Here is a 120,108-nt window from a genome sequence, read left to right on the forward strand (position 1 = left end):
ACGGTATGTCTGAGCGAGTTGGAGTCTCATCTTAAACCTTCCCGGATACCTGCAGTATCTCTGTACCAAATTTGGTGAAGATCAGTCCAGTCGTTTGGTTCGCATTAGAGAACAGACAGACAGACAGACGGACGGACGGACAGACAGAAATTCATTTTTATAATATAGAGAGATAATATTAGTAGGATAGGATAGTAGGATTTTATCTGCATTTTGGTGGCTCTGCCCTTAGCCACACCCCATCACTTAAGCCACACCCTCACATCCACGCCCACTATTTCTGCTCGAGCATCGCCATGTAAAGCGAGGGTCCAGATTGTCATCTCTGAGACAGGGGAAAAAAAGAGCAGAAAGTGGCTGGGTCATTAACCCTTACTTATTCATGTCTGTAGTTTATCGCCTCACCATCATCTTTTTATTTGGAAGAAAGCCTCTTTAATAAATTCAATGTTATTCAATACATATTATGATATACGTAACCGTAATGTAAGACTCTGGAACCAGGGATGGGAATGGTCTGCATAACACTGCAAGCAACGCCAAGCAGTCAGTCTGTATCCTATACAGGAGCGCCCCCTACAGTCCTCTCTGAATCTCTCCTTACATCAGCACAGCAGTCTCTCTCCGTAACGTCAGACAGGGGCAGAGCCACTAGCACTTCCTGTCACGTGATCCATCCCGCAGTCTTCTACCGGTTACTGGCAGTTCGGTGGTTGTATGACAGTTCTTGCAGCTTTATCATGTCTGCAGATCTGCTGAGCTGGTGTGTTGGAGAATTGGAGCGGCGATTTACTTTATCTGTCAGCGAAGACATCGTACAGTGAGTGGCAGAGACCTCGGTCATAATAGCCTGGTACAGCAGGGATCTCAGGAAGTGTTCACGCTGTATAATGTAGTGACTGAGCTCGTCCATATGGAAGTGTTCTTATAATGCACATACCTCTATGGCTCAGCATGTAGACATCCTTCAGCTAAAGTTCCTAAATGCATTGATCAGCCATAGATGACCTAGACTAGCTGTCCGCAGGCATGTAAACCTGTGTGAACACTTCATAGATATAGTTCCAAAACGTTGCATTTTCGTAATGTGATGTCCTGACCTACGTGACAATGATGGCGCAGAAAACACTAAATCTAGCTCCAGATTCATTGTTCTCTGTGCTGTTATTGTCATGTAGGTCAGGACGTCACATTACGAAAATGCAATGTTTTGTTATGCAACGTTTTACAGTACCTGCAAAATGGATAATCCCATTCACACATTGCAGAAAAAAAGCCTGCTACAGAAATAACGTGACTTCAAAATTTGTTGCGTTTTTGTAAATCGCAGCATATCAGTTATACCTACATGAAATGCTGGTGTTTTCCTTATAGGTGTAATAGAGACAGAAAGTCCTCAGAGGAAAACTGGGCTTTCTCTAAAGAAAAGAAAAAAAAAACTATTTAAGGCTAAGGCCCCACGGGCTGTATCCGCAGCACTAAAGCACTGCGGGAAGAACCACTGCGTGAATGCATTGCGGTTCTTTAGCAGCGCTTTTAAGAGAAAATTCACGGAGTTTTCCTCTGCGGGCTTTCTCTTAACATTATATCTACGAGAAAGCAGCCGGCATTTCCGTAGATATAATTGATATGCTACGATTTGCAAAGCCGCAACGGTTTTGTAAATTCGCAAAGTGGGGATGGGATTCGCATGAATCCCATCCACTTTTCCTGCACTGTACAGCGCCACGGTTTTTCCCGCAGCGGCAAATCGTGGTGTTTCTGGTCCATGGGTCCCTGGCCTTATATCTCTTCTATCCTCAACAGCAGTCAGTCCAATTCCAATATAACCCCAGGAATGTGTGGGACTTATCCTTATAAAGTCTCTCCCGTGACTTGGCAGCTGCTGCATCATTGCCAGTTCAGCTCCAGTTTGGACGTTCAGTTTGACACATAGACTGCCAGCTGATGTGGGAAATGTATTATTTATTATTGTTCCTGTTATTAAAGGGGTACTCCAGGAATTGGACCAACTGGTTTGGGTTGGGGGCCAGAGGATATATAAAATTATAAAAAAGCAAACTCACTTGCCCCAGCACTCTGTTGTTAGTTGCCGCTGTCTATTCAGTCTTGCGCCAATTCCTGGATGCTGTGACTCCATGTGACCCTTGAGACCAAATAGTGGTCTGAGCGGTTGCTGGAAAGGAACCAGTGATGTCACTCACAGGACCAGTGATGTCACCAGTTCTTCACCTAAACATTCAGCAGAGAGGTCCTCGGCCTGACAGGTTAATATGCTTTTTTATTCTACCTTTCCTCTGGCCTCCACAATTCCTGGGCAACCCTTTAAGAATTACATATAAATCCAGTCTTTACAATTCTTCATCAATGTTTTGTGTTACAGAGGCCTTGGTGAAAACAGACAAAAAATTGAGAGAGTTTTTAGAGAAAAATTAGGAATACGCAATGAATTGTGATCCCCCCTTTTTTTTATTTATTTTTCAGTACCAATTTCTAGTATACAAGCACTGATTATCCCCCCCCCTCATGTGCTTTATGTTTATAGGCACCAATAGATTCGGAGACAGTACATATTTCCTAGCTTATAGTTGGTGATGTAGGCGGAAAGGCAACTTTTTACTATTTGAGCAGCTGACTGTAAGAACTTGAGGGGGTGGTGTGCTTTGGGAAGATACTTTTACAACAGATGGTAAAAGTCAAAAGGAAAAATCAGATTTTAAGACTTCCAAATATGAATTTTCTTTGTAAGAAATGACTTGTATCTCTCACAGGTATATCCTTTCCATCGACACAGAGGAAGAAATTGAAGAGTACATAAATGACCTTATCCAGGGCTATGATGAGCAGAAACAAATCTTCATCAAAGACCTAAAAATTCGCTGGCAGAGATTAAAGAATCCTCACAGCTCCTCCTCAGCTCCAGTGTATAGGAAAGATGGTTAGTGACTACTGCAGAACTTTATCCGTAGCCTTTTCATATGTAATACTGAATTGTGGCCTTACTTTTATGCTATGATGTAAATATTGCCACTTGAAGGGGTTATCCAGTTTTTAACCCCTTCCCACCGGATACATTTTTTGATTTTTGTTCTTCACTCCCTGCCTACCAAACCCCATAACTTTTTTTATTATTTTGTTCTCAGAGCCATATGAGGGCTTAATGTTTCAGTGACATAATGGTACCAGTAATTATTCTGTACAATGTACTGGGAATCCGGGAAAAAAATTCTGGATGGGGTGCAATTGGAGAAAAAGAGCATTTGTTTAACTTTCTTACAGGCTTCGTTTGTACAGTGTTCACTGTACAGCCAAAGTGACATGATACGTGTATTTTATGTTTCGGGACCATTCCAGTGATACCAAATTTATATAGTTTTATTTTATTACATTTTAACACTTTAACAACAATCCACTTCTTATTCAAATTTTTATCAGGTGAAAAAATGGTGGGAAATGGTCCCAGGGCCATTTTATTTATTTATTTTTTTTAAATTCGGAGAATCATAGTATAGTGCAATGACCGTGATCAGAGTGAATTCTGATCGTGGGCATTAGCTCCGGGTCTCTGCTGTACGGTGTCAGTGACGAAATCTAAGCAGAAACTGCTGCTGGCGGCCACACACTGATGAGCCCCATTGAATGAAGCTAATCAGTAAAACTTCCACAGGAAAAATAGTAATAAATGCCACGGTTTTTGCAGTCGGTTCAAAGTGGATGGCATTTTAGCGAAATCCCATCAACGCATTGCAGAAAAATTCCCACAGCAGAAATGCTGTGATTTTTTTTTTTTTTTTTTAAATAAAACAGTTGCGTTTTTGGAAATTGCAGCATGTCAATTATACCTATGGAAACTCTGGCATTTTCTGTTTAGGTATAATTGAAGGAGAAAGTCTGCAGAAGAAAACTCTATGGACTTTCTGTAAAAAGTGCTGCGGAAAAAAACACAATTAGGCCGGGGCTCCACAGGCCGAAAATGCAGCGGGAAAAATCGTGGCGTTTTACAATTCATGTGAATCCCATGCCTATTTTGCGGTTAAAATGGCAGCATGGACACGCTGCCATTTACAAAACCGTTGCAGTTTTGAAAATCGCAGCATGTCAATTATATCTACGAAAACAGACGGCGGAGGAAAACTCTGTGAACTTTCTGTTCAAAGCGCTGTGGGAAGAACCACGATGCGTTCATGCCGCAGTTGTTCCCACAGCGCTTTGGCGGCATATACGCGCGCTTCCCATTGAAATCAATGGGCTCTGTTATGAAGCACTCGGACACGATTATACGTGTCTAAATGAGTGGCGCGCTTACACAGTGTGAAGGGGCACTTAGGCTGAGGCCCCAAATTGCAGAAATGCAACTTTTTTTGTTGCTGATTTTGCTGCACTTTTTTGAACCAAAGCCAGGAGTGGATTGAGTAGAAGGGAGAAGTATAAGGACTTCCTATATATTTCCCATTCCTTTTGTAGTCATTATTGTCTTTGGCTCAAAAATCTGCAACAATATCTCCAGCAAAAAAAAAATTGCTTTTCTGCATCGTGGGGCCTTAGCCTTAGGAGGGTATATACTGAAGTTGCACTTTTCATAGTTTTGGCAGTTGCAATGAAAATGGTGACTTAAGTGCACTGAATGGATATTCCCTAGCACTCAAAGTTCTTTAAATCCCATTGCTATTCATGCATTGTATAATAATGGTTTCCTATATACAGTGGGGCAAAAAAGTATTTAGTCAGTCACCAATAGTGCAAGTTCCACCACTTAAAAAGATGAGAGGCGTCTGTAATTTACATCATAGGTAGACCTCAACTATGAGAGACAAAATGAGAAAACAAATCCAGAAAATCACATTGTCTGATTTTGTAAGAATTTATTTGCAAATTATGGTGGAAAATAAGTATTTGGTCACCTACAAGCAATCAAGATTTCTGGCTCTCACAGACCTGTAACTTCTTCTTTAAGAGTCTCCTCTTTCCTCCACTCATTACCTGTAGTAATGGCACCTGTTTAAACTTGTTTTCACTATAAAAAGACACCTGTGCACACCCTCAAACAGTCAGACTCCAAACTCCACTATAGTGAAGACCAAAGAGCTGTCAAAGGACACCAGAAACAAAATTGTAGCCCTGCACCAGGCTGGGAAGACTGAATCTGCAATAGGCAACCAGCTTGGATTGAAGAAATCAACTGTGGGAGCAATAATTAGAAAATAGAAGACATACAAGACCACTGATAATCTCCCTCGATCTGGGGCTCCACGCAAAATCTCACCCCGTGGGGTCAAAATTATCACAAGAACGGTGAGCAAAAATCCCAGAACAACGCGGGGGGACCTAGTGAATGAACTGCAGAGAGCTGGGACCAATGTAACAAAGCCTACCATCAGTAACACACTATGCCGCCAGGGACTCAGATCCTGCAGTGCCAGACGTGTCCCACTGCTTAAGCCAGTACATGTCCGGGCTCGTCTGAAGTTTTCTAGAGAGCATTTGGATGGTCCAGAAGAGTATTGGGAGAATGTCCTATGGTCTGATGAAACCAAACTGGAACTGTTTGGTAGAAACACAACTTTTCGTGTTTGGAGGAAAAAGAATACTGAGTTGCATCCATCAAACACCATACCTACTGTAAAGCATGGGGGTGGAAACATCATGCTTTGGGGCTTTCTCTGCAAAGGGGCCAGGACGACTGATCCGGGTACATGAAAGAATGAATGGGGCCATGTATCGTGAGATTTTGAGTACAAACCTTCCATCAGCAAGGGCATTGACGATGAAACGTGGCTGGGTCTTTCAACATGACAATGATCCAAAGCACACCGCCAGGGCAACGAAGGAGTGGCTTTGTAAGAAGCATTTCAAGGTCCTGGAGTGGCCTAGCCAGTCTCCAGATCTCAACCCTATAGAAAACCTTTGGAGGGAGTTGAAAGTCCGTGTTGCCAAGCGACAGCCCCAAAACATCACTGCTCTAGAGGAGATCTGCATGGAGGAATGGGCCAACATACCAACAACAGTGTGTGCCAACCTTGTGAAGACTTACAGAAAACGTTTGACCTCTGTCATTGCCAACAAAGGATATATAACAAAGTATTGAGATGAAATTTAGTTACTGACCAAATACTTATTTTCCATCATAATGTGCAGATAAATTCTTACAAAAGCAGACAATGTGATTTTCTGGATTTGTTTTCTCATTTTGTCTCTCATAGTTGAGGTCTACCTATGATGTAAATTACAGACGCCTCTCATCTTTTTAAGTGGTGGAACTTGCACTATTGGTGACTGACTAAATACTTTTTTGCCCCACTGTAAATAGCATACTCTTGCCTTTTGTATGCCTATGTAGTATTTGCATTATTGCGATATATAGACTCCTACTTGGCTAAAAAATTCTTAAAAAATGTTAAGAGTATTTTTATTCTTGGAAAAAATGTTGTCACTTAACTGACGTTAAGTGACATTTATAAAGCTGTAGGTTTTTAAGGCCACCATTCACATAAAAGTATAATTGGCTGAACCCACCAATTGGCCAGCTAGCTGTATACATGTATATCACTAACTTTCATGTTATGGTTTAAACAAATGTGCTATGAAACTTCTTAACAAAATTATGGAAATTATTATTGTGTTCTGTGTGATATTGATTAAAATATTTTTTTTTATATGGTGTAGTTTATAAACAAAATTGGAATAACGGTATGCTATATTCATGGCCTATTAATCAGTCTGTCTAGCGTAATGAATGGGATCTTATAAAAGTGGTAATTTATATTGCTTTTAACATATCTCAGATACAACAAGCATGCAAGAGTTATCCCTTATAGACCAGACCAGAAAAGGCAGACGTAAAGGAAGGAATAAGCTTGAGCCTCTCCCAACCTCTGCTGTGACCGCTACAGCTGCAGAAGAGGTTAAGACCCCAATGGACTTGGCAAAGGTCAGTGGAAATGGAGAAAATGTACATTGTCAGAAGCACTAACCTCACATTGTGTCTTTTGTGTTTGAAAGAATTAACATTAAGGCGGGGAGCCGCATCACTCTTGGGCCAAAATACGCCTGCCACGACTGTGGCGGCTTCCGACAGTTGCGGCTTCCCCCTCCGGAGTAGGCTCAAATGAATGCGCTGACTTCAAAGGTTGCTACCGCAAGGCGGACGCCGCGGCTCAACGAGCTGCGGAATCTGCCTGAAGAAAGGACAGCTCGCTTCTTTTGTTGCCGCTAGCGGAAAATAGAACGCTAGCTGTCTCCATTAACCACCATTGTGAGGGGGAGGATTATGACGTGGATTCCGCGCCATAATCCGCCCCCTCTGTGCCCGTGTGAACTAGCCCTAATAGAACCTTTAGAAAAAGAAAATAAATAATTGCCAAGACTGTTTTCAATGTATACACTAAAATCACACTCCTTATGCAGCACTGTAGCCATTAAAGGGATTGTCGGCAGGTAAAAATGAAAACAACAATGATGCTATCTTGTTTCTGGTCCACTCTCTACACACAGAGAATGTCCTCTCAGACATGTAACTGGCTTGTTGCCATTTTATCTGTGTCAAGAGGCACCAGGTGGGGGTGGGATTAGTGAGGTGAATAGTGCTTATTTTATATTTATAACCTGTTCTGAGCCTCTGGACAACCCTTTTCATTAAAAAAAAAAAAAAAAGTAAAATATAAAGTATATTTGCTGCATATGTACCCAGTTCAACTATTAGCTTAAGAATGATGTACATTTGAAGGTTGTTTATTCAATTATATACCTATTATATTATATATAGGTATGTTGTGCTGAAATTAGTAAAATCCTTTCTCCTCTAATGTGTCGTATTCCACACCAGCAAGCCCAGGCTCAGGAAATGGCTGCCTTATCTGCAAAAAAAAAGCAGAAGTTTGTCAACCTTTACACTAAAGAAGGACAGGATCGCTTGGCTGTTTTGATCCCCGGCCGTTATCCTTGTGAATGCCTGGCCCAGAAGCATAAGCTCATTAATAACTGCATCGCGTGTGGACGAATTGTGTGTGAACAAGAGGGATCAGGTCCATGCTTGTTTTGCGGAAACTTGGTAAAAATTCTTGCTGTTTCCTAAATATAAAAAAAAGTTTTGTGTTGAGATGTGATTTTATTTTCTAATGCGTTGGGAATTTTCTTTCATGTCCGATTAAAGGGTTGGCTAGGTTTATGAAAAAATGTCAGTTTTGTGTCCATGGGTTGTTTCAACGCATGCAGCTCATCTATATTAATGATAACGAGATTCGGCTGTAATACCAAACATAACCTGTGGACATATGTCCCTTTGGTTTTTAGAAGAGAGCTAAGTTTTTTGGGGGTTTTTTTATAGACTAATTTCATATCTGTGCCATAGGCCCTTTAGGAGCATTTATTGCAGAATCTGTTTATAAATTGCAGATGAAAAAAATCCTGCATGTCTGTCAAAATGATAGACACCGGAAGTGAAGCGCATGGACCCCATTCTAGACAATCGGAGCTTTTGGGCTCAGTTGCTATCTGTAATTTTAAACATCCGGAGCTTCCATTGCTCTGCTTCTACAAAGGACAAGAACAATGGAAGACTTTGCTGATGTGAATGTAGCCTATTCCTGGAAAAACTCTCAAAATACAAAACACTAAATGCCACACATCAATAGCTGCTTTCTGTGACCACTTTGGCTTTTTTATTTAAAATATGTCCACCTGTTAAAAAGATACGGTCCCTGAGAGGTTATGTGTTGTTCGTCAAGTGGGTGGAACCTTTTTATTTCCTCAGAGAAACTTAAAAAAAATGGAGGGGAAAAACAACGAAAAATTGATCAGGGGCACAGTGGAAATCAAATGAAGTTTGTCATTTAGTATTTTGTACTTGGCTACTGAAATTTTCACATTGCATCTAGTAAAGTTTCAAATACTTCATCACTTGATAATTGTAGGAGTTTTAACAGATCAAGAAAACCAACAACAATATGTATACATATGAATGAGATGCTTACCCAGTATCGAAGATCAAAACCATATTACTTTATTAGCACATGATAAAAACACTTAAAGAGGACCTTTCATATCCTCGGGCACCTGCGGTTTTATATATCGCTAGAAAGCCGACAGTGCACTGAATTCATGTGCCCGGGGGAAGAGATATCGGTGCCGTTACCATAGCTCTTCACTGTTAGAAGGGCATTTCTGACAGTCTGTGAGGAATGCCCCTCCTGACAGTAGAGTCCATAGCACGTCAGGAGGAGCCTCCCTCACAGACTGTCAGAAACACCCTTCTGACAGTGAAGAAATACAAAATGGTATCGATAGCTCTTTACCAGGGACACATAACGGGTGTTTTCTGTAATATCTGTAACACTGTCCCTGTTCTAATATGAGATGTGATATGAATGGACCTCTCTGAGCCTGAGAATAGAAGAGAAGAAATATAATACAATCCAAATATCAAACATTCAATACGTCAAAAGTGTAAGATACAGATACCTCACCATTGTGCACATAAAGGCAGAAGCCCTGGAGTATATTCAGTGGACGGTGCCACTCCAGAAAAGTGGCTGTGCGTAGTATTGTAACACAGTTGAGATCAGTGCCTTTGTTACTGAGATGTCGCCATTTTTGGCAATATGCAAATAAGCTCTTTGCAACAATGAGGGTGTTGCCACGTACCTCTTTAAAAGAATGGCAATGCCCTCATTACTCCAATTAATTAGTCACTTTTGTCAATATGCAAATTATCATGTCTATGGATTCACAAGGGGAAACCACTGATTCAGGAGGCCCTAAATTATCTATCTGTGGGATGGGTTGGTGTTCTGGTGCTGGACTCCCTTTACAGTTTCACCTTGTCCTAATGAATAGTGGAGGTCCCCAGTGGTCTGACTCCTACTGCTAAAGTGAACAACCTTAAATTTATTTTAGCTCTCTATTCTTTATGCTAGCCAGGTTAAAAAAGTTTATGTACATATACATATATACTTCTGTATGATATGTGCACCAACAATTACTAGAATCTCAGAAACACTGAATTTCAGGTGGAATCATGGAACAGTACGCCTCCGTTGCCACCAACTTTCTAAGCCTGGCAGCATAAGGGTGTCCCTTTGTGACTTGTAGTAAACTAGCATCAGTTTGAACTCTCATGGTTTCTACCTATAGAATGGTACACATGGTGTTTTTGGTCTGAATTTTATGCCACAGTATCAAAGGAAATGACTACACTGTAGAGTAGATTGTGATAGCTAGTCATTTAGTGAAAGAGTGAAGCACTTGTTGGGCAGATATATGCGCTCATCTTTGCATTGTTGCCTAAGGTGCATGGATCTGTAGTTTTCTTGCTTCAGCAGCTGTAATTAAAGGGGTCAAAAAATATTGTAATCCCCGGAATCCCACCTATTTAAAATTTACATTTTTTTTTCCACCTTTAACTTCTCTTAGGTGTGTACAAAAGAAGAACAAGATATTTTACTAAGAGACTCCAACAAAAGTCAGAAACTACGAAAAAAACTCTTGGGTGGTAAGCTACATATGTGTTTACAGACTGGGCATGTCTGCTGACTTGTGTGGGACATTTTTATTGACATAAAATTTCTTTACATTGTGTGGCATAAGGAGCACACTTTCGAGGCCTCTTTTAACAGACACTTAAAGGGGCAGTCCATCCAAAATTAGTGGTTTCCATGGGCTCCATTACTGTATTCCACGTGACCATCTCTTAGATGTTATCTTTTTTGCTGCTTCTTTCTCTATATATCAGACAGGGGCAGACACTGGGTTCACACTAGCATTGACTGTTTGTTGTTCTGGTCTATTGGAGGACATGCCAAACCCAACAGACTCCATTGACTATAATGGGTGTTCATTGTTTTTAAACTAATGGAAGACAAAAAAGCTGTGTGTGTAGGACATTGCGACATATTCTCTCTGGGGTTAATAGCAAAGCATAGAAGCAGGGGAAAAAAAGTAAAAATCAAGATGTAGTCGTCTATAGAAACAGAGAGGAGACTGCAGTGCAAGAATTAAGTACATTGGTACAGATTTATCATACCTTGTATGCCAGTTTTCTGCACCTCATGTGTGAGTCATTCTTCCCCGGCGACAGAGAAATGAAGAGTGATGTTGAATATGTTGCTCTTTAGGAACCACATCCATTAGGTATAAAAGAAGTGCACAATGTGATAGACCATTATCTGGGGATTCAGGCCGCCAGAGATAGCCAAGTGCAGTCCTGGTTCTGGTAGTTAGTGGGGGCCCCCAATGGTTGGATCAGTATGTTAGACCAGTGATTTGACTGGTATACACCTTTAAGTAGTGGAATATTGTGAGATATTAGATCCAAAGTCTTCAAAATTGTGAATGTTGCTTTGGATGAGAAAAGCATTCTATAACATAAAATAGCAATGAAGCAGTTTGTTTCTAAAGTTTTTTTTGTTTTGTTGTTTCCCCCTCTCCCTGTAGATTTTTTATATATATATATATATATATATATATATATATATATATATATATATATATATTTGTGTAACTGTGCCTTCTATAGCGTCTCCCTCATTACTAAAAGTACCAAGTGCTAGTCCCAGAATACCTGCGGATGTGACCCGGCACCCTTATATTCAGTCTCCATTAAAAAACAACAACTGCACAGAGCAATGGGCATGCACTAGTTCTTGTTGTGTGCAGTATTCAGTAGCATCCACTGATGGACATCACAAGGAGGAAGTACTATACAATTTGTAGGCACTGATTTTCCAGTTCCATTACATTAATAATTGATATTGTGCTGCTTACAGCTAATTTCATGTGATTAGATGTTACATGCTAAATCAATCCAGCAAGGTAATTTCAAAGGCCCACTAGACTCCTGAGGAAATGTAACATTTGGAAGGACGATTTTCAGCTAAATCTCAGATTTCTGATGCCCTGTATGTAGAGCAGGATATTATGGAGGGAGAAAAGGTGAGCTATATGATATATTGGTATATGATTTTGAAGCAGAGGGAAAATGAAGAGTAAATCCTGAGAGGATACCCAAGATAGACAGTGGGGCAGATTTGTGAAGTTTGTCGTTTTCAATGCCAATTTCGTATCACCTGCACTAGCAAAGGGTGCACCTTGTTTATGAATAGGCTCCCTCTCCAGGGCCATGTACATCTATACACTGAAAACTACGCCAGCTCATACCTGTCATATATTTTGGCTATTGTTTATGCCATTAAACTGCATGTATAATAATAAATCTAGACCTTTTGCCCATGCCTCATCCCCATCTAAAGTTCAGGCAGCACAAAACAAAAAAAGTCACACGTTTTTGCACAACACGCGATATTTGCTTTAAAAATAAAATAAAATTGTGACGATAAATCTTGTACGCCAGATAATACATACACTACATAATGCAATACATTTTAAATCTGCTGCAGTGAGTGAAGCAGTATTTGAGGCTTTATCTGTTTGCAGTATGTGGCCAGTGTTGGCAGATTTTTTTTTTTTTTTTTTGTATTATGCACAGGGAAAAATTTCTGTGACAGGAGACTGGGGGTGGGGTAATGTGTATATAAAATGAAAAAAAAAATCATTGGACCCTTTGCTGTAGACAAGATGTTGTTTCTCCAAAACTGCTGCACAAATACACAACTGTTAGACCACTCAGAGATGGCAGCATAACATTTTATATATATATATATATATATATATATATATATATATATATATATATATATATATATATAAAAAATATTGTAAGCCGATGGCTGGTCAGATAGTGGAGGGGGTGTACATCTAACCCAGACTACTCAGGTGGGTGAGTTGAGAAAACTCCAGAAGGAATGTTTGTTCTCAACAGACAACTTTCGTCTGCTGAGCATTTTGGTAAATTGGTATTGGTATTGGGCTGGATTTTTAGGAATGGCAGGTAGGTTGGCAGTGGGACCTGTCATTCCACCCCCCCTCCAGTCTTCTACACTTTGGGTATGTTCCGGCAGAGAGTCTGCTCATCAAGGGAGCTTAAGAAGCCAGCTCCAGCAGGTAACAGACCTGGCTTTATTAGAACCTGAGATAAGCTGCTGCAAGAGTAGTTTAATATATCATGTGAACATAAATTCATAATAGTTGTGAAGCCATGTCATTTACCGGGATAAAAAGTAGCCTATGTATTAATCAAGGTTACAAACTATCTGTGTGCCAAATTTCATTCAACTCCATTCAGCTTTTTTTGCGTAATTGACTAACAAGCATCCAAACTTAAAGTAATAGTAATGGTAAATAAATATACATATATATACTCGAGTATAAGCCGACCCGAATATAAGCCGAGGCCCCTAATTTTACCACAAAAAAACTGGGAAAACTTATTGACTCGAGTATAAGCCTAGAGGGGAAATTTAGCAGCTACTGGAAAATTTCAAAAATTAAAATGGTTGGAGTTTTTGGGTGCAGTAGTTGCTGGGGAAGGGGAGGGGGTGTTTTGGTTGTCTGTCTGCCCCTTCCCTGAGCTTGAGGACTGAGGGTTTTTTTCCCCCACTCGGAATTCAGCCTGGCTGAATATAGGGTATCTGCAGTGCTCCTATTAACCACTTCCTGACGGAACAGGAGCACTGCAGATACCCTATATTCAGTAGACCGGGCACTTTCAGACACAGGGATACCTAATGTGTATGTGTTTCACAGTCATTTTCTACTTTTATATGTATTCTAGGGAAAGGAGTGATTTAGAACTTTATATATACGCACAGACATACAAACATATCTATATAATAATATCGGTAGATGTTATATTGCTCTCCCCCAGGGCCAGGTCTCTGCACAGAGAAATCCTCATTCACTGCAGAACCAATGATAGAAATGCCCTGTATTGTTTTGTCAGTTTTTTTTACTTATTTGGTCAATTTCTAAGGCAAACTGAAACCCACATTTTGAAAAACCTCAAAATGTGACCTGTTCTGAGTCAGATAAAATAGTTTGTGCTTTCCCTTATAAGTGAAATTCTGATTAATTATGGACCGCTTCTCATTGCGATCAGTAATGAAATATAGCTATAATTAATTAGTCTTTCATTTACTTATAAGGGAAAGCATAGGCGACACCAGGCTAGAGTTTGGCTGTCAGTGTTGTGGTGTTGGGGAGGAAGAATGCTATGGAATCCAGCTTTAAAATAACATGACAAATAATTTTTACTTATTATACAATTATTAATATTGTATGTATAATTAGATGTACAGTTTGTATATTTACTTTCATAGGTATTCAATCACTAAGTTTTTCATAAATTACATTTTTGCAACATTTTGCAGCTATGTCCCACATGGTACTTTTCTGAAAAACATATGGGACTTAATGAAAGGGATGTTGTCTGCACTGTCCAGTGGATTTACTGTAACTCTTATCTGGCATACGTACACTATTATGGTGCACAGAGTGACAGATTTACGGTATCAATAAAACTGCCAAAATGAGTCTTAAGTTTTGCTCAATTGCAGCAAATGTAGGTTCCACTTTTAACTGTATCTGGCAATATTAATTCTATATACTATTGTGTCTAAGTCAGTTGTCATATAACCCTGGTCTTAAAAGAGTCATTCAAACAAACATGTTACGTCTTTGAAACACGGTTGTGTGCTGATGCATTTCCCGAACTGACCAGTACAGAAGCACTCTGTCTGTTTGGCCGCTCATTGCATCATAACTCACTGTAATGCATTGAGTTTTATTCACATGACTGAGGTCAGTCAGGGAATTATGGCTAGCACGTAGGCAATGTTTCATGGATGGAACACAGTCATGTGAATGAATCTTAATGGATTTCTTTCTCTATTTATGAACGTGTATGATTTGATTACAGGTGCTGAAATGGGGTTGAAAATGGATCTTCTACCGCATCAAGAAATGCGCATTAAAGAAGGTCTAGAAAGGGCTGTGCAGCATCGAGACAAGCTCCTGGAATATGATAAGACAAGGTATTACTTAAAGTTAAACTGAAGCATTACTTCCCTTCTAGGAATATAGTGGATTGTGATTTGGCTATTGATAAATATTGAGTAATTCCTAATATATTGGGATTTTATGTTTTTGAGTTTTTGATAAATTTGTAACCTGAATTTTCTAGTTGTTACACTTTTTAATATATATATATTTTTTGGTTTTCATCTGTACCATAAAGTGTACGACGCACCCATGTGATTGATGATGAGTCTGATTACTTCTCCACCGATTCCAACCAGTGGTTGTCCCAGGCAGAGCGTGAGACTCTTCGCAAGAAGGAACAAGAATTGCAAGAGCTGCGTCATGCATCTCGGCTTTCTCGTAAGGTGACTTTAGACTTTGCTGGGCGCAAAGTTATAGAAGAAGGAGGAAACCTGGATGAGTATCACAAGAGGTAAATAAAGTTACATACTTGTCCATTAAGCACTGTATATAACACAGATCCCAAGTCATAGATAACACATTTGATCTTTTAAATGGTTCCGGCATATACCAATAGTGTATCACTTAACGCATATTTATGAGCTGTTTATGTAATTTGCAACATGTCTGCTCTTGAGATTTTTGTTAGATATGTGAAATGTTAATGTTTCATTGTCTTGTCATAGATTATAAACTTTCAAGCTGGGCCATTACTCCTGTTTGATATGTTACACTGTATTGTCTTATATTCTCCATGTATCCTCTGATTCGTAAAGTGCTGCGGAATATGTTGGTGCTGAATAAATAAAATGGGTTTATTATTATTATTATTATCATCATCATCATCATCATCATTATTATTATTATTATTATTATTAACAGGCTTGATGAGGTTGTGCATGCAGTCAACTCTGGCACAATAGCAAAGCCAGTGAGAAGCTCAGGAGAGAAAACCCATGATTCTCTGCTCTTGAATCCTTCTTTGGCGTTTCCCCCTCCAATGGTGAGCTGCTTCAGTATACTACAGCAGGAACTGCTTGTAGAAATAGGGTTACATAAAATGTGTAATGGTTTTCTAGTAATATATGTCACCTGTACATTTAGTACTTGTACCATGAATAGTAGTGTCACTTCAGAATATCTATGATTTGTGCAGCAGCGGAACAAATGGCTGTTCAGCTCCACTTAATGCTCTTGAGACGGATGCATCAGCACAATTTTCCCATCTACACTATTCCTGAAGTGAACAGCAGAGTGAGATCCAGGATTCTTTAAACACATGAAACTCATGCCCAGGAGGAGAGTGCATCTGTTCCTGACAGATGGCTGAGTTTGGGCACATAGGAATAAACATGCTTTTTCAGTCACTTCAGTTTCTGTAGTCATATATTAGTCTATAGAATATTTAATGAAAAACGTCACTGATGTATCATTTATCAAGAAAATTAGGTCTAAAGAGTCCTGTCTTTTAATGTGTAATATATAAATATTGTCTATTCTTGGACAGAAATGTCACCGTTTTAGTCAAAACACCATTAGGCTAAAGCCCCACAGGACATCCTGCAGCAAAAAAGCGCTACGGGAAAACCGTGGCGTCATTGCATCGATTTAATTTTCCTCTGCGGACTTTCTGTTACAATTATACCTATGGGGAAACCACCGGCTTTTCTGTAGGCGTAATTGACATGCTGCGATTTCCAAAACCGTGCCGGTTTTTGGAAATCGCTGTGTGTCCACACTGTGGTTTTTACCACAAAGTGGGCATGGAATTCGCTAGGATCCCATCCGCTTTGCACTTACTGTAAAAGGGCAGGATTTTTCCTGCGGCGTTTCCATACCACGGGGCTCCGGCCTTAAAGTGCTGCACAAAAGTTAAATACAAATGTCCTATCATTGGGATAGGTCAGCAATATTTGTTTGGGTGTTTGACACATGGCAGCTCTACAGCTGCTAAAGGCAGTGCTGCTTGGGTGAGTGCCATTTCCAAGGCTAGTGCTGTTACATTCTTTCACCGGGTAGGCTATTTGCAGCTCAGTCCCAGTCAAGTGAATATTGCTGAGCTGCAATACCAAATCACAACCTCTGTTGTCAAAATGCTATGCAGTGCATCATTAATGTGTAAAAAAAAAAAAAATTGTTAAAGATATCGATTGTACATTTCAGTGTTATATATTTGTACATTTGATCTATGTTTCTCGGCAAAATCTGGAAAAACCAACACTAGGTTTGTACACATTTAGATCAAGGTATATAAGCCCAATAGCTGCTTTATACGTTTGGCAATTTCTTTCTTTTTAATCTTGATATAAAAATAACGTAACTTGTGCAGTATTCCACCTTACACCACCTGACGCTTTTTGCACCTGAAAGGCATGGACACTTTTTTTTTTGTAACATTTGTCACCAGTTTTTCAGCTGTAAAAATATTCAGAGAGAAGTGCCTAAAGAGAGTCTGTATGTAAATCTATTCCTCAATGCATTATTGATGTATTTAGTCTCAGATTTCTGTTTGTTTCCACAGTGGGTCGATCAGGTGAGTGCAACCACGAATAGGAAAAGGACGGGTGTAGAAGAAACAGACGAGCGTAGCAGACTTCGAATACAGGACAGAGAGCTGCAGGAGATCAGTGATCAGGGCATGTGTCTGAGCATGCACCAACCATGGGCTTCACTTCTTGTTGCTGGCATTAAACGGTAATGACATTGTATGAATTCTCGCCTACTTTATTGTAATCCAAAAGTATTGCTACAGACCATAAATGGCGTATTAAAGAAAAAATGTTTTTTGATTGTTTTGTTGTCTCACTAGCCATGATATAAAGAACCTGTTTTCTAGTGATAAGTTATCAGGTGCTAGGGTTGAGCGATCGGGATCGGAAAAGATCGGATTCCGATCGGCGATCGAGTAAATTTCACGATCGAGATCGGAATTCCGACCCGATCTTTTCCAGTGGGATCGAGGTTGGAGGTTATCTCAAGATCGGCTCAACCCTAAAAGTGACTTTTCCCATAGAAAAGCATTGACTAGGGTTGAAGATCGGGATCGGAAAAGATCGGATTCCGATCGGCGATCGAGCAGATTTCACGATCGGGATCGAGATCGGCTGGAAAATGATCGGAAATCGGATTTTAAAATCGATCTTGAAATCTCAAGATCGGCTCAACCCTAGTGTTAACTTGTCAGCAATCATTTCATTGTCAATGAAATGTAAAAGTGGCCATTCTCATAGGCCAGTCATCTAGACAACAGAAGTGCACCAGCCATTTGTTTCCCATTCCTTTAATAGTATTTTAACCCCCTGACAGTCCCATCTAACGCATTGTAGCCTTAAACCAGTAATATTTTATCCCTCTTTGCATTCTCGCTATCATAACATTTTATATTTTATTTCAATGTAGCATGAATTGACCTTGTATTTTGGGAGTATTTTAGACTTTTTGATCAATTTTTAGGTGATATGAACAGAAAACCTCAATTCTGGCATCTGAATTTTAAGGTGTATGGCGTTTATCATGTAGAATAAATAGCATGCTAATTTTATTTTGGAGGTTAAGGATGTGTGTGTTACCAATTAAGCTGGGGCCCCATATGGCATATGGGAAAAACCCTTCTAGCGAATCCCATCCACAATTTGCAGAAAATTACCCACAGCAGAAATGCTGCGATCGCCGACACAGTTATTTTTTTGGGAAAATGCAGCATGTCATTTGTACCTACAGAAACACTGGTTGTTTCTCTATAGGTATAATTGAAGCAGAAAGTCCACAAAGAAAAACTCTGCGGACTTTCTGTGAAAAATGCTGCTGGAAAAACTGTAACTTGTTTCCACCATGGTTTTTCCCACCGTGCTTTTTCACTGCAGGTTTTCTGCTGTTTCTCTGGACGTATACTGCTCTTAGCTCAAAACTCGAGCAGGGTTAGTATCGGGGATTGGAGGGGGGGGGGTTTAAATAGGACCTGTACAAAATCCTAACTGCTATGCATCTTGTGATTGCTGCTGTGCCCCTGAACTATTTGGTGTTTTGTTTTTTTGTGTTTTTGTTTTTAAAAAACTAAATTTGTCTACCTGTTAAAATGATAAAAAAACTATTTGGGTAATTGGACCAGTAAATTACAACAAATATCAAATCTTATGTTGTAGAGGATGGAATTTTATATCTTGTTCCCCCAGCATGTTGGTGAGACCCAAGTACACAGTCCAGTCACATTAATGTGACCACCTGTTAAAATCCAGAATAACCACCTTTCGCATAGCGGACCGCTGCGAGACGGGTGGGAAGAGAGGGGATGTTGTGATGATGTTCACTGGGATGTCGAGCCATGCCAACTCCAGTGCCTTGGCCATCTGCGCTAGGTTACGCGGTTGAGCATCCATGGCGCGAACAACCCAATCGAGGTGGTCCCACAGATTGGGTTCAAGTCTGGGGAATTTGCTGGCCAAGGGAGTACGGTAAACTCATCCTGGTGCTCCTCGAACCACGCACGTGCACTGTGAGCTTTATGACACATCGCATTGTCCTGCTGGTAGATGCCATCAGCCTGAGGAAAAACAATTCGCATGTAGGGCGAACATGGTCTGCAAGGATAGATGCATACTTGTATGATCTATCGTGCCTTCCACAATGATGAGTGCACCCAAATGGCTAATGACACGTGCCCTCTGAGATTGGTTATTTAACATTGACATGAAAAGTAGGCGGTGGTCACATTAATGTGACTGGACTGTGTATATCCCGTTTGACCACAGAATGGAAATAAATGCTTTCTGCTTTAAAGACAACCAACAAAATTGTTAAAGTGGCAATGAATTGCGAAAAAACATTCAATAACTAAAAAATGATAGAAAAGGACCATGCTCACTGTGTAATTTTATATTCACCAAATTTCCTATTGGTTATGACTCTCACCTCTCTTCTTCTGTTTATTTCCTATTTCTTTTCTGCAGAGACCTTCAATAAAAGTTATAGTTTTTATATACACTCATCGGCCACTTTATTAGGTACACCTGTCCAACTGCTCGTTAACACTTAATTTCTAATCAGCCAATCACATGGCGGCAACTCAGTGCATTTAGGCATGTAGACATGGTCAAGAGAATCTCCTGCAGTTCAAACCGAGCATCAGTATGGGGAAGAAAGGTGATTTGAGTGCCTTTGAACGTGGCATGGTTGTTGGTGCCAGAAGGGCTGGTCTGAGTATTTCAGAAACTGCTGATCTACTGGGATTTTCACGCACAACCATCTCTAGGGTTTACAGAGAATGGTCCGAAAAAGAAAAAACATCCAGTGAGCGGCAGTTCTGTGGGCGGAAATGCGTTGTTGATGCCAGAGGTCAGAGGAGAATGGCCAGACTGGTTTGAGCTGATAGAAAGGCAACAGTGACTCAAATAGCCACCCGTTACAACCAAGGTAGCCAGAAGAGCATCTCTGAACGCACAGTACGTCGAACTTTGAGGCAGATGGGCTACAGCAGCAGAAGACCACACCGGGTGCCACTCCTTTCAGCTAAGAACAGGAAACTGAGGCTACAATTTGCACAAGCTCATCGAAATTGGACAATTGAAGATTGGAAAAACGTTGCCTGGTCTGATGAGTCTCGATTTCTGCTGCGACATTCGGATGGTAGGGTCAGAATTTGGCGTCAACAACATGAAAGCATAGATCCATCCTGCCTTGTATCAACGGTTCAGGCTGGTGGTGGTGGTGTCATGATGTGGGGAATATTTTCTTGGCACTCTTTGGGCCCCTTGGTACCAATTGAGCATCGTTGCAACGCCAAAGCCTACCTGAGTATTGTTGCTGACCATGTCCATCCCTTTATGACCACAATGTACCCAACATCTGATGGCTACTTTCAGCAGGATAATGCGCCATGTCATAAAGCTGGAATCATCTCAGACTGGTTTCTTGAACATGACAATGAGTTCACTGTACTCCAATGGCCTCCACAGTCACCAGATCTCAATCCAATAGAGCATCTTTGGGATGTGGTGGAACGGGAGATTCGCATCATGGATGTGCAGCCGACAAATCTGCGGCAACTGTGTGATGCCATCATGTCAATATGGACCAAAATCTCTGAGGAATGCTTCCAGCACCTTGTTGAATCTATGCCACGAAGAATTGAGGCAGTTCTGAAGGCAAAAGGGGGTCCAACCCGTTACTAGCATGGTGTACCTAATAAAGTGGCCGGTGAGTGTATAAAAAAAATAGAGAAGTAGAGAGGCATAGTACTTCTAAAACTGCCGCACTTCTCATATATATCTTGTGTTTTAATCTTTACTCTTTCAGGTTTTGCACTTTGCATTTGATAAGTTTTTATTGTTGGTAGTTTTCATTTTTCAACTCCGAACAATTCTTGCATGTAATATGGCATGTCCCTACTGGATTATCAGGATATAACATTTGAAGTGTTGCTGCATACTGAGCATTGTGCTTGTAACAAATTTGTCAGCATGACTGAGCATTAGCTTTGGCTGGATCTGCGGTGTATTACAACTTCCCCTGCTGACATGAAGTGTAACAATGTGATTTTGTCTCAGTGTGACTCCAGCTATTTGATTTTGATATGTGACTGCAGCTCTGTATTTGCTTGATCAGACATCTCATTATACGTCTCACCACTGTCTTTTTCAGGGTGGAGGGCAGATCATGGTACAGTGCTCATAGAGGCCGTCTATGGATAGCAGCTGCAGCTAAAAGGCCTTCCCCACAGGAGATCTCAGATCTAGAGGCATCATATCGAGTGCTACTTCACAAAGGTTGAGCAGACAAACCTTCTCTAAACTGAAACAAAAGCAGTAGTAATGTTACTTAAGGGGAGCTAAATTCTTAGAGTGAGACTGAAATCTTAATTGCAAAATATACAGTATATATAAGTGGTATAGAGTTTCTGATCTGTCATGGTTCCCTATTAGCTTAAGAAATTATACGCCATCACTTGCTTTATGTACAGCGGCAATCCCTTCTATAATATAACTATTACTTGAAACCTTGGGAATCACAGCACATCTGGAACAGTAAGCTTGTGACTTTATGTACACCCAAAAAAGGCCACCAAGATGTAAATGTTATGGCAATTGTAATATTAATAGGTCATTTGTATGCTGAAGCTGGCAGACCCATGTTTTTCCATGGTTACAAACTACAAACTTTTTGTAGTGTGATTCTGCACTCTCCTCCACCATCCACCTAATGCCGACCATCAATGTATTAAAGCAATAAGAATATAACTTTGATGCAAAGATAAATGTACCCCCTACCAGTAAATCCGACATTACAGCAGTTACAATATCTAGCCTTGGCTTCACCAGGAATAACATACATCCATTGTAAATTACATATAAAAGACACTTATAGATGAACACAACTAACTACAATGCACTAACTGTTAGTAACAATTGCTTATAAATGTATCCAGTACTGTGCTCTTGTATGTACACACAAACCATGTACCCTTCTTATTGTCTAACCATATAGACCAGGGGTCCTCAAACTGCGGCCCGCGGGCCACATGTGGCCCGCAAAAGCACTTCTGTCTGGCCCCACCGACATTGCCGGCAGACGTGCATTTATAATGAAGCTCCTGGGGAGTTCGGGCCAGGCCATGGAGCACACTTCACTTTACCTATTGGAGGGCACCGCTCCCGATGTCTGTGCGACCTGCTCTGCCTCCGGCCCACTGTTTAAAAAGTTTGAGGACCCCTGATATAGACAATAGTACTCAACCCTAGGATGTATGGGGAGTTTTACCCTTTTGTCTAGGCCATTGCAGGAACTACAAAGCCCTAATTTGGGGACCCTTCAGGAAGTGAAACGCCCCAGTGGCAAGATGTGTTTCTACTCTGTCCACACCTACCTCTTCTTGTGTCTATAATGTAAACACAAGCAGGGGGATGATAATTCACAGATATGTGTCTATTTTATGTATCAAAACAGGTGAATGTCAGCCCTGTTCAGTCAGCTGGGGGTGCAGGGAGTTGGATTCCCACCTATTTGATATTTATGATTTATCTTGAGGATAGAGCATCAGTATAAAAGCCTATTCCATGTAATTTTTCCTCTTTATTGTATACATTGAAGATCCTATAATACATTATAGGATGTTGCTCTTATCAGGGTTTGAATATATTTTAATTACATTTGAAGACTTTACTGTAAAATTTGTAATATTGTGATTTTTTTTTTTTTTTTTTTAGAACGTCTAACAACTCTTTGTATTTAGTAGAATTAAATAGACATTTCTTTATTCATAGACATTCATTTTCCCAAGGATTACCCAACTGGCTGTCTGCTGGGTTGTGTGGATATAGTTGACTGCCTGCCACAGGATCAGTTTAAAGAACAGGTGAGCTGCTTCATCTCTTATGCTATGCTGTATTATGGTTTTCCAGAGAGAAACCTGTGATACATGAAGATGAACATGTTACAAATTATATTGTACCACTTATTCATACATATTCTTGTGTATTCATGTGTATTGATGATATTGCCTTACTAAGGTCTACTGGTTACAGTCTAACATGCATCTATACTTGCATTATGATGTATTATATGTATGCTTATGCCTCTGTAATTGGTGCAGGTCATCACATAGTCAGGGACCTAGTACTTTTTGGAAGAGAGTGTGATGATTCCTTGTTGATGGAACTAAATTGAGCCTATGAACTGCAAAAATTTAGTTCATGTGGCATTATCTTTAAGCCTTCAGCATGTCTTTGTTTAGTTTTATATATTGTATATATTTCTCATATATTGTCTATTATGAACAGTGGATTGAATGCAAACATTATGTATTTTAGTATAAACCAGGATTATGCGTTCCAGCCAATCATATCTCCCTATTAATTTATATAACGTTTATCAATTTGTATTCAGCAGTCACCAAATGTAATCTTCTCTGCTTTTGTTCGTGCCTCCTGAATATCTTAAATTATTGTATATACTCGAGTATAAGCCAACCTGAATATAAGACGAGACCCCTAATTTTACCACAAAAAACTGGGAAAACTTATTGACTCGAGTATAAGCCTAGGGGGAGCGGGGGGGAATCCACCATTGCAGATAAAAAGTCTGGTCATGTGCATTGCAGCTTAGTAACTCCATGGGGATCATAGTAATAGCAGTTAACCCCATCATGTCCCTCACATTAACCCCCTGTGTGCCTCACATAAGAGTTACTGATATGTGGGACATAATTAGGTATCTTCATAATTAAGGTCCTTCATTAGTACCCCCATGTGCCTCACATATTAGTAACCCTTATATGGGGCACACAGGGGTTAATATGAGGGACATGATGGGGTTAACTGTTATTAATGTGAGGTACATGGAGTTACTGAAACTAAATTAATAACCCCAAATGCCTGACATTAATAGGCAGAGTAACTAAAGTAAGGTCCCTGTGTGTGTCACTTTATTGTAGCTTCCTCTCCTCCATAGATAGACATCTTCCATAAGACACAATGAATCCTGGCCACTCATCTGCAGGGTAGATGCTAAATCCTAGTGGGCTAAAGGACTTCTGAGGATGTCATGACCATGTGATCGTACTCTGGTGTGGGCGGAGCTACTAGGATTTAGACTCAACCTTATCTGCAGATGTTACATACCAGTGGCTACAGGACCTTTGATTACATCACAGTCACGTGACCTCATGACAAGGCAATCACAGAGCAGTAGCACTAAAGGACCTCCCCCTTCCAGGTCCTTTCAGTTTTCTGTGCTCCGTGGACCCTGACTCGTGTATAAGCCGAGGAGAGCTTTTTCAGCATGAAAAATGTACTGAAAAAGTCGGCTTATACTCGAGTATATACGGTACTTATGTTTTTTACCATTGTGATTTATTTCACTCTTGTTAATAATGCACAGATTTAACATCCAGAAAATTACACTGACACTCAAATCTTAAAAAGTACATTTTATTTGCTGCTATAATAGACGTATTCCAAAGCTTTTAAGCTTGTGAATTTTTTTGTTCTTAATAATGTGTTTTTTTTTCTTTTTTATACAGTATTCAACTCTCAGCCAAGAATCTAATTCTCCGTTTGTTTTTGTCTGTACAAACCCTCAAGAGCTGCTCATAAAATTTCCGATTAAAGGACAACACAAAATCTGTAAGCTCTAAATTGTATAGCATTGAATGATACTTGATATATTTTGAGGGAGCACAATGGAAAATTAACACACTGGTATGCTTAGTGCAAGACTTGATGGGGGCTTTACCTTACTTGCTTATTAAAAGAATGCTAAAGAAGGCAATTTAATGTCATGCACCTGATCTAGGGATAACACGGTGTATAGCTTTTGTGTGTCACGTTGGCAAAGAAGAATAACTCTTCCTGATAGAAATGATGAATTGCTGCAAAACTCTGTATGCATTTATGTCGTAGGCTGATATGTCAATGATTATGCTGTGGTCTCATTAGATAATGAGTCTTTCCATTAAATGGAGTAAAAATTGCTTCCTCCATTGCCATATAAAAAGACACTCAGAGTCTACTTTTGGGTAGTGCACCTCCTGGTAAATGATTGACTGCTAAACATGTCTCCATGACACTCTTGAATACATTTTGCCTAGTTGACTGATATAGAGAGAGGGTATAACATTGGACTAAGAGAAACCGTATCATCTTTTTGACAAATTGTCCGCCCTCTAGGCTATTCTGACCTTGCTGTTGGGTATCAGGAGCAGTGCTCACTTGGCAAAGTGGCTCCAGACTATTCAGAAAGACCACCAATAGAAAGGATCATTTGATTTGCTCACAAGCAGCAACCATGGTTTTCTTGTCCAATACTGTGGCACTTTCATTACATACTCCTGTTTCTGAATTCTCAGATAAAAGACTTCCAGCATCAGCGAGTAAAAAGTCTAAAATTTAACTTTTAATGCATCATTTCTTTAAAATAAAACATTACACAGCTTCAAATAAAAAATAGGGAAAATGTGGATATCGCTTACGTTTGGAGACCACAGTCTCTTATTTGTAGCATGCAACACACTGGCACACATTTTTAGTCACACTCCTGTTTCCGCCCAGACCATTTTTAGGTGCTTAGCAGAAGGCCATTTAGGCCCCATTCAGACGTTGGAAATGAATTTGAGGCAGACATCGGCTTCTGATTTCTCTTCATTTTCCATTCTTGGCTTCCTGTAGTGAAATCTTGATGCAGTGCATCAGAATTCTCTCCATTCATCTGTGTTTAATCAGCAGTGAATCGCGAGCTGCGGACTCTGCAGCAAGATTGAGCAGGATACTTAATTTTTGCAATCCCTGCATCCCATTGAAAACAAGGATATGCAGAATTGGGATGGAATCCCCCACAAAATCTGCAGCACACTCAACTGTTTGAATGGGACCTTAGTGTCATGGTGTCTATTAAGTGTCCTGCCATTAAATACCAGCTACTGTCACCTTCATTTGTATTGTTGTCATAAACTACAAAACCTAGACTACTACGGACTGGAACTGTATCTTATTTTAGTAACAAATCCATTTAGGATGTGATGGCAGTTGAGTTCAAGTATGGAGGTCTCATGGTGAGAGCTTTTAATCCTACCTTTGCTGGGGAGCGACACACTGTCCTAACTGCTGGTGTGATATGAGGAACACTAACAGCTCAGCAATATGTAGAGGACATCCTATGGCCACATGTGCTACTTCTCATGGCATGTCTCATTGGGATAATGTTTGCCCACACAGCAATGTCTCTGCCAGATTGCAACACTTGTTGCAATCTTGTTAGCCTACTGGGTCGCCAGATTTTATATAGCATTTATGGGACCAGTTGGGATGCCAACTTCGCTAACCTACAAGTGTGCAGGATCTAGGGTCTTAGCTATAACATTTATGGACAAATGTGCGGCAGGATACCATATGGGACATGTATGCCGCCATGCCCAACAGTATATCTTAAATGCCTATTAGAGGTGGCCAAACAACTTTTTTTTTTAAATTGTACAGGTTTCCCCAATAAACATATCCTTTAGCTCTAATATGGCAATCTACTACAGATATCACCAGAATGAGAAATGAGTTGCAGCTGCAAAATTTCCAGATAAAAAAAAATACAGTGGATTTATCTATTGCAAATGGCCCACATGTCTTGACCGTACTCTTGGAATGGACTTTATATTGGAGTATTCATTGTTAACACTCTGTTAGTGAAAATTAGAATAGTCATAGATGCATAAAATACTTTGGGACAAACCAACCCAGTCACAATGCAGAGCTAAAAAACAAACTGAGCTGTGGTTGGTCACTATAGGCAACAGACTGTTGCACAAATCTTCTCCATTGTCTGTGTCTTTACAGGGTACTAGAGCTTTCATGAAAAATTGAAATATGTTGTTTGCATTTATTTATTTATTTTTGCTGCTAATGTCCCCATTTTGCATTTTACTTTGATGCTGTGGCCATGTACAATAAGGAGCAGTCTGCCCCTTCTCCATTATATGCACACAAGCAGCTAGAAGTACATACAAGTACGTTAAAATATATATATATTTTTTGTACATTAGTATCACCCCCTCCCATCTACATCTCCGGTAACTAAGCAGTCAACTGTAAACAATCTAGAAGGGTGACACCCAGTGGCAGGAACTTTAGAGAGGGTTTTTTGTTTGTTTTTTTAAGGCAAAAAGTAACAACATTTTTAATCAAAATTACATCCATGTTGGTCCAGAATCACTATTCTATGAATTGACATGAAGTTGTCTGAAAAGTTAGCGACAATTTAAGTAGTCTCTGTGTCTTACATTTGCATTATTCTAAATGTTTGATATTGTGACTTTTTCAATGTTTATTAGATTAAAACATTTTTTTTTAATATTTCCAGGGAAGCTGGATTCTAAAATTCACCAAGGTGCCAAGAAAGGATTAATGTTCAAGAAAGAGAAATGAGGACAAGCTTCAGAGAGTGGCACAGGGTTCTGCAGATGAAGACTACCAAATTCTATGTATTTCCAGAAAATAATTTCTAAATATTGTTTGCTCTAAGCTCATATTTTTGGAATATATGTACAAATCCAAAATCAAATAATAAAGAGCTATTTATTATACACCCCCCCCCCGTTTTACCTATTTACATGTGTAGTCAGAACCTATTTTACTAGTTACATCTGTCTGATGCTGTGTATACTGTAGCTCTGTTCTACTACTATGTGAGCTCAGCTACATCTTTCCATTCATGTTGCTGCATTCAGTAACGTGACACACAGCACTGCAGTAATCTCATTAGAAGACAGATCTCTATTCCTTCTGAAACTCAACTAAAGGCAGAATCATTTCAGTCAAACAGCAGTCATTTATAGAATTATCCATCAACAAGGTGGCCGGTTTTGCTGGCAGCACGTGGCAGAGCATGTTCATGTACTAGTACAATGGAGGCAGGTTTTATAGAGTTGAGGAACAAATAACCAGTGCTAGCAGACTATCTGAAAGCACCCCCACTTCTTGGCAGTCTATGACACCATATGTCAGAGACATCTGCTCACAGACGCAGACACAACTAAATCTCTTAAGAAAGGTTTGCCTGTGGAAACATGTTTAGTGGAGCATGCATCAATGCTCAGTACAGTCATCTACAGCAGTTATCTGCTTTTTATGCTGGTTCTGTATATTTATTGCAAAATACCACATGTTGATATACCTCCCTGCCAGAGCAAAGAAAAAATGAAATACATTTGACAACCGTGTGTTATATACCCTGAATGGCCTCTTTATTCAACATGATGAGCACATCACTGGTCTCATTCACGGGAATAGCAGAACCCCAGGTGTGCCAAAATAAACAACCCACCAAATGCCATTACTTCACCTCCACCAGCCTGGACTGTTGACACCTGACAAGATGGGTTCATTGATTCATACAGCTTCTGCCAAATTCTGACACTCCCAATAGCATTGTATAGCAGAAATCTGAATTCGCCCAAGCAGACAATGACCCAGATTTACTATTTTGGTTATGACTAGACACTGGCAAAAATGTGGTGCACCCCGTTTGGGTTAACAACTTGCTAGAAATATGGGTGTGTATTCTCAAAATAAGGGAGTGTGACGTAAATGTGCCATGATGCGTAAAAATGCGTGTCAAAAAATTCAGTCTCAAAGTAAGCCAACTAAAGGTGGCATTAAACTATACAGTCAAAAGATATATCAGATTTATTATCCAGCAGCAGTCACTGTGATAGATCTGGCGTATTTTCAGATTGTCCATCTAAATTTGCACTATTAGCTATTCTGGGTCTATGGTTTCAACTCTTCAGTACACTGGAGTTTTCCCCTCTCCCTTTAAACAGTGTTGGTACATAAAGGGGTGTTTTTTGTTTATATTATTGGGGGACCCAGCCACTAGGAGGCAGACACAAGGAATTTCAAGAGATGTCTCCTCTACATTAGCCAGCTCATACTGTAGCAGTAGAAGAAAGAAACAAATTAAACAACAAACCAACAACTGCCAACCTGTCTTGAGCCCAGAAAAGAACCTCGAACAGGAAACAATAAGGAAAGGTTGGGATCTCTGTCCCCCTATTAATAAAATAAGAAAGGGATTTTACAGTGAATTCAAAAGTCCAATTTTTACACTGCTACTGAGGGACCTCTAAATATAACAAATCATTACCCCACCCCCAACCGTCGGCTCCATACATCTGTTGATGTTCTGTTTCTACTAGAGGATTGCACCAACCAATCATAGGCATTAGCGGTGACCTCTTCAAAAAGGCATGTGAATGGCTGTACTGGTCACCTGGCACAAGCAGCCAGTGGACCTGTATACAGATAAGAGTGGGTTCACATCTGTGCCCAATCTCCGATTTAGCCAATCCAGCTGCTTTCCGTGTTCTGCCCCGCGAATCTGGACAGCAGATGGAAACCCGGCGGTCAGTTTTCAAACCTATTCACTTGAATGGGTTTGTAAAGGTGACCGACTGTGTGCGTCTTCTTACTGTCCGCTGGGAAACAGTTTTTTTTAACTGGAGGCGGTCCTGCATGTCTGACATTGTGTCTGGCTAAAAAAAAAAAAAACCTGTTTCCCTGTAAAGTGCTGCGGAAGAAACTGCAAAGCGTTGCAGCTGCAGATTTTCTCGCAGCACTTTTTTACTGCGGAATGTCTCATGAGGCAAGGGGTATTGCCATAACTCTTGTTCTGAAGGCTCTGTACTCTCTTCACTTCCTGGATTTCTCGCACATTGGTGGGCGGGGTTTCACTTGCTCTTCAGTCTGCTATGATCCACAGTATGATGCTGATGTGGAAACTGATGTAGCAGAGCGGGCTTTGAGTGCGCTTGCATTACATACAGAGGTAACGGACTCCCTATCTCAGCCCTTATCAGCCAAATTCAATTAAACCGGCTGATAAGTGGAAAAGCTGAAGATAGACAGCACAGTAATCCTGGAGCTCTCACCTCCCCCTCTCCTATATGAGGAGCTCCGCTTGTCAACCCCTCCCTCCCCCCCCTGAGAGCAGGCAGCTACTTCACTTCACAAATGAGTAGATAATCCCAAGGGCCAGTGTCAACAATGAAGTGAATAAATTAAGATAGCGGCCGAACAAAGCAGTTTTGATAGAGCAATGTATTTAGGAAAAGTCTTATACCCACATAAACTAGCAGTATAGATAGGATCCTTGTTATGGGACAACCCCTTTAAGGTCACTTAGATTGCTTCATTGTCTAACATTGTTATAATGTGGTTTCATGCTGAATTGACCTGCCCTGTCTAATTTCCATACAGGGAAGCTCCAATCAGAAGTACAGTGGCCACTTAATGTATATTTATGTTTTTAATGCATGGACTAAATAGAAAAGTTTCATTATGTAAAAAAAAAAAAAACAACCTGGTCTGACCTGCTGTTTTCTGGTAAGGCTATAAAATGAATAGCGTCTTTCATGAAAACATGAAAAATATGTTATCCAAATACTACATAAATGTGCAGCCTTATGATAAATTCACACACAGCAAGTATGATGCAGAGCATTCTGGGACGTTTCCATCCATCTGAATGAAGTTTGCATGGATTTACACAATCCTCATTTGGATGAATGGAAAAGTTGTTGAATTTCTGCAATAAACCTACCCCATAGGAATTTACACCAGGCCTACACAGAAACTTTGTAAAAAAAAAAAAAAAAAAGAAGAAAAGTTGTTTTGCAACCCATGGGCATGTCCTATTTTTTTTACGGTCCATACTCTCCAGACATGTGAATAGCCCCGCTTTTACAAAATCGGTTGCCATACGGCCATGTTTTGTTGTCAATACACATGAGGTTTTATACTTACATTGTACTTCTAGAAATGTGTAGACCTATGCAGTCATATCTGTGGGCTCATCTAATTTTATAGAGATATACAAACGCTCTTTTGTCATGGACTTATAAGGGTATATTCACATGGAGTTTTATACAGGCAGGATCCGCCTCAAAATCCACCTGCAAAAAAAGACTCATTTACTTCAATGGGAGCCACTCGTTTTTTTTCCTCTAGCTAGGATCCATATCTTGGAAAGTATATGGTGGCACATGGTGTGCCTACAGCTTTGTAAAGCCAGAACTCTGGGTGCCCATGTAATTACTCTGTACACCCTAAAATACATGTGCCAGAGGCCTATGTGTGCCCCAAAACTGTCCATTAAAATGCTTGTGTTTTTTGGCTTTTTTTGTCATAAAGCAGAAACAAAACTGCATCTCAAAAATGTGAAAACTAGCACTTTAGTGTTAAGGTCCCACATGGCGTCCGGCAGCAAAACAAAGCGCTGCAGGAAAAAAGTGTGGCAGCACTACATCACAGTTTTTACCGCAGCACTTTGCACAGAAAGTTCGCCAACCTTTCCTCTGCAGACTTTTTGCTTCAATTATACCTATAGAGAAACCGTTTGCGTAGGCATAATTGACATTCTGTGATTTCCAAAACCACAACAGTTTTGGAAATCGCAGCGTGGATTTCATCGTAAAGTGGGAATGGGATTCGCTAGAATCCCATATCCACTTTGCTGTGACTATAAAATGTTGCATTTTTTTCCACAATGTTTACACCACGTGGGGCCCCGGCCTAAAAATGATCTGCAAATACATCCACAGCCGTGCTAAATCCTCACTGTTCCCTTGTGCAGCCTTTTCTTGGCTTTATTATAAACTTCTTGTATCACTGTTAGGGTGCATTCACACTACATATACGGCAGCTTATTCTGAACGTAAAACACGTTGAGAATAAGCGGCGTATAAAGCAGTTCCATTCATTTCTATGGGAGCCAGCATACGAGCGCTCCCCATAGAAATGAATGGGCTGCTTTTTTCACTACGAGCAGTCCCATTGAAGTGAATGGGAAGTGCCCGTGTGTACGGCTAGCTCTGCTCATTCCGAAATGTAAAATGTGCTGCAGTTATAATGGAGCTATTAGTAGCACAAAATCTTATTGCAAACCATTTATCAAGGCTTATACAGCATGAAAAACCATGTCTCAGGACAGGTACTGCAATATTTTTTATTTTTTTGTCAAATTCTAGAACCCCCTTGTGCCAGAGAACTGCTCATTACAGCACACAGGTGTATTCCTGGTTACATCGGCTACTTATGGACATTAAGCATATGTTCTACACAACCGGCATTGTTTCCATTGCCTCCTTTTCCGTCTTAATGTCCCTGGTCTTCTTCCAGTATGTTTTCGTCTATGTTTTGTCTGTATCATGCTCATAAGAAATGTAACACCAGAACTGTTAGAGTCAGGACAGCTGTCAGCCAGGCCTCAGAGGTTGTAGTTAACTTAGAGTTCTTGAAATAATGCCAAGTAGCTTCAGCTTTCTCAATGCTAAGGAGCACACGTTCTTGTTTCTAAGCTGTTACAGTACACAGAAATTGGTCATGCAATCAACAATGTGGACCTTGGTCATTCCAATTATATGAACTTTTTAGACATCCCATTGGGTGTTAAGGGGGTTGTCTTATAGCATTGTATTTTAATAATAAGCAGTGAGATAACCCCAATTACTTTTTTTTGCAAACACCCAGTCATGTGCTTCTACTGTGGCAACTTGCTATCCAATCTTTCCTGGTAAGGGGGCAAGCTGACGTCTGTCTCACATAGTGTAGTATATTGTTGAATGTCTCCTTTACAAATCCCTCTTTCAACTCATGCCAACGTAGTCGCTACAGGACATTAACCAATAGCGCTGCTACAGAAACTCCTCCTTTTGCAGCTATGACAGCCTTCATTCTTCAGGGAAAGTTTTCCATAAGATTTTTGTGGTATGTCTGTGAGGATGTATGCCAAAAAGAGTATATGCATGGTCAGGCTTGTAATTGGCTTTCCAATGCACCCTAAAAGTAAGCAGTGGAGTTGGGGTCAGCGCTCTGTAAAGGTCACTTAAATTTCTTTACACCAAACTTGTCATACCATGCCCTAAGGCTGAGTTCACACTGAGTTTTTTGGTCAGGATTTTGAGGCTGTATTCGCGTCAAAATCCTGACCAAAAAGATGGCTCCCATTGAAATCAATGGGAGTAGGTTAGGTCTTTTTTTTCCCAGGAGCCGTTTGTTCTGGCTCCCAAAAAAAAAGAATGGACATGCTCATTCTTCAGGCAGATCGCGCCTCGCAAATCCACCTGAAGACACTCCCGACTAGGCACATTCATTTGGGCCTAATCCGGATCACAGTGCAGCACTGCATTGGCATCCAGTCGCGGCTACCTCATATTTTGGACAGGAACCTGAGGCGGCCTCCACCTTAGATTCCGGTCCAAAATACTCCATTTGAACTTAACCTAAAGGACATCGCTTTTAAAGGATTGTCCAGGAGATAGATACATACATATATATATATCTATATATCTATCAAATCAAATAGGCTTTATTGGCACGTCCGAATGGATATTTGGCATTGCCAAAGCTAGTAAAGTGGTGGTGGGGGGGGCTGATTTGGGGTATAACAGTCCGTGGAGTCTCATCTTCCTCTTAGTTGGTGACCGCTATATGGGGAGGTGAGGTGGGTGGTTTGGGGTATAACAGTCCGTAGAGTCTCATCTTCCTCTATAAATACATATATATGTATAAATATATACATATATAAAATTAGACCATGGGAGGTAAAAAAAAACAACAGCAAAACCCCCCCAAACATCTTTAGATTTATTGCATGGCACACCAAGTACTTTTTCTTTCTTTTTTAAAAAATAAAATGGGCACACCAATCAAAAAATGATGCCAAACCCTGATTGATATACAAGCTACAAAGCTGTGCACTGTGCAAACCTATCACTGAATAGAGAAGCCATCCAGTGTTCTTCTTGCTTCTGTACTGCTCTCGCCTACCGATTCTGAATATGCAGTAAAGCTGTATTATCAGGCAAGTTATAGTTTTATATACTAAGTGGCACCAGGCACTCTGAGGTTCATGCTTCAGCACACCACCCATCATCTTAATACCAAAAAGCTTCTGATATTGAGCCTGTATCCAATACTTATATCTAGGGTACACAAGAACTTTGTAAATAATCTCTCAAATTTTAGGAATCACAGAGGTTTTCCAATTTATCATCACACTATATGCCAACCGTCTTGCTTTCATTCAAATTTGGGCTAATTTGACATTTAGGCAGCAATCTCAGAGGTTATTGGTATATCATAACCTACTATTTTAATAAGACTTTAATAATACTTTATGCCAAAATTGCTAAAGCATAATTCTATTACTTGGGCTCTGCTCACGTGCAGAACCTCAGTCACAGATTGTGGTAAATTTGACAGGAAGAAAAGTACCACGTACTGCCGGCAATGGATGCCACAATGTATCCAACACTGCTTTGTCATTTCTGCTAGAAATGGAAATCATGATGCAGATGTGATCAAAGGAAAAGCATGATGCTAGCACCATTAAAATGGTTATGTGGGGAATATTTTGGGCACAGTACCAACTGCACCACATGACCAAATGTAGTGACATTCACCCTAGTCACCTGTTTTGCAGAATCTGGCATCTTCACTGCACTGCAGAAAGCAAAGAATCTTGACTGTCTGTTGATGCTTGACTCTGGGTCATGTATTTGACCCTGCTCTACTCCTGCTGTGTAGACAGCATAGACTGGGGTTGTTCAAGTGATCTGGAGTCCCAGCATTTAGCAGTAGGACAAAACTTCTGACCCTCACCAAAGCATGTGAAAATGTAAGAATTGGAGTGATGGGGGACTGGGGTGTAGATGACAAGAGTAAATGGTGGACAAGAGTGTCACTGTTCAGGGAACAACTTCTTTCTGACACTAAGTGGACACAGGACTGTCAGACCCCACACTAATGAAAATGTGATAACATATCACTCTTTAAAGGGGTTCTATCATTGAAAAAAAAAGTCATTTTTAGCTAAGCACATACTTGCATAGCCTTTAGAAAGGCTATTTCACACCTCCCTTTTGTATGTAAATCGCCTCAGGGCTCGTTCACATCTTCGTTCTCCTCTCCGTACTGCAGGTTTCCGTTTCCTGCATAAAACAGAGCAGGAGACGGAAACCTGCAGGAGTCTTTCTCACCCATTCATTTGAACGCAGGTGTGAACCTAGCATCAGTAGGAATCTGTTTTTATTCGTATGCTAATCAGCCTTCTTCATGCATACCGGAATTGTCTGTGAGCACCATCTGCTATTCTCTATGTGTGTGTGTGTGTGTGAGCAGGGAGATGAGTCATCAGCAGCAGCCTCTCTGCTCTCACACACATAGAGAATAGCAGACGGCGCTCACAGACACTTCTGGAATGCACGCAGGAAGCTAATTAGCGTACGAATAAAAATGGGCTCATTCAAAAACTACTGAGGCAATTTACATACAAAAGGTACGTGTGAAATAGCCTTTCTAAAGGGTATGCAAGTATGTGCTTAGCTAAAAATTACTTTTCCCAATGATAGAGCCCCTTTACTATGTAGCATATAGAAATAGGCACCCTTTTCTCCAGAGATGAAGTAGGCACACATTTTGTCCCAAATGGAATATCCACCATAAGGGTGCATGCACACTACGTAACGCCGGGCGTGTATGAGAGCCGTACACGCCGGCGTTACAGCAGGGCTGCCGAACACTTCCCATTCACTTCAATGGGAGCGCTCGTAAACGCCGCTGTTACGAGCGCTCCCATTGAAGTGAATGGGAAGTGTTCGGCAGTCTGCTGTAATGCCGGCGTGTACGGTTCTCATACACGCCCGGCGTTACTCAGTGTGCATGCACCCTAAGGCTGAGGCCCCACATTGCAAAAACGCAGCTTTTTTTTGTTGCAAATTTCATTGCATTTTTTTGATCCAAAGCCAAATATGGACACAAAAGGAATGGGAAATATATAGGAAACTCTTACACTTCTATCTTCTGGTCAATCCACTCCTGGCTTTGGCTCAAAAAACCGCAGAAAAATTTGCAACAAAAAAAAGCTACCAAGGCCTCAACCTAAGGCTGAGGACATACAATACGGAAACACAACCTTTTTTTTTTTTTCTTCGTTTGCTACAGATTGTGTTTTTTTTTTTGAGCCAAAGCCAGGAGCATATTGACCAGAAGATAGAAATATAAGGACTTCCTATATAGTTCCCATGCCTTATAAGACCACTCTTGGCTTTTGCTATATATATATATATATATATATATATATATATATATAGCAAAATCTACAACAAAAAAAGCAGTGATTCCGCAAGGTGGGGTCTTGGCCTAAGGGCTCGTTCACACAAACATTTTTTCTGTCCATGAAAAAGAAACAAACCAGACACCACAGGGACCCAATATGGTCGATAGAGTCGTTCATACTTGCATTTGGTTTCATGGACCTGAGATACCGAAAAAAAAAAAAAATTATATATATACATAGATATAAAAATACGGCACTATTTTTTTTCTCTACTAGTCTTTGCCATGTAAGGCTGGGTTCACATTGAGTTTTTTGGTCCAGATTTTGACGCGGAATCCGCATCAAAAAAACACCTCCCACTGAACTGAATGGGAGCTGGTCATTTGAGCGGGGAAAAATGAAGCGACCTGCCCTATCTTGCCGTGGCGTCCGCATCAAGACAATCCCTCAGGACTAGGCCCATTCATTTTGGCCTAATCCGGAACAGAAAACCGCGACAGTCCCGGCAGGTGATTTTGGTCTGGATTCTGACGCCGCTACCCGCAGCAAAATCTGGACCAAAAAACAACGTGTGAACCCAGCAAAAGTCTACAAACCCCCAAAAAACAAAACAAAAACAGACGCTACACAAACATTATCGATGTGCTGTCCCTTGTCCAGATACATTTCTAGATGATGCTGAAAAATGAACCGATGACAAATGGACACAACGTGGAAATACACTGCGATGTACAACATTCATTTTACTTCTTATAGTCCACAAAACTGATAGTTCATTCAGCCTTGCACTGAGGAAACCCACCCTGACTGATAACAGGGAGCAATCATTCACACCACAGAATCATAGACTTTGCCGTCTTGCACTGAATTTCTAGGCCAGTGTACTGCACACGACTACAGACTACACTAGGCCTACGTGCTCTGCCTCTGGAACTGATTAGTCTTCATATAGGTGACAATGACATCATCTGATCAGTTTGATACATAAGGGTGACACCTCCATGTCCTCTGGTAGTTACCCCTGGTAAGGGCAGGTGCTGTGCCCACAATACAAGCTTACTAACAAGGTACAGCAGAGCGGAGGCTCAGCCCCCTCCCAATAATAACACTACTACACAACTCCTCCGCCCGCCACCACTAAGGAGGTGGTAAGAGGTTGCGGCCTGGCGCTGACATCCTTGGAAATGACGTCGGGTTCTGTTGTCCTCCTCTAGGCGGGTCGGGTGAGGTATCGCGGGAAGGGGCGGGGAGCCCGGTCGGATCAGTGGGCGTGTCTCCGGCCGCGCCGGAAGCGCAGTCCTCCTCTCGGTCCGAATCTGATTGCGGCCTGTGTGGACGGTGAAGCCTGGAGCTGGAGTAGAGGCTGCACGGATACGGTGCGGGGGGAGGGACAAGGGATGGGGGGGATCCTGGGCCCCGTATGACCCGTTCCCCGGGGAAGTGTGCGGGATAGGACAAGATGGAGGACACTTGAGGCCAGAGTGGGGGTGAGTGCGATCACTGGCAATGATATTGGAGCAGAGGTTCTCAGTGCAGGATGTGCCGTGTGTGTGCGCCCTGCGTATTGTACATTGTTGTAACCTGCACACCCCGGCAGGCACATTGTGTGCACTGTTTACTACAATGTCTGCCTGGCTCATACCTCATACACACAGACCCGCAGTTATGGAGTGAACTTTCTTACATCACACATCTGAGGGCGGCTAGTGTGTACACTGTCCAGGCATTGCTGTGTGCCATGGGGCCCACACTTCCCCTAACATGCATGTAACACTGGCAGTGCACCCTCACTGTACTGTTGGTAATGATTGGACTCATCTCTGCCTACAGTACATGTAGATGGTTGGTGATTTCAGATAGATTTTCTATCATAGAAATCAAGATCATCCACAAATGCTTCAAACTGCCATAAAATGTAATATATCATAAGATGTAATGACGTTCTTTCTAGTAGGGATCTGCAGTAACACTGATACCAGGGAGCACCAGGTCCCCCTAGGCCACTTATATAGGGTGCACCTCTAGTAGATGGCACGTCCCCCTATGCCACTTATACAGGGTGCAGCTCTTTTCCTTGTGTGTGTTATCTGCAAGACCTGTCCAGTTAAATTACATTAGTATGACTGGATTACACAGTAGTGACCTTCCCCCTTACCATAATGCCATTGGCTGGAATTTGTTACAGAGCTACAAAAAAATGGCACAGTGTATGGCAAAGTTAGAGGGTTTGTTACTTAGGAAGTTGTATTCCATTGGGCAAAATGAAATGCACAATCAGCATTGTCCAGGATTGCTGCATACTTTACATTTTGCTTGGCATTCTACAGGCAATGAGGTACGGTGAAAACATAAAATCTGACTTTTCGATGAAAGTAACTAGTGCCTCTTATTGTCCAGTCTACCACCGGCATAACCACAAAACAATGAAAAATTCAGTAGTATTAACGCCAACACTAAATATGTACAATTTTGGAAGCACACAATGCCGACAATACTCGACTATTAAGAACCATTGGATATGTAAATGTAAGATTTTTATAATGCTCCAGCCATCTTTATGGATGAAATATTTATTGATGGTCCTTGTACTAGAGATCATTCCCGCTTGCATGTGACAAATCCATATTAATACTGTATTCTCATTGCAGAAATATTGGCAATACATTAAGGTTGTTTTATTTGCATTTTAGCTTTTGGATGATTTTTTTTTTTTTTATCATAATGTTCCTATAGGAATCATCTTTAGCCCATAGAAGTGACACTAGATTCATATTTGAGTCGACCTATCCATTGTTTTGGTTCTTCAGATGACCAGAACAATGGCTAGTTGGGCCGTTACAACAAGAGTCGCATACGGAGCCAGACAGGGTCCATGTGTGACTGGGGTCCGTCAGGTGACCATTCTTTTAAACTGATGGACTTGCGGGACTTTTTTGTCCAGTGATTTTGGAAATGTACTGAGTGCAGACTCCAACACAGATATAAACATAGCCTGAGTGGGTTGAATTTCAGAACATTTATTCCATATTTTTGTAGTTCATACGTGCATTCTGTATTAATCATCCAAATATTTGCAACATTACAAATACAGGAAAATTCTTATAAAAAAAAAAAATTGGAACACACCAGGAAAAAACATTGTGTACAAAATTACGGCTCTAAATATGCAAGTGTGAATAACCCAAGTTCTATAAATCTGATTAGTAATAGACCGTCATCCAGGCTTTACATGGTTAAGTTTATACTGTGTTGTAACAGCCAGACGTGACCTTTCTCCTGCCTTGTGACAGGCACTTGGTGACAATATCTAATGATGGGCCTCTTGTCATTATTGTGTGAACCACAAGGAACATTTTGTGGTTTACTTCATTTCCTCTAAATTACAGTCAAATAATATTACTTCTTATTGACTGTGTTCTTTTTAGCTTTGTTTTATCTATTTTCAGCAGTTAGTCTTGCCACTTACATAATTAGTTGGACACGATCGCATGAGCTTGTCGATATCATCTAATATTGGAAAACTAAGCAAATAAGAAAGATGTAGGTCCAAAAAAAGTGGTTCCTACGTTTGACCCTCATGATGGCATGTGTAGCCTCCTCTAGTGGTCAATATCTCTTTGCAGCAGTAGTGCCCATCTAGATTTTGGTCCCACAATGAAACTTTTCTGCGTACCTACCAAACTGAGAGGTGTTCAGAATTGTGGCTTGTATGTTGTGCCATATCTGTACTATAAACACTAACATGAATTCCACGTTGGGAAAAAAAGAAATCCATATTCTGTTATGTGGTGCTTCACCTACAGAGCATAGAACAGCCATTGTATACAGTGTACTGTCCTGTAAATAGTGCTTGTATTAGCATAAAATCTATATTAGGCCCAATTCATCATTTCCATCCTCCTCTGTCGTAGGAGCAGATAAATGAAATTGACATTTTATGTTGTATTCTTAACATGACAGATACCAATGGCACCCAACGTACCAAATGGCTGCCAACACAGATGTGAACGTAGCCGGTAGTAACCCTGCTCTCTGCCATGATTTGTCATGTAAATGTTTATTATGTGGTTCCTGTTTTTACATGTACATTAAAATAGATCTATTGATTGATTAATTTGTGTTGTAAGCGATTATTCTATTTGTGCCAAGCCTGGCGCTGGTATCCAGCACAGAGAGGAGAATGTGTAACGCTTCTGTTGTGTGTAGGTGTAGGGATTAAGGCTAAAAGGACTAATGTGTTCACTTGTCTGCCTGGCAGTGTTGGGATTTACCAGTGATGGATTTGTTAGTAAATACTAAAATGAAAGTTTTGGTTTGTGTGACTCATTTCCTGCAGTCCTATAGCCTGATGGATGCTTGTATTTCAGTACAGCAGCTGGGCAGAAGACAAGTGTCTTGTAGTTACATTGGATAAGGGCACGTCCCTCACTATCACAGGGATTAAACGTGGGAATCAGGGCTCCCTTCCCCCCCACTCCCGATTGTCCAGGCTCTCCTCTCTTTCATCCTAAGCATCTGCAGTAGTAGATTGAGTTACAACAATAATACTGCTATCAAAGAGGCTGCAGCTGCCTCAGCCCCCTCACTCCACACTGGTTCCCTCCTTGGCTTGTTTCCTTTCTTCGTGTCCCCCTATTCTGTGCTTTTCCTTTCTTCCATTCATGTTCCTCTCCCTGTTTTTCCTTCTACCTCATCCTCCATCATACACCTCCCCCTTCGTCTTTCCCTCCTCGCCTGCTTTCCCTCTGCTCTGCTTCAATACACAGACCTCTCTCTCTGTTTGTCAGCACACTCCATCCTATATTTCTGTACGAATGTTTTATGTGCGGGAGTGGGTGATTCAAGGACATGAGGGAAGTGCAGGCTGGTTAGAGACATGCCAGGCTTCTTTGTGTGCACCAGGCCTGGGTATGAGGGGATAGAATAGCCTTTTGTTCTGTGTCTGGTGTTTTCATTGTGCCCACTGTTGACCCGGCCTTCAGCCTCTCTTGATAAAAATAACATTATGACGTATATACTCTCTCTGTCTAGGGTGTAAATATTATATGTAGGTTCATGACTAATGTATGGTTACATGCTTGATCCATTAGCTAATGCATACAACATGTATAATGTTTCCTGGATGGGGTTCCTTCATGTAGATCTTTGTATGTCAGGGCTGAAATGTTAGGATTACTTACTAGTGTAGTGCTCATTTACACTTAAAGGGGTTGTCAGTTTTTAACTCATGTCTTGATAAAAGCCCCATTTTAGCCATATATATCGATTGTATGCACTACAATAATGTCTGATAATATGATTTTATATCACTTTTCTTGTCCATACAAGTTTAATAGCTATCGGCCTCTCTTTTTCATCTCACATACATACCCTGTGCATCTGAGCATACATTCAACAATGGGGAGAGTGGAAAGATTTGTAGTCTGTATCCAGCTGCATATCACTGTGGGTACATCACCCGTACCTAATGTGATCGCTGAGGCCAGTGATTGGCTGTACAAGTCACCTGACCCTGTGCAATTAAGACTCTGGCAGTCTATGGAGGCAGTCTTTATATGTTTTTTTTTTTTTTTAATTAATTTTATCTTCCAGTCCTCAGGGATTTTTTAAATGTATCCCAGAAACCCCTTTAAGTTTTTTTTTTTGAGAAAATATGAAGGTTATTTACCTACATTCACATCTGCATTCAGGTTTCCATTTGGGGAGTCCGCTTGGGAACCTCCTGAGCAGAAACCTATATGCATAAAAAAGCGGTTACTTAAGGAGACCCGTGGATCCCATAGACTATAATGGGGTCTGTGTGGTTTCTGTTCAGTTTCTGCACAAAACATGTGGAGAGAAAAGTCCTGCAAGCAGATGTGAACCAGGCCTAAGGCTGGTTTCACACTAAGGGAGCATTCACACAATGTTACGCTCCATTCATTCTGAACGTAAAATTCGTTCAGAATGAGCGCGTAACAAGCAGCTCCCATTGATTTGAATGGGAGCCGGCATACACGCTCTACCCATTGAAATCAATGGGAGGCTTTTTCCCCTATTGCTTTCAATGTAATACGCGCGTATTACGTTCAGAATGAGCGGAGTGTAACATCGTGTGAATGCTCCCTTACATTGTATTGTCTGTTATGATCCATCATCAATTAAAAGATATGACCCTACTTAGTGTTGATGCAGGTTAGGGTCTATAAGGAAACACCGTTTTTTTCTGTGTGCTGTATGTAATGCAGCCCTGTTGTTTACACACACACACACACACACACCCCTTCTGTTTTTATGTTAATATTGCTGTCTATGATTACAGATACAAAGTCAGTTTGAAGTGGTCATTCTGGCAGTTTTAGGGCTAGTTCACACGGGGCAAAATGGTCAGGATTTTGACGCGGAATCCACGTTAAAATCTTGCTCAAAAAAACCACCTCCCATTGAAATCAATCGGAGCCTGTCATTTCTTTTTTCCATGAGCGGTTAGTTCCCGCTCGCGGAAAAAAGAAGTGAGCTGCCCTTTCTTCAGGCGGACCAGCCGCGGACGTCCGCCTCATGACGCCACCCTCTGTACTAGACCCATTCATTTGGGCCTAATCCAGAGTGGAAAGACGCGACTGTCGGAAGCTGCAACAGTTGCGGCTAGCTGCGGCAGGCGCCTTTTGGTCCAGATTCTGATGCGGCTTCCCGCGTCAAAATCCAGACCAAAAAACTCACGTGTGAACTTTCCCTTACTGTTCATTGGTCTACTCTTCTGCTGGATCAGAACAACACACATTACAGATTTAGCGTCAAACTAGCCTTAGCCTACATTCAGACTTCAGATGGTGAGAACAGCCATGAAAAAACTCCATTTTGTACAGCTGCTTTGCACTTCAGGGGCAACTATATTCAGACAAAAATAAAACATCACTAATACTTTGTATCTAACAATGCGTCATCAAAATATTGGGTATGTTAATAGTCGCCACTCACAGACAGTGAAATTATTTTACCCTATATTCACATGATGTTTTTCACTGCTATTTTCACCATCAGTCATCTGAATGTAGGCTAAGGCCCCACATTGTGGAACAGCTGTTTTTTTTTTTTTTTACAGATTTTGTTGCTGCTTTTTGAGCCAAAGTCATATGTGGGTTGAACAGAAAGGAGAAGTAAAAGAATGTCCTTTATATTTCCCATTCCTTTTGTAGTTTCTCCTGGTGGGTAGGGCTCAAAAAACTGCAGCAAACCTGAAACAAAAAAAGCACCTTTTCCACAACGTGGGTCCTTAGCCTTGTGTTCATATTATCCATACAATTATAGATGTTGCTGCAACTTTTTAGACCAGTTAGGATGAAGAGCTTGATGTGATTTGTAACATTCATGGAAAGTCCTTTTTTTTTCACATTTCGCAATTTTTATCAACTTTGAAAAACTCTCCTGGTCACGCTTGGGGTCACCATTGCAAAAAATGACTCTCTGGTCTTTATGACAAAACTAAATATGAGTAAAATTAGAGCAGGAAATATAGTTACTTGATCAGTAAAACCCAGCAACCTCAGGATTTGGGCCTATTATGCCAATGGCTGACTAGGCTCAGCTTATGTATTGTTGCTCCATGTCTGGTTTGAGGGTTCGTACAGAAATAGTGTTGTGCTGTTTAGTGACCGTTGTTTTAAGGCAGGAGTGTGTGTATTTTATACTAAGCTACACACCTATGCCTTCTCTAGTATGCTGAGTTTTATAGTGAGCTATGCCAAAATGGCACTCGGGCATGCGCAGTATTGCTCTGAACGGAGCGGTACTGCGCATGCCCGAGAATTCAGCAGCAGTGCGATCTGGCAGGAAGAACATCCGGGAGGAGGAGGCTCATACGGGGCACAAGCAATGGATGGGCATAAATAAAGGTATGATGTGGGGGAGTGCTTGCAGGCCCTGGGGAACGCGCAGGGTGCTCGGAGGGCTTATTTACATAAAGTAATTAACCAGGATTACAACGGAACGGTGCAGAAAAAAAAGAAGGTGGTAGTAGAATAGCCTTTTTAAAAGCTATCCATCCATGTCTGTATCTCAAAACCACTGACACCAATGATAGAATCCCTTTAACCCTACTGTGAAGAGTGGACATCTACTGATGTTTTTTCATCTTTGTTATCTTCTCTAGCAGTAATGCGGTCCAAACACATGTAAGTGTTTTGGCTAGGGCGCGGAATCCTGAGGCATAACCATTAGCATGACATAATCCTTTATAAATAGCATCTTTATTAACTGAACATCTGATCCTATGTTATGAGAAAACTGGTGTATTCCCAAATTGTATTGACTGTAATAGTAACAAAAAACCAAATGTAACTGGCATCTAAGGGCAAACTTGAATATTAACTGGCAATAAAGAAAAAGGACACTTGGTATATGTTTGGCCCTTCTCGAAATACATATTTCTTGCGTAGTTGTTAAATCTAGCTTGGTAGAAAATCTTATCTTGATAGTCAATACAAAACCCCCTTGGCAAGTTTCATCTGAGAAGTTTTCCTGTAGCCGTGAGATTTCCATCGATTCCCATCACATTACCACTGGAGTTTGCTGACACAAATTGCAGCTCTGTAGCCAGGCTAAATAAGTGATATCACACAGAACTTTATAAGGCTGTTTTCATACAATTCTGTTTTATCACTTTTGGAACTCATATGGGTTTTTCAGGAATTGGACAAACTATGGAGTAGCTCGGGGCAAGTGTAACGTAAACAAAAAATATACTCTCCAAATTACAGTATGTTTGGTCATGCACCGTCTCCCCGGTCCCTGGTAGATCTGTGCACCACATGACCCCTCAAACCAATCAGCAGCTCAACAGTCGCTGGAGAGGGACCAGTGAACTATGTGAGTAATGTGACCGGTTCCTCTCCACCTGGGGTGTAGGGTTTCTGGACACCGATGTACGGAACCCAGCCAAATGGACTGTGGCAGTGGACAACAGAGCATTAGGGATGGGTGAGGTTTTTTTTTATAATTATTATGTTAGACCTGCCTTGGGCCCCTCTATAGTTTGTTCAGTTTCTGGACAACCCCTTTAAAGAGTGACAAAATTTTCGAACAAAATGTTTGATTTTGACAGTATTTGTCTCATTTAAAAAAATTTGTAATGTACTCTATTAACATTTTGTCTCCTTTCTGTGAAATTCTGTATCTCTTTATTCTTTTGTGTGTGTGTGTGTATATGGAGGGAAAATGAGGTTGGGTGGGGGTCATTTCAAATCTACATATCTGTCATTGTGAAACAGAAGAACTTCTAGTGTCGTAGGAAAGAGGGTTCTCATCGTTCATGCGATAATGAAATATAAATATGACCGACTAAATTATGTATTGGCATCCAAAACCAATAAGGTACTACTGTAAAAAGTTATATACTGCACAGTATACGTTAAATATGGTGGGTCACAATATATAAAAGTGCAGTTTGCTTCTGTTTCCTGTATGGTTAAACATAGTATACCAATGCATAGCTCCAGAGACCAAAAGGACAACTTTTGGCCCTTGTCTGCTGACTGGGAGCCTATACAAACATATACCCGGGGAGCTTTTTCTGGGGTGTAAGTGTACAGATGCAGTGGGCATTTTACCTTGTGATGGTATTTGTGCATTAGCAAAGCCCCTGGAAGCCTGGACTTGGGCGGCATTTATGGCTCCTTTGTACCTGATAAAGAAACAGAAATATGTTTTTGTTGCTCCAGACACCAAATTGGCCTTTTTCAAAGGTCACAAGGAGCTGCCACAGTAATAAAACTGCTTGCCCTGTATCCACCTTCCAAATGCATGCAGTGTTACCAGAAGAGCCCCCTACTCTTCAGTACACATTTGCACAAGTAGAGCCAAGCGCCCTGTCTGCCTTGTCTTTTCATTGGTGTGACCCCTTTATCACCCTTCCGGAAGTACAATTCAGGCCACTGGGTCAAAGATTCAGTGTCTTCTTTCATAAGCAAGTAACCATCTGGCATGGAGAACCGCTCTGGGATTAACATCTTGAATGCTGGTGCGAAGTGGAACCTCATCATATTTTGTGGGGGGAAAAAAAGCTCATTATTTTATCACATTTATTTCTCATGTATTATGAAATATCAGAGGGAAAAACTCAAGCAAAGATTCCCCTTCAACATATGTCGTGACTCAGTTTAGAGTGTTTATTTATATTGTTTTGTGATGGTAGACATTTTTGCATCTTCCAAGCCACCTAAGTTTTTGCGTCAATTGCTTGTAATTTTGTCTTTGTCACCGCCGGGCCATTGACGCACAACATTTTATTGGTATCTATATTGGTATATACTTGGTGTCTATTTCCTATTCTTTAGTTTCCTCTTTCGGTTGAGTAGTTATGATGCCAAAGTTCACTTATATCAATGTAGAAAGGTGGATAATACTCTATATATAAAGTAAGATGTGGAACCAAAAAAAAATAAAGCACTCCATAATGCATTGACTCCAGACTGATATTCAAATGGTTAATATGTGTAAACTTACTAATATAGTTGTGCTAGCAGTAGATAAACTGTATAGCACACTTATGATGATTGTATTTGCCATCTATATGGACTTGAGCAACTTGACAGTCTTTACAATGATCTTGATGGTTCCTTGTTTACAGATAGAACCAAACTGCTTGTTTTCCGTAGGCAATGCTGGTGGTGGGCAGGAAGAATTTGATATAACTCTTATACATGTGATAAATTGGGTTTTAGATAGGCTTTATATATTCTAGGGACGATTATTCACCCTTTAACAGGGACTTGTCACCAATCTTTAACATGTCTGTTTTTAGGTAAATGGTAACTAAAACAACAATTCTGAGGCATCAACTGGATATGTTCACATTTTGCTCACCAGCGAGACAACACCGACATATAGAGCTATTATGGGTCTGTGTAAAGAAGACAGCTTGTTCTTTGAACTATATACTCTATTTTGCAGTCTTTGCACGGGTGTTAACTTATTACAGATCTAATTTGTGATGTGTTTGATAATCTCATGGACGAGTCTGTAGCCCAATAATTACATTTTGTTGTACAACCTCAATATTTTGCTTGTTAGCAGAGAAACAGACAAAACTTAAAGCATAACTAAACTTTCAGACAACTAGATTTTCTGGCAGTATGTGTGTCGTTAATAAGGTCGGTGAAATTCTGCATCTCTTTATTCTTGCCATTAGTTCTTCTTGAGAATTGTTACTGCCTCTCACTGAATGTTACTGTGTATGGAGTACAGACTGTGTAATGTAGAGAAAATGAGGGAGGGGAGTTATATCAGGGACATACAAACTTGCTTTTGGTGTCCTGTGAGATTCTATATTAATTCCAGAGATATCACCGGTTGAAAACACAGTCCGGATTCTTGTCATATGAAAGTAAGTTTTATAATGTCCCAGATATAACTGTTTGAAGTGACCCTACCCTACCCTTATTTTCTTTACATTTTACACAGCCCGTAATCCATACACAATAACATTCAGTGAGAGGCAGGAACCGCTCTAAATACAGAAGTAAGGGAAAGAGTGGAAAAAATGCAGGACTTAATGACACAAATACTGTTAGAAAATCAAAAGTAGTCTAAAAGGTTTCTTACAATTATACAGGAGTTACTGTGATCTTACCACAACTAACTATTACCAACTTTATTAGACTCTCAGGCTGAATCCCCTAGCAGTAGAGACAAAGTCCATGCTCTGGTTGGGAGCATATAACTTTACAATAAAGCTTGATATAATAATTTTATCTTTTTAAATTATATTATGCCCGCGAGTGGGCACACTAAGTTGTCTCCAAAGTGCAAGTCTAGGTAAGGAAAGACATACTATAATTACATTCAGTTATGCATATTATTCTGTAAAAAACTAAGTTTAGGTGATGCAATGCAGTTTGTGACCAACAGATGGTGATATATTCCCAATTGTAATGTTATAGTTGTTCATATGACCACAATATTTACTCTTAAAGGGCATTATTATTATCATCATCTGATAAAGTGATGGTATATTGCTTTGGACTCCCAGCGTTACTTAGAATGAAGAAACTACAGTGTTGTGCCCTTCAAAGTTTGGCTCTGCATCGTGGCCCCATTCACTTGTAGGTAAAACTATTATCCGCACGCGATGGCAAACTAGTGCTGAGGCCCACCATTCATCCTTCATTGGTGGAGGGACTGATATTGATGATAAGGTATAAACTATGTTCTAGCTAGATATTCATGATAAGATGTGTGTAATATTTCAACAAAAGAAAAACTGATACCAACAATATGTTTCTAGGCTAAAGTTCCATTGTGTGTTTTATTAGAAATGTTCTTTTTCCAAGTAATTTATTATACGTTAATACATTACGTTTTCTGCATAGGGCAAGAGTATGAATGACATTTAGTGACACGCCTTTTCTTTGATTTGCAGTTACAATGCCATCTTCCCAAAGATCCAGTGTAATTTCTTTAACTTCAGGCTCCCATTGTTCTGTCCTTATACTTTGTTAAAGTCTACCGATTCCAGGCTGGAGAGGAGAGAGGCTGGCAAGGCATCCCCGACCTGGAAAAACTTAAGGCCTCAGGTGGGTGCGCACACTTAAGATGTCATTGAGCAGTGGCACACCAGGAGGGAAAGGTCTGGACACAAATCCTGTGGAGACCTACGACAGTGGTGATGAATGGGATATCGGAGTTGGCAATCTGATTATTGACTTGGATGCGGATCTAGAGAAGGATCAACAGAAGCTTGAAATGTCAGGATCTAAAGAGGTGGGCCTGCCAGCCCCCAATGCTGTGGCCACACTCCCTGATAACATTAAGTTCGTGACACCTGTACCCAGTGGTCAAAGTAAAGAGTCAAAATCCAAATCGAAGAGGAGCAAAAGTAGCAAGGATGGAGGTAGGAGTAGTCAGACCTCCTCTGGACTTTTCCCAACTGGAGAAGCAAGTAAAAAGGAAGTATCAGGACGTTCTGCAGACAATGGGGGTAACTCAGGAGTTCCCTCTTCCTCAGCAGCTCCTTCCAAGGGAGGAGAGAAATCGGGTAAAGCAGCCCGCAGCTCATCTAGCTCTAAAAAAGAAAGTGGAAAGGCCAAAAAGGAAAAGAGTGAGGTACCTGGGGCAAGTGGGGACAAAGAGCCCATTGGAGTTCTACAGCCGCCTCCTGGAGTTGGGGGTCGCGGAAACGCTGTTCAAGACACTATGGGAACTGCAGTAGAACAGATGGGTGGGGCAATTCCATCGGACAGTGGAAATGCTTTAAATGTTATAAAATCCGAAAATGAGGATCCTGAGCTGGATAACCGAGGATTAAAAAAGGTCAAGGCTGAAATGGTGAGTATGTAAGAATTCAATATATTACATTGAAATAAAACTACCTAAAAATATATATGCCTACAAAACTCAAACCAGTGATAAGAGTACTGTACTTGCTAAGTGTGTCTTTGTGGACTCTTCTTTCCCTCAGATAACACAAATTACCTGGTTAGACATATAATTTGCATTTACCACTGCATAGCACATGAGAACCACTGTGAGCTACTGATTGTGGTTATGGGGATAAATTGATCTTATTAGGATATGTTCACACGAAGGAAAAGTTTGTGGAAACCTTTTCCGCCTTGTGAACATGCCGCGCAGCTAGCCGCCACAGAATGCCGCAGCATCGGCATTCCATCGTGGCATCCCACTCCTGTTTAGGCCCGAATGAATGGGCCTAAACAGACGCGTGTCTCGATCCGCGGACGCCACAGCTGACACAGCCGCGTTAACCATGGCAAGATAGGTCATCTTGCTTCTTTTTTCCGCTACTAGCTAGCGGGGAAAAAAAATCAAGTGGCTCCCATTGAAGTCAATGGGAACTATTTTTGCGGGCAGATTTTGAGGCGGATTACACGTCAAAATCCGCCTGCAAAAAACTCCACGTGAACATACCATTAGGTTCCCATTTAAAGAGTATTTCCATCTGCAGTGTCCCAATATCCACAGGGAATGGCATACATGTGTGATAGATGCAATCCTACTGATTTGACAGCTGTGACACCCAGAACAAGCGGGGAGTATAGACATATTTATTTTCATTCACTTCATTGAGCACAACTGCTTGTTTTTTTCCCCTTATATCACAAAAACAGATTGGAACAAGCTGAACATATGTACATCCACTTCCTTAGAATAGGTTCACATCTGTCCTCCAGGGCTCGCACCTATCAGATGTTTATGCATATGCCATTAATGTGTGAATTGGGAATACCCCTTTAAGTATCATATCCTGTAATCATAACCTGCAGTATAAGGAATATGACAAGTAATCTAGGTGAGGATTGCTGTAAAGCTTCACCTAGATGAGTTTTTGTAGTCCTAAGGACTAAGTAATATATAATGGATATACTGTTTTAATATGCATTGTTCATTCAGAGTTCCAAATGTTGCAGCGTTCTCCGTATGTTCTTTTTAAAGAGGCTCGATCATTGGGAAAAGTCATTTTTAACTAATCACATAGTTGCATAGGCTTTAGAAAGGCTATTACACACCTACCTTTAGTATGTAAATTGCATCAGTGATTTTTGAATAAGTCCGTTTTTATTGATATGCTAATGAGCTTCCAGCCAGCAAGGCAACACTCGTATCTGCTATTATCTCCTATGTGTGTGTGCAAACAGGAAGCAGGAAGTCATCAGCAGCCTGTGCTGTATACACCCATAGGAAACTATAGCAAAGAGGGTCTAATTAGCATATGAATAAAAACAGACTTATTCAAAAACCACAAAGGCAATTTACATACTAAAGGTAGGTGTGGAATAGCATTTCTAAAGACTATGCAAGGATGTGATTAGTTAAAAATGACTTTTCCCAATGACCGAGCTCCTTTAAGAACACTGTAGTATTAGTGTGGTTCCCATCTTGGAAAATCATGACTTCCAGGGCCGGGCTCATAGAAATAGCTGAGCAGCGATGCTTTGTGCTGTTTCTATAATTCCAGTAGTAGCTCAGCTGTGCTCTGCTGTTTCTTTGGCTCCCAGTCATCTTTAGGCTGTACCCCTTGTTGCCAGCTATTCTCATCATGACCATGTTTTACTGAAATGGGAATAATTCTTTAAGACAAATCATTGTGGAAGTTTTTTTTTTCTTTAGGTTAAGGCCTGATGTGTCGTCCCTCAGTAAAAAAGCACTGCAGGAAAAAACCGCACCAGCAAGGCATCGCGTTTCTTCCCGTAGCGCTTTAGACACAAAGTTCACAGAGGTTTCATCTGGATTTTCTATTTCAATTATACCTATGGGGAAACTGCTGGCGTTTCTGCAGGTATCATTGACATGCTGCAATTTCCAAAACTGCAGTGGTTTTGGAAATTGTCACATGTCCGCAGCATGGTTTTTACTGCAAAGTGGGCATGGAATTCACTAGAATCCCATCCACTTTGCTCTGACTGTAAAACGCTTCAATTTTTCCGCAGCATTTTCGCCACGTGGGGCCCCGGGCCTTAGAAATATCATGTGTATTCAGCCAACAGTGACTTATGGGTTTTATTAGTAAAAGCAGGTTATTACTTACATAGTCAGTTTGTGTCAGATCTCCTGGGACATATGATGACACCATTAGTAGCTTCTATTTTGAGCACACAAGTTATATTAGTTCTGATGATTTCATGTTAAACGCCTCATATTGTGTGACTAGGACATGTGCAGAGTTGGCTTATTTGTTAGATTTTCTGTACAAATTCCATAACAAAGTATAACGTGAATTATTATTTTTTTAAAAAACCTTGTTCACATATATTGCATTTTCTGCTGCAAATTCTAAAGGCATGCTGTAAATTTTCAAAAATACTGCAATACATATTATATTGAGAATTTTACACCACTGAGTTTACTTGTTACATATCTCCATCTAATTCTGCAATTTTTCACTGACAATAATCTATCCTAAATTTTCTCCTGCCCTCTGGAGTTGTACAATTTTTATTTATTTATTTATACAGATGTTCTTCTTTTCTTTTGCATATGCCTATGTTGCCTGTGGTTGATAGTGATCAAATGGGAATCTGGAGTCTTTCATGTCTTTTATCTCTGTAGTATGACCTATATAACGCTAGCTTTTCTGGCAGGAGGAGGGAGATGTGTCTGTCAGTTCATTTACCCGTGGCTCTCCATCCCACCCATCTGTAGTATTAGGATTTAGCGTTTCAGCAGAACTATGTTTTAAAGGAAATATGATGGGCAACAAATCTCCATCGAGAAGTTTAGTTTTTTTCATTAACGCCTATGCTGTCAATATTCATTGAAGTACTTGTGCAATTTCAACACTTGACACCTTTCTAGTTTGAGTGATTGTTTTCTACTACATTTAGTGGAAAATGTTTTTATACCTCTGAGAGTTTGTTCCTCAGGATTGGACAGATGTTGCTATCCTTAAAACACTGCGGCTCGTTGCATCATTGCATTGCACAGTGATAGAAATGACTATTGGGGCTCTGAGCAACATTTACAGATTGTGATGCCCATAGTAATGCTTTTTATAGTAGCAGTCCATAAGGATAAGTGCACATTCCTATAGGCCAGTTAAAGAGGACCTTTCATCAGATTGGGCACAGGCAGTTCCATTTACTGCTGGAAAGCCGACAGTGCGCAGAATTCAGCGCACTGTCGGCTTTCCCGATCTGTGCCCCGGCTGAAGAGCTATCGGTCCCGGTACCGTAGCTCTTTACAGTCAGAAGGGCGTTCCTGACAGTCAGTCAGGAACGTCCTTCTCCACAGCAGTGCCTATCGCACTGTACAGTGTGAGCGGGGAGGAACGCCCCCTCCCTCTGCTCACAGTGCTCATCCATAGACAAGTATTATCAGGAGCGGAAGGGGGAGTTCCTCCCCGCTCTCACAGTACAGCGCGATAGGCGCTGCTGTGGAGAAGGACGTACCAGACAGACTGTCAGGAACGCCCTTCTGACTGTAAAGCGCTACGGTACCGGCACCGATAGCTCTTTACCCGGGGCACAGATCGGGAAAGCCGATAGTGCGCTGAATTCAGCACACTGTCGGCTTTCCAGCAGTATATAGAACTGCCTGTGCCCAATCTGATGAAAGGTCCTCTTTAACATTAGAAATACCTGACATTGTGTTGATAACTAGCCATTGCAAGGGTTCTTTTATAAATATATATTTTTTAATAAATCCATAGTTCAGATGAGAGATCAAAGTTTGTAATATAATTTATCAAAGGAAAGTGCCTGTTTTTTCACTTCCTTCTACAAATGATGAAATTGGTACAGTAGTACTCTGGAAAGGGGAGGGGAAGGAAGAGAAACGTTCCTCAGAGACATCAGCAGTATACAGAGATGGTTCTTTTGGTTTATTGGGAATTTCTTTATAACACATAGAGCCTCATATCTGAAATGATCTTTCTTCTCTTGCCCTCTCCATAGAGCCCATTGTGGACTGATCAGCTCTGTGTATGGAGTATGGGACAAAACCTCTGAGATAAGAAGTAAATAAAGGAGTAATACTTAAAGACACAGACTTTGTGTATTTGATTGTCCCTCGATACACATCCAATTTGGAGGGATTCACTGACAAGTATCTAATGTGTAAGGAGTATAGGGCAGTGAAGGGACACTTAGTGCAGAGTAAATGTATATTTGGCTGACAGCAATTGGTGCGTGGCTAGCATTGCAGTCTACTATGAATAGTAAAGCATATGATTGGTAAAGCGTCACCAAAAAAATAAGCAAACAATACCATATGAAAAAATGTTCATGTATTTGCATTTTGCATCTTTCCAGATCAATAGGGAAAACCTAGAAAATGTATGACTTGGAAACATGTTATAAAGGGAGTATATGAGCACGAGGTGCTCAAAAATGTGGAGTAGACTTGAAGAAGTCTGTGAATGCATTATCCTAATTCCCTATTGTTTACATGTGCAGGACCATTTGACTGTTGCAGTATTTCATGTTTCCGCATCAGTGCCCTATATAATCCTGGTTTTACAGAGATAGTGCCTGCAGTCCTCAGACTATAGAAAGATGCTTTTGTTTTGGATCTGTCATTTCAGGTTGGCTACCTGGCTCATGGGATTTCTCCAGTCTTTCATTACCGGACTCTGGCATGTTGTTTTGTTTAAGTGTATGCTTGATGTTTGACACTGTCCCTCATAGACGTTTAATGGCTGAAATTGGATCCATTGTCTTGGAAAATATAGTTCGTAATTTGATGGACAACAGGTTAAAGGATCATATCCAGAAAGTTGTGGTCAATGACTGCTTCTCAGACTGGTCCTCTGTTATAAGTGGTGTAACCTAGGGTCCAGTGCTGGGTCCGCTGTTATTTAACTTACCGTTTATACTCGAGTATAAGCTGAGTTTTTCAGCACAGTGTTTGTGCTGAAAAAGCCCCCCTCGGCTTATGCTCGAGTCAAGCAAAAAAACAAATCAAAAACACAATAGTAATGTATAAAATCTCCCTTATAATAGTGAAGAAAAAAAAAAAGGTTTAAAAAAAATATATATAATAAAAAAAAAAGTTCTAAATCCCTCCTTTCCCTAAAATACATATAAATGTAGAAAATGACTGTGAAACACATACATATTAGGTATCCCTGTGTCTGAAAGTGCCCGGTCTACTGAGTATAGGGGATCTGCAGTGCTCCTGTTCCGTTGGGAAGGGGTTAATAGGAGCACTGCAGATACCCTATATTCAGCAAGGCTGAATTTCAAGTGGTGGAAAAAAAACCGTTCTCAAGCTCAGGGAAGGGGCAGACAGACAACCAAAACACCCCCTCCCCTTTCCCAGCACCTACTGCACCCAAAAACTCCAACCATTTTAATTTTTAAAATTTTCCAGTAGCTGCTGCATTTCCCCCTCCCTCTTGGCTTATACTCGAGTCAATAAGTTTTCCCACTTTTTTTGTGGTAAATTAGGGGCCTCGGCTTATATTCGGGTCGGTTTAATCTTGAATATATACGGTATTTATTATTGATAAAGAAGATGGCTTAATAGCATTGGCTCTATTTTTGCAGTTGACACGAAGCTATGCAGTACAGTACAGTTGCTATAGTCCATGTATGCGTGTTACAAGCAGACTTGGGCAGACTGAGTGTTTGGGCATCCACATGGCTAATGAGGTTCAGTGTGGGTAAATGTAAAGTTATGTAGGTAAAAACAATCTGCATGTAGCATACCGTATATACTAGAGTATAAGCCGACCTGAATATAAGCCGAGGCCCCTAATTTTACCACAAAAAACTGGGAAAACTTATTGACTCGGGTATCAGCTGAGGGGTGGGGGGAAGGGAATGCAGCGGCTACTGGAAAATTTCAAAAATTAAAATGGTCGGCGTTTTGGGGTGCAGTAGTTGCTGGGAAAGGGGAGGGGGTGGGTTGGTTGTCTGTCTGCCCCTTCCCTGAGCTTGAGGACTTTTTCTCCCCCCCACACACACTTGGAATTCAGCCTGGTTGAATATTGGGTATCTGCAGTGCTCCTATTAACCCCTTCCCGACGGAACAGGAGCACTGCAGATACCCTATATTCAGTAGACAGGGCACTTTCAGACACAGGGATACCTAATGTCTATGTGTATCACAGTAATTTTCTGCTTTTATATGCATTCTAGGGAATGTGGCTAGTCATAGACAAGCCCCCACCCCCCCCCCAAAAAAAAAAAAAAAAAAAAAAAAAGCCGCCGCTTCCATCCATATATAAGGCGCACCGGACTATAAGCCGCACTTACGATTTCTGAGGAAATCGTAGGTTTTTATGTGCGCCTTATAGTCTGGAAAATACGGTATATACGGTATGTCTTAGCGGGAGTAAAGCTGGGAGAATCACTGGTGGAGAAGGACCTGGGTGTACTTGTAGATCATAGATTAAATTACAGCATGTGATGTCCATCAGTTGCTTCTAAGGCCGACATGATATTGTCATGTATTAATGGAACAGGGGTGTAATATTACCACGTTATAAGTCGTTGGTGTGGCCCCATCTGGAATACCCAGTTCAGTTCTAGGCACCAGTACATAGAAAAGAAGTCTTAGAGTTGGAAAAGGTTCAATAGAGGGCCACAAAACTGATAAGGGGCATGGAAGACCTCTGTTATGAAGAGAGACTAAAGGAGTTAAATCAGGACAAAAAGGCATTTTACAAGATATATGGGGAAAAGCTGTTTCATGTTAAATCCTCTCAAAAGACAAGGGGGGGGGCACTCCCTCCACCTGGAGTAAAAAAGGGTTAATCTTAACATCTGACAAGGCTTCTTCACTGTTAATCTGTGGAATAACCTACCCTAGGGGGTGGTCACGGCAGTCACAGCTGACAATTTAACCTTGTCCGCTCAAAATCTGTCACGGACACTAGGAGCGGACACTAGATGTGTCCGTGACACCTGTCATTCACTTGAATGGGCATCGGGTGCGTTCTTTTGCACTCCATGCACGTCCTTTCATGTCCCTTGACAGAAGAACCCTGTATGCAGGGTTTTTCTGTCCGCTTGAGAAGTCGGACATCTTCTCTTGCGGACAGGAAAGGACGGGCACGGAGTGCAAAAGAACGCACCCGATGCCCATTCAAGTGAATGACAGGTGTCACGGACACATCTAGTGTCCGCTCCTAGGGTCTGTGACAGATTTTGTGCGGACACCGACGGTAGTGTGAACGCTCCCTGACGCAAATCCAATTTTCCTTCAGTTGTAGGCCATCCTTATCAGAACTCCCAGCTCAGTACATTATGTGGGCGCTATGCCCGCTACGTCAGGTAGCTGAGTCTTATTTACTTGAATGCATGAAGCTGCAAAATGGATGGCTTTGTGCTTGGAAAATGCTGAGCTGTTCACTGTGGCCCCTTAAATAAACTTACCCATCTGATATTGACGGCCTGTCCTAAGAATATCTCATCATTTGTAAAGTTCCCCCTTATTGTTATCTCTTGGTTACTGATTTCTGATCATTTCTTCTTTTATTCCATAGGTTTACAGCATTGATGTTCAGTTTTGAACATTATTTCTGCACTTTATTAATAACCCTTCTGTTAAGCAGGTTTTTAGGTAGTGCTGTGAGAACACAAATCCCCTGACAAATGGTAAACTGTGCCCGAGGGTGGTGGCATCAAACACCATGACGGAGTGCCTTTCACACTTTGTAGCTGCTGACAGACCCCTGGCTGGATGCCACTGCCTCATGTTTTGCTGCTGCTGCCACTTTCTTGCAGTACATAGAAGGCGGGAGTGTGTTACAAAGGGAATGAGGGTGAAAGGGTCATTTTTTAGTGGACAGACAATATAGAAATTGTCAGCAGTTGCTTGGAAGATGGACAGATGAGAGTTGGCAGCTCCAGTCAGATGTCAGCCGCGGTCATGTAGTTGGACTGATAAAAGTGTGAGACAGTTTCTCTGCTAAAGATCCCTGGGGGATCTTGGAAGTGGAAGATGGTTTTTATGTATTTCGGGTTTTCCCTTTTCTTTCTTCCAGTTAGTTTTGTAATGTATTATGTTGTATGATGTTTAAAGCTTACCTCATCTGAATGTGCTTTAGTTAAGAAAAAAAAAATCTTAGTAGTTTTCTCACATTATCTTTCTGCAAAATCTGTTATAAAGGTGTCCATACAAATTAGATGAACATCAGCCCCCCTAACACTTTCGGCAGGACCAGTCGACTGTCTGTTGTATATGGGGATATCCATCTCTCTCTTGACAGTTCTTACTGTGATATGATTGTCTAGGAGGAAAGATGGATCAGACATTGAGCTTTGAATGCCCGAGGATGCTTTTGATCTTAGAGGAGATAAGACTCCTTCAGAGATATCTAACTTTACTCCCCTTTCCACAGGCACATGAGGCAGAAATGTATATTTTGAGGATTAGCTGTTAGCTGAATTCAGGATGTATGCGGCAAGCATATGAATATGTAACAGACAGTGGTGAAAATGTGCTTACTATTTAGCTGGTATCGCCAATATATGACTAAAATAGTAAAGTTTTTGTGAAATAAAGTGACCAAACCTTGATCTTTGCACTCAGCTAATATTCATATCCTCTCTTTCTTTATGAATATGACATTTTATGTGAGGCGGTCATAGAAAACCCCACAGCAGGCATACAATATGTACTCTTTGATTCTCAGAAGTAAAAAAAAAATAAAAAAAAATTCATCACCGTATATTTGCACTTAGATTTATGGGAGTATTTCATTCCCTACCAGTATTGAGAGAATGTCAAACATTCCCTGCACCTGATCAGACCAGTTGTCAACTTAAAGACGACATTTCACCACCTTTCTTAGTTCCAGTTATTTGCATCCCTTTAATGGATATCCCTCCACTGATTCTGGCACAGTGGGAATGTATTCTCTATCCCCACTATCCCTGAGCAATCAGTGCAGTGAGTTTTGGTTCTTTATATGCTAACTAGGCAATGTATTGTCAAGTAGGTGGTATTGGGTCAAAGCAGGCAAGGGGTGTGATTTTGAGCTTTCTGATACTGTCCACTTATAATTGCCTGCTCCTCCTTGAGACAACTATTGTGGCAGCATAGAGCCTTATTGGCATATCAGACACCAAAAGTAATTGCATCAATTATTTGGGAATGGTGGAGGCTAGAATTTTTTTTCCAATTTTGCTAGAATCAGTGGAGCAGTGACTATTAAAGGATGCAACGAATTGGAGGTAGTAAATGAACCCTGTTTGATCAGCAGCCAGTATACAGAATGGGAAGCAGATGGTTCTGTTCTCTGTGTAGTGGCCATGGTACACAAAACAGCTATATTGTAATAATCAGGACTGTGGGGTCAGTCTGGACCAGATTTGGGTGTATTTGAGTAGGAAACTCTGGCTTCAAAATAAAATGATTATGTTCAATGATATTATAAGAGTATCTAGATTGTATATTTAATTAGATGTATAGCTTGTTGAATGTTCACTTTCTTAGAAATTCAGTCGTTTCTTTTTAGAATGAGAAAGTTTTTAATACTTCTGTCTGACAATTGCTGTCTGCCATTTATAATAAAACTAGCTGGTGCCCGCGACTTCGTCTGCGGTGATTGTAGCAGTGGGTATATACAGGCGCGGGTAAGGTTTTCGTACTGTGTATAAGGTATGGGATATGAAATGTAACTTTGTATCTTGTTTTTGCTGTAATTCAGAGAATACGTGAGACTTTTGTGTTGAAGTTAATTTGTATTTCAGCCGCTATACGGTGTTGTGAGAAACTTTACATAGTGACTTTGGGACAGAAGTATTTGAAGTTAACCCTTTCCCGTCGATGGCATTTTTTGATTTTGGTTTTTCATTTTTGACTCCCCTCCTTCTAAACCCCATAACTTTTTTATTTCTCCACTCCCAGAGTTATATGAGGTCTTAATTTTTCTTGGGACAAATTTTTCTTCATGATGCTACCATTATGTATTCTATATAATGTACTGGGAAGCAGGGAAAAAATTCAGAATGGGGTGGATTTGACAAAAAAATGCATTTCTGCGACTTTCTTAGGGGCTTTGGTTTTACGGCGTTCACTGTGCAACCAAAATGACATGTCCCCTGTATTCTGTGTTTCGTTACGATGCTGGGGATACCAAATTTATATGGTTTTATTTACATTTTGACCCCTTAAAAAAATCCAAAACTGTGTTAAAACGTTTTTTTTTGAAAAGTCGTCATATTCCGACAGCCGTAACTTTTTTATACGTCCGTGTACGGGGATGTATAGGGCGTCTTTTTTTGCAGGGTCGGGTGTACTTTTTAGTTCTACCATTTTCGGGAAATGTTATTGCGTTGATCACTTTTTATTCAAATTTTTATCAGAATCAAAAGAGTGAAAAAACGGCGGTTTGGCACTTTTGACCATTTTTCCTGCTACAGCGTTTACCGAACAGGAAAAATATTTGTATAGCTTTGTAGAGCGGGCGATTTCGGACGCGGGGATACCTAACATGTATGTGTTTCACAGTTTTTAACTACTTTTATATGTGTTCTAGGGAAAGGGGGGTGATTTGAATTTTTAATCCTTTTTATTTGTTTTTATATGTTTTTTACTTTTTTTTAAACTTTTTTTTTTTTTTGCATATATTAGACTTCCTAGGGGTATTGACATGGGTGGGCGGTGTCGCGGATTGTCAGAGCGGTGGGGGTTGGCAAACATGGCTGCTCCGGAGCGTTAAAGAGAGCCTCCTGGAGTATCGTTAAGGGGAGGGGCAAAGTGGTAAAGTATATGTATATGTGATTGTGTGGGGTTAGGGGCGAGGCTGCAGAGGGCAATATGAATTTTGTGGCTTGCTATGGTCCAAAGTGTGTGAGATTGCAGAGATGGTGGTGTGAGTTTGGGTTTTGTGGGGGTCCTGGCACAAACGTATGTGCGCTGTTGTGACGAAAAGTAGCCTATTGCGCAATCGGGTGTATTAACTATGTTTGTGGAAAATTTCAGCCAAATCGGTCGAGCGGGTTTTGCGTGATTGAGGAACAAACATCCAAACGCACAAACCCACAAACATCCAAACTCACAAACTTTCACATTTATAATATTAATAGGATAAAAAAAAGTAGCAGTTCAGCTGTGCAAAAATTGGCCTACCGACTCCACAGCCTTGATGATCGTATTGAACCATATAGCTAGGGTAATGGTATTTATGCCATACTTTGAACAGCTCAAAATTTATCATCTAAAAAAGCTATACCAAAACTGGTCTTTTTCCCATGTCTCCCAGACAGTTTTTTAAAAAATAAATTTATAAGAACCCTTTATTTGCATGTGGCCTCAGTTGGGACCTCATGGGGAAGCAGTTGTCCTGTGCTGTCCCTGTCCAGTGCCTGGGCGCTAATAATACAGCTGAAGGCTGAACTATACAGGGCGCACAGCTAACTGCTTGTGGCCCTGTGCAATATATAGTACAAATGTTGGGACTAGCCCTATATAACCGGTCTGTGTGGATGTTCACTGTTGGGCCCTCCTGATGATCAGATATCGATAGCTTATCCTAAGGATAAGTTAAAGGAAAATGTTCGTTCTTGTACCGGATAAGTTATAAATTAGGAAGTTCCTGGACAACTCCTTTAAGGTCAAAACATGCTGTGCCCTTAAGAGGTCAATGGTCATGACCAGTTCTTGCTTGCTGCTGTAAATGGTATCCTGCACTCTGCTGATAGAGTTGCAGGGTAATGGAGGGAATCCAATTTCTTCATCATTATCAGATTACCAAGAGAGCAATTTAGAATTGCGTATCAGGGAATTGCTGCTTATGCAATTCCCTAATGTACAGATTTTGACTCCGTGCAAGTTTAGTTGTTATGTTGCAGAGCCTTGATGGATATTTTTTTCTTTTGTTAGTGCCCATTTAAGCATGTTATTATGTTTCTAATCCATTATAAAGAATGGTAAGTTGTAGGTATTGATGACATTAGTATCAAGCAAGCTTCTGCAAAATTATTTTCTATACTTGAAGGTGCAAATAATGAAGGAGAAGGTTTGCTTACAGACGGTGTGCTGTAGGCAGAAACGTGGAAACGTGCCAGGGAAATATTTGAGGTAGTAACAGTTTAAGAAAACCGGATGAAGCTACTTTGAGAAGCTGTTGTGTGGTGTAGAGAATCCTATAATGGGATCGCAAACAGATGTTACTGCATGTGCGTAACTCGGGAGAACTACAGGTAAAGCTTGTATCCTCAGCTTCTATAGACATCATTTATAGCACTGATGTAATGCTTTATAATATATGTGTGTTCTCTGCTGTTGGTTTTAGTACAGGGGCAGAAGTGCTCATTTCTGCTAAGTGTCACCCAGTGTCAAATTTTATAAGAGTTATTACTGTACCCGCACCTCATATGTACGTCATATATGTAGAATCTAATTACCATTTCAGCTTTTAGCTGAAGGGCTTTTTCCACCTTTAAAGGTTTTTGATATTGACCTATCCTCTGAATTGGTCATCGATATCATATTGGTGGGATTCCACCTGGCATCCCCACCCACCAGCTGTCCTCTGCTACCTCCAGAGCTGTTTCATGGAAGCAGAATTAGCGTGTAAATAAATAGATTGCAATTTCACCATTTTCATTTTTGTGTTTCATTTTAACTGCTTTCATCGAGTAGTAAAAATGACACCTTTATATATGTTATAGGCTAGAAAATGGTAAAGTGTACTGGATTGGCCCCCCCAAAATTTCTGATAGCAGCCCTATCCTGTAGTTAGGATGCCCATTGAGATGGAGGGGGGGGGGGGGAGAGGGATGCGAACACTGTCTTGGATCACATGACCTAAGGGTTGTGATATTGCCGGGATCCCCAGATCCTGCATCAGTATCCCTGGGACCAGGTAATTAAATAAATTGGAGCATAAGCTAAAGGATTTTTTTCCACTGATGTAAGGCCTTTCAGTTTGGGGACAATTAAAGGGGTATTCCCACAGAAAGTTTATATTTCATAGGAAAGTACTTTGTAAAATATCACTGTTATTTATTAGCAAAATTGTATACGTTACTGGAAAAGCCAAATGAAATCCCCCCCCTCCCATCTTTACCGCTTTCTGAGTATTATTGCCAATGGATACAAGCATTCAGGACAAGCATGCTCAGTTTGTTTTCTCTATAGCTACTCATTCGATCAGGACTACATATGCTGCATGTGCTGCTCTAACAGATGGAACATGTGCAGGGCATGAATGATTTCTTTTAGGAGGAATAGCCAGTTAGGAAGTGCACAGAGCAATATAGTTTTCACTAATAAGCAGACAGTCACATTCCACAATGGTCATTGCAGACTGAAATTGTAATGGTGCTATTGGGGTGCAGATCTTGAAAGAGAGTGCTCATAGAAGGCAAGTGAAGGCATCAGCCTCAAGTGTGTGATGGAACTTGTATTGTGGTCATATATGGGTACATTTCTAATTTTTCTAATTTCTATCACATTGCTTGACAAGATCACCCATGGTTTGTTGCACTTTTTGTATGCACGGGTTTGGTGCTTGCTCGTCATGAGGACAGCAACAACCCTGGTCAATAATGTTGTACAATAGAACTGTATCATAAAGTAAGCATATCTAGCAATACTAGTTATAACCTACTCACATCAAAATAAATATAAGATGATACAAAATATATATAATGACAACCATATGTGATAGACTGAAAAAATACCAAACCCTTTACATATATGAAAGTGAAAATTCATACACAAATAATTAAATCACAACTAAATAAATATAACATAAGATACACAAATATGGAAGAATGAAAATACAAATCATAGGTTCTTGTAGGGTAAATTCTTGGGTTGTCCTGATGGGAATTATTATTATTATTATTATTATTATTATTAATAGTAAATGTATTTTGTGATCCCACAATGTCCACTGGACCCACCAATAATCTATGCTTGGTGATTTGAATTCAGACATAAACCAGTCAAATGCACACCAGAAGGAGAAGGGGTTTTTTTTTGTTTTTTTTTTGCATATTACAGACCCTTAGAAATCTCTAAAAAAGTAACACTGTACATTTTGCCTAATATATAAAATTATTTCTAATTACTGTTTGTGTGGTCTTCTCCTGTACACTTGAGCAATATGTGGCCTTGCGCTGTTGTCCTTTAGGTGATGCCTAACTTCCAGGCGTCCTTTGGCCTTCACAGTCCCAGTTCTGCACTAGGCTGTGGGAGCACATCCAGGTTCTGAGCTGATCCTCCCTGGAATGCAGCCCTAATGCCTTTTTAATCTGTCGATTTATTGTTGTTGGCTGGGCAAGCCTTGAGCTGGCAGAATGTCATACTAACCCTGCTCTGCGACCCAGTATGAAGAAGGAGACGTTTTAAGCACAGGCAGAGATGCAAGGAATTAAAAACACACTTCTAAAAAGGGCTCTGCCAATTTGCTAAATAAAACCCTTAAAGGATGCAAGCATCTGGCTGGTTTTCCAAACTTTTTCTACACATTTACCTTTTATGTTTGGCCTCCATAAGCATGTAAAATATTTTAGTTTTACATGACATATTACATGCATTACTTGCATTTATTTTACTGCAGGTCTGCACCATATTGTAATGCTTTTCACTACAGGAGGTTAAAGGTCAATCCACACAGGGCGTGCTGCTGGCAGATTTAAACAAACCTCATTTATGAACTGTGCAAAATTGTGTAAATTGACTTATTCATAACAGAACAGGTTATCACCACAGCATTTACCCTTAAGGCCAGGACCCCACGGGACATAAACGCCACGATTTGCCCACATCGGTTACAATCATGTCGTTTTACAGTCAGGTCAAAGTGGATGTGAGTGGAGCAAATCCCATGCACAGTTTACGGAAAAAAACACGGTGCAGACATGCCGGTTTTTGAAATTGCAGCATGTCAATTATACCTATGGAAACGTAGTATAGTGGAGTCCTGGGTTCAAATCCTGCCAAGGATATCTGCAAGGAGTTTGTATATTCTCCCCATGTTTGCGTGGATTTCCTCCCATACTCCAAAGACATACTGATAGGGAAAAATGTACTTTGTGAGCCCTATATGGGGCTTACAATCTACAAAAAAACCAAACAACCATTCCATACGTCTGCATAGCAGCTGTAAAGTTATGTGAAGAACATATGTTATTGATAACCTAACTTTCTATTTATTGATCTTTCACCGGGCGAGAATTATTTAAAGGATACCTGAATTTTAATGAAAATTTTAAATATCTGAAGGGTTTTGTTTAGCACTGTGTTTTATGACCGTACACAGCTTCATACATGATGTCCTAACGGTTTGTCTGCTGCTAATAATCACATTATGGCTGCAGCACATTTTCTATTTGTCTCTTAGGGTGTGGGCGTGTGCAATAAGGAGCAGTTTTCCCCCCTTCCCTATACTTTGATAGATGGATCAGGTAGAGGGGCCGTATGAGGTGGGGTGAAGATGATGAACTCTGTTTTCTCCAGGTTGACTTTGAGATAGGAGGAGAGAAAGGAGGCTATGGCTGCTAGACATTTTGGAACTCTGGACAACAGAGAGGTAATGTCTGGTCCAGAGAGATATACACAGTCCAGTCAAATTAATGTGACCATCTGTCAAAATCCAGAATAACCACCATTCACAGAGCAGACCGCTGCAAGACGTGCAGGAAGAGAAGGGGGTGTTGTGACGATGTTCACTGGGATGTTGAGCCATGCTGACTCCAGTACCGTGTCCAGCTGCGCTAGTTACGCGGTTGAGCATCCATGGCGCGAACAGCCCAATCGAGGTAGTCCCACATATTCTCGATTGGGATCAAGTCCGGGGAATTTGCTGGCCAAGGGAGAACAGTAAACTCTTCCTGATGCTCCTCGAACCAGGCATGTACACTGTGAGCTTTATGGCACGTCGCGTTGTCCTACTGGTAGATGCCATCATCCTGAGGAGAAACAATTCCCATGTAGGGGTGAACATGGTTCGCAAGGATAAATGCATACTTGTGCTGATCCATCGTGCCTTCCACAATGATGAGTGCACCCAGATGGCTGATGACACGTGTCTTCTGAGATTGGTTATTTAACGTTGACGTCAAAAGTAGGCGGTGGTCACATACATTTTTTTTAAACTCGTTTTAATAAATTTTATGTAACAAGGTGAACAATGCAATCAGGAAAGTACATGTACAGAAGAGCATAAAATAAAATACAGAAAAAAAAAAATCTCAAACAAATAAAGACCTGCCACATCGCCATCCCATTTCAGTCCAAACCCAGTCCATACACGGAAAAGTGCAATAATGAGCAAAGGGGCTACGGATCCATCCGACAGACGTCCCTTCTCAAGACGTAAAGGCGCCCAGTGCTGAACACATTGAGGGGGCAGAGTATTGGGTAACGGGAATCATACCACGCTCCCCAACCTTAGTAAATTTCGGGAGTGTAGCCCCTGCCTCTATATATAATTTGGTTAAATGGGAGAATCGAATTGACCAGTTTCCGCCATTGAGATACCGACTGAGATTGTGGGGCCATCCACCGTAGGGCAATGGCCTTCCTGGCGTAAAATAGACACTCCCGAAGAAAAATCCGGATGTGATGCTGCCACATCTCTTCCTCCAGTACGCCGAATAAACAGAGTTTGGGAGAGAACGGTACAGGGCGATCCAGGACATCTGCCAGGAGGTCCACCACCCCTCTCCAGAAGGCTTGTACAGTCGGACAACTCCACACCATGTACCAGAAATCTGCACGGGGATACGGACACCTGAGGCAATTCGGGCCAGGCAAATGACCCATCTTATGCAGACGGGCTGGGGTCAGGTAGCATTGATGTAAAATAAATATTTGAATCAGCTTATTGTTAGCCGTGGGTGAAACGTATAAAGGAGACTGCAAAATATCCGTCAGCTCCGGAATATTGGTTCTCCAGCGTGCCGGGGCCTCCGTCAAGGACACTTTCACATTAATTAGATGTTCATAAAGAGTAGAAATCGGGCCCCCTGGACCCTGAGAGCACAGAACACCATTTAGCGGGTATTCAGAGAGAGCATTTGGCTGGGTGGGGAATAAAGAGGAGAGGCCTGGAAAGTGTCTTCCTACTCTGACACCCCTGTGGGACCATCTTGGTTTACCTGACCTTTACGAGTTGCCCGGTCCTGGTCACGTTATGGTGTGTCCTCCCTGTCAGATTTGTACGTGCAAGGAATATTTAGTTCACCTTTGCAGCAGATGAAGCTCCTCCCACTCCAGTCACATGACTCATTCTTAAACTATTCCTTGATGGAATACGTGTTATAACTGCCATTTTAGGCCGTTGTGATAAACGCCTCATTGAAGCCACATCTTCAGCCAAGGCTAAGGCTCGTGTTTATCGCACAGATGACGCTAGATCGTCTTTCTAGGGTATTTAGCACTTAGATGTTTGTGGCGCGGAAAGTTTGCGAATGGGGAGCGATAAACAGCTGTTGGCATGGCGACTGCTTTTACCATGGAGTGATTCAGATAAGGAAATGTGTTAGGGCACTGTTCATACAGCACTAACTTAATGTGTTTGTCTCAGGAGGTGTCTGGGCCAAAATAATGGCCCATTTTCAGTTACTGAAACCCTTGAGGAACTGTTGCTGGTGACAACACATTTCATTGTTGACAAACAAACACATCATCCATCTTCTTGTCCCCCTAAAGACATCCATATTGGCAACCTGCACTACCAATTGTATTCTCCATGTGTAAAGTGGCAAAATGCACTTCTGTCATCAACTGATGCCCCCGTAAACATGTACTCTGCCGTCTGCCATGTTTGGAGGGTTATTTTCCTGAGACTGGGGGGGTTAATGTGTTACCTGGCACCACTGCTAGCGCTTATCTCCAGGGGGAGCATAGTGACATGGCAGCACTACATGATCACTGATGTGAATGGACATGGCGAGGACTGCACAGGGAACAACATTATTATAACCCGCGGAGATGCAGTACTAAGGCTACATTCACATCTGTATTGGAGTCTCTGTTTGGAGACCCTGTCGCAGCTTTTATCCAAAATTGTCAGATGAAAAACGGGCTGCACATCCGACTTTTTTGTCTTCCAGTTTCAGCTCAAAAGAATGGACACCTGACATATTCTGTTGTAGTTAATGGTGGCTGTTTCAGGCTCTGTATGTGTCCACTATTGTAGCAGCCCTCCTATTAGCTGTATGGTCCTCTGCATCTACTATCACTTGTATAAATTGCTCAATGTTTTGTACACAAGACATAATACAACCCAAGACCTGTTACTGCTGAGGTGTGTCTGACCTCTGATTGTCTTGTAACATATCCTACAAGCACATCCAAGTGTTCCTGTGGGTATGGTGACTAGAGTGCATGTCCCACAGGTACAGGCAGTGTTTATTTGCTTTGTTGCTACCGTTAAAACCTGCTAAACCAGGTCTCATACATGTATTCAGCAGTCTGAAGCCGTGAGCACTTGAGTGCCAATTCTGTAGTGACCCACTGCTGGCAGCTGGCATAGGTTTGTCTCTATTCTAACTGCAGTGCTGGGAAGCATTATGTATGTGTGTCGTAACTAACCAACATTCTTGCATAAAAATGGCGTTTTGAACAAGGATCATGAATATAACGTTTATTAAAACAGTGCAGCATGCAAAGAATGTAAGTGCCCATAGTAACCAATACAATTTCTACTTTTATTTTTTAATCATTTTTTGCTAGTGGCCACACCCCTCATGGAAAGATACACTTAATTATTCTAAATATAGAAAAATGCATGCTATACTATTGGCGTGTTTCTATTTTTCCTATAGAAGCCAATCTGAGAATGTATTCATACCCCTTGAACTTTTTCACATTTTGTCACCTTACAACCACGAAATTACTATAAGACGCACTGGACTATAAGACGCACCTAGGTTTTAGAGGAGGAAAATAGGGAAAAAAAATTTTGAAGCAAAAAATGGTAAAATATTTAGGTGTAAACTGGATTTTATTGAAATTTTTCAAAATAGAGAAACAGAGTCACAGAGCATTACAAAATGGCAAAAACAAAACAGAGCCCAAGACGGGCTAAACAGGAGGCACACGTGCCAGCAGTATGTAAATCAAAACAAGTCAAAAGGAGCATAAGCAGACATAGCACGGCCCCAAGAATAATGCCAGAACAACACAGAACTAGGGGAGGACAAAACACCACGAAGACAGGAGACAAGAAGGGGGGAGAGGAAAACGACAACCAACATAGAAGTGAGGAGCAGGGTAATAAAGGAAAGAGAAGAAGGGCGAAAAGACGCCCACGAACTCCAAGAAGGAAAACACCAGAAGAAAGATTAAGGAAAAAGTGAAGAGAACTCAGTCGAATCCTGAAACGCGATCCATGGCCTAAAATATTTAATATATGGGAGTTGTAGTTTTGCAACAGCTGCAAGGCCACATTGACAGGTGACCCTGCAGCTGTACGGGGACGAATAGAGTGGGTTTTTTTTGCGGGGCCAGAAGTACTTTTTAGTTATACCATTTTGGGGAATATCTATTGCTTAGATCACCTTATATTGAAAAAAAAACCCGGTGGTTTATGACATATGATTTTCTACTTTTATAGATATATTCTAGGGACAGGAGGTGATTTAGAACTTTTATTTATTTCATATTTTTATTATATATTTTTAAAGCTTTTTTTTTTTTTTTTCTTTACTATTTTATTCCCCCCCGGGGGCTTGAACCTGCGGTCACTTGATTGCAAGTCCCATAGACGGCAATACAACTGTATTGCCGTCTATGGGACATTCTGTCTATTAGTATTACGGCTGGTCATAGACCCAGCCGCAATACTAATATAGCAGTGACAGGCCTGGGAGCCTCATTAGGCTCCCGGCTGTCACCAGAACAGGTCGGCTCCTGCGATATCGCCGCGCAGGAGCCGGCCTGCAACTTTACAGGTACGGGGCCGGTGGGGACCGGCCCCGGGGGAGAAGGGGTCACCGATACTGACCCGGCATCTGCTGTACTAGAGAGGCGGATGCCGGGGAGGGATAGACTCCATCACAGATGCCGGGGCCTGAGACATCGCTGCGCTCCTCTGCCCTGCATGAAGCCAGCGGCGGGGGGACGGAGGAGCGGAATAGCATCGCCCCTGCCGCTGCTGGCTTCATGCAGGGCAGAGGAGCGCAGCGATGTCTCAGGCCCCGGCGTCTATCCCGTGCCGGCATCCGCCTCTCTATTACGGCGGGTGCCAGGCGCCACATTCAGACTATAAGACGCACCCTTCTTTTCCCCCAAAATTTTTGGGAAAATTATAGTCCGAAAAATACGGTAAATGTATTTTATTGAAATTTTTAGTGATAGACCAACACATAGTAGCAAATAATTGTGAAGTGGAATGTAAATGATACATGATTTCCAATATTTTAATCAAATACAAATCTGAAAAGTGTGATGTGCAAAAGTATTCAGCCCCCCTATATTAATACTTTGTAGAGCCACCTTTCCCTGCAATTACAGCTGCAAGTCTTGTGGGGTATGTCTCTACCAGCTTTACACATTTAGAGACTGAGGTTTTTGCCCATTCTTCTTTTCAAAATAGCCAAGTTCAGCCATATTGGATGGAGAGCGTCTATGAAAAACAATTTTCATGTCTTGCCAGAGGCCTGGATTTGACTGGGCTATTCTAACACATTGATATTATTTGATCTAAACCATTCCACTGTAGCTCTGACTGTAGGTTTAGGGTCATTGTCTTGCTGGAAGATGAATCTCCTTCTCAAGTCTTTTGCAGCCTACAACAGGTTTTCTTCCAGGATTGCCCTGTATTTGGCTCCATCCATCTTCTCATCCACTCTGACCAGCTTCCCTGTCCGTGCTAAAGAAAAGCATCCCCACAGCATGATGCTACTACCATGTTTCACAGTGGGGATGGTGTGTTCAGGGTGATGAGCAGTGTTACTTTTCCGGTACACACAGCTCTTTGCATTTAGCCCAAAATGTTCAAGTTTGGTCTCATCTGACCAGAGACCTTTTTGCTGTGTCCCCTATATGGCTTGTGGCAAACAGCAAATGGCACTTCTTATGTCTTTCTTTAAACAAAATTTTGTTTTGTTTTTGCCACTATTCCATGAAGGCCAGATTTGTGCAGTGCAAAACTTGTAGTTGTATTGTGGACAGATTCTCCCACCTGAGCTGTGGATTTCTGCAGCTCCTCCAGAGCGTCCATGGGCTTCTTGGCTGCTTCTCTGACCAGTGCTGTCCTTGCTTAATCTGTCAGTTTAGTTGGACAGCCATGTCTTGGTAGGTTCACAGTTGTAGAATGCTTTTTCCATTTTTGGATGATGGATTGAACCTGGAAAGCTTAGGATATGTTTTTATAACCTAACCCTGCCTTAAACTTCAACGCACCTTTATCTCTGACCCTGTTTTGCTGATGGAAAGGGTAAAGATACATTCTGGTTTTTTGGATGCAGTTTTTACACCAAACCAGATGTGGAATGCGTAAAGCACTTGTGGTACTTTCTTTATTTTATAATCCTTCCCTGGTTTTGCCGTCAGTAACTGCATCAAATAAACCTGAACTGTGTCTTAACCCTCATAGTGGCAATATAATTGGAGTCAATCTTGTGTCATTTCCATATTGCTGGATGATCGGATGTAGGAATTGTAAATGACGCATTCCTACAAGGAGAATGATTGAGAGAGAAAAAAAATCTTCCCCGCAGGGACCTTCAAGGCCAATTTTCTAATTTCTAATGTGACAGCAGGCACATGGTTGCCATGCAGATCACAATTGTATAAGACAAGTATATTGTCTGCAGAAGGTTTTGTTCTTGTGTGTATCAACAAGAGCAATTTCACTCCGGCGCTCATTTCCCTTCCTCCTTTGTGTAGCAGGAGAGTCCCTCATTCCTTGCTCTCATCTCAGTGGTATTGCTCCCAAGCCCTCTGTAATTGTAGGTGTTGATAAGGGGCTACTAGCCACCCCTTCCCCAGTCTCTCGGCGCACACCACCTCCTCCCAACCTACAGGTAATGGTGAAATAAAGAGTTGGCAGATCTCTCTCCATCATGTCCTTGTGCCTGAGCGCTCCTGCTACTGTGTGAGGTTGGAGGTACTGGGGTGTGATTATGAGCAGTGGGGAGGAGGGGGTGAGTAGTCAGGTGAGTCTGTGTGTGTGCGTCTGAGGCTGCCTCTCCTGTACACGTGTACTATGCAAATTATTTTCTATATGTCATTCTACATGATTGATTGTATGCAGATCGTGTGCGTGTATGGAAATCATTTCAGGGATGTGGTGCTCATATGCTGTAAGCTGCTTTTTTTTTCTGCCATAGAGATCCTGATTATAAGAGGCATTCTAATTGTGCCATCGTCTCCTTCACACTCCCACCTCCCACTATTCACTCTTTCTATCACCGCCTCCATTACCACCTCTCTTGGTTCATTAAACGCCTTGCTGCTTGAGACTACTGACTTATAGCAGGTTAACCTCTTCCCAGCCACAGGACAGGCAAAGCTTCTGAGTAGCATAATACACATCATGTGTATGCCACTTGACATTCACATGAAAATAAGCATTCACAGAAAAACTATCAAGACGCTAGCAGGCTTAAGAGCTGACACTGAGGTGAGTGCTGTGCATCCCCTTCTGAAGAGGGCTCTTATCTGCACCCTTGTATGTCCGTGGGAAAACCTAGAGGAAACGTTCACAATGTAATGCAGTACATGAACTACTAGCTATTTGTCCCCACTAACCAGTGCAAGGGTCTAAGGATAAGTATCGCCGTATAGTGGTCTGGGTGGTTTGAAAATCTTAAAGGAATCTACCATGAAGTTACAATTACCTTCTGTTTCATGCAGCACAAATCCTTCCTACCTGTTCTCAAATGTAATCTCGCATGTAAAGTGTTAAATTATATTAGCAAAATCCAGTATATACGTCTGTCCAAAATAATGAGATGCTGGTTCATCTGGGGAAACTTCTCACACAGGTTACATTTCAATCCATTTTATGTACCTCTCCCCCCACTCCAAGTTCTGACTGTGAATTTGTGTGCAGTCTGAATGCACCCTTAAAGTGGATGTTTTTATCAAGCCTATCAGTTTTCTCAGGTCTATGATCAGCTTAAAGGGAGTCTATAATTTGAAAAATACATTAAAGGGGTTGGCCACTATCAGACCAATATTGGCAAACAAATGTACAATATAAAGATATACAATTTTCCAATATACTTTCTGTATCCATTCCTCACGGTTTTCTGCTTGCTGTCATTCATTCTGTTACTTCTAGTCTAGAGGATAAAACTCTGACCATGGTCATGTGATTTACAGTCCATGGTCATGTGAAGAGCACAGAATGAATGACAGCAAGCCGAAATCTAGAAAACCGTGAGGAATTGATGCAGAAAGTATATTGGGAAATTGTATATCTTGTTATTGTACATTTGTCAATATTGGTCTGAAAGTGGCCAACCCCTTTAACTAATGACATGTTGGAATAGCCTTTAAAAAGGCTAGTCTACATCTACTGTTCATTCTTTGCTCCTATGTACAATATGCTCGTGTAGCAGAACATCAGAAAATGGCTGCCCGGACATGCGCAGTCGGCTCTGTCCTAACGCATGCACCAGGTTTGATACATGTACAGCTCTGTGTCCAATGCCTGTGAAAGGCAGAAGTTCCAGCGAAGGGGAGGAGGGGAGTAATCAGAAGCATAAAATGGGCAGTGGAGAGTTGTGACGTGGGGGGTGCTTGGAGCACTGGGGGAACGCCCCTAGTGCTCCGTGATGGTAATTTGCATAAGAGAAGAAACAGAATTTTGCAGAAGTAGCTGGGAGAAGCAAAGAATGAAAGGCAGGAGTAGAATAGCCTTTTTAAAGTCTATTCCAATGTGCCATTACTTAAATTGTGTTTTTCGAAGGATAGACTCCCTTTAAGGGCCATTCATATCACGTTTTACCAGCAATTCAGTAGTAATAATATGTTGTGGCAGTGTTCAAGAAAGCATTCAGCACAGTGTCAGTCCCTTGTGGCCCCACCCAAATAGTCTGAGGTAGCTGTTGGTTGTGCAGCTCCCCAGCTGTGGTCCTATTGATTTATCTGAGACACTTATGACATAAAATCCCCTTTGAGGGCTTATACACATGGAGCAGATTTATTAAGACTGGCATATTCACACAATGAGGCAAGCAGTTGAAATTCAGATTGCAAGGAGTGTCTGGATACCCCCATGACATTAATCGTCTGGTTCTACCGAAGTCTTAGGCTTGGGCCTCTACACATCTAATGTGCGTGGCCAGCCTTAGGCCTTATTCATTTCGTGCCAAATGCCCATAAAAAAATATGTATTTGTGTTTTTGCTCTAATTTACATAACTGAAATATTGCAATATGACATCCTTTTTTTTAATTTTTTTTTTTTTTTTTTTGAAAGACCGTGAGTTGTCTGTTTATCAAATCCACGTCGGTCCTCATATGATTGTTTAAAAAAAAAAAAAAAAAAAAGCAAATGTTAAAAATGAACGCAGCAGTATTTTTCATCAGTGTGTAACATATTTTTCATTCCTTTTCTGGTCTGTCATAATTTTTAACTGCCCATTAAGGTACATGGATGAACTTTTTTTTTTTTTTTTTTTATACTAAAGAATGACTATAATAGCAGAACAATAAACGAAGGTTACATGGTCTTATTACTATGTTGTAAATGTTGCCTCTGTGGGTCTTTTCACGTTCAGACTTTTGCTTGCAGTATTTTAGATCATACCCTCGTGTGGATCATGGTGGGATAGAAAGTATAAATGACAGACACCGCTGAGAGTAAATGCAGCATCAGAGAATAATTCTTGTAAAACTTTGTTGTCTCATGAAAACTTTTCATTCCTATTAGTGGTGAGAGCATTGCTGGTAATTAGTCTGTGCAGACTGTTCGCTAATTAGCAGACCTGCTGTAATTAACGTCTCATTGTGGATCTGCTCCACAGCCATTCATTTTTTCCCTGCCATGTGACATGGTAATGAACTTGTTTTTGCCAAGAGGAATTCCCTACAAACTACAACGCTTTGCTGGAATAGTGATAAGAAATACCTTGAACATACAGTTCTGGTGCTTCACTGGTTCACTTGCCTGTGTTGTACCCTAAATGAAGGGCTCTGAAACAAAGTTTAAGTTGGAAAGGTTCATAGCATATACGTCAGATTTATTTACAGATCTCCATTCACCTTTCAGATACTAAAATATTGTTCTTTTGGACTCCTCCTGGGTGGGAAGCATCGGTGCTCCTGTTTTTTTCAAGTGCAGCAGACTGGTGTTCCATGGCCTACCTTTCAATATTCACTTATTCTGCTGACAATTACTTTTTTTAAAATAATACTAAAGCTGCTCTTTGTACATCCCTTTAAAGGGGGTATACAAAGGGATTAAATGGGTTTACTGGGTTAAAAGTATTGATGACCTATCCTAAGATCAACAATATCAGATTAGTGGTGGTCTGACACCCCTATCGATCAGATGTTCTCAGCAGCTGATAGAGAATGGAGGAGAAATTTCTGTTCTCCCTGTTTTGGTTAAACTTAGGTACTGAAGATCCGTTCCGTTTTACTTACATGGGAGCTAAGCTGCACTGACACTGTTCTGCCACTACACAGAGAACAGCACTGTCTGCTTTCTGTTTCATTCTCTGTGAATCGGCTCCCTATTCACAGGATTGCTGGGAATTTGATTCCTGAGACCACCAACAATTGGGAGAGAACTAACTTGAAAATGTCCCTAAATGCTCAATGTGAGTGGAGTGCCAGTACTTCATTTACTTCTAGAGGACTGTTGGGACAATGAGCCTACAGCAGCCCCATAGAGGTGAATAGAGAGCTGGCCACATATAACACCAGGGCTCCACGTGAGTGGAGCATTCATAGGATCTCTTGGGCCCCTATTCTCCTGATCACTTGATGGACACTTACTAGTGCATCTCAATAAATTAGAATCTCATCAAATAGTTATGGACTGTTGTTCAGTGGTCAAAGGTGTTTTCAGTTGAAAGTAAATTTTGCATTTCAATTGGAAATGAAGGTCCCTGAGTCTGGAGGAAGAGTGGATAGGCTGCAGACAATCCTAGCTGCTTGAGGTCTAGTGTGAAGTTTCCACAATCACTGATGGTTTGGGGAGCCATGTCATCCACTGTGTTTTATCAAGAACGCAGCCATCTACCAGGAGATTCTAGAGCACTTCATGCTTCCCTATGCCCACTAGCTTTTTGGAGATGAAATTTTCATTTTCCAACAGGACTTGGCAACTGTCCACACTGCCAAAAGTACTAAGACCGTGTGTAATAATCACAGTATCACTGCGCTTGATTGGTCAGCAAACTCGCCTGACCTTAGCCCCATAGAGAATCTATGGGATATTGTCAAGAAGAAGATGAGAGACCAGACCCAACAATGCAGACAAGCTGAAGGCTGCTATCATACGACCTGGGCTTCCATAACACCTTTGCAGTGCCACAGGCTGATCACCTGCATGTCACATTGCTGCATTGATGCCGCCATTCATGCAAAAGGAGCCCCCACCAAGTATTGAGGGCATTTACTGGACAGACTTTTCATTTGGCGAACATTTCTGGGTTAAATTCATTGTTTTTCCTACAGTTGGTCTTATATAATATTCATATTTTCTGAGATAATGACTTTTGGGTTTTCTTTGACAGTAAGCCATAGTCATCAACACTAAGGTAGGGTTCATACTACCGTTGGTGTCCGTTAAAAAAACAAAAACAAAATACGGACACCTATCATAACGGACACATGGCTATCAGTTACTGTCTGTTGCCCATAGACCTCAATGTTAAAAAAAAAAAAAATAAAAAAAAAAAATGGACACTTACTATCCGTTTTCTCAAACAGACAGAAAAGTCCTGCATGTACAATTTTTTTTGTCCATTTGTAAAAATGGACATGGTTGTAAACAGACACTTAAGGACAACAGATAAAGTCCCATTGAAATGAATGGAAATTGTAACGGGCACAGCTAGTGTCTGTTGCTAAAATCTTGAATGGAAAATAGCCATGGACACTGCTGTCGGACACCAACGGTAGTGTGAACGCACCCTAACAGAAATAAACTTTTGAAAAAGTTTACTCTGTTTGTAATAACTAAATATAATATATGGAGTTTCGCTTTTTTCACTTTTTCAATTGAATTACTAACAAAAAAAACCCCAATTTTTGATGATATTCTAATTTATTGAGATGCAGTAGTATGAACTATTCCTTGGCGAGTGTTGCTATAGTCTCATATCTGTGTTGGGATCCTAATCCCTGCACCAACATTGAATCTCCTGACCCACAAAGTGTGACAGAACATGAGTTATGTTTGGGTAGATACCAACTAAAAATGGTTTTATCTTTACATATGCCTTTTGTGTGTTGACTTTTTCTGTAAGTTGTGTCAAGCACTAGCAGGCGTGCAGAAATGGTAGATGCGACTCCATTGCCAAAGAACCACCAAAGCATAGGGTCATTCATGGCAAAAGATGCTTTGAAGAATCAGGAAAATCAGGAATTTCTGTATGTCACCTAAATTTTATTCCATTTTAATTTATTTTATTTTCTGAGTTGTTGAATCCTGTCGTGTGAATGAGCACAAACAAGGATAGCTAAGTGATAGCTTGTGTTTTTCTCCTGGATAAGTTTTTTTTCTTCATGCAGATATTTTTAGTACTAGCTCATTTTGGTATTGGATTGGCATCACTAGGGCTTGTTCACACGGGGCCAGTGGGGCGGAATTTGGATGCGGAATCCGCCTCCATACAATAGTGGTCTATGTATTGCCGCTAGCGGAAAAAAAGAAGGGGCATGACCTTTGAGGAGGATTCTGCCTCAGGAAATCATTACAAGTGAATGGGAGGTGGAAACTGCTTCGTGTTTTTTTTTTTTTTTCCCTTCTAAAAACCGCCTCAAAAATCCACCAGGCGTTTTATCAAGGTCCATTCACTGTGCTGGAGCGGAAAACCGCCTGGCGTTTTTTGAGGCGGTTTTTACCAATAAAACAACTTGGTGTCCAAAAACCGCTTGCTATTTCTTGTAGCGGGTTTTTTCAGTACCAAATTCCACCACCCCCTATTCACGTGTGAACTAAGCCTAAGTTGCTTTATCTGTTATTTGCGCACACAAGCCAGATAAGGAGCTGAGGCACCACGTAGAAATATAATGTTTTCTGTTGTAAATTTTGCAACGTTTTTGAGAGTCAGGAATGGATTGAGTAAAAGGGAGAAGTATGTGTTTCCTAAATATTTCCCATTCCTTCTGTAGTAGCAAAATCTGCAATAACAGAAGCAACATTTCTGCAACCTGGGGCCTCAGCCTAAGGGACACTTTCATTAGGGGTTTTTTTTTTTGTCGATCAATATTGATGACACTTCATTTTCTTTCATATGTTTAATTATTGTAATGTTATGTTTGTGTCTTTTTTTTTTTCCCATACGATTTATACTGTTTTTGGTTTTCATGTTTATTCTATGTTTAGTGGCTTTTACTGTAAGTTAAGTGCATTATATTGTTCTGTGACCCTTCTATAGAACTGACATTGTCGCTTGAATCTTTCCCTCTAGATGGAATCCACAGTTTGTGCATCTTCTGGGCTACCTCTGCATCTGCTTGTCCCAATGGTCAACAATGACATATCGTCTCCCTGTGAGCAGATCATGGTGCGGACAAGATCTGTGGGTGTCAACACGAGTGATGTGGCTTTGGCTACTGAGCCTGAATGCCTTGGACCATGTGAACCGGGCACCAGTGTTAATTTGGAAGGCATTGTGTGGCAGGAGACAGAGGATGGTAAGCTAAACTTATATTGTTTAAGGGGTTTTCCCATCTCACTGTTTCAGCTTTGCCTGTAGTCTCTTCTCACTTCCTGGATTTCTCCCCCCTTTCCTTCCAGCTTGCTAGACAACACTATGAGGTATCACAATACTTATGCAGATCACATAATATGCACATGCTTCTAGAGAAGGACTCAGTGTTATCTGTTTGTTTACATAGAGAGATAACCGATCAGGATTTATCAGCAAACTGATCAGCTGAGCTGATTCTCATGCCAAGCACTGAGTGACGCTAGGTTCACAATAGCGTTCAGGTCTCCGTTCTGTGGTTTCCGTCTTCTGCATGCAGAAGACGAAAACCTGTCAGACCGTTTTTTTTAAAATCGGACACAGAGTACTGCATGTCCGACTCTGTGTCCGGTTTATAACAAACGGTTTCGCGGCGGAGAGCATAAAACGCTCACCGGCGCTCATGGCTGGACATCTTTCAAACCCATTCAAATGAATGGGTTTGAAAGAGTCCTGCAGGTTTCCGTCTCCTGCCTCTGTTTTGTGCAGGAAACGGAAACCTGCAGAACGGAGACCGGGCGCAGATGTGAACGAGCCCTAAGTGACCACTTGTCCTATCTCACAGGTCTGTGGTTATAGCAACGCTGTGTAAACAATGAGAGGAATAAGTTCACATAGCAGGCGAACAAAACAGCCTTTCTAAAGCAATATATTTAGGAAAAGTCTTCAATTTACGTAAGCTACCATCCTTGAGATGGGACAACCCCTTTAAATTTTGGCTCGGTATAAATGTAAACTGTCTGGCTTATATTTGAAGGGCTGATGCATATGGCTGTATTATAGGACCTTTCAACCCTTTAGCTGTTTTGCAGCATCTCTAGACTGCCATATCTTATAGATGATTTTTTTTTTTTTTTTTTGTGAATGTATTATAGCCTGCTCCAGCTTATGCCATATTGCAGAAACTTTGTTCCCTATCAAGAAGTGGTCAGAATGGTGGGCAAGGCTTAGCAGGTGGGCTGGGGCCTTCTGTAGACAATAGATTTAATATAATTTACAGTAGATACTGTCATAAATTACAGTGCAGTTTTACAACAGTGTACAGCTGGTGCATGTTTGCCTTTCTAGTACACGGACTGCTGGAACAGGCTGTTAATAAATTTGGCACATTTCACTCCATTGTTCCGCAAGTAGCTAACTTATTGACAGACTAAAACAGTGGTTGAGAAGGCCCTGTTTGCAAGGATTTCCTAGCTACAAGAGAAGACAGACACGAGATAGGTTTCTAAGCTACTTTAGTTTTGTAGTGGAGATGTACACAACTGTGGATATCCACACAGTAGATTAAGATGCCGCATCTAATACCTGCTGAGACCTGACTGCCACAAAAATGACTTGACATGAGTAATGAAGCAGGGTTTGTTGTTCTTGGCCTGTAATGGCGCAGAGCTGAATCTCAGATGTATCTCTAGCAAGTTAAATGTCATTAAACCTAAAAATGGGAGCCAGGAATCATAGGTTTATAGTCCACGTGTACATCCTGGTGATTTAGTGGCCCTTAACCTGATGATCATTTTTCTATAAAGTCAATGTCTGTTTTTAACATACACACATACTATCCAGTCTGATCTGCTGCAGAATGGTTAACCATTTACTGCTTTCCTTTTAGGCTACCAGGTTACTGCATTCTTACTTCAGCTTTCTCTCAATGTCTTCTGTTGCTTTCTCTTATGGATAGACTTGGCATCTCATGCTATAAATGTACCTGGATCCCTGCAGTTATTTATGGTAACAGATGTTCAGTGTAACACAGAGCAGATTCAGAGCCACTAGTGAGCTTCTGATGTAATGTAGTACAGGATTCCTCAGGGTTTTTAGTAGTGCCATGCTGTTTGAGAAGATGAACCAGCGTACCATGGTTGAAAATAGGGTCATTCATACCTGCTTACTCTGCTCATAGCCACCGCCTGCAGCTGTGCAGCCATCTGCTTTCTAAATGTAAGCCAGAAAACAGCTGTAGGTATGTAGGTGCTTTACTTAAAACTTGTCTTCCCAAGTCTAGTTTATTATGGCCCTACAGAGATAGCTTTCAGGTAATTGCTTTTCTAGCCAGCAGCTTTACCTTCTAGCCCCAAGCAAGCAAGCATATATTCTACATATAGAAAGGTGAGAAGATGCTGCCAGGTTACACTGGTGGCCACTTATCTTCTGTGAGAATAAAAGGATCAGGCATATCTAAATACCAAATGTCTATGACCACCTTTAAGCTATACGGTTTGTGATATACATGCTTTGTGAACTAGACAGAAAGCATGCTTGATCACAGTGCCATATGTTGCTTTAGTACAACTGAATCAAGTCATTGGTAAAACTCTGTTACTTTCTTGTAGGCATTATGCTTAAAGGGTTTTTCCAGGGCTTACATATTGCTGGCCTATTTTCTTTACTGATGAAGTCACTATCTTTAGTCACATGGTCAGGTTGCAATCATTCTTCTATACTATATATAGAATCTATAGGCTTGAAAGAATCTTATAAAGGAAATTTTAGACTTTGAAAAAAGTCTTGTATTACTGTGCTGGAGACTTTTCCTTGCACTTGTTGACACGTGACCCTAACCTTTTTATCTGTGGAGCTGGGTTGATGACAAACTCCGTTTAAACATGGCGCCTGCTTAGGATGTAAATGGGCACCATAGTTATAGGTGTGTCTGCTGTTTTACACAGCAGAAAACTGGTAGCAATGCCTGCAGGCAGAGACCCCTCTGATGGCTGCACTTTAAACCCTCAGATGCCATGGTCTGATGCAACACGACATCTGAAGGGTTAAAAAAAAAAAAAAAGTTTCACTTCCCCTACACTGCTGCACTGTCTGAACTGGGCAATTCCCTGTAAGTGCTGCTGGTAGGCACCCTCACTCACAATTTCTGGCCATGCCCATTGCTACAGTTTTTGGAGGGAAGTGAAAGTGCTGACTGATGCTCTTTTTTTCAGCGGGGAGTCTCTCTCTAAACCCACTGACCTATCTTTTAAACCATTTAGACTTTTCCTCTACATCTGTTCTTTTGCAAAGACTCTTCTAGCTAAGCAGCGGAGGTGTGTTAACCCATCCCCCTCCCACCACCACTGTGGTCCTGATTTCCTAGTTATAATGAAAGAAGCCCTTAGCCTTGTATTCCTGACCACAACTGAATAACCCTGTTTTACGGTGTATTGGGAGGCCTCTGACCCTGTCCCCCTTTCTTCTTTCTATCTGTTTTGTTTCTGTTCTCCCTTTGTCTTTTGCTTCATGGCTAGCTCGCTTGTTGATACTCCTTTCTTTTTTTTTTTCTGGTCTGTGCTTTGATTGTTCTACCTGATGAACGCCATATACAGATGTTTTCATTTAGTTTGTCCTTTAGATTTCTTATGGAAAACTTCTTTTGTAAAAATGACAGTTAAAAAATAAAAAGACTTTTACTTAACAACAGGGATTTTACTAAAGACTGCAATACAGTAGTATGGCAACCTACACAATAAGTTATCTAATGATTACAATGAATATTTTACCAAAAATAATGAAATACCCAAATTGCCATTTTCTAAAATTGCCTAAATGGGTTTTCTAGTTTATTTTTGTTGCTAACCTATGCTCAGACTAAGAGATAAGTGGAGATACAACACCCAGGTCCCCTTACTGATAAACTTGGGGCTATTGAACTTATGCAAGTGCTGTGATCTCTCTTTCTCTCTCACAATAGCCTAATCGCTGTCTAACCTTCCCAAAAAAAAATTAAGAAAATGTTATCAAAACAGCAGACATTCCCCCAAAATGGTATAAATCAAAACTACATCTTGTGCCAGAAGATGTGATGCATTACTCTTCCTCGGATATTGAAACACAAGAAGGTTACATTTTAAAAAAAAGTTGGGAACTACATCCTTTAAACGTATTTTTTAGTGTTGAAAACTTTCAAATTGTACTCTCCTAAAACACTTCATTTGTTTTGTCTCATGCCGGTATTTTTTCCCCCTTTCTTTCACAGGCATGTTGGTTGTGAACGTGACCTGGAGAAACAAGACATATGTAGGGACGCTTTTAGATTGCACTCGGCATGACTGGGCCCCACCTAGGTGAGTTTTTAACTGTTAGACAATTTTTTAAAATATATTATGTCAAATAAAGGGTGTTTCCTAGATCAGCAAAAATGTTGCCAAAAACAAGGCCAATACTTACCATTTAAATTTCTGCCACTCTGGTGACTCCTGCTGGTCATTGTTTACTTGACTGAATCTGTAACATACCCGTATACCCAGTCATTGGTATCAGTGGTCTTGTCTCATTCACTATATGGGTGTTTTTCATGTCCAAGAAAGATAAAATAAGAAGGAGCTTATATTATTGGAGCTTTTAGATACATTTTTCCATAGCTTGGCAAACCCTTTTAATTATCCTTGTCATTTACAGGGATTGTATGACATTCAGAAAGAGGGTTGTTTTTTTTTTTTTTTTTTTTTTGGACCTGTTATAGTCGCTCAGCCCTATTTTGAAGTTATGACACATACAGCTTTTTTCTGAATTATCTTTAAATTAAATACTCACCTTCCATATTTCTTCCCTTCCCCCTCCAGATTCTGCGACTCTCCCACGAGTGACTTGGAGATGCGGAACGGACGGGGGAGGGGTAAACGCATGCGGCCAAGTAGTAATGCTCCTATTGCAGAAGGTACACCAGCCCCTGACAATAAAGGTGCAAGCAGTAGTAGCAGTAGCAGCAGTAAGACTCGAGCTGGAGCCAATAACAAAGGGAGACGTGGAAGCCAGAATTCAAGTGAACATCGTCCACCTCCCTGCAATCCAACAGAAGATATAAAAGCTAGCCCATCGTCTGCCAACAAGCGCAAAAGCAAACCCCCTTCTGACATGGAATTGACCTCCAGCTCTGAAGATTCTAAGGGGAGTAAGCGGGCACGCACAAACTCCATGGGATCCTCCTCTGCCCCAGTGTCTGTTTCTTTACCTTTAACAGTGCCATTAAGCACTATTAAGGTGGAACCAACTGCCCTGGACCGTAATTGTTCTTCCCCCATATTAATAGACTGTCCTCACCCTAACTGCAACAAGAAATACAAGCACATTAATGGCCTGAAGTACCATCAGGCTCATGCACACACAGATGATGACAGTAAACCAGAGGCAGATGGAGATAGTGAATGTGGAGAGGAGCCACACCTTCATCTGGACATGGGTAGTTGTAATGGTACCTTTCCAACTCAGAAGGGTTCCCTTTCCCCAGCACGATCTGCAACTCCTAAAGCTCGTTTGACTGAACCACACAGTCCTACTCTTACCTCTAAATTTGGAGGTAAGGTTGTATGCAAGAAAAAAATTGGTACTGAAGGAGATACAGACCCTGGAGCACTTTCTAATGATGGATCAGATGATGGTCCCATGGCTGCAGATGACACAAGCAATGATGGCTTTGAGTCACAGGAAAAGAGATTGACTGAGAAGGATGCAGCTAAAAAGGGCAATGGGGGCAATAAGCCTGATAAGTTGGCTTCATCTAAAAGTGTGAAGTCTGCTCGACCTATTGCACCTGCAATAGTACCCCAGCAAATGTACACCATTCAAACTACAACTTTCACTGCTGGGAGTCCTGGTTCCTCCACAGGTCTTACTACCACAGTAGTCCAAGCCATGCCTACCAGCCCACAGCTTAAACCTATTCAACCCAAACCAACAGTAATGGGAGAGCCTTCTAGTATTAATCCAGCCTTAACGCCATCTAGGGATAAAAAGAAAAAGGACAAAAAGAAGAAAGAACAAAGAGAAGATGAGAGTCCTGGAACCTCTATAAAGGTAGGACGTCCAGAAGATGGAAAAAGTCCCTTTGGAGAAGCAGTAGTTGATTCAGCATCCAAAGGCGATGGACTTATTAATGGTTCTGATGCCCACCAAAGTAGGCTAGCAAGCATAAAGGCAGAGGCTGACAAAATCTATAGCTTCACAGACAATGCACCAAGTCCTTCCATAGGAGGAGCTGGTGGTGCTACTGGCGGTAGTAATTCAAACCGAATGGAAAATCCCAGTCCTGGTCAGCCCATGACCCCCTTACATGTTGTTACCCAAAATGGCGCAGAAGGAGCTTCAGCTAAAACAAACAGCCCGGCTTACTCTGACATTTCAGATGCAGGTGAAGACGGAGAAGGTAAAGTGGAAGGCACAAAGGCCAAGGATCCAGAACAAATGGTCAAGGAAAGTGCCAAAAAGTCCCTTTTCCCGCCACAACCTCAAAGCAAAGAATCCCCATACTATCAGACCTTTGAAACCTACTATTCTCCCAACTATGCACATTCCAGTCCAGGTGCCATGAATCCCACTGGTCAGACTACACCAGAAAGTCAGCCTCTGAAAGTTAAGAAAGAAGAAGATTTGGAGGTAACTGAAGTTAAAATGAAGGTTGAGCCACCTGAGGATAAAAAACCAGAGCTTAGCAGCACTAGCCAACAACCCTCAGTTATTCAACAACGCCCGAATATGTACATGCAGAGTCTGTATTACAATCAGTATGCCTATGTGCCTCCTTATGGCTATAGTGACCAAGGGTATCATGCTCATCTGCTGAGCACTAACCCAACATATAGACAACAGTATGAGGAGCACCAGAAACAAAGACAAAACCTGGAACAGCAACAGCAGCAACGCAATATTGATAAGAAGGCAGAGATGGCCATGCGAGATAGAGAGGCCACTCTCAAAGAAGAATGGAAGCACAAATCCTCAGTACCTCCAACACTCACAAAGGCTCCAAGTCTAACTGACCTGGGGAAGTCGGGCCCTAGTAAACCTAAGGAGCTGGTTTCTGGGCCAGACTCGAGTAAGTCTGTGATAATCCCCAAACCAGAGGACTCAAAGATTCCAGTACAGCAAGCAGAAGGTTTGAAAGCAAAAGTATCTGAAGGAAGTAGTCATACGGCGAAGGAGAGCGGAGAACCTTCAAAACCAGTAGGGGAGTGCAATAGACAAGCTGGACTGGATCCTGTATTGTGGTACAGACAGGTAAGAACTAAACCTGTAGCTCCTACATGATTAGCATTTCAGAGAGTTTTACAGTAGTTTAAGTAAAAATTGTGAATAACTATATGAAAAGCAAAATGTTCTTTAAGGCAATGTAGTTTTACTTGTTTTTAATAAAGGGTTTGACATTTATAACTTATCCATTAGTACAGGTTACAAATGTCTCATGGCTGGTGGCACCACCTCTAGGACACCCACCAGTCACTGAGCTACTTGTTTCTCTGCACTACATGTATAGCGTTATCATTTCTATAGTGTGACTTAAACAGTCAGACACTGTACTGAGCTTGTAAGTTAGGAACAATGGATGTGTTTGGGACCACCATTCTGTGGTGATAAATGTAAATTATATGTATTGCAACTCATCATACAGTAACTATTTACTAAGGCTAGGTTCTCACTAGTACTATTTTGTCTGCCCTGATCTGTTATAGGATCACAACAATGTATTTATAGAAAAATATCAGAAAAACAGACAAAATAGTGTTAATGTGAACATAACCTTACTGTGTATCATATGTTATTTTGTCTAGTTTCCCTGCCCTGCATGTGTTGTTGGAAAGCATGGCCACATATAAAGAAATGTGTCTGCACTAAAGCTTGTCTTTCTTCCATAAAAGTGACCAGCGCTTGACCATTTTATTACTGTGCTTGTGCATATGAAGTTCAGCAGGCTTTCCTTCATATATGGACATGTAGAGACAGAAGCAGCTATGGATGAAGTGGTCATTTGAGTGAATCATGTGACCGCCATTTTTGTTATGGACCAGACTAACTTCAGACTACCAACAAATTAGATGTGATCTTGGTTTTAGTATATGTGCAACTTGGTATTGTATAGTAATTGGGTGCTATAAATTGTAAACTGCTGCATCACTTTTGCAGTACACCTCCACCTTGATGTACAGATTTGACTAGAACAGGTATGGTCAACTTGCAACATGACCCAAAGAAGGTGGCCCTTGGCTTTGACGGCAACTACTTTTTCATTTTTTTAGCTACGGTATTTTACAAGGGGAGGTTTGCTGAATATCTTTGTAATGTACTTTATTAACCTATTGGGTTTTCGTTTAGCAGAAAACAGGTTCTAATGTTCTCCACGGTAGTGCTGTATTCACCCTCTATTGTCAAAATATACAGATATAGCAAAAGCAATATGGGGGTGTCTCTTCAGTAGCTGTAGATCCAGTTTTTCACAACTTCTTGCAGGTCTAGCTATAACAGAAACAGAGAAGTCACTAGTTACAAACAAGTTAGGAATGTGACTTTTATAAGGTGCAATGTATAAAAATCACATTCCTGTTTTTAACCAGTAATTTATCTGTTTCTGTTATTACTAGAGTTGCATTATTGGTAGCATATGAAAGCTGACTCTCTAGGTGCTGTGAAAATGGAGATGTGGCTATTGATGCCCCCCCATCCCCTTTGGCATTTTCTAAGTCAGGACCTTGTGGCAATAGTGGGTGTATACAGAACAGAGATCCCTCTAACATAACTTGTTACTAGAGAGCACGTTAGAATCTGTTTTCTGCTACAAGTACAATAGGTTAATAAAGTAAATCACAAAAATGTTCAGCAAAACCCTCCCTGCACAATAGCAACAAAAGTGACAGGATCACTTTAACCCAGACATTACTTTTATTGCCATGTGCTCCCTGTTAGTGGAGAGGTGCGTACACATACAGTCACCCTCCATTATAGATAGAGAACTGCCAACTAAATGTGCCTAGTTTCCATATACCCTATTTCCCATGATGGAGGATGATGGTGAAACGGTGGAAGTCCAAACAATCTGTTACAGGGTAGTGTGTGCATGTGTAGGATTGCAGAAAGGGCAGTGGTGTACTATTACCCATTTTACCAGGTACAAATAGATGAACTTGGCAAGTTCATGGACTAAGTCATCTGTTTGATGAACATTAATGCCTAGTGTTTTTATAGTGGTGGTGTTGGGAGACGGAACCCTGATATTACATGTTATCTCTCTTCTTAATGGAAGCCGCAGTGCTTTGGCAGATATACATACAACAGATACCACCACCCAATGGGCTGCATTGAGGTTGTTGCATGGCTTCCCTTATTTTTATACGAAAATTAGAAATACTTGCTTGTAATGTTTTTGACAGGTTTGTGTGTCAAAAATGATATACATTCTTGCAAGATGTATTGTGGAGTACTTGATGTAAAGAATTCACTGTAATAATAACTAGAGATGAGCGAACAGTAAAATGTTCGAGATTCGATATTCGTTTCGAGTAGCCCCTCAATATTCGACTACTCGAATCGAATATCGAATCCTATTATACTCTATGGGGGGAAAATGCTCGTTTCAGGGGTAGGCAACGTTCGATCAAATTACACTTACCAAGTCCACGAGTGAAGGTCGGGCTGGATCCTCCGAGCAGTCTTCTCCGTGCAGCTTCCCTGCGGCGTCTTCCGGCTCTGAATTCACTCTGCCAGGCATCGGGCCTGGGCAGAGCTGACTGCGCATGCCCGCTTGTAGTGCGGGCATGCGCAGTCGGCTCTGCCCAGGCCCGATGCCTGGCAGAGTGAATTCAGAGCCGGAAGACGCCGCGGGGAAGCTGCACCGAGAAGACTTCTAAAGGTAGGAGAAGAACCAGCGTTGATTGGCCGACTGTATAGCATTCGGCCAACCAATGCTGGTTCTGCATCAAACTTTTCCATTCGAATAGCGAGTGGTACTCGATCGAATACTACTCGCTCATCTCTAATAATAACCAAGTTCTATACAGATATTGAATCAACAAGGCATGCTGGGAAATTTCAGCTCTGAATTCTTTAGAAATTAAAGGGTAACTAAACCTGCAAACTATGTTTGATTTTTGGGTAGCATTTGTTCTATGAATAGATGTGCAATTCTGCATTTCTTCATTCTTTCACTGTGTACACTGTACGGCCTTGTATGTGTAGTGAGGAGAAGGCGGGATGTGACTGCAAACCGTTATATCTTGGGCTTTATAACGCTTAAAGACTAGTTTCTGGTGTTGCATGAAAGAGAATATTCTATCTTTCATATGACACTAAAGTTGCAATCCCCCTGTATCATTTCTAGAAATATTATTGTTGGAGAACTTTGATTGACATATTGACATATGGTCCTTGTCTCTCTCTCTGTGGAGGAGGATGTATGTCCCCCACCAACATAGTATGTAGTGTTCTAGTGCGTGTCTGTTTTCGTATTATATTGTTAAAAACTGCATTGAAAAATTGATAGCTAAATACATTGCTGGGTTACACTACAGACTAATAATCCATATGGAATGAGATGCAGTGAATTTGCAAGAATAATTCTCTATGTATACTATAAAATGCTAATATTAATGTTGTGAAATTTACAATTTTAACACATGATTTTTATTATTTATATATTTTACAATATGCGTATAAAGCAGCAAGAAGCAGAGTCACGCATGTGGTCCTATGTTTATCCGAAGTACACTGATACACTAAAAGCTGATGATGAAAGGTGGAAAGAAGAAAGAGATCGAAAAGTCAAAGAGGAGCGAAGCCGGAACAAAGAAGCCTCTGCTAAAGAAGACAGCAAGGAAGCAATTAACGTAGAAGTTAAGGGACCCCAACAAACCGAAGATCCTCGTGTACTGACTAAGGACCCTCGCACGAGCACTCATGTGCCAGTTTCATCACCACTTACACAGCATCAGTCATATATCCCATATATGCATGGTTATACGTACAGCCAAGCATATGACCCTAGCCATCCAAGCTACCGTGGGATGCCAGCAGTCATGATGCAGAATTACCCAGGTATTTTCAGAAGTTAGTTATAAATAACTAGTAAAGAAAACACAGATTTTTAATAGTTCTATGTAATAGTTGTAGTGTAAATGTGATATATTTTTTAATCTTAATGATAGTTACAGGATGTTGTGGAAGTTACATTATAAAACCTACATTTTTTGGGTTGTAGGGTTCTTGCAGCAGTGTAGGTGATGGGATGTTTGTGTTAAACAGATCTCCTACTCTTATGATAATACATAACGTCTGGAATAGATTGAAACAGGTTAGAGAAGTTACAGAATAAATGCAAAAAGCTGTTCGGCACCAACTACTTCGCTCCTTGGGTGCAACTGGCATGGTCACCAGACTATATCGATTTTTTGCTAATCGAGTAACTGCTAAATGCCCTATTTCTGAAATGAGGGTATGGGATAGGGATATAGCAGTCATCCCAGCGGATCAATAGTTGGAGGCAGCCTGTAGCGCAGGGGTAGGGAACCTTCGGCTCTCCAGCTGCTGTGAAACTACAACTCCCAGCATGCTCCATTCACTTCCATGGGAGTTCCAAGAACAGCAGAGTAAGTATGCATGCTGAGAGTTGTAGTTTTGCAACAGCTGGAGAGCCGTACGTTCCCTAGCCTTGCTGTAGCCCATAAGTTGTGTTAATATGTGTGTAAACCAGAAGGTGGGAATAAGGTTGGGTAGGAGGTTTGTATAGTTTCCTTAAAGGGGCTGTATCACTGGGAAAAGTCATTTTTATCTAAACACATGCTTGCATAGGCTTTAGAAAGTCTATTCCACACTTACCTTTTGTATGTAGATTGCCTCAGTGGTGTCTGAATAAGTCCGTTTTTATTCATATGCTAATGAGCCTCCAGCCAGTACAGGAAGTTGCCAGCAGCCTCCTCTCTCCCATTATCTTCTATGTGTGTGAAGCAAACAGGGAGCGAGTCTTCAGCAGCAGCAGTCTCCCATAGAAAACAATAGGAGAGGTGTGCACCATCTATCGTGCACTAGTCTAATTAGCATATGAATATAAACAGACTTATTCAGAAACCACTGAGGCAATCTACATACAAAAGGTAGGTGTGAAATAGACTTTCTAGGGGCTATGCAAAGGTGTGATTAGTTAAAAATGACTTTTCCTAGTGATAGAGCCCCTTTAAGGTGTATAGTTTAGTAATATAAGAACTGAAATTGTAATTTATTTATTTATTTTTAAAAACTATGTGATTTAAAAATGGTAGTTATAGTAGATACAAACAATTATAACCTGTAGATGATAACCCAGTTCTGTGGGTGAGGATAACAGATGTGTACATTTGAATAATAAAAGTAACCATTTAAAAAAAACGACGTGGGTGGTAGTGTAGTGCTGAACTGCAAATATAGGGAAAGTACATGTAGGCATTATACAGCTAAAAAGATTCAGCACAGGAAAAGAAAAATCTACGAGCAGTGTCAGGAAAGCTGCTTACTCTCAGTGACTAACATCACATTAGCAATACACAAGAAACTAGAAGTAGATCCAGGTTTTTAAGTTGACTTCTCTTGCATTGTAAGCTATGAGATCTTGCAGAATGTTCAGTCTAGTGCACAGAGAAAGCTGTTTGCAGAGGTTGTGAGGAAAATCAGCCCTTCTCCATTCACTGTCTGAAGACAGAGCAGACCACACCCTCCACGTTGAAGCAGTCTTGCGTTTCTAACTATATTTGGCCAGAACTGCCCTTGTAACAGGGAGTGAACAGGAAATGAGAGTAGAGACGCCTTGGAGCAGCAACTTTTATTTTATTTTATTTTTCAGACAGAAAGCAACATCATATTTAAATGAAATGCATTAAATTTTGGTCCAGAATCACAAGCTCTAATAAATAATAATAATAATAATTTTTTATTTATATAGCGCCAACATATTCCGCAGCGCTGTACAATTTGTAGGGTTCAAATACAGACAGAAAGATACATAACAAAGAAAGTCATTTCACACAATGGGACTGAGGGCCCTGCTCGCAAGAGCTTACAATCTATGAATGAGACTAAATTGTCTGAAAAGGTAGTGATCATTTCAATATTGTTGATGCATTACTGTTTTCTATCGTTTCTTGGTCTAGGTTCCTATCTACCCTCCAGTTACTCATTCTCTCCGTATGGCAACAAGGTTGCTGGCAGTGATGAGTCTGAGAAGTCACGAGCCAGTCCAAGTGTCAGTTGCAAGCCTACCACAGAGTCTAAAGCCCTTGATATATTACAGCAGCATGCAAGCCATTACAAGAGCAAGTCTCCTACAGTGAGTACATTTTGACGAAACATAGTCCATCCGCTAAATTCTGGTGAAAGAACTGAACTAAATATGTAAAAATCTATTTGAAATGTGTGAGTTTGCTTTGTATTAATATTTGTATGCGATGTCTAAAGTAAACCTCACCGCATTAATACAGGATATGGATGTTGTAGAAGATCTGTGGCCGTGTTGTACTTTCATAGTGTCTTAAAAATATCTGCCATCTTCTCAGTATATCTAAGGTATAGAGAAAAATGGTTACAGGCTCAGAAAGTAAAAAAAACAACAACACGTATTATATGGCAAAACATGCATTTGTCTAGTTAGGATACAATAAATAACCACGATTAGATTAAGCCTATAGATCAAAAAAACCTTTCCATATAGTAAATACAGGCGCCAGTTTTTATCTGTTGCTGTGAAAAATTAATTTGGAGCTCGGTACACATTGTTCCAGAATGGGCAGAGTGACCCTTAGACCACATAAATTTCTGTAGGAGGTCCACCGCTGCCTTCATCTACAATTTATCTGATGCTTACTGTGTTTAGGGTGAGATTACTGCAATTGAAAACGATAATCATTGTGAAATTACTTTGTTGCACAGATCACAGACAAATCTCCACAGGAACGAGACCGAGGTGGTTGCAGTGTCCCTGGAAGCTCTGCAGGAGGAGCTGGTGGTTGCAGTAGTATGGGAGCCCCAGACCGAGGAGTGGGTGACAGAAATTCTGAAAGACCACGCACTTCCCCTTCACAGCGTTTAATGTCCACACATCATCATCACCACCATCTTGGTTACTCTTTGCTGCCTGGCCAGTATCAGTTGCCCTACACCACAGGTATGTTGTCTGCACTTTTAGGACAATGTTTTCAATACAAGTAACTTTTTTATGACTGGAGAGCTCAATGTACCTTATGTGCAGATCTTTTACTTACTATGATTACACTGAAATTGACTTATTTGGTTTTAGACACATAGATATTCTAGCTGAAAGTTAAAGTACCTTGGAGGGGATTCTTAGTAACGTTAATGGTTATATTTATGTCAAATATCCATATAGAATATCCAAATATCCAGTTCTCAATATTTCAAAATGGAACGTTTGTAAATTTTTCTTTATCCTGTTAGAACATTTACCTGGCAAGAAAATGTACTTAAATACAGCCTTATATTTATAGGTCTGTCTTCTACAGCCATTGTAGCAAGTCAGCAGGGCTCAGCCCCATCTCTGTACCCACCCCCGAGGAGGTGAAACAGGTAAGTTTACATTCAATTCTGCATTTTGATAGTTTCATAATTTTCTAAGTTTGCTTGTTGCAAGAGCCACATCTCACAGATATGACAAATCACACTAGCTGCAAAGGTGAATTTAGGGGTAGCCGTGTCTATGAATACTGCCTTACAGCCTCTTTCACATAGCAATATTTTGGTCAGTAGTAGAGACAACATTTTTGCCTTCGTCAGTTGCTAGTGGATATGACTGAACTCAGGAACTTTCTGTGGTCTGGTCAGAAACTCAGCACAGGGTAATGTTTAGGCTATATGTTATTACTATTTTATATATCCTCTTACCAAATGCCCCACAATGATAAGAAGGCCCAGGGAGAGGAATGGGATGAGAAACATTCATTTGGTTTGTAGTCATGAACTTTGGAGCATATTAAGTTTTTGGTTTTCACTTTCTGACTTAAATTTTTTTTCTTGGTAGGAAAATTCATCAACCATGCACCCTGTCTACACAAAGTCATGTGACTGGATCACAGGACATATCTGGAGTGAGTCAATGCATCAGTTGAATGGTGTTTCTTCAGCCAGAGTTTTCCGTAAAGGGCTTCTGAGGTATCATTTTGATCCAGGACACACAGGCCCAGTTATTTTGCCCTTCCACAAGTTTGGTTCTCTCCTTCCTATCTTTGGGAGATCTGGTTTTGCAGAACGGGACTCTATTTATTCAGATCACCCTCCAATGGACATGGCCATGAGAAAACATGGGATTTCATTTCACGGGAAACACCGTGCTCAACATTGAACACCTCATTAATATAATAACATTCTGGGTCAGGATCTTGCATCCTCTGCTTACAGACTTCTGGTTAAATGTTATTTTGACGTTAAAAGATGAATATGTTTTTGTCCTTTGTTGATACACTCCATCAGTTATGACTATTCAGTTTATGGATTTTATCGACCACACATGCTCAGGCGTCTCAGTTTCATGTGTTCCAGGAGCCAAGGGATGGACGGCATTGCGTCTGAAATGTCCACAAAAGTTTTTGTACAAGAAGTACAGCTTTGTGTGTTGTCGCAGTACTTGGAAGTGACTGTTGGCACAGAGTTTTCAGTCCTAATATTTCCTAAAGTCTCTTCTGATAAAATGCCTGTACTTTGTTTTCCTCATGGTGACTGACAGACCAAGATTTATCCTTTTCTGTCTGAGCAGAACAAGTGGCAAAAAGGTCCTAGTGACGACCTGTTGTAACTGTGGCTTGTCAGATCATCTACAGGGTACAGTTTGATACAGTGCCACCTTGTCTCCATGTCTTTCTGGTTAGTCAAGTAATGCCCCTTTTCCCTCTTACTACAGATGTCATAAAACTTTTAGATAATCCACAAAGAAAAATGTAAAAATATTGGTCTTGGTTATATATGAGTGGTGTGACGACAGTAATGCTGGACTCCCACGGACACAACCTGACTGTGTATAATGTATATAGACCTGGAAAAGGTTCTTTTATAAGACACTAATCTTAAATTGGGGAAAAATTTCACATGTGCATTTTAAATCTGTTTAACCACTAAATGTTTAGTGCCCTCATGGCAGGATGCCATGGGATTAGCATTACAAGTTCAACTCCATTGCCGTTTTTTTTCCCTTTTTAGTACCCAGTTTTTCAAATTGTTTTTATGTTAAAGCATGCAAAGTACATTATGGACAACTGTGACTGCAGGAATGTAGTGTTCTCTTATGAGAGAATGAAAAAACCTGTAAGGGTTGTGTCCCTCTTTACAAAGCTGCACTTTGTATAATAGTGGACTTGATATATGCAGGTACATGATGTAGATATCCCACAGTAACATACTGCTATTCACTTTAAGAAACCTGGTTCAACAAACGGCCCTCTGGATGTGGAAAAAATGTTGTCCTATACACTTCATTACTGAGCATGTCACTTAAGTCTTTTACAATCTTTTTATTGTATTTAACCCCCATCCACATTGTATTTGGAGAAGAAAGTAGGTTTATACTGGTTCACAATAATCTTTGAAGAAGAGTGCTATTTTTGCAGTGCCAGATGTCACAGTCATTATGGAATCTTTAAAGTGGATGTGTCTGCTTAATATCCTACTCAATGTAAGGTAGCTTATTCTAGCGACAGGTTTATAAAACTAGTAGCCAAAACGGAAAGAAAAGTGTGTGCCATTTGGCTGTTAGTTGTGCTCACAGAATACACCACTCCCATAGCTTGAGTCTAGCTGTGTAAGGCTGCGTTCACAATGAGTTTTTTTGGTCAGGAAACTGACTCAAATTCCTTCTCCAAAAAACGCCTCACCATACAGAACTATGGTGAGGCGTTTTTAGGAAGAGGAATTTGAGAGTTTCCTGACCAAAAAACTCTGTATGAACGCAGCCTTAGGGCTAGTTCACACTCAATTGCGTGTGTACATATTCAGTCGCGGCTGCCGCGACGGGATGCTGGTGTAGTGCACGGCATCCCGTCGCGCCTTTCCGCTCCGGATTAGGCCCAAATGAATGGGCCTAGTCCTGAGCGTGCTGCCATGAGGCGGACACCTTGGTTGATCGAGCTGCGGATTCCGCCTGAAGAAAGGGCAACTCGTTTTGTTTTTTTTTCGCTAGCGGTAACATGCCGCTAGCGGAAAAAAGAACGCTAACGGTCTACATAGACCACCATTGTGAGGGGGCAGATTATGATGTGAATACAGCGCCAACATCCACCCCCTCTTGCCCCGTGTAAATGGGGCCTTTAGCGACCAAAATACTAATCCTATCTTCCCTTTGAGATGTGACTGGCAGACTGTTCTGCAGAAACTTTCACACATAATGGCTTTTAGTCCTTATTCGAAAGGAGGGAGGGGTGAAGCACATTTGGGGCTCTGATCATAATCAAAGCCAGACTCGAACTATGAGAGCAATGTTATCTTTGCGCTGGCACAACATGTTTATTTTGTGCTGATTTGTCAGTCAGGACAGGTAGCTATAAGAAGCTGTCTTATATGCCGCATATTAAGTTGACAAATCTGCTTTAAGACTGCTGCTAACTTCCAACAGATTGCTGGTACTGCAACCATCGTGGTCTCAAATACTTTGCCAACAAATGTGTCTCACAGATGCTTGCGTCTTTGGTTTAGTTTTCTCTCACTGTTTCTCCTCTTCTACAGATACTGTACAACTTTAACATGTTCTGGCCATATATTATTTTTTTTATTTGCATTTTCTGTTCTGGGTTCTTCAACCAGAATTACAGTTCAAATTTACAATACCCTATAAAGATGCACAATATGCTGATGTTAAAAGGTTGTTTTTTTTTTCCAGAGACATTCACTCTGCTAGTTGCACCTCTTCAGCCATAAGAGGTGACCTGAAGGAATTTCGTTAAAAATAATAAACAAAAAAAATATGTATTTAACCCTTTCTGGAAGTTTTCCAATAAAGTTCTTTTGTATTGCTTGGTTGTAAACAGACGTTATTGTATATGGAATAAACATTATCCCATCTTCATTTATACTGGGGTGAATGGAGAGCTCCTGCTCTCCTTTGCAACCCTCACGTATCTGTATAAAGATGTAAAATTATTTTTCTGTTCTGTAGCTTTTTTAATCTGATTTAAAGTCTTTTTGTGGTAAAGTTGAATTTTTTTCCTGCAGTTTAAAAAAAAAAATACACAAGTTTTGTTTTATCGGATATGTGTTGGTTTTCTGAATGTTTTCAGCACATGAAAATGTCTTTTGTTTTTCTTTTTCACTATTCCAGTTGATAGGCGATAATGATAATGTACAAGCACCAGCCACCTTAAAATGGATCTCCACCTTTACTGTTGGTTAAAGCGTTCGGCACATGGGCAAGAATATAAATCATAAAAATTGCTTGTTAGGCCGGAGCCCCACGTTGGCGTAAATGCCGCTTATTTGCCCGCAACAGAAAAAATTGTGGCGTTTTACAGTCAGAGCAAAGTGGATGTGATTCTAGCAAATCCCATGCCCACTTTGCAATAAAAACTGCACTGCGGACACGCCATGTCAGATAATTGAGATTGTTCAAAGTATAAAGCGGTTTTTTTAGGCTATGGCCCCACGAAGTGAGTTGTGCAGAAAAGACCGCAGCAGAAATGCATCGCGTTTTATTCCAGAACACTTTTCACAGAAAGTCTGCAGTGTTTTCCGCTGCAGACTTTCTATTCATTTTATACCTATATGAAAAACACAAGCATTTCTGTAGTTATAATTGACATGCTATTTATAAAAATACTTTTCCCAAATCCTCAGAACCCTGACACCTGGACCTGGATTGATCAGCTATTTTGGGCTGCCTCTGGGACTTGAACCTTTACAGGGGAATGGAGCTGCAAACAGGGGACCTCCATCCCTCATATAGTGGCCATGCCAGAACACTGCAGTGCTGAACCCGTTCACTGCAGTACTTTGGCATGGATGACACTGTTTGGCTCTTGTCAAATGCTTATTTTTTTTTCAGGAGTCCATACATACAATATATACAAGTGGCAAATATTTATAGTCTATAGAGCACTAATAAAAGATATGGCTAAGTGCCAACATTATACAAAATGATAGGGCAACAGAAGTCAATATATTGTTCATAAAAAAAAAAAAAAAAAAACATGCTATTTTTTTTTTTTAATAAAGTGCAATGTGCCACATGGTACACAATATTGATCCCATAAATTACAAAGAAGGCAGTAAGGTACATCATTACCTGCAAATAATATTTAGTCAATTGTATTGACCCATACGGACAGCAATGCATCTAATGTGCAATGATACCTGTACTGTATAAACCAGAAATGTAGGATGACACGTGTTGGAGAACTGTTTGTGTTACTTTCCAACTGACTTTGGAGTATAGAAGACTGGATAACTTATTGTGACCAGTCTGCCATAACAGACATTACACATGGTTCCCAAAACAATTCTGGACCGCACATCTAACAGAGATTCAGGGCTCAAAGCTGACACATTACTGTACAGTAGTTGCCTGTCTGAGACCTAATGATAAACATACCAAGCCAAGAAGAGAGTCTGCCGATTCTATTTCTAAATATTAGATTGTACTCTGCTGCTTGTACATGAATATGGACAATTAATTCTGCCTTCTATGCAGTATAATATATCATTTTTAATAGGAGTATTGAAAGAATGGCCAAAACATGCGGATGATTTTAGAGTGACCACTTGGTTTGTGTTTAGGGTTCAATGTTAGGGAACGTACTTCAGTTTTCATGAAAGGTTGAAATATCTGCTGGGTGGTCATTACTATGAATGTATAAGCTTTGATACTTCCTATCCTATCAGTTTCTTCGCTACTAAAATCTTTATTAAACTGCAGCTGGTGTGTACAGAGCAGTCTGCCATGTTTATATGTAAGGGTCCGAACAGAGACCCGAATGCAGATGTGAACCGGGCCTTCGGGTCCATTCACATGGAGGAAAATGTCGCTGAATTCGGTACTGAATTTCAGCGCTGAAAAAAAGGCCTCCCATTGACTTCAATAGGCTCCTTTTTCTACTAGCAGAACTGAAATTCTGCACCAAATTCAGCACCATTTTCCTCTGTGTGAATGGACCCTAAGGCCCGATTCACATCTGCAATCGGGTCTCGGTTTGGGAAGTCTGCTAGGGGACCTTCCCCCAAACGGAAACAGCAGTTACCTGGGAAACCCGTGGGCCCCATAGACTATAATGAGATCTATGTGGTTTCCGCACAAAACATGTGGAGAGAAAAGTCAAGCAGCACTTTTCTTTTCGCATGTTTCATGTGGAAAATACGTGGACTCCATTTTAGTCTATGGGGTCCACGAGCTTCCTTAGGTAACCACTTTTTAATGCCTATAGGTTTCTATTCGGGGGGGGGGGTTAGGACCGAACGGAAACCCGAAGGCAGATGTAAACTAGTTATAATTCTGCCAGAATTAACTATAAAACAGCAGCAAGTAGCTGAGAAAAATCCAAGTGAACATCATATACACTCACCGGCCACTTTATTAGGTACACCATGCTAGTAACGGGTTGTACCCCCTTTTGCCTTCAGAACTGCCTCAATTCTTCGTGGCATAGATTCAACAAGGTGCTGGAAGCATTCCTCAGAGATTTTGGTCCATATTGACATGATGGCATCACACAGTTGCCGCAGATTTGTCGGCTGCACATCCATGATGCGAATCTCCCGTTCCACCACATCCCAAAGATGCTCTATTGGATTGAGATCTGGTGACTGTGGAGGCCATTGGAGTACAGTGAACTCATTGTCATGTTCAAGAAACCAGTCTGAGATGATTCCAGCTTTATGACATGGCGCATTATCCTGATGAAAGTAGCCATCAGATGTTGGGTACATTGTGGTCATAAGGGGATGGACATGGTCAGCAACAATACTCAGGTAGGCTTTGGCGTTGCAACGATGCTCAATTGGTACCAAGGGGCCCAAAGAGTGCCAAGAAAATATTCCCCACACCATGACACCACCACCACCAGCCTGAACCGTTGATACAAGGCAGGATGGATCCATGCTTTCATGTTGTTGATGCCAAATTCTGACCCTACCATCCGAATGTCGCAGCAGAAATCGAGACTCATCAGACCAGGCAATGTTTTTCCAATCTTCAATTATCCAATTTCGATGAGCTTGTGCAAATTGTAGCCTCAGTTTCCTGTTCTTAGCTGAAAGGAGTGGCACCCGGTGTGGTCTTCTGCTGCTGTAGCCCATCTGCCTCAAAGTTCGACGTACTGTGCGTTCAGAGATGCTCTTCTGGCTACCTTGGTTGTAACGGGTGGCTATTTGAGTCACTGTTGCCTTTCTATCAGCTCGAACCAGTCTGGCCATTCTCCTCTGACCTCTGGCATCAACAACGCATTTCCGCCCACAGAACTGCCGCTCACTGGATGTTTTTTCTTTTTCGGACCATTCTCTGTAAACCCTAGAGATGGTTGTGCGTGAAAATCCCAGTAGATCAGCAGTTTCTGAAATACTCAGACCAGCCCTTCTGGCACCAACAACCATGCCACGTTCAAAGGCACTCAAATCACCTTTCTTCCCCATACTGATGCTCGGTTTGAACTGCAGGAGATTGTCTTGACCATGTCTACATGCCTAAATGCACTGAGTTGCCGCCATGTGATTGGCTGATTAGAAATTAAGTGTTAACGAGCAGTTGGACAGGTGTACCTAATAAAGTGGCCGGTGAGTGTAGAAGAAACTGGACTTCAATTCCAGGTTATAATGCATCTAAAATGTCCCTGAAATACTAAAACAGAAATCTGAGCACAATAAGGAAAGCTGCTTGCTATCTATGAGTAACAACCCATGAACAATAACACAAGGAGCCAAGTCACTCACTATGAGGAGTGTACAGGTAGGGAACACATACCAGTTAAGCTGTGTGCAAACACACAGAGGCTGGAAAGCAAGACCTCAACTTCCTTTATGTTGTCTTGAAACTGCTTCTAAAGATCAACTTACCCTAGTAAGGCTCTGTTTACACCCATGTTGGTTCTCTGTATGGGAGTTCCATTTCCCTCTCCACTTGAAAAATGTGGTGTACATGAGGAGTAACCCGATATCTGATCATTACATGACTTATATATATTAGCAGTTTTCCCCCTACATCAATGAGTTGTTTCACCCTTTAGAAGCCATATACCAGGTATAAAGCTAGAATTAGCTCTGTTCCATTCAAGTGAATGGGAACAGAGCTGCAATTCTCAGCATCACCACTATGGTGTACAGAGCTCCATGCACTACATACAGCTTTCTGTCCATACAATGTAGTGGTGACATCGGAAACTGAACCTATCATATTCATGGTGGGAGGCAGTGATTTCAACTCTCTCCACTTTCTAAGGAGACAATCTTGGGAATGATAGAGCAGTGATTTTCACGGTTAAAGTTGTTTTAGCAGAGGGAGGGAGAGCAGGGAAACCGCCTGATAGAGAAAGATGCGTTTCTCTTTGAAAAGAGTTCTTCCAGCTGTCTGTACTATTCATTGCTGTCTAGTTTGTTCAAACAACAGTATCTATTTAAGGACTGGGGCTTTGGTTGTTTAGGAGGTAAAATATTGTTTTTATACACTGCTGAAAAAGATTAAAGAACATTAGATCTTGGAAAATCTTGACTTAGCTTGTGTAATGGAAAGTAATTCAATTGACCAATTGAAGGCTGGATTTCAAATCTTCAAAAATCAAAGCAAAAAAACTGAAATCACGGTTGCAAGAATTTTTATCACTACAACGTTAATGTGACTTAAGAGTGTGTATGGCACCCCGTATGCCTGTATGTACTCCTGACAACATGCGGGCGTGCTCCTGATGAGGTGGAAGACAGTGGCTTATGGGATCTCCTCCCAGACCTGGGTCAGGACATTAGTGAGCTCCTGGACTGTCTGTGGCACTTAGTAACATCGGATGTACTAATTCATAATGTCCCAAAAGCTCTTGATAGGCCTAACAGTGGCATTAATACCTTTGTCATCCAGGAACTGTACACACTGTCACCTTATGAGGCTAGGCATTGTCCTTTACATTTTTACTATGCTTTCTTTGAAAATACATAGGACAAATACACCTCATTTTCTTTTAAAAAGTGAACAGTCTCTTTAATGCTACTTCACTTGACACTACTTTTGGCCTTTGTGCTCTGAGTCTACAATGAATTATAAATGGACAAGATAAAACACACAGTAAATGTGCAACTTGCATAATTTTTTTCCCACACTGACCATCTTGCAGCATGCACTATTTCACACATTGTGGAGGATACAGACGTGGAGACTACGGTCTCTACTGCACTCATATTCTTTACAGATGGATCAATGACATATTGATTTCAATGTAATTACTCACATGTCATTTTATCACTACAGATCATGCAACCAGAAAAATAGAGACATCCTATATTCTGGTCCGTTTTATGGATCATGGACACACATTAATGGTTATGGGTCCATGAATCCATAAAATCAAAGCACTGACATCACACCTAAGTAAGAAACAAATGTGTGAAGAAGGGCTATGTATATTGTGTAAAACAGGCTTCAGTTCAGAGTGCTAAAAACATAAGAAATGGCATGTGACCTTTTCACATTTCACAGGCATACAACTGGCACTATTGATATATGACCCCTATAAATGTGACGCAATAAGCAAGGAATCAGGGCTGTCAGTTTTGCTGTTTATACCTTAATATCCACTGGGTGGCAGTAGTGTTACACAATTTCTTGTATATCAGTGACTTAATGTCAGTATTATCCAGTATAGTAATATTTACAATCACATAAAATAAGATTCAACCATACAAAGAATTACCAACTTTTATTAATGCTCTACTGTCCTAAAATACTTCCACTGCTCGAAATTTGTATGAGGGGGACAGCGCCGCACCTCCCATGAGGCGACCTGAAGCGACCGCTATGCCAGGGCCACGGGGAGGGCGGCATTTTTGCTGACCTAAGCCAGTCCAGGACTAGCTGTCCTGGACTGGCTTAGCGTCACCGTCACTGAGCGGTGGATTGGGGAGGCCGCTGGAGCAGCGCTGCTCCAGCGGCCGCCCCTCACGCTCAGGCAGAGAGCAGGTCCTCTCCCTGCCTGCTAAAGATGATCGCTCCGCTCAGCCCTGCCCCCTCCTCTGGGGGGGGGCGGGCATCTTTCTGACTTCCGCTTCAGGCGGCAGAAAGCCATGGTTCACCCCTGGGTTGGTGTCAAGGCAGCTGTTCAAAATGCCTAAGATTAAGTTTTGGCAAAAGACTCTTAAGGCCCCTAGTGCATCACCAAGTCCTATCTGTGAAAAATGGTCCGTGTGTCGGCTGCATTTCCTCACCGAACTTGGCCATGTGAATAGGAGCCACTGCATCATAGTCGGTTATCGCTACAATAATAAACTGATAGTGTCATGTGAATTCGCTATAGTAGTGATCAGACTGCTCAGGAGCTCACGGCATTATAACTGACTATGATGCAGTGACTCCTATGCACATGGTCCAGATCAGTCCTGGAAATACAGCCCATGCATGGACTGTTTTCCACAGACAGTATTCAGTCGTGTGCAGTGGCGTACCTAGGAATGCCCCCCCCCCCCCCCTGACTGACACCAAAGACCTCGACTGGCTGACCTCCGCCGCATTCCTGCACACTCTATTATGCCCCATAGTGGCCCCTACACACACCATTATGCCCCATAATGAACACCCGTGAACAATTATTATACACTGGGGTCTTCTCAGACCCCAGAGTATAATAATTGGAGACTCTGAAAGTAACCGCTTCTTAATGCGTATAGGTTTCTGTTTGGGGAGTGTCCAAGCAGACTCCACGAACGGAAACCTGAACGCAGATGTGAACCGGGCCTAAACATCACATTATAAAATACAATTCTCGTATGTATAATGGTAGACATGTATAGAAGCAAATACAGATAGATAGATAGATAGATAGATAGATAGATAGATAGACAGACATACATTCATATATAACATACACACACCTATCTACACACATACAGGACTCACACAGTATATAAGACACATAATGTAAACACATATACACATCTATACATGTTTTATCCAAAAATATACTTACATGTGGCTGTGCAGCTCTGTCTAGCAGTAAAGAGAGCAGATACATCGCACAGGATGCTTCCCCACACACTCCGATACTGAGGAGGGGGAGGGGCGGAACAGGAAGCTGCTGTGTGCCGAAGCTTTTACAAGAAGCATCTGTAGCGCTGCATCTAGCAGTGATTTGTCTTCTTCCGATCTCCTTATGGTAGGGAAGGTATGGGGCCCTTGAGGGAGTGGGAGTCCCCCCCCCCAACGCCGACCCTGGGGCCCGTTACCGGCTGGAGTCTAGCCAGTAACAGCCTATTAAGGAAAAAAAAACAACACAGGGGTAACGGCTATCGCCGGGCCCCTAATCTCCCGGGCCCTGTGGCAGCTGCTACCATGGTAGTTATGCCACTGGTTGTGTGCAAGGTCTTCAGATATTGAATGACTAGCAGAGGAAACATGGGGCATTGGAAGGGCACATATCTATATACCTCCCAACTTTCAAAGGATGGAAAAAGGGAGAAAGTCCATGGCAATTTTAGCTCTACCCACTTATACATTAACTCCACCCATTATCAACCATTTTCTTTTGTGAACCCACACAGTATAATCCTTCTGCCCTAACATTATGCCCCCACATTATAATGTTACCCTCCAATTGCCCTACAGTATGAAATCCCTCTCTATGTGCCCCAGTTTAAACTGGGAGCAAATATAGGGGGACATTAAACTGGGGGCAACTAGAGGCAGACATGTCTGGCTCCAGCTACCCCTACAGTTTAATGTCCTCCTCCATCTAATTGCCCTCAGTTTAAGGTCACCCTCCATCTCCTCCCCCTGTTTAATGTTGACTACTCCATCTGTCTGAAGTTCAATGTCCCCATTCATCTACCTCCAGTTTAATTGCCTGCCCCTTCAACTGCAACCAGTTTAAGGTCCTCTCTTCATCTGCCACCAATTTAATAACCTCCCATCCCTCTGCCCCCAGTTTAATTGCCCCCCCCTACATTTGCTCCAAGTTTAATGCCCCCTTCATCTATCTGCCGCCTGTTTAATTTCCCCCTTCATCTGCCCTCAGTTTAATGTCCCTCTTTATATCTCCGCAGTCTAATGGCTCCCCCCCCCCCCAAAGTTTAACATAATAAAATCAATGATACTCACCTCTCCTTGCTCCCCAGCTGTCTCTTCTCCTGAAGTGTACAGGGAGCTGCAGGCATGATGTGAATGATCTCATCACATCGTGCCTACAACTCCCATGGCTGGAGCATAAGGAGAGAAACAGTGGTGTGGCAGGGGCTGTCCATTCCTGCTTAACCACTGTATTCAACTCATCTGCATCCTCTCCGGATGCAGATAAGTTGAATCCGGGACATTTTTCCCGCCGGCCAGGACGGCGGGACACAACCCAGAATCCAGGACTGTCCCACAGAATCTGTGTTGGTTGGAAGGTGTGTATCTAAAGCACAGTCCAGAAAATCAATATCTTAGGAATTATCTCATAATGATTTGGCAGGCATTAGCACCATGAATCTAAGTTCATACAGAGTTTTTTGGTCAGGATTTTGAGGCCGTATCCACCTCAAAATCCTGACCAAAAAGATGGCTTCCATTGAAATCAAGGCCTGAAGACAAACCCTCCTTCCGACTAGGCCTATTCATTGGGGCTAGTCCGGAGCGGAGTGCGCGACAGGATGCCAGTGCAGTGCACCGGCTTTCAGTCGCGGCTACCCGGCTTTTGGTCCGGAACCTGAGGCGGCCTCAGGTTCTGGACCAAAAAACTCCATATGAATTTAGCCTGACAAGCATACTACTCATGCCAACTGTGTGCAGGTGCAGAAACCATGCTCAGTCAGAAGTGGGTCAACGACTGTAATTCACAGCCCTGTTCTAACAGTGAGGATCACTTCTGTTTAACCCATTATATGCCACAATTGATACTGGCCGCACAAAAGCCAAGGCCTCAAGCTATAGTGAACTAGAAAAAGAAAGGATAAGAAATTTGTACAACGTGTCATAATACAGTAATTGTTTTAAAATGGTTTTCCAGAATTAAAATATTGATAACCTTTCCTTAGGATAGGCCATCAATATCAGATCAGGGGGTTGCCAAATCTGCAGAGCATAGCATATGGAGTCAGAAGCATTCATCTCAATACACTGTGTAGTGGCTGTGCCGGGCTACTACATGTCAGTTGCCATTCACTTGTTATTCCACTACTATAATGTAGCCACATTCTTGAAGAAAGCAGGATTACCAACTTGATCCTTTATTTATATGGACAATTTACAAAAAAAAAAATCATGGACAGCAAATATTTTTGTACAGACTTACAGTAAAACCAAAATAAATGTTACAGGTTATAATACACCTCTATAATAGCTCAATATGCTAGTATGAGCCCATTACCATATACTTTGTGCTGTAAAATGATGACAATTACAACCATGATATTCTATAGAATTTCCCCCAGCCTCAAAGAGTATCATGGACGCATCTACATTTTTTCACTAATACTATTACATCCCATTATTTTTGTGGACTGTCCAGGAATTTACAGATAGTTGGTGAGCCTGGTAGAAAGGAAGTAGTTAAACAAAAGGAAATGCATACATATTGTTCTACTACATTACTTAAAAATTTTGGGAAGTCCATAACACAGGAAATGTTGTAATTCAGAAATACTTTAGAATTGAATATTTTCACATTTGTATGCATTGTTTCTACATGGTCATAAAAAGGAGACCCTCCTTTCTACTTTAGCCATACACATTACTAGCACACACAAAAATAATATGATAAAATAAACTGCACTGTAGAGCTCAATTCTTAGGCCGGGTTCACATGGGAGTTTTTTGGACCGGATTTTAACACGGAATCCAGCACGAACACTCCCTCCAGACTAGGCCCATTCATTTGTGCCTAATCCGAAGCGGAATGCCGCGACTGGATGCCGGTGCACTGCATCGGTATCCGGTCGTGGCTAGCCATTTTTTGGATAGGATTCTGAGGCGGTCTCCGCTTCAAAATCCAGTTCAAAAATCACCATCTGAACCCAGCTTTAAGTGTAGGAATTCATCTTACCACCCAAACAATTGGCTACCTGAATAACAGCAAATGTTGTTATTGTGAAGGAAATCCACTGAACAGGACTACAGAATGCTGAAAGCCCAGGCAGATGACTGTTTGTCTGTCCTCTGTTATATCACTAAGACTGAGTTAACACGGGGTGTTTTGGTCATGATTTTGAGGCCGTATTCGCCTCAAAATGCTGACCAAAAATACGGCTCCCATTAAAATCAATGGGAGCCGGTCAGGTCTTTTTTCTGGGAGCCGCTTGTTCCGGCTCCCAGAAAAAGAATACACATGCTCATTCTTTAGGCCAATTCGCCTCGCGAATCCGCCTGAAGACACCCTCTCCTCCCTAGGCCCATTCATTGGGCCTAATCTGGTGTGAAGTGTGCGTCTGGATGCCGGTGCACAGCAACGGCATCCAGTCGCGGCTTCCCGTTTTTTGGCCCGGAAACTGAGGCGGCCTCCGCCTGTTATTGGACCAAAGAACCCTGTGTGCACTCAGCCTAAGAGACCCATATTAAAGAACTATAAGCATAAGGGTGCTTTTTGGTGAGAAAATCTATGTAATATTGTACATGATGAGACATACCACACTTTTATCTCAAATTCTGTGTAACAAGAAACCCAGTGTTTCCTCCAAGTAGAAGTTTAGCAATGACTGTATTACAGTCCTATCACTATGAGTGTGATTTTAATGGTGAATGTATTTTTAGTTTTGAGCCAAGACAGGCAGCTCCGATGACTATGGCAGTTCATTTGCATGCAGAATATGGCCTCATGCACACGACCGTGCTGGGGGGGGGGGGAGTTTCATACACAAAATCCACCTGACAGGTAACATATACTAATATATCTGATTGCAAAGTACAACGCTATCTACCTATATGCATAATGTCTACCATAAGATTTAGAGAAGGCCTGTTTTTTAAAGGAAATCTGTCATCATCTTTTGGGCCACAACACCTCTACCAGAGTGCTGCAGGACTTTTAGGCTGAAGCCACATGTTGAGGAAATGCAGCTTTTTTTGTTGCAGATTTAGCTGCATTATTTTTGAGCCAAAAGGAATGGGATATATATAAGAAGCTCTTATACTTCTACTTTCTGCTGAATTCACTCCTGGCTTTGACTCAAAAAAAAAAAAAAAAAAAAAACGCAGAAAAATCGGCAACATAAAAAGCGGTTTCCGTAACGTAGGGCCTCATACCTTAAAGATTTTCCAAACATGGCCCGTTTTACAGAATAAAGACTTTTATAGTGGCATGTGGTGTATGCTAATAACATTCCTGGAGTGATCAGGGTGGTGCAGCAGGCAAGCAGAGTCAGCAAGGAGAAGCAGGCCTATGGACAAGCACGCCTATTTATGGTTGATTGCTATCCCCTTAACAGGATTTCACAGCCACTAACACTGACGTAAGAGGCTAGGGGAATGTAAATCAACCAGGAATAGGCATGCTCCTCTGCTCTGACTGCTAGCCTGCTACATCACCCCTATGACTAGAAGCATACATTGCATGCCAGTATTAAACCTTTTATCGTGTACAAGCAGCAAGTTTACTGCATGTTAGTTGCAGCAGAATCACCAGTGTTTAACCCATTGCAATGTACTGTATCAGTATAGTGGATGGGATTTAAACAAATCTTATCCACACACTACAGAAAACAACATTGTGCAAAGTGACTTTAGCATTTCAATTACTGCTGCATTCTCAGCTGTGGTTTTCAACCTCTGTAATGCAAAGGTTAAAAGCCGGACCAGCCACTTGGGGATTTTTATGTAGTCAGGTCTGCTGCAAATGGCTACTGTGGACGTCCCACAGCGGACCCAGCCTGTGTCGCCTTATGTTAGCCATACACATTAATAACCCTGCTGTTCTGTTCGGGTCAATATGACCCGAAATGATTTTTGAGACCCTGCAGATTTTTTTTAATGAGGATTTGAAACTAGTGGTTCCTTGACTTTTCCTCATTTATGGAGCTCTACATGTTTTTTTTGTTTTTGTTCTGTTTTTTTGTTTACTTTTTGCTACACGCTGATTGTTACACTTGTACTGTTCGGGTCAATATGACCCGATAGCATTTTATACTGTTCTACAGGTCTCTGATTACTTCTGACTGCAAAAGTTATGTTTTTTTTATGTGTTCTTCATCTCCAAATGGTGGTGGTTTCACTTTTCTTATCAGTAAGCAAGTAATTATCTAAAATTAATTATCAAAATTGTATAACAGTGGTGAAAATGTAACTGTTGATGAGCAACTGGTGGCATTCCGAGGTAGGTGCCCATTCAGACAATATATACCAAGTAAGCCAGCAAAATATGGCATCAAGATCTGGACACTTTGCGACAGCAAAAGCTCATATGCTCTAAATGTTCAAGTGTATACAGGAAAAGCCCCTGATGAGAGACCTGAAAAAAATCAGGGTATGCGTGTTGTTCTAGATTTGACTCATGAACTGAAAGGACAAAATGTCACATGAGACAACTTTTTTACATCCTATCAACTAGGCCAGATGTTGAAGAAAAAACCACTTACCATGCTGGGTACTATGAGAAAAAAACAAACCTGAACTACCGCAAGGTATCCTTAGCAAGAGAGAGGTGTACAGTTCAACTTTTTATTTTTCTGGAAATACAACTGTTGTTTCTTATGTTCCGAAAAAAACCAAACAGGTAATTCTCATGAGCACAATGCACCATGACAATGCCGTAAGTGATAGAGAAGACAGAAAGACTGACATTATTTTGGATTATAATGCCACAAAGGGAGCAGGTGATACTTTAGACCAAGTAATATCAACATATACATGCAAACGCAAAACCAATCGTGGCCAATGATTTTATTTTATAACATACTGGACGTTTCTGCATACAATGCATTTGTCTTATGGAGAGAAATCGACCCCGATTGGAACCGGAATAAGCTGCATAAAAGAAGATTATTTCTTGAGGAATTGGGAAAATCCCTGGTGAGGCCATATATTGAGAGCAGAAAAGTGACCCCCAGAAGTGAGGGAGCAGCAGCCATTGTAAAAAGTGTCCAGCATGCTCAAGAAACAGACTCCACATCCACGGCCTCCACCAGCACAGCTACCAGCAAAAAAAAGGAAGAGATGTCGCTTCTGTCCATCTTCCTGTGACAATAAGACTAATCTGACATGTGCTGGATGTTCAAAAGATCTGTGTAAAGGACATGTGTCTTATTATTGTGCTCAATGTAAAAACGCATGAACATGTTCAGTTTTTTCTTTTTTCTTTCTAAAATGGTTGAAGTTTTTATGATTTTTCATTTGTTGATTTCTAAAATTTGTTTTCAAAAAGTTAAATTTCATGTTTTAGTAATAGTAATGTAAAGCTTCTTTATTATTTGTGTGCAGAATGTCAACAATCAAAGATAATTGCAAAAAGCCTGTGTAACCTTTTTATGAAAAATAATAATAATTAAGTTTAAATTTAAATGTTTCTTTTGTTTATGATCAAACATGTTCACATACAGTATTTCAATGAAAAAAGTATTCAAATAAATTAGAGTAGCTAAAAATCAAGAATTAATAGGTCGGGTCATATTGACCCGGGAACAGTACAAGTGTATAGCAAATGCGAACAGAACAGCAGGGTTAAATTAAATTTAGACTGCTGAAGTGGCAGATTTTTGTACATAAACCTATAAGTTTGTTCCATACAGCTAACCATCAACTACCCATCAACTAAAATCTCTTGAGATTGACAGTCTTGTGGGAGATTTTTGTATTGTGGGCATGTGTTTGTACAACACACACCCACATAGTATTTATCATTTCCTGTTTTTACCCTGAGCAACTTTCATCTGTCAATTTTTCAAGTGTCTGGGATAGTTGGATGTTAGTCTGTTGGCTTGAGGGTAGGCCATAAAAAAATAAGGCCAGACAACCCCTTGGCCCATTGGACTACAGAAAAAAGGCCACAATGCCATTGTAGCAGTTTCATGGCATAAAGCCGAAGAAAGATTGCCTTTAATCCTAGGTCTAAAAACAAGGTTCATAGAAAATGCATAAGTTGTGCACATACCGTATACTCACTAGTTTAGCACTGTTGGACATTTATACACAAGTAAGTACATTTTGGAAAATCATAGGTTAGGGCAAAATTGATTATTTCAGGTTGACAATGGGTTAAGAATTTGGTATTAGCGAGAAATGACAGAGCAGCATAACTTCACGCATTAAGTCGATGGATTCTAACAGCATCATGATAGAAAAATGTTATGCTCTATAATGCTAGCATTCTGTCTAGGACTAAGGAACAATACACTGCAGTGTTGGGATTCCCTGCTGGTCAGTAGTGCCTTTAACGGCTTAATTGCTGAAGAACGCAATGGCACATTAAATCCCTCAGGAACTAAGCACTTAAATGCATTTAATGCACATACAAAGAATATGTCCAGCTGTTGAAGACCTAATGACTTAAAAACATCTAAAGCCCCAGTAACTAAATGGTTAACATGTGTCACATCAAATGTCAACAAATAAAAATCAACAATCTAGACATAATGGTGTAACGGTTATCTCTGAATACCAATGAAGTATTAAAAACCAACAAAATAACAACCTGGAACTATCCCTAGATCTTGGCCCCTTCACTATGGTATTCAGTCATATCTTATTATGTCCTCCATTTCATGCTATATACCATAGGAAAGCTGACGGTGCACAGAATTCAGCAAACTTTGCCGGTATCTCTCTAGTTGCACAGATATCGGCGCTGTTATTTCCGGCTACAGATACCACTGCACTGTCAGAAGGGTCTGTCTCACAGCTCAGCTTTTTCGCAGGGTGGCGAGGATCGCCTTCCATTACAAGTCTATAGAAGTGTACACCAAATATAGAATATTACAGCACTCCGATGAATTGTTATGCTTCAAAAAACTTTTCTTTATTAATGTGCAACGTTTCGGGTGAACCCCTTCATCAGGTTAAAACAGTTAAAAACATACAAGTACATATGTCAGTATCAATATCACACACAATTACAAATCTACAAATATATATACATATGAATATCCATATAAATATTCGTACAAATATCAGTAGCAGATGGAAATATAAGGATGCAATTCAAGAGACTCTAGAGTGTAGATACTTATATGACAAACAAATACACGTCTCAGTTACATAAAGGCTATAAACAGGTATATTCATGAATGTGTCTTAGGACCAATTGTAATGCTGTACATTTAGGAAATAACCCGGGTCTAAAGATAACACTCTAATTCTACTGTATTGTAAGTAGCAAAGAGTCTATGATATAGTACGTTTGAGGACCTTGTGGCACAAAGCGCATAATACATATACACAATATGATATACTATATCTATACAGGCAATGTAGATGTCAAGTAGGAGAGATTCATACCACATGAGGCGTATGTAATACAGATTCTGCAATGAAGTCCACATAGAAAGTTGAAGTCCATATGATTATATCAATGAATCACTTAATCGTCGGATCTGTGTGGATCCTAAAATATATATATAATAATGTATTAGTTGTAAACTCATAATGCTGTATACTGAGAAAGGGGGAGGAGACGAAGGGAGAGGAGAAAAATTAACATTCTCATGAAACCAGGAAAGACATAGGAAGACAGACAACTAAAGAATGTGTGCATACCGTGCAAGCGGAGAACATGAAGTAGGATCCATATATCAGCTTATTCCCAAAAGAAACGGCGGGCAAGCAAATTCAGTAGAGTAAGCCGTCAGATGAGCAAGGACACAAAAAATGTATAAAATTATACATTATTCACCTAATATCATCTATGTTTATGGAGGGCCAAATGTAAATCCACACAACAAAAGAGAAAGAGGGCGGGGAGGGGATGGGGGGGGAGAAGGAAGGGGAGTCCTAGGGCTTGGGCATATTTTGGTACTAAATACTGGCATACAATAAACCCAATTATAATGGGGAAATTGTTATATATAAGTGGGTTACTGTAAGAGATTACATATATATAAGGGAGGGACTATTTTATATAAGGTGGGCTATTATAAGGGGGGTCTGTTATATAGAAGAGGGGCTATTATAGGAGAGGAACTATGATATATAAGGCGGCTATTATAATGGGGAACTATTACCATATATAAAGTTGGCTATTATAAGGGGGAGACTGTTATATAAGGGGCTATTATGTACAAGAGAGGAACTATTATATATAAGGAGGCTATTATAGGAGAGGAACTATTATACAGTATATCAGTTGGATTGTTATAAGGAGGAGACTGTTATATGTAACGGAGCTATTATGTATAAGGGAGGAAACTATTAAATATAAGAGTTTTTATTATATATCGGGAGCTATTATAAGGGAAAAATATATATGATGGACTATTATTTATAAGGGAAAAACAATTTATAATAGGCAGCTATTATAACATGGACTCTGTGTGGCATTGCCCTGCTCTCTAATCTGAGCTGCTGTTAACCTGCGATTTCTGAGGCTGGTGACTCGGATGAACTTATCCTTCTCAGCAAAGGTGACTCTTGGTCATGCAACTTTGCGGCAAACAGAGATTGCTAGCAAAAATTGCACAAAAATTCACATTTGCCACTAAAGTGCGGCTCAAGCAATCAAAACAAACAAACAAACAAACAAAATGTACTGTCCATAAAACTGCAAGATGTGAGGAGTTCATACATACCACACATGTATATATTTACTGGGGCAGGTGTTAAAGAATCGCCAAAATCACAAAAACGCGCCATCCCATTTTGTACATGCAAATTAAATAGGACTTTACATCAAAATTTTATTTTCCATCCCCCTTTAAAAATTTTAGCAATCTATACGTTCATCTCTAGTGATAATAGTTAGAGATGAGCGAGTACTGTTTGGATCAGCCGATCCGAACAGCACGCTCGCATAGAAATGAATGGACGTAGCCGGCACGCGGGGGGTTAAGCGGCCGGCCGCCGTCAAAGCGGAAGTACCAGGCGCATCCATTCATTTCTATGGAGCGTGCTGTTCAGATCGGCTGATCCGAACAGTACTCGCTCATCTCTAATAATAGTTATTACTATTATTTTAGTGTGTAACGGATATCACTAGAGGCGTTTTTTTACTGTAGAAAGCTCAGGTATAGACAGGACAGGGATTGGGTGAAATGTAAACTTTATTTGCGACTTTGTGTGTGTTGTGTAATTGTTTGGTGCGACTTTTTTTGGGGCGCTGCGACCTGGACAATGGTAAACGGCTGGGTCACAGCGCCAATAAACTTCCTGGTTATGTTCAGGGGGTATAACATAAGAATACCCCACTAGTAAAGCTCAGGGAGAATTACATTATACCTGTATGTGACAATCAGAGATAAATGTATAATATGCTCTCTGATTGGCAGGAGAAGGGTTAATATTAGCTACGTCCTCGGCTACTGTGGTGCTACCTTGGGAGGACGTAGAGCTACATGCTTGGCAGAGAAAGGGTTAACGTAATGATGGCCACTCATTTTTCTTTACTTAGCTGCTTTTTTCTTGCCATAATACAAATTCTAACAGTCTATTCAGTAGGACTATCAGCTGTGTATCCACCTGACTTCTGCACAACACAACTGATGGTCCCAACCCCATTTATAAGGCCAGAAATCACACTTATTAAACCTGACAGGGCACACCTGTGAAGTGAAAACCATTTCTGGTGACTACCTCTTGAAGCTCATCAAGAGAATGCCAAGAGTGTGCAAAGCAGTAATCAAAGCAAAAGATGTCTACTTTGAAGAACCGAGAATATAAGACAGATTTTCAGTTGTTTCACACTTTTTTGTTAAGTATATAATTCCACATGTGTTAATTCATAGTTTTGATGCCTTCAGTGTGAATTTACAATTTTCATAGTCATGAAAATACAGAAAAATCTTTGAATGAGAAGGTGTGTCCAAACTTTTGGTATGTACTGCACTTTTTAGTTTTTGGGGTACAGATTTAGAGGAACTTTCTGGACACCATGTTGTTTTTGCAGATCCCTGGAGTTGCCAGTAAACTGGAATTCCCCAAGAAGTGACCCCATTTTGTAGAGGACGTTTTAGGGTCTCTGCAAATGTGACATGATGTCCAAAAACCAACAATCTATATCTGCACTTCAAAAGCACATATCGCTCCTTCAGATCTGCACCCTGCTGTGTGCCCAAGCGGCAGTTTAGGCCCACATGTATGACACTGGTGTACCCCAGATAACTTATTAAATGCCATATGTGGGTAGAACCAGCTGTTTGGACACAGCCGGACACAGAAGGGAAGGAGCGCTATTTTGGTTTCTGGAGTACAGTTTGGTTTTTGGACGTCATGCCACTATTGCAAAGCCCCTGAATTGCCAATAAAGTGAAATCTGCAGACATTTCGCCCCATTCTGGACACTACCCCACTGAAGGGATTTATCAAGTGGTGTAGCGAGCATTTTTAACCCTTGAGTGTTGCATTTATTTAGTTTCCAGAAATGAATGCGCAGCTGATAATGAGAAGTAAAAAATGAAATTTTTCCAGAGATTCGCCATTTCAGTGCCCGATATGTTGTGCCCAGCTTGTGTCAGCAGAGATACACACTCCAAAAACTGTTATGTGGGCATCCTGGACACAACAGCTTTTGATATGTTCATCTCTGATACAAGGCGGGCACAACATTTTACGCACTGAAATGATGTATTTTTGGAAAAATTGTCATTTTCACCTCTCACCTCGCTTTGTATTCATTTATGGATAATAAGTTATAGCAACACTTGGGGGTTGAAAATGCTCTTTGTACCCCTGGATAAATCCTTCAGGGGTGTAGTTCCCAAAAAAAGGTCACATATCAGGGGATTCCACTTTACTGGCGTTTCAGCTCTGCAAAAGTGTTATGGCATCCATAAAACAAACCGTCTAAGTCTGTGCTCCAAAAAACAAATAAACCTTCTTCCCTTCTGTGTCCGGCTGTGCCCTAATATCAGTTTATACCACATATGACATTACGTACGTTAGTCTGGGTACACCAGTGTTATACATGTGGCATAAACTACAGTTTGGGCACACAGCAGGGCGCAGAAGGGAAGGAGCGCTATCTGCCTTTTGGAGTACAGATTCAGATGTTTGGTATCTGAATTACAATTCCATGTCATGTTTGTAGAGCCTGTAAGGTACCAGAAAAGTGGATTCCCCAAAGGAGTGACCCCATTTTGAAAACTGCACCCCTCAAAGAATTTAACAGGGGGTGTAGTGAATATTAGTATCCCGGACGTGACTGCACAGCGGATGGCAAAGAGGGAATATATAAGCTGTGCGGAGTACATTGGGTAAACCAAATTCCCTACTATATCCCAGTAGCATCTATGATTGGGGGAGTCATTCTGGGGGTCACTTCTGATGTCTTTTCCATCATAAGCTCTAAATCTGGGGTGTCCACTGATATACGCTCGCACAGCTTATATATTCCCTTCCTGCCGCAGCCAGTTGTGTTCTAATGATTTGGCGACTTTTGGGGTTTTTGTCTTCACATTGTTCAAGCTATATTTTCTTTATTTTTCTGGTGACGTGGCCATATAAGGGCTTCTTGTTTGCGGGATGAGATGCATTTTGTAATGACACCATCTTTGGGTGCCTACAACTTATTGAATACAATTTATTAACTCTTTCTTGCGGGCTTTAAAAAAGAAAAACTCAATTCTGGCATTGTGTTTTACCTTTTAAATTTTTCGCCATACAGCGTACATGTTACCTTTATTCTGCAGGTTGGTACGATTACAGCGATACCTCATTTATATTATTTATTATGCAATACTAATTCTGCAGAAAAAAAAAACATTTGGGGACATAAATCATTGTTTTTTGCATCACCAACTTCTGAGATGCATGCTTGTGTCTACAGGAAGTGTATGCAGGAAGTCAGCCTATGTAGACGCATAGGCTGACTTCCCAAAGGTCCTGGCAGGATCAGCAGGCAATGGGGGGCATCAGGCAGCCTGGGGTCACTGGTCAGACCCCAGGCTGCATATTACACATATCGGCACCCCCCATCTCATTGCGGGGTGCTGGAAAGCTCAGAAACATCGCGGAACCTCTTGGATGCCGCGGTCATGAGCTCCGACGGGAGGCTATGGAAAAGGGTATTAGCTGTAGGTTACAACTAACACCTGGTTCCAATGCCGCCCGCTCACTAGCTGGTTCAGAAATACTTCAGAGGTGGCATGGCACTGATTCATTTGCACAAGACTTCAAACTTATTTTTCTTTAAATCTACAAGTGACATACATGATAATGGTATATTATTTATCACTGTGCTCTGTAGTGCAGTGGTGACCATTGAATATGCTTAGGAGAGGTGAAAGACTCCCTTTAATTCAGTTTTGACAGGGAAATAAGTGCGTATCACATTGAAAGCAATAGGAAAAAAGCCTCCCATTGATTTCAATGGGGAGCGCTCGTATCCCGGCACCCATTCAAGTCAATGGGAGCTGGTTTTTATGCGCTCATTTTGAACGACTTTTACTTTCAGAATGAGCAGAGCGTATACTCCGTGTGAACCCAGCCATAATGAAATCTGACTCACTAAATCTTTCTTTCTCACAATATCTACCATTGGGGGACAATCGGTAGACTCAGTACACATTAAAGGAGTTGTCCAGGCTGTGAGGGACAGAATATCTGTATATGACAGACATTGGTTCATTCAGCCATTTTCTTCTATATTTTTCCATGTTTAACCTTTGGAGGAACTTTTTTGGGGGCATGTAGAAATTTTCTGAAACTGTTGACGAGTGCAGTTTCCCATCAGAATATTTTGAGAAACCTTGAAGCCTTTGAGAGTATTCTAATACTCCCTATTCCTGGCAGGACATGGTGATAAGAGTAGGCCTTATTAAAATTGTTGTGTGGAGCATTCTCAGAGACTACTGACTATATTGAGTAGAATGATTTGATACTAGAGTAAAAAATAGAAATAAAGTAGTGGCTCACCGAATTTTCATATGTTCGTCCAATCTTCAGGGTGCACGGCCAGAAAGATCCCGGACTCCTGAGGCAATCAACAATGCGTGAAATACAAAAAATGATCCAGTCCGCACTCCTGAGATGGCCTTTTTCTAAAATTTAACTTTTAATATTCCATGCGTAAAAATGGGTAAATATAATACAAACAAAACAAAGTGAAAGTGAAGACACAAAAAGTGTTTTAAAATCCCATAATTTGAGAGTTGGCTGACGCGTTTCTGGGTATGCTTTACCCCTTAGTCATAGCCTTCCGTCCTACTAACCTACTAGGTTTTAAATACACAGTTAAATCCTTGTATACACCTGAACCATATCTATATACTAATCAGTCATTTTCATATACTACACCAAACATCTACCTAAACCGAAATGCCCAAAGTTGATTCATCCGTAACAATTTTTATATAGTACTCTTACCTAAGCATATTCAACCGGTATTAAACTATAGATCTTATACCTTTATGAACTTTTACACACGGGTACAACTTCTCCGTCATGTTCTCGTAATCCTCTATAGTTTCTTTTTCATGAATGGAGCGGTCACGTGGTACCCACGAGCCAATGGAAAGACATCTCCATTCATTGGCTGTCTGGGTCACATGATCCAGATTGACCAATGAAATATAACATTTACCGATCTCATACACTTATATTAGGACATAACCTAAGCTGGATATAACGGCATCTAATAATAGAACTTAATACTCATGATGCCTTGTTATTGCTGCACAAGTCCTTAGATTACATAAGGATAATAGAATATGAAATTACGGTACATAAAAAAAAAAATAAAAATAATAAAATAAAATAAAAATAACCATACCAGTCCCTAAGTACAATAAAGGTAATAGAATATAGCAATTGCAATGCATTCAATGAATAAACATTAGATCTGATCTTAAATTCAGTCCATGAGGGTTCCGACTGTTAAATTTAAAAATATAGAAAGCCTCCTTCTCCAGTAGAACTTTTTTATTATTACCTCCCCTAACTAGTTCTATGACCTTATCCAATGCGAAAAAACGCAAAGAATCTAAACTGCCCTTGTGAATTGACGCAAAATGCTGAGCTGCTCCTGATGCATTTTCAACCCCTAGTTTAGTACTATCTCTCAGATGTTCAGCTATACGAATCTTCAACTTACGGGTAGTACATCCAATGTAATCTTTTGTACATGTAATGCATCGGATACAATATATTACGTTTTCACTAGTGCAATTAAGATGTGCCTTAACTTTCACTTTAAAATCCGAAGCACTGCTGTTGAATTCCCCTGAGAATAATGCATACTTGCAAACTTTGCACTTAGGGTTCTGACAGCCCCAAAAACCCGCATTGTGTGGATTGGTCTTAATGTTAATCGGCAAGTAACTAGGGGAAAGATCGTCACCTAAAGTTTTACCTTTTTTCGCCACACAGCGAATACCCTTTGCTAATATTTCATTGGAAATTGGATCCGTTTGTAAGATAGGTAAATTCTTTTTTATAATATCCGTTATTTTATTATATTCCAAACTATAAGGGGTAGAAAATACAACTTTTTTGTCTTCCAACTCGTCCTTAGTTGACCTCTTATTACCTTCCAATAGTTCAATTCTTTCTCTAAGTGCCACCTTACTCAAGGCTTTATTGAGTATTTTCTCCGAATAACTTCTATCTTTTAACCTGTTAGTTGTTTCCGTACTAAGTTCAACATAGGTTGACTCCCTACTGCAAGCTCTTTTACACCTGATTAATTCACCCACTGGTATACTATTGAGTGTATGTCGAGGATGACAGCTGTTACCTCTCAAAATTGTATTTCCCGAAGAGGGCTTTCTAAATAATGTTGTAACAACAGTTTTTTCATCCACTGCGCCCGTGAGTTGAACATCCAAAAAATTAATTTTAAACAAATCATGAACAAAAGTAAAACACAAACCTAAACCTAGATCTAATGTTTATTCATTGAATGCATTGCAATTGCTATATTCTATTACCTTTATTGTACTTAGGGACTGGTATGGTTATTTTTATTTTATTTTATTATTTATTTTTTATTTTTTTTTATGTACCGTAATTTCATATTCTATTATCCTTATGTAATCTAAGGACTTGTGCAGCAATAACAAGGCATCATGAGTATTAAGTTCTATTATTAGATGCCGTTATATCCAGCTTAGGTTATGTCCTAATATAAGTGTATGAGATCGGTAAATGTTATATTTCATTGGTCAATCTGGATCATGTGACCCAGACAGCCAATGAATGGAGATGTCTTTCCATTGGCTCGTGGGTACCACGTGACCGCTCCATTCATGAAAAAGAAACTATAGAGGATTACGAGAACATGACGGAGAAGTTGTACCCGTGTGTAAAAGTTCATAAAGGTATAAGATCTATAGTTTAATACCGGTTGAATATGCTTAGGTAAGAGTACTATATAAAAATTGTTACGGATGAATCAACTTTGGGCATTTCGGTTTAGGTAGATGTTTGGTGTAGTATATGAAAATGACTGATTAGTATATAGATATGGTTCAGGTGTATACAAGGATTTAGC

The 120,108-nt window shown here is 40.9% G+C and overlaps 2 protein-coding genes across 6 annotated transcripts; both read left to right on the forward strand.

Moving 5' to 3' along the window:
* Positions 1-675: 675 nt before the first annotated feature.
* On the forward strand, positions 676-27,912 carry TRIP4 (thyroid hormone receptor interactor 4). Of its 2 annotated transcripts, none has more exons than XM_075273612.1 (13): positions 676-820; positions 2,772-2,938; positions 6,783-6,928; positions 7,823-8,047; positions 10,408-10,486; positions 14,807-14,921; positions 15,125-15,340; positions 15,751-15,871; positions 17,390-17,562; positions 21,505-21,629; positions 23,124-23,215; positions 24,881-24,983; positions 27,706-27,912. In XM_075273612.1, exons 1-13 carry the CDS (start codon positions 741-743, stop codon positions 27,768-27,770), a joined length of 1,707 nt encoding a protein of 568 aa, XP_075129713.1. In that variant the 5' UTR covers positions 676-740; the 3' UTR covers positions 27,771-27,912. The 2 variants fall into 2 exon arrangements, with proteins under 2 accessions (XP_075129713.1, XP_075129714.1); XM_075273613.1 differs by having other exon boundaries at positions 676-763.
* A 9,703-nt stretch (positions 27,913-37,615) lies between these two features.
* ZNF609 (zinc finger protein 609) lies at positions 37,616-96,408 on the forward strand. 4 transcript variants are annotated; one of them, XM_075273614.1, is made up of 10 exons: positions 37,616-37,949; positions 48,857-49,761; positions 78,404-78,629; positions 82,647-82,734; positions 83,233-85,663; positions 89,092-89,467; positions 91,552-91,727; positions 92,327-92,561; positions 92,902-92,980; positions 93,432-96,408. In XM_075273614.1, the coding sequence occupies exons 2-9, from the start codon at positions 49,030-49,032 to the stop codon at positions 92,973-92,975; spliced, it is 4,338 nt and encodes a 1,445-aa protein (XP_075129715.1). In that variant the 5' UTR covers positions 37,616-37,949; positions 48,857-49,029; the 3' UTR covers positions 92,976-92,980; positions 93,432-96,408. The 4 variants fall into 4 exon arrangements, with proteins under 4 accessions (XP_075129715.1, XP_075129717.1, XP_075129716.1 ...); XM_075273616.1 differs by having other exon boundaries at positions 89,095-89,467; XM_075273615.1 differs by having other exon boundaries at positions 37,616-37,838.
* The last annotated feature ends 23,700 nt before the right edge of the window (positions 96,409-120,108 follow it).

Source organism: Leptodactylus fuscus, chromosome 5 (assembly GCF_031893055.1).
Source record: "Leptodactylus fuscus isolate aLepFus1 chromosome 5, aLepFus1.hap2, whole genome shotgun sequence".
Taxonomy (NCBI): Eukaryota; Metazoa; Chordata; class Amphibia; order Anura; family Leptodactylidae; genus Leptodactylus; species Leptodactylus fuscus.

Coding starts and splice junctions, on each gene's coding strand:
- TRIP4 (XM_075273612.1), top strand. CDS start 741: ATGTCTGCAGATCTGCTGAGCTGGTGTGTTGGAGAATTGGAGCGGCGA. Junction 8,048..10,407: donor GCTTGTTTTGCGGAAACTTG/GTAAAAATTCTT, acceptor AACTTCTCTTAG/GTGTGTACAAAAGAAGAACA. Junction 23,216..24,880: donor AGGATCAGTTTAAAGAACAG/GTGAGCTGCTTC, acceptor TTTTTTATACAG/TATTCAACTCTCAGCCAAGA.
- ZNF609 (XM_075273614.1), top strand. CDS start 49,030: ATGTCATTGAGCAGTGGCACACCAGGAGGGAAAGGTCTGGACACAAAT. Junction 82,735..83,232: donor CATGACTGGGCCCCACCTAG/GTGAGTTTTTAA, acceptor TTCCCCCTCCAG/ATTCTGCGACTCTCCCACGA. Junction 91,728..92,326: donor ACAAGAGCAAGTCTCCTACA/GTGAGTACATTT, acceptor TTTGTTGCACAG/ATCACAGACAAATCTCCACA.